At 45.6% G+C, this 120,581-nt stretch overlaps 1 protein-coding gene across 3 annotated transcripts; it reads right to left on the bottom strand.

The window, feature by feature from the left end:
* Positions 1–5,872: 5,872 nt before the first annotated feature.
* Positions 5,873–74,461, bottom strand: LOC141174423 (uncharacterized). 3 transcript variants are annotated; one of them, XM_073659340.1, is made up of 8 exons: positions 74,370–74,461; positions 51,485–51,580; positions 40,693–40,842; positions 40,411–40,590; positions 40,204–40,327; positions 40,023–40,120; positions 31,073–31,163; positions 5,873–8,025 (listed from the first exon to the last, which is right to left on the bottom strand). In XM_073659340.1, exons 3-8 carry the CDS (start codon positions 40,768–40,770, stop codon positions 6,464–6,466), a joined length of 2,133 nt encoding a protein of 710 aa, XP_073515441.1. In that variant the 5' UTR covers positions 40,771–40,842; positions 51,485–51,580; positions 74,370–74,461; the 3' UTR covers positions 5,873–6,463. The 3 variants fall into 3 exon arrangements, with proteins under 3 accessions (XP_073515441.1, XP_073515440.1, XP_073515439.1); XM_073659339.1 differs by having other exon boundaries at positions 5,874–8,025; positions 51,423–51,580; XM_073659338.1 differs by lacking the exon at positions 51,485–51,580 and having other exon boundaries at positions 5,874–8,025; positions 74,370–74,451.
* Between the last annotated feature and the right edge of the window lie 46,120 nt (positions 74,462–120,581).

The following is a 120,581-nucleotide window of genomic DNA, read 5'->3' as shown; positions in this document are numbered from 1 at the left end:
TTTCGGGCTTAGGGCCAGCTGATAATGCCAAGCTGGCCTTAACCCCTTTATTACCCAGTGAGCCACCGCACCAGGGCCCTGGATGAGTTGGGTACAGCGCCAGAAGATGGCGCTTCTATGAACGCGCCATTTTCTGGGGTGGCTGCGGACTGCAATTTGCAGCGGGTGGGGCCCAGAAAGCTTGGGCCTCCCTGCGCTGCGGATTCCAGCTCCCAGCTGCCTAGTTGTACCTGGCTGGGCACAAAAATAGGGCGAAGCCCCACGCATTTTTTTTTTAAATTATTTCATGAAATTCATGGAATAATTAAGAAAAAAAGGGCTTCCCTATATTGTTGTGTCCAACCAGGTACAAATAGGCAGCTGGTGGTTGGGGGCAGCCCGTCCCTGCCTGCTGTACCTGGCTGGACACAAATATAGTGCGAAGCCCCACGTCAATTTTTTTTAAATTATTTCATGAAATATTTTTTTTAAAAAAGGGCTTCCCTATATTGTTGTGTCTGGCCAGGTACAAATAGGCAGCTGGTGGTTGGGGGCAGCCCGTTCCTGCCTGCTGTACCTGACTGGACACAAATATAGGGCGAAGCCCCACGTCAATTTTTTTTAAATTATTTCAGGAAATTCATGAAATAATGAAAAAAAAATTGATGTGGGGCTTCGCCCTATATTTGTGTCCAGTCAGGTACAGCAGGCAGGAACGGGCTGCTCCCAACCACCAGCTGCCTATTTGTACCTAGCCGGACACAACAATATAGGGAAGCCCTTTTTTTCTTAATTATTCCATGAATTTCATGAATTTAAAAAAAAAATACGTGGAGCTTCGCCCTATTTTTGTGTCCAGCCAGGTACAACTAGGCAGCTGGGGGCTGGAATCTGCAGCGCAGGGAGGCCCAAGCTTTCTGGGCCCCACCCGCTGCAAATTGCAGTCCGCAGCCGCCCCGGAAAATGGCGCGTTCATAGAAGCGCCATCTTCTGGCGCTGTACCCAACTCATCCAGGGCCCTGGTGCGGTGGCTCACTGGGTAATAAAGGGGTTAAGGCCAGCTTGGCATTATCAGCTGGCCCTAAGCCCGAAATTCATGGGGTCACGCCAATATTAGACATGACCACCATGAATTTCGAGTAAAGTATTTAAAAAAAACACAAACACCCAGAAAAAAGTCCTTTAATTGAAATAAACACACAATTCTTTATTGTTCTAAATTAAACCATACTTACCGCCACGCCCATTCCAGCTGAAGCCAATGATCTCCTGCAATAAAAGTAAAATAATAAAGCAACATCATCCTTACCTTTCCATGGTTCCCACGACAGCTTCAGCTCTGCTACATCGAGATGACAGGCTGGACCGCAGCAGAACGCTGCCATCCAGCCTGTCATCCCGCAGACACTGAGAAGCGCAGGCTTGCTTGCGCTACTCAGTGTCTGGCTGTGACGGCATCCAGATGAGCCGAGGTCATGTCCAATGAACTCGGCTCACCTCATGCACGTCACTGACAGCGTGGGAAAATTCTCACGCTGAAGCGCTGAGTGCAGGAGAATTTTCCCACGCTGTCAGTGACGTACATGAGGTGAGCCGAGTTCATTGTCGGCTCATCTGGATGCCGTCACAGTCAGACACTGAGGAGCGCAAGCATGCCTGCGCTTCTCAGTGTGTGCGGCATGGCAAGCTGGATGGCAGCGTTCTGCTGCGGTCCAGCCTGTCATCTCGATGTAGCAGAGCTGAAGCTGTCCTGGGAACCATGGAAAGGTAAGGATGAGGTTGCTTTATTATTTTTCTTTTATTGCAGGAGATTGTTGGCTTCAGCTGGAATGGGCGTGATGGTAAGTATGGTTTAATTTAGAACAATAAAGAATTGTGTCTTTATTTCAATTAAAGGACTTTATTCTGGGTGTTTGTGTTTTTTTTTTAACTTTGACTATGGGGTTAGTAATGGGGGTGTCTTATAGACGCCTCTCCATTACTAACCTGGGCTTGATGTCAGCTGGCATTATAAGCTGACATCAACCCCAACCCTATTACCCCCTGCCACCGCACCAGGGCAGCGTGGAAGAGCGAGGCTAAGTGCCAGAATTGGACCATCCTATGGATGCGCCATTTCTGGGGCGGCTGACGGCTGGTGTTTCTAGCCTGGGAGGGGGCCAATATTCATGGCTCCCTTCCTGGGCTATTAATATCAGCCCCCAGCTGTCTGCCTAGCCTTTGCTAGCTATTAAATTAGGGGGGACCCCACGTCATTTTTTTTGGGGGGGGTCCTCCATTTTAATAGCTAGTAAAGGCTAGGTATTCAGCTGGGGGCTGATATTAGTAGCCTGGGAAGCTCCGTGGGTATTACCCCCTTCCCAGGCTTCAAACATCTGCCCCAGCTGTCTGCTTAACCTCCGCTAGAGACTAAAATTACGGGGAACCCCACGCCAATTTTTTTTAATAATAAATCCTTTATTTTAATACTAAATGACAAGTACAGTAACCAACACTGTCACTGTACTTATTATATATGTGACTGACATGTTTCTATCTATCTAATCTATGTGTGAAGCTCTATTCTGTCTGTTATAAATTGTCGGGTACAGATGCTGAATTGCCGGCCGGCTTTTTTAAAGAGACGGTGCATGAAAACACTAATATTTTTTTTAATAAATCCTTTGCAGTAAATGACAAGTACAGTAAGCAACACTGTCACAGTACTTCATATATATGTGACTGACATGTTTCTATCTATCTAATCTATGTGTGAAGCTCTATTCTGTCTGTTATAAATTGTCGGGTACCGCTGCTGAATTGCCGGCCGGCTTTTTTAAAGAGACGGTGCACGAAAACACTATTATATTTTTTAATAAATCCTTTACACTAAATGACAAGTACAGTAAGCAACACTGTCACTGTACTTCGTATATATGTGGCTGACATGTTTCTATCTATCTAATCTATGTGTGATTCTCTATTCCTTCTATTCTAAATTGTCGGGTACAGATGCTGAATTGCCGGCCGGCTTTTTTAAAGAGACGGTGCATGAAAACACTATTATTTTTTTTAATAAATCCTTTGCAGTAAATGACAAGTACAGTAAGCAACACTGTCACAGTACTTCATATATATGTGACTGACATGTTTCTATCTATCTAATCTATGTGTGAAGCTCTATTCTGTCTGTTATAAATTGTCGGGTACCGCTGCTGAATTGCCGGCCGGCTTTTTTAAAGAGACGGTGCACGAAAACACTATTATATTTTTTAATAAATCCTTTACACTAAATGACAAGTACAGTAAGCAACACTGTCACTGTACTTCGTATATATGTGGCTGACATGTTTCTATCTATCTAATCTATGTGTGATTCTCTATTCCTTCTATTCTAAATTGTCGGGTACAGATGCTGAATTGCCGGCCGGCTTTTTTAAAGAGACGGTGCATGAAAACACTATTATTTTTTTTCATAAATCCTTTGCAGTAAATGACAAGTACAGTAAGCAACACTGTCACAGTACTTCATATATATGTGACTGACATGTTTCTATCTATCTAATCTATGTGTGAAGCTCTATTCTGTCTGTTATAAATTGTCGGGTACCGCTGCTGAATTGCCGGCCGGCTTTTTTAAAGAGACGGTGCACGAAAACACTATTATATTTTTTAATAAATCCTTTACACTAAATGACAAGTACAGTAAGCAACACTGTCACTGTACTTCATATATATGTGACTGACATGTTTCTATCTATCTAATCTATGTGTGATGCTCTATTCCTTCATGTCTAAATTGTCGGGTACCGGTGTATGCCGCTGCTGAATTGCCGGCCGGCTTTTTTAAAGAAAGCGTCTTCTGAGCAGTTTGTCAGCTTTTGGACACTTTTGAAGGTGTTTTCTATGTGTTCCTATGTGTTTTTGTTTGCCTGCCATTGGTTTTAACGGTGTTCGACGGTGTTCTAAGGTGTTCGACGAACAGTTCCTCGAACATCCCGGTGTTCGACGAACCGAACCGAACCCGAACACTACGGGGGTGGCTCAACACTAATATCAAGCTATCAGGCTCTTTGTTTCTGCCCTTCTATAGAATAATCTGGAAAGATCCAGATTTTGGATCCATTAATCTTTACATCTGGGTGATCCCTTGCCTGCTGCAGGATAATATCTATGTCCTGGTAGTGTACAATTTCAGCCAGCACAAGAACTCGTTCTACAGCCTTTAAGGGGAGTTAAGGCTTCAAGCCCGATTATTAATTTCAGCGAGTTTTCAAAGAATTCAGTAGTAGAGGAGTCTTCTATTTTTTAAGCATAACAATAAGTGGTGTATTATTGAACCTAGATCTATTTTCAAGGTCATATGTTTTTGCCAGCTGTGCTGATATTTGTTGTGCTGCAAGCCTGCTCTCATTGCTTGTATTGGCTATCTGATCCTCAATGGTGCTGACTTCCACTGCCCCTGCTGTTTTCTGCAGTTTGTGACATATACCTGCTCTCTCATCTTTAAGACCCCCAAAATGCAGATAGAGAATTTACAATGTACCACTGCCATGAAAACATCATGTAAGTAGGTTCCTCATGTACCTGTATGTCCAATGGTGCAGATTAGGCCGTGGGGCAGTGAGTACTGTGCCACATGTAGTTTTGCGGTCTTTTCGACCCTCCATCAATGTGGCTGCCTCTCTCACTTCCTCATCCAACTCCTCTACTCTGGAGCCCGTACACAGCTGCGGCTTATCTGCTATAAGAAGGCCACCATCACTTGCTGAGACCTGTGTTTCTGTGCAGGCAAATTGCTCCAGCCTGGCCACCACTTCCCTTCTCGTCTCCCCTGCTCAATCTGGCTCCAGATCTTGGAGCTGAAAGCCTGCTTCTCCCGCCGTCTTTCTGTAGCTTTTCTAAGTCATTTTTTCCCCCTGGAGCAAAGTACCTCCACGCTCAAAGTTAGCCAGTAGATGTATGGCGATTTTCAGGATGATCGTCAGGTCCTATATTGGATAAATAGCTACATGTTTGGGCGGAGCTCCTCCATCTGCTTGTTCTCACATGCCGTCAAGGTGCTTGCCCCTTTACTTGGTCTCCAGGATGGATACACAAAAGTACTGCTGCTTTCTATGTGAGTGGGATAGTCGTGCAAGAGAACATCACTACAATAAAAAGAGACTGGCCTCTCCAACATTCACTTCAACACGGGAGTAAAACTGTCCTGCATCCAGAAGTTGTTGACCCACTTAGGCAATGGTGGTAATAAAATCTTATCAATTTGAGCCCAATGAAGAACTTTGTAAAGGCAATGGATAAAATTGTAAAAGCATTCATGCACTTCACTGATAAATTTCCAAAGTTAAGGGAAGCAAAGGAGTCTTTATTGGACATGAGATTCGTAAGCTTCTTTAAGATGAGGAGTTTCTTCCTTTGTTGCAGGGCAAGGAAAAGGCTACATGGTTAACATTTGCATTATTGGTAAGAAATTTTTGGGAAACTCAAGAGCAGAAACAGTAACTATGAAGAGGTGGTGGTAATTCTCCTAAAAAAAAAAAGGATCTTAGCTGCAACATGTCCTTAAAGATTAATTTCTTCCATTCTAGACTTTTATCCACCAAACTGCGGAGCAGTGGGCGATGAGCATGGTGAGAGATTTAACCAATATATTGCGGTTAAGGAGAAAAGATATCAAAGAAAATTAAATCCATCAATGCCTGGAGATTACTATTGGACAATTGTAAGAGATGATCCGAAGCAGAAGTACAAGAAACAAACAAAAAAAGAGTAGTCACTGAATGAGGACCAAATTTTGTAGTGCAATTTCTTTAACTGTTTATAATTCACAATAGTGTTTAGGACAGGTTTTAGTTATTCAAATGGTTGTTAAGCTGCTTCTAAATAAATATCAGAAAATTGGCATAACAAAATATTCAGCATCTGTTTATTTGCAAAAATAATAATGTTTCAAAGTACTGAAACTTTTATGCATTAATTATATGCAGCAGTAATAGGAAAAAAACTCTGATATCATAGAAACAAGAAACAACTAAACATTTTCCTTGTCCAATTTGAATTCAGGAGGTCAAAATCATTAAGAAATTACTCATTTAATAACTGAAGCCAACAACTTTTGAAAATATGTAAAACAGTGTTATATCATCTGAAAGGTCCTTGACCTAGTGGAAGGTTCTTTAGCTGCTCATCTCAGGACGTGCAGCCTCGGTACAGGTCCCGGTACCTTCCTCCCCTGCTCTGCACCAGTTAGACAAGTGTGGGGATGGAGGAGAGAACAGTTCTCTCACTGATCAGGAAGGACACCTGTCTCATTGTTCTCTGTCACAGGAAGCTGCCTCTAGTCTAAAGGACACACTCAATGATTGGGAAGATTATTTTTTTTTATATAAAAGTGTGTCTTTCCAAGTAAAACATTTTCCACATTAAGAATATAAAAAGGCTCTTCCCCTGTGTGACTTCTAAAATGTTTGATAAGACTTGATTTCTCTGTGAAACATTTCCCTCATTCTGAACATGAAAATGGTTTCTCCCCTGTGTGAGTTCTCTGGTGCTTAACAAGATCTGATTTCTGGTTAAAGCATTTCCCACATTCTGAACATGAAAATAGCTTCTCCTCTGTGTGAGTTCTCTGGTGCTTAACAAGATATGATTTCTGAGTAAAACATTTCCCACATTCTGAACATGAAAATGGCTTCTCACCTGTGTGAGTTAGAAGATGTGTAACAAGACTACTTTTCCGGTTAAAACATTTCCCACATTCTGAACATGAAAATGGCTTCTCACCTGTGTGAGTTAGAAGATGTGTAACAAGACTTGATCTCACCATAAAACATTTCCCACATTCTGAACATGAAAAAGGCTTCTCTCCTGTGTGAATTTTCTGATGTTTGATAAGACTGGATTTCTCTGTAAAACATTTCCCACATTTTGAACATGAAAATGGCTTCTCCCCTGTGTGAGTTCGAAGATGTGTAATAAGACTAAATTTCCGGTTGAAACATTTCCCACATTCAGAACATGAAAATGGCTTCTCCCCTTTGTGAGTTAGAAGATGTGTAACAAGATTTGATCTCACCATAAAACATTTCCCACATTCTGAACAGGAAAAAGGCTTCCCAACTGTGTGGGTTTTTTGGTGTATAACAAGATATGATTTGTGGTTAAAAGATTTCCCACATTCTGAACATGAAAATGATTTCTCCCCTGTGTGAGTTCTCTGGTGCTTAACAAGATCTGATTTCTGGTTAAAGCATTTCCCACATTCTGAACATGAAAATAGCTTCTCCCCTGTGTGAGTTCTCTGGTGCTTAACAAAATATGATTTCTGAGTAAAACATTTCCCACATTCAGAACATGAAAATGGCTTCTCTCCTTTGTGAGTTCGAAGATGTATAACAAGAGTTGATCTCAAAGTAAAACATTTCCCACATTCTGAACAGAAAAAAGGCTTCTCCCCTGTGTGAGTTCTCTGGTGGTTAACAAGATCTGATTTCTGGTTAAAACTTTTCCCACATTCTGAACATGAAAAAGGCATCTTCCCTGTGTGAGATCTCTGGTGTATAGCAAGATTCCATTTCCGGTTAAAACATTTCCCACATTCTGAACATGAAAATGGCTTCTCCCCTTTGTGAGCTCGAAGATGTATAACAAGAGTTGATCTCGAAGCAAAATATTTCCCACATTCTGAGCAGGAAAAAGGCTTCTCTCCTGTGTGAGTTCTCCGGTGACTAACAAGGTTTGATTTCTGGTTAAAACATTTCCCACATTCTGAACATGAAAATGGCATCTTCCCTTTGTGAGTTTGAAGATGTCTAACAAGAGTTGATCTCAGAGTATAACATTTCCCACATTCTGAGCAGGAAAAAGGCTTCTCCTTAGTTGTTGGTAATGAAGCAGAAGACGGAACCTGTTTCAACGCATCTGATGACAGATCTTTGCTGTGAAGGGATGATGGTATATCTGGAGTAATGGCATTCACTTCACTTGTATCCTGTGGGATCTCAAGATCATCTGATTTGAAAATTGAAGATGTCAGTTGTCCTTCGGATCTCCTGGTACAGTCATCTGTTAAGTAAATAAAAAAGATATTTGAATAAAATATTCTTGAAATTTATACTTTTGAACATTTATACTTAAACTGTCAGTTTAAATGGCAAGTTATGTGAAAACATTGAATTATTCACCAAGACAATAACAGTTCACAGTGTAATAAAAAAAACTCTTAGCATCAACCAGTAAACTATGGTGTTCAACTGTTTGTTCATTCTGCCTCACAAATATGGAATATAAATCCACCACCAACAATGTTATGTAAGCGAAAATAATACCAATAAAAACTTCTACTCATCTCACACAAAAAAAAGCCCTCACTCAGGTCCATCATCTGTCAATGGATAAACAGAGGTTTCCACATCATTAGTGGCTCAAAGGCTCTTGAAAAGCAACATGGCTTCCATAAACCAATCCAGCAAAATCCGCTCTTCCAAAGTCAAATATGCTCTCTACTCAACTCAAATGGAAAGCACTACATCCTACTAAAGCTCAAAGCATAATGCCGGAAGCTGCCAGATACAGCCTTGTTCTCCTCTGGTTCAGTCCTCGGTGCTCAGCTCCCAGCTTGTCTATTTTGTTTCTTCTTGTGATCCCGGCCTGTTTACCGACTACTCTTGTATCTTCTGATTTTGTATTTTCTCTCTCCTCCTACTTCTGACCCAGCTATGGTGTAGATGACCACCTGATGCAGGGCCCCCTCTAGTAAGAATCGCCATTCTTCCAGCGCCAGTTTGATGACAAGCAGTTCTTGATCTCCAATGGAATAATTGTGCTCCGAGGGAGAGAAGAGCTTGGAAAAGAAACCACAGGTCACCATTCGCCCGGACGAGGATTTCTGGGTGAGGACTGCTCCAGCACCTGAGGAAGAAGCATCTACCTCCAGGAAGAACTGCTTGTTACAGTCAGGACGATGCAGCACTGGAGCAGAAGAGAAGGCTTGTTTCAAGGATACAAAGGCACTTTCCGCCTCGGAAGTCTATTCCTTGGGATTAACCCCTTTGCGGGTCAGGGCAGAAATGGGAGCAGCCCGGGAAGAAAAATGAGGAATGAACAGGCGGTAATAATTTGCAAATCTTAGAAAAAGCTGAATAGCCTTCAGCCCCTCAGGTCGGGGCCACTTTAAAACGGCAGACACCTTTTCGGGAGCCATCTTAAGGCCGGTCTCCGAGATTATGTATCCCAGGAATGGAAGAGAAGTCTGTTCAAAAATGCATTTCTCGAATTTGGCATACAAACGATTCTTCCTGAGCCTCTGCAATACCTGTCGAACATCTCTCCGATGTGAGGGAACATCTGGAGAGAACACCAGGATATCGTCCAGGTACACCACCACACATGTGTAGAGAAGATCTCGGAAAATGTAATTCATCAGCTCTTGAAAGACTGTGATGCGTTGCAGAGTCCGAAGGGCATCATGCGGTACTCGTAGTGGCCCTCCCTAGTGTTGAATGCCAGCTTTCATTAGTCACCCTGGCAGATCCGGATAAGGTTGTATGCTCCACGGAGGGCAAGCATAGTGAAGATCTTAGCGCCTGTGAGGCGATTAAACAACTCGTTGATGAGAGGCAGAGGATACTTGTTCTTTATGGTTATTCGATTTCTTCTTGTCAAAGACGTCAGCGTATAACCAGTAGGGTGCCGATAAGCCAGGTAGACAAGATGGAGTGGACGGAGGTCAGGCTGGACGAACAGAAACCAGGCAGGTTTTGTGGCACTCCTGACCCCAGCGGAGCACCTCGCCCAAACTCCAATTCAAGACGGACTCGTGTCTCTGTAGCCAAGGTAGTCATAGCAACAAGGGATGAGCGAGACCAGGCAGCACATAGGAATGTTACACTTGGAGAAAATCTCCTTGTATCTGGAGAACCATGGGCTCGGCGACGAACAGGATGTACTCAGAAAGGGGCCTCCCATCCACCGAAGAAACCGCCAACAGATCTGTTAGGAATATTGTCAGGCAAAAGGTATTTTTGCCCGAGTTTTAAAAAATGAGAGATGTTTTATAAAAGAAAAAAAAAAAAAAAACACCCCCTATCTGTTTGTAAGTGAAGACATAGAACTCACTTTTGCTTTTCCCCAAACCAGGAATTTTTATGACCCGCCATAAAACCTCAGTCCAGGGCAAGCGCTGGTACAAACCGGAAAATCCCTCCAAAAAATCCCATTGTTTAATTGTACAAACGTTTTATGCCAATTTTAATCACGCACAGGTCTGACAGAAACATCGGAACCACGTTTTTTGAATGCTTACCTTTTTCCCATTACAATAGTATAACTTGCATAACTGAGGAATGACCGGGAACTGAGATAATGGATTCTGAGCTTCTGAGCGTCATAGAGGTTTCATATTTAATATCTATCTTCATGAATATTGCTGACGGTCAAGATGATGTCTCCCTCTTGGATGTGGGACCCCCCCACACCAAGATATGGAATCTGAAGGATTTTTTAGGTCTTCTGCAGCTGGGTGGGCTCGCAAAGCCGAGCCCCCTTGTAAGGTAAATAAGGGGTGTTCCCCAGAGTTTTGGCTGCTTGCTAAAAACCAGATCGGCCATTTTTCAAGCCATTCCAACCAGGGACGCAGACGCATGCACTACACGCTGCGTGAAGGAATCAAGTCTAATTTCCGGGGAGCCGTCCCCCCCACAGAATCTGAGACCATCACCTTGTGAAGCAGGTTTTGCTATTACTTATCCCTTTTATTTTAATAACTGTTTATGCATACATGTAAATTGTCTCCTTTATAATATCTTGTATATATTTTGTAAACACTGCCCCCCTTTTGGGAGTAAATCATTAATTATTTACCAGTTTCTTTCTTCTTGTCCTATGTCGAGCAAACACGTTCCTCACTCGCTAATTCACGTTACCTATCAGGTACCCGATCCACCTGTTAAGCGATCGGTGGTGGCAGTATACCAGTATTTATGTGATATTGTGGTTTGAGGGTGGCTGGTCGGAGGTATATATACGTTCCTGGAAGGAACTGGTGGTATATATACGTCCTGTCACATCACGTGCCGCAATAGTCGACATAAATTAGAGCAGCGGCACCCGTGCTTATCCTCTGTCAATACCGTGTTTGACCAGCAGGATAAGGGGGCGCCAGAGAGCTGCAAGGTCTGACCCAAGAGTGGGTGTTGTTTTCATGACAAATATGATACTGCTCCACAATGGCTTGTTGGCTGAGATTCCCAGCGGCATCAGAATCCAGATAAACAGTCTCGAAAAAATGGATGATGCTGCAGGATATCGATACTGAGAGTCAGAGATGGAGAGGAAGAATTCTTGTCCAGGATGACCTCTCCAAGCGATCCTAGGCTCTGGAGTTTCCCAGTCTCTCTGGACAGGAAAGGATTACATGCTCCGAACTGCCACAACAAACTGTCCCTCACTGCGGCGGACCTCCTGGCGAGTCTTGACTATTGTCACCTGGTCCACTTGCATAGATTCTGGGGTGGATGCAGAGGCAGAGACATGTTGCGAGACCGGATTTTGGAAGGTAGGTGCAAGGCGTAAAGGTCTTCTCTCAGAATGCTCCTGAAACCTGATGTCAATCCGCGTGGCCAAAGACACTAGGTCATCCAGAGAGGTGGGTATGTCATGACCGGCCAGCTAGTCTTTGATCCACCCAGAAAGGCCTTCCCAAAAGGAAGCCACCAGAGCCTCGTTATTCCAGGCGAGTTCAGACAAGAGGGAGCGGAAACGTACAGAGTACTGGCCCACAGTAAGGAGGTTCCCCTGGCGTAGACGGAGGAGGCTGTTGAGGAAGTGTAACCGGGCTCATCGAAAACCCTCCGGAAGGCCTCAAGGAAAGCCTGGAGGTTGACACCAGAGGGTCCCCCCTCTCCCATAGGGGATTGAGCCATGCCATGCCACTTCTGTGAGATGAGATATCATGAAGACCACTTTAGCCCAATCAGAAGCAAACGGATGAGCCAGGAGCTCAAAGTGCAGCGTGCACTGATTTAAGAAGCCCAGACATAGAGCGAGATCACCGGCAAAGCGGGGAGGAGCAGACAGTCGGGGTCCACAGCTGGGTGCAACACCGCATGGAGCGAGACAGAGGGAGCGGCGCACACAGGACCAGGGCCGCGGCGGTAAGAATCTCTGCCGGGGGAAGTAGGCAGAGACGCCGATGCTACACGAGTTGCACCTATTTATGGTAGACCGTTGGAGCGACTATGAGTCCTGACTAGGCATGAGCGAACATTTCAATTTTCGGTTCGGAAAAATTTGCCGAACAAATTGATATTCGCCGAATGTTCGTCGAACATTTCTGAATCCCGTAGTAGTCAATGGGGGAACCAAAAAAATGCATAGACAACACCTAAAAATGGGACCAAAAGCTGCCAAAACACATCAAATTAGGTGTAGACACCAGGGAAGTGCCATCAATTGACCCAGAGTACAAGTACTATAATTATTATTACTGTGACACCGACATTTATTCAGTTGCGCTTTACATGTCAAAAGGGGTCACTGACTGGTACAACAGTAGAGAGGACCCTGCCTGTGAGGGAGCACTGTCACGGACGTGGTTTGTGGAACCACTGTGCTACAGACCCCGGAGAGCTTGGAGGGGCGTGACTAAGCGAGCACGGGACTGTTCACTAGAGCCTCTAATGGGGAGGTTAGACTTGGCTCCCAATGAAGGCCAGGTGCCACTCCAGGACAGACCAACGGACGCGCAGCAGTTGGACCCAGTAGGACAGACTAGATGGTTCAGCAGGCACACAGTCTGTATCAGGAGTGCAGCAGGCACACAGTCTGTATCAGGAGTGCAGCAGGCACACAGTCTGTATCAGGAGTGCAGCAGGCACACAGTCTGTATCAGGAGTGCAGCAGGCACACAATCTGTATCAGGAGTGCAGCAGGCACACAGTCTGTATCAGGAGTGCAGCAGGCACACAGTCTGTATCAGGAGTGCAGCAGGCACACAGTCTGTATCAGGAGTGCAGCAAGGACTGGTACGCAACCTTACACAACTTAGACTTTAGAACAGGAAGGTTCCCTTACAGCAAACCCAATAGATGGAGACCCAATCATGATTCCCCACATTTGAAAAAAAATATTGGCAGACACTAGCAATGTCTAATCAATTTCACTACAGTAGAAATAGTGTAAATAAGACCCACACCTCTTCCAGTACAGCCAACCCAGGAGATGGAGACCTAACCAGGAGTGTTCACATTGCCCTAAATGAGGGCCTAACCCCACAGAAGTGGCATCAATTTCAATAGAGTGTAAGTATTGCAAAGAAGGCCAAAACCAGTTCCTTTACAGCCAACCCAATAGATGGAGACCCAATCATGATTCGCCACATTTCAAAAAATCAGTGGCAGACACTAGCTATGTCTAATCAATTTCACTACAGTAGAAATTGTGTAAATGAGACCCACATCTCTTCCAGTACAGACAACCCAAGAGATGGAGACTTAACCAGGAGTGTTTACATTGCCCTAAATGAGGGCTTAACACCACCGAAGTGGCATCAATGTCATCAGACTACAAGTAGTATAACGCAGACCCAAACCTGTCCCACTACAGCCAACCCAATGGATGGAGACACAATCAGAATTCTCCACATTTCCCAAAATTTGGGCCTAAAACCTGCAGCAGCAGCAAGAACAGGAAGAGCAGGCACAGAAGCCATATCACAGACTGCAATTTCAAGAGATCAGTGCAGCACACTCAAAACGACAACATCGCCTACTCTGTACAGTCTGCAATTGGGGTGCAAAAGTCCTTGGAGATCCATGACTTGTTCATCTTGAGGAAAGTTAGGCGGTCTACATTTTCAGGGGACAGCCGGGTGCGCTTATCCGTCAAGACACTACCAGCAGCGCTGAACACACGTTCAGAGAGAACACTGGCTGCCGGGCATGATAAAACCTCCAAGGCGTGAGAGGTGAGCTCAGGCCATTCATCCATTTTTGAAGACCAAAATGTAAAAGGGTCAAAATCCTCCTTGATGGTATTCATATTAAGCTCTAGATACTCCTCCACCATTCTCTCCAGTCGTTCACCACTTGTCAGACTTGTACTCTGTTGTGCTGGTGCACGAGCTGGTGCAAAAAATGTGTGAAAGGACTCCCAGAAATTGCTTCTGCCACTTACTCTGCTGCTAATGTTTTGGCGTTGATGAACTGACATGCCGGAGGTTGAAAGACTACAGCTGCGATGCACACTGTGTGCCTCACTGCTTTCTTGGGGAAAACCTCTATTAAGGTTGCTTAAAAGCTTGTTTCGATACTCCAACATAAGCGGGTCCCTTACAAGGGAGGGAAGCAACTGGCAAAATTGACTCTTATAACATGGATCTAACAGAGTGCCTAGTATCACCAAACCTCCTCGATCGCTGTAATCCACCATCACTTGGCATCCGCCTGTGTGACGACAGTCTGGAAATTTGAGACATTGGTATCTCTCCCGCATCGTTCTCTTCTTCTGGGGCCATCACCTCCTGCAGCAGGTTATTTAAAGTTTGCTCTAGAATGTACATGACCGGACCAGTTTAGCAGCCAGTTCAAAACCGTGCAGAAGGGTGCAGAGGTCCTTAATCTGTTCCCACTCCGCAAACGTGATATGCCCCAAGCTATACGTCATGACATACTGCGTCAGAGCTCGTTGCTGCCGGCACAGTCGCTGCAGCATGTGCAGAGTGGAATTCCACCGCGTCGGCACATCGCAGATCTACCTGTTAACTGGCACAGACAAAGATCTCTGTATCGATGCAAATCGATGACATGAGGGGTGCGAACGGCGGAAGTGAGCACACAGCTTCCTTACTTTGTGAAGCAGTTCATCCAGGCCAGGATAGTGGCAGAGAAATTGCTGTACAACCAGGTTGAGGATGTGAGCCATGCAAGGCACGTGTGCGAGCTTGCCTCGGGCCGCTAACAGGTTCGCACCGTTATAGCACACGGCCTTCTCTGGCTCTAGGTTCAGCGGAGACAGCCATTGCTCAAACTGAGCCTGGAGAGCTGCCCACAACTCTTCACCTGTATGACTGCGATCTCCAAGGCATATTAATTTGAAGACTGCCTGATTACAGTGAGCCCTGACTGCGCAATACGGAGGTGGTGTGTATTTGCTCCGCACCTTTGGAACGCGCGTCTCGTTAAGGCAGAGGTTGAGGTGGAGGCCCTAGAGGAGGTGGAGGATGCAGAAGCAGCGGAGGAAGTGGGAAATACAGAGGTTTCTTCTGCAAGCCTTGGGGATTCCAAGATTTGTGGAGCAGCCCCTTCCCCGCCTGCCCCCACAGCCACCAGAGTCACCCAGTGCCCAGTCAGCGAGATGTAACGCCCTTGGCCATGCTTACTCGTCCAGGTGGCTGTGGTGAAATGCACCCTGGCACACGTACATTTAGACAAGGAACGGGTGATGTTGTCTGCGACATGCTGGTGTAGCGCAGGCACAGCTTTCTTAGAGAAGTAAAGGCGACTGGGTAACTGGTACTGGGGGACTGCGACGGCCATCAGTTTTTGGAAACCGTCTGTATCTACCAGTCAGAAAGGCAGCATTTCCGTGGCCAACAGATTGGAGATGGTGGAGTTCAACCTCTTAGCTTTGTCATGCATAGGATGAAACAATTTTTTACGTGACCACAACTGCGGGACTGAAGGCTGGCTAAGGTGCTGAGAGAGGGCGTAGTATGGTGAACCGGAAAAACTGGTGGAGCGTGAGTGAGGTGCAGATGTTACGGTGGATTGAGAAACATGCGGTGTGCTCCGTGAAACAAACACAGCAGGAGTGTCCGCTTCCGTTACAGGTGATGGGCTCTCACTCAGCCTGACTGGAGAGGGTAAAGAACCGGAGTTTCTGCGATGGGAGACCTGCGTGACAATACTTGGCACGGTAACAGAGGAGGAGGAGGAAGAAGCAGCGGATGCGTTTGATGGGGCAGCTGATGGTTGCTGAGGTGCGCTGGTCCGCATTTCAGCGCGGTAAGATTCCCAGTGTAAAGAATGTTTGAGCATGTGAACATTCATGCATGTAGTAGTCAAATTATTGCAGTTTTTCCCTCTACTGAGTTTTTTTATCACAAAATTTGCAGATAACGTGAGTTGGCTCTTCCTTTGCAGTGACAAAAAAGGCCCATGCTAGGCAACCCTTGCTGCCTCTGCGAGCTGCAGACCCGTGACCACTGCTGGCCACAGCCACGGTTGTGGCTAAGGATGCAGTGCTCCTCGTGCTTGCATCACTCAGTGTCTGCGCCGTAGGGCGAAATGTAACCTCATCTTCCTCCTCCACCTCCTTAGATGAGCTACTCGGCTGCATGACTCTGGGTTCACGCCAAGTAGGATCTTCAACTTCATCATCATCCAATGTGTTATCCCATTCCTCGCCCTCAGTGACCCCTCTCCTCTTGTTGCTCCGACAGCACAGTACAGTCCGCATGAGCCTCAGGTATCTGAGTCTCATCAGGATCACCTCTCCCCCCTGCGGTTAACGTCTGGTGACAAGGGTCAGGAACCTGCTCGGACCCTACTTCGTCCTGCCCAGAATCCAAGCTAAAAAATTTTGGGCATCGGTGCAAATGGTTTCCTCCTCTTGACTCTGACTGTTTGGAGCACACTTCTGATGCCCATGGTGTAGAATGGGTGAAGAGTTCCACAGACTCGCCCATCTGTGGTTCGCTACAGTCAGTTGGGCAGTTGTGACGCGGGGAAAAGCATGGGTAATTGGGGGTGCCACCTCTGTGGACTGTACTGCGTGTGATGTTAAGGTGGAGGAAGAAGAGGAGAGGCCACTGGAAGAAGAGCTTGGCATCCACTGGAGCACCTGCTCTTTTTGGGCCTTATCAATAAGGCGTATCGATGTGCAGCTGCCAAAGGAAGGGAGTGCAGTAGGCCGTCCACTAACATAAGTTTGTCAGTTGTCTTTGGATAGGACCTGCTTGTGTTGGTTCACTAGTGCTTTCACTAACATTACCACGTACCCCACGTACACCAAGCCTATTCCCCCTTCCACCACGCCCTCTCTTTTTCCCACTCATGTTGGTCAGATACAGTGGTAGGAGCACACAATTAACTAAAGAAAAATGTTTTTTTCCTGTGCAATAGCTCAGCACACACCTGAATTTCAGCGACACTAAATGACAAGGTAAGATATGGCCTGCCGTATAATGTTACTAACAGACAAAAGAAATTTGTTAGAGTGCATGAGGCCGATAAAACCTACGAGATATTCTCCAAACAATTTCAAACTGAGATGTCCCCCGCTGTATAACTTTAGGAACAGAAGAAATTTTTTTTTTGAATGTGGATGAGGCCAGTATGACATAGAATATATGCTCCAAAATTCAGACTCAGATCTAGCCAGCTGTATCACTTTACTCAGAGCAAAAAATATTTTGGTTTACTCTGCATAAGCTCTGCGTCCAGCTGACTTTGACCGCCACTGACGTAGTAGCTGGCTTTTAGCACTGTATGACTTTTGGCACAGGAAAAAATATTTTTTGGACTGGGCCTAGCAAGAGAAGTTTTTTTTTTACTGTGAAACCAGGACAAGTTCAGCGCCACAAAAATAGGATCTGCCTTTTAGCAGACTGAATCAACTTTGCCACAGTAAAAAACCTTTGGTGGACTCTGCCTGCCAACCAAAAAATAGAATTAGTCCTTACCGGTAATTCGGTTTCTAGAAGCTGTAGCCTAGCAGGGGGTAGGGACGCCGTTCCCCTCACCTCTCCGCTCCGTGCCCGGCGGCTTCCTCCCGCTCTGCTGGCAGCGCGCGCTGCTTCCCGGCCTCTGTGCTTAGGGCGCGCGCGCTCCCCCTCTCTTAAAGGGGCCGCGCGCGCCGTCCTAAGGATTCCCTGGCCAATGGCCGGAGGATCTCTCCATATATAAGGCACCTCCTCCAAAATGGAGGTGCCCGAGCAATGTTGTTGCAAATCCTTCACTCTGCTTCAGCCCTCAGGTCCCGTTACCAGTTACCTGCCAGATTCCTGCTAGTTACCTGCCAGTCACCTGCCAGATTCCTGCTTGTTACCTGCCAGTCACCTGCCAGATTCCTGCCTGTTACCTGCCAGTCACCTGCCAGTTTCCTGCTTGATACCTGCCTGATATCCGCTTACCTGCTTGCAAGCCTGCGGTCCGACGGTCTGCCTTCCGACACCTGTCAGTCTGTCTATGGACCAGCCTGCCCACTCACCTGGGAGCGCTCACCTGCTACCTGCCTGCTAGTCTACCTGGAGGCTCTGCCGTCACTTGCCGTGACCACCTGCCTGTCCAGAGACTCTTGCCCGCTCACCTGGGAGCGTTCACCTGCTACCTGCCTGATAGCCTACCTGGAGGCTCTGCCGTCACTTGCCGTGACCACCTGCCTGTCCAGAGACTCTTGCCCGCTCACCTGGAAGCGTCCACCTGCTACCTGCCTGCTAGTCTACCTGGAGGCTCTGCCGTCACTTGCCGTGACCACCTGCCTGTCCAGAGACTCTTGCCCGCTCACCTGGGAGCGCTCACCAGCCACCTGTCTGCTGCCCTTCTACCTAGAGACTGTCCCTGTCACTTGCCGTGACTACCTGCCCTTCTACCCAGAGACTGTCCCTGTCACTTGCCGTGAGTACCTGTCCGTCTTCCCTGGGAGCCACCCGCTTCCTTACAAGGACTGCCCCCTTGTATAGTTGCTCAGAGGTTCCACCTCCCAGACCCGTTACAGTTTGCTCGGGCCATGGAACCCGGTGGCACCCAAACTCCCTCGCTCTCGGACCTATGCCATGAACTGTCCCGTCAGAGGTCCCAACAGGAGTCCATCCTGAGCCACCTGCGGAATGTCAACTCTCGCCTGGACACTCTGACTGCTCCACCAGCAACCACCGCTAGTGTCATGACTCGCAACCCGGCAGCGCCGCTGCCCACCAATACCATGGCATCCTGCCCCGGTCCCCGGCTTTCTGCACCTCCTCGCTTCGGAGGCGACCCCGCTCAAGCTCGGGGCTTCATAAACCAGTGCACCCTGCACTTTGAACTCCTGGCCCACCAGTTTATCTCCGACCGAGCCAAAGTGACATTCATCATGTCCCATCTCACTGGGGAGGCACTGGCATGGCTTAACCCTCTGTGGGAGAGAGGGGATCCCCTGGTGTCCGACCTGTCGTCTTTCCTCACTGCTTTCCGAGGGGTCTTCGATGAACCGGGACGAAAGACCTCATCTGCCTCCTCTTTGCTACGTCTCCGCCAAGGGAGTCTCACCGTGGGTCAATATGCCATACGGTTCCGCACCATCGCTTCTGAGCTTGCCTGGGATAATGAGGCCCTGGTGTCCGTCTTCTGGGAGGGCCTTTCCGGTCGGATTAAAGATGAGCTCGCCGGTCGGGACATTCCTACCACCCTGAATGACCTGGTGTCTCTGGCCACCCAGATTGACATCCGGTTTCAAGAACGTACCAAAGAGACGACCCGTGAGAGAAGGTTTCCCCGCCTAGCTCCTACTTTCCAGAAACCTGTCTCCTCTTCTGTCACTCCCCGGGCGCACTCACCCGAGTCCATGCAGATCGACCAGACCAAGTTGGTCAAATCTCGCCAAGAGTCACGCTGAGCCGAGGGGAGCTGCTTCTATTGTGGCAGTAAGGAGCACCTGATTCGTTCCTGCCCGGAGAGGCCGGGAAACTCCAGTGTCTAGGACCGCTCGGAGAGGTCGCCCTAGACAAAAATAAGTCCTCTCCAACCCTGACTTTGTCTGTATCTATCTCCTGGGGAGAGAACCGTCACTTTGAACTCGCCCACCTGGACTCTGGATCCGCTGGAAACCTCATCTCTCAGTCCCTGGTTGAGAAATACCGTATTCCCACCAAGTCTCTGGCTGAACCTTTGTCAGTCGCCTCCGTGGATGGAAGACTCCTTCCGGTGACCATCCTGCTCGTCACGGAACCCATAACCCTGCAGGTGGGAATGCTGCACTCTGAGGTAATCTCCTTCCATGTGTTGTCCGGACTCTCCCACTCCCTATTGCTAGGTCTACCTTGGCTCCAGACACATGAACCCGTGTTGAACTGGCATTCCGGTGAAGTACTCCGGTGGGGGCCGGCCTGCCATAAGACCTGCCTGGTTCCGGTTCGTCCTCCACCTATCCCAGCTAATTTACCCGGTCTTCCGGCTCCTTACTGGCCCTATGCTGACGTCTTCGGTAAGAAGGAAGCAGAGACATTGCCTCCTCATAGGCCATATGATTGCCCGATCGACCTGGTACCTGGTGCCACTCCACCCCGTGGGCGTATTTATCCGTTGTCTGCAGCAGAAACCCGGGCCATGTCTGAGTACATAGATGAGAATCTGGCCAGGGGATTCATCCGGAAGTCTACTTCCCCGGCTGGAGCCGGATTCTTCTTTGTCAAAAAAAAAGATGGCTCGCTTCGCCCCTGTATTGACTATAGAGGACTCAATCAGATCACGGTTAAAAATAAATACCCCCTTCCGCTCATCTCTGAGTTATTTGATCGTCTTAAAGGCGCCAGGATCTTCTCCAAGCTGGATCTACGCGGAGCATATAACCTGGTCCGTATCCGTCAGGGAGACGAGTGGAAAACAGCATTTAATACCCGGGACGGACACTATGAGTACCGTGTGATGCCCTTCGGTCTCTGCAATGCTCCCGCCGTCTTCCAAGAACTGGTCAACGACATCTTCCGTGACCTTCTTTACTCCTGCATGGTGGTATACCTGGACGACATCTTGGTCTTCTCTCCGGATCTTCCCACACACCGGAGGGATGTTCGTCAGGTCCTGCTTAGGCTCAGGCAGAACCACCTCTATGCTAAATACGAGAAGTGCCTTTTTGAGCAGACCTCTCTTCCTTTCCTGGGCTATGTTATCTCCCAGACAGGCTTGCGAATGGATCCTGAGAAGCTCTCTGCTGTCCTAAAGTGGCCCCGTCCGGAGGGCTTGAAGGCGATACAGCGATTCCTGGGCTTTGCTAATTACTATCGTCTCTTCATTCCTCACTTCTCGTCACGGACTGCGCCCATATCTGCGCTCACCCGTAAGGGAGCAAATCCCAAGGTATGGTCATCCGAAGCTGAGGAGGCCTTCCTTTCCCTGAAACAAGCCTTCTCCTCTGCCCCTGTGCTGCACCGTCCGGACTGCAACAAACAGTTCTACCTGGAGGTTGATGCCTCCTCCTCTGGAGCCGGAGCGGTGCTCACCCAGAAGTCTTCCTCCGGGAGAATGGTAACCTGCAGCTTTTTCTCTAAAATCTTCTCCTCCTCTGAGCGCAATTACTCCATAGGAGACCGAGAACTGCTTGCCGTTAAATTGGCGCTGGAGGAATGGCGTTACCTGCTTGAAGGGGCTCTATACCCGGTGATCATCTATACGGATCACAAGAACCTGGCATGTCTCCAAAATGCCCAGAGACTTAATCCACGTCAGGCCCGGTGGTCTTTGTTTTTTGCCCGCTTCGATTTCATCCTTCATTTCCGCCCGGCGGACAAAAATGTCAAAGCTGATGCCTTGTCCCGATCCTTCCTGTCCTCCAACCAAGAGGAGGAGCCTATGCACATTATCGACCCCTCCAAGGTGATGAATGTGGCCCCCTTGGATTTGACTCGTCTTCCACCCGGCAAGACGTTCGTGGCGCCTCCAGACCGTGAGAGGGTTCTTCGCTGGGGTCATTCTTCTAAACTAGCTGGCCATGCCGGCCAAAAGAAGACCTTCCTACTCATTTCCCGGCATTACTGGTGGTCTACCCTGCGTAAGGATGTGGTAGACTTCGTCTCTGCCTGTTCATCTTGTGGCCGCAACAAAGTTCCCAGACACTTACCAGCTGGTCATCTCCTGCCGCTTCCCATACCTGTTGCCCCGTGGCAACACATCGCTATGGACTTCATTACCGATCTTCCTGTCTCTGCCGGGTGTACTGTCATTTGGGTGGTCGCGGACCGCTTCTCTAAAATGGCCCACTTCATTCCCCTGCCTGGTCTTCCGTCTGCACCTGAGCTGGCTAAGGACTTTATTCGCCATATCTTCCGTCTCCATGGCCTACCCCTCCACATCGTGTCGGATCGAGGGGTTCAGTTTACCTCACGCTTCTGGAGAGCCCCATGTAAACTGCTGGACGTCACCCTGGACTTCTCCTCCGCTTACCACCCTCAGTCCAATGGTCAAGTGGAGCGGATCAATCAGATCCTTACCAGCTATCTCCGGCACTTTGTTAATGCCCACCATTCTGATTGGGTGGACCTCCTTCCTTGGGCCGAGTTCTCTTATAATAACCACGAGAGCGAATCCTCTTCCAAGTCCCCGTTCTTTATTGTCTATGGCCAGCACCCCCGGATTCCGTTTCCCGTCTCCGCCTCTGTGGACAACCCTGCCGCGCAGTCTCTTGTCAGCGAGTTTTCTACCATTTGGGAGAGTACCAGGTCTGCACTTCTTCAGTCTTCCGAGCGGATGAAGCGATATGCTGATAAGAGACGTCTGGATCCGCCTCAATTCCGTCCGGGAGACAAGGTTTGGCTCTCTTCCAAACATGTACGGCTCAAGATACCCTCCTACAAGTTAGGTCCTCGCTTCATCGGTCCTTTCGAAATCCTCAGGCAAATTAATCCAGTGGCCTACAAATTAAAACTCCCGGCCACCTTACGGATTCCCAACTCCTTCCACGTATCTCTCCTCAAACCCTTTGTCTTTAACTCTTTTTCCAACAATCCAGGTACTCCTCCTGCTCCGGTTTCCGCTGAAGACGTCTTTGAGGAAGAGAGTATTCTGGCCACTAAGAGGGTAAGAGGAAAGACTTTTTTTTTGGTAGATTGGAAGGAGTTTGGTCCTGAGGAGAGAACATGAGAGCCCCGGGAGAACATCCATGCCCCTCTCATCCTTGCTAAATTTCTCTCTGGCCTAAAAAAGGGAGGGCCTAAAGGGGGGGGGTACTGTAGCGTCGGCGTCCCTGCCCCCTGCTAGGCAGGGACGCCGTTCCCCTCACCTCTCCGCTCCGTGCCCGGCGGCTTCCCCCCACTCTGCTCTCAGCGCGCGCTGCTTCCCGGCCTCTGTGCTTAGGGCGCGCGCGCTCCCCCTCTCTTAAAGGGGCCGCGCGCGTCGTCCTAAGGAGTCCCCGGCCAATGGCCGGAGGACCTCTCCATATATAAGGCACCTCCTCCAAAATGGAGGTGCCCGAGCAATGTTGTTGCAAAGCCTTCACTCTGCTTCAGCCCTCAGGTCCCGTTACCAGTTACCTGCCAGATTCCTGCTAGTTACCTGCCAGTCACTTGCCAGATTCCCGCTTGTTACCTGCCAGATTCCTGCCTGATACCTGCCAGTTTCCTGCTTGATACCTGCCTGATATCCGCTTACCTGCTTGCAAGCCTGCGGTCCGACGGTCTGCCTTCCGACACCTGTCAGTCTGTCTATGGACCAGCCTGCCCACTCACCTGGGAGCGCTCACCTGCTACCTGCCTGCTAGCCTACCTGGAGGCTCTGCCGTCACTTGCCGTGACCACCTGCCTGTCCAGAGACTCTTGCCCGCTCACCTGGGAAAGTTCACCTGCTACCTGCCTGCTAGCCTACCTAGAGGCTCTGCCGTCACTTGCCGTGACCACCTGCCTGTCCAGAGACTCTTGCCCGCTCACCTGGGAGCGTCCACCTGCTACCTGCCTGCTAATCTACCTGGAGGCTCTGCCATCACTTGCCGTGACCACCTGCCTGTCCAGAGACTCTTGCCCGCTCACCTGGGAGCGCTCACCAGCCACCTGTCTGCTGCCCTTCTACCCAGAGACTGTCCCTGTCACTTGCCGTGACTACCTGCCCTTCTACCCACAGACTGTCCCTGTCACTTGCCGTGAGTACCTGCCCGTCTTCCCTGGGAGCCACCCGCTTCCTTACAAGGACTGCCCCCTTGTATAGTTGCTCAGAGGTTCCACCTCCCAGACCCGTTACAGAAGCCTTCCACGACAGCATTGGAGGATGTTGTCCACACCCTATTGGGGGACAGGAACACAGAGAGATTAAAAGCTCCTCCCCACCGTCAGTCCCCAGTGTTTACCAAGATCACCTGGAAAAAAGGTTACCTGACAGTTATATGGAATCCGTAGGGAGGGAAATTCGTGCTGTCGTGGAAGGCTTCTAGAAACCGAATTACCGGTAAGGACTAATTCTATTTTCTCAATACGCCTTCCACGACAGCATTGGAGGAATACCAACGATATTTCATTAGGGAGGGACAATAGCTTGTAGGACTTTCCTACCAAAGGCTAAATCCCTAGTGGATGATAAGTCTAATCTATAAGGTTTAGAGAACGTATGAAGGGAAGACCATGTAGCTGCCCTGCAAATCTGCTCAGTAGAAGCGCCCGCTCTTTCGGCCCATGAAGTTGATGTGGATCTGGTAGAATGAGCTTTTAAGGCAATCGGTGGATTCATTTGTTGATTGCTATAAGCTTCCCCAATTGCCTTTTTGATCCAGTTTGCTATAGTGGACTTAGCCGCCTTCCTTCCTCTGTTCTGCCCTGAGTGTTGTATAAATAGGTTCCCATCCAATCTCCAAGACTCAGTTTGTTGAAGATAATAAAGGACAGTTCTGCGGACATCTAGGAGGTGGAACTCTGCTTCCTTTGGATTGGAAGGATTCTGGCAGAAGGAGGGAAGGATGACTTCCTGGGAACGATGGAAGTCCGTAACTACCTTTGGGAAAAAGGAAGGGTCCAGGCGATGCGTAATCCTATCTTCGGTCACGTTCATGTAAGGTTCCCTGATAGAAAGGGCCTGAAGCTCTCCTACTCTCCGTGCTGAAGTGCTGGCTACTAAGAAGGCAGTCTTATGAGAGAGAGTCTGTATTGAGCTAGAGGCTCAAAGGGAGAGAGGGTTAAACCCTTGAGTACCACATTTAGATCCCAGGATGGAACCGGAGACTGAATTTTTGGGTGAAGCCGGAGTGCTGAAGTTATGAATCTCTTGATCCACCTATGAGAGGCTAAATCTTGGTCGAATATGGAACTTAGTGCTGAAATCTGCACCTTAAGAGTGCTAGGTTTGAGACCCAATTCCAATCCACTCTGTAGAAAATCAAGGATCCGAGCAATGTTGGGGTGTGAGGTGTCAGGAATATCCGGAGCGTACCATGTAGGAATTTTTTCCATATTTTGCCATATATCGCGTTGGTTACTGGTTTCCTACTCTGTTGAAGAGTTTTTATAACTTCTTCCGAGAGACCTTTGGATCTTAAGATCTCGGCTTCAGTAACCAGGCTGCTAGGTTTAGCCACTGAGGATTGGGATGGAACAGGGGCCCTTGAGAGAGAAGATTGTTGACTTGTAGTAGTATTACCGGACCCTCTAGGCAAAGTTCTGTGATAGCCCCGAACCAAGGCCTTTTGGGCCAGAGAGGGGCCACCAGAATTGTCGCCACTCCCTCCATCCTGACTTTCTGGATGGTTCTTGCTATCAGCGGTATTGGAGGGAACGCATAGACCAACCTGAAATGCCAGGGATGGGCTAATGCATCCAAATTCATGGCCTTGTCTTGTCTGTGCAAGGAAAAGAAGAGGGGAAGTTTTGTGTTTGACCGACTGGCAAAGAGATCTACCTCGGGGAGACCCCATTTGACTACCAGCGACTGGAAGATCTGAGGATTCAGGCTCCATTCTCCAGGCTGGATATCTTCCCTGCTTAGAAAGTCTGCTTGGACGTTGTTTGAGCCTTTCAGGTGGATTGCTGAAAGTGATAGGAGAGGACGTTCTGCCCAAAAAAATATTCGGCCTGCAATCTGTTTTAGGCTGTATACCTTCGTACCTCCTTGATGACGAAGGAAGGCAACTGTGGTCACGTTGTCCGAGAGAATCTTGATGTGAGAACCCTGGACTAAGTCGACTGCCGCTCTGAGCGTTCTTTCTACCGCCATTAGCTCCCTGAAATTGGAAGATCTTGCACTGATCTCGGGACTCCATCTGCCTTGAAAGGGAATCTGGGCCACCATAGCTCCCCAGCCTCGTAGACTGGCGTCAGTAGTTACTGTAATCAGAGGGTCCTGGGTCCAAGAAACCCCCCTCTGAAGATTTCGGGAGCTTAGCCACCAAAAAAGAGAAGTTTTTATCCGACCGGGGGTCCTGCACCGTTTGTTTAGCGAGTCCCTTTGTCTGTTCCAGGATCTCAGGATATGATCCTGGAGAGGCCTTGAGTGGGCCTGGGCCCACAACACCGTCTGGATACAGGCTGTCATAGACCCCAATACAGACATTGTCGCTCTTAACGTTGGATTATCTTGGCGTCTGAAATTTAAGATTTTGGATCTGAGAGCCGTCTGATGCTCCAATGGTAGAAAGGACATCTGTTTGTTGGAATCCAGAGATACACCTAGGAATTTTCTTCTTGATGAAGAGAGGAGTTCCGATTTTTTTAGGTTTGGAATCCAACCTAGAGACCGTAGGGTTCTTAAGGTTGTAGAGACATGAAGATTGAGAGCTGCTATTGAGGGAGCGACAATCAACATGTCGTCCAAGTATGGAATTATGTACACGCCCTGTTTCTGGATGAGTGCGATGACTTCTGCCATGATCTTCGTAAACACCCGGGGTGCTGAAGAGATGCCGAAGGGCAGTACGTTGTACTGGTAGTGGACTGTTACATTGTCCCTGAGGACTGCAAACCGCAGGAACTTCCTGTGAGACTGATGAATCGGCACATGGTAGTACGCATCCTTTAAATCTATAGTTGCCATGACGAAGTCCTTCCCTATTAGGGGAATAGTTGACTTTATAGACTCCATCTTGAAACGTCGATATATGATGTGATGGTTTAGGGACTTCAGATTGATTATGACGCGTGGGGTCCCTGATGGTTTCCATATTAGGAATATTTTTGAGTAGTGACCCGTCCCCTCCTGACCAGGGGGAACTCGAGACACCACTCCCGAATCCAGAAGGTTTTTTAGGGCGACTGATAGGAGATCCTGAGCCCCCCGAGAGTGAAGGGACGTGACCCTCAGGATCTGAGGGGGGCGACTCTCGAATTCCAATAAAAGACCCTCCTCGATGGTATTGAGGATCCACTGGCAGGAAGATATTGCCTGCCACTGGGGAAAGAAATTTGAAAGCCGCCTCCCTACACGGACCAAGTTATTGTCGGTCCTGTTGCTGGTGTTGTTGCTGGGGTACAAGGATGTTGCGACCCTTGCCGCCTTTGGGATAGCTCCAGTGCCCAGATTTTCTCTTTCCTCTGTACTGTGAGGGGTGACTTTGGGAAGGCCGAAAGGAACGTTTCTTAGCCTGTTTCTGTTCAGGAAGTGTTTTCTTCCTGTCCGAGGCCTTTTCCAGGATTTCATCCAGGGCTGGGCCAAATACATATTTTCCCTGGAATGGAATGGAACAGAGCTTGACCTTAGAGGTGACGTCCCCACTCCATGTTTTGAGCCATAGTGCACGGCGAGTGGTATTAGACAGGACAGCTGCCCTAGCCGCGATACGGACTGACTCAGCCGAGGCGTCCGCTAAGAAACCTGTGGCTTTTTGAAGGAGAGGGATGGAGTCAAGTAGATCTGCCCTGGGCGTGCCCTGAGACAGGAGTTCCTCCAATTGGGTCAGCCATTTGAAGAGGGATCTGGCCACACAAGTCGAGGAAATGTTGACTTTAAGAGAGGCAGAAGAGGTTTCCCATGATTTCTTAAGGACGCTTTCCATTTTGCGGTCCAAAGGGTCCTTTAATTGGGACGAGTCCTCAAAGGGAAGTGAGGTTTTCCTCACTACCCTAGCCACCTGGATGTCTACTTGGGGGACTTCCCATTCAAAGCCATCACCCTCAAATGGAAACCTATGTTTTAATTCCGAAGGGGTGGAGAGGCGATTTTCCGGGGATTCCCATTCCTGTTGGATGAGATCCCTAATTACCTCATGGACTGGGAACCCAGTCTGTTTTTTAGTTTTCAGACCTCTAAACATCTCGTCCTGAACAGAACAGGGAACCTCCACTTCTTCCAGCCCCATAGTGCCTCTAACAGCGTCCAGTAATTCCTCTAAGTTGTCAGAGGAAAAATAATATCTACCGGTTTCGATTGCTTTGGCAGGCCCCACGGACGCCAATTCCTCAAAATCATCAGAGGCTGAGCTACTAGCGTCCATAGAGACCATATCAGAGTCTAACTCTTGGCTCCTCCTCTTCTTAGGGGGAGAGGGCCTGGAGGAGGAATAGACAGGCAGGGCAGCAAAATAGGCCTGGACCTCCTGTCTAACCACCTGGACCTCCTGTTTAACAAGTGATCTGAGCTCCTCGATCAGTGAGGGGTTTTCTTCTCTAATTATTTTATCCGTACAGGGCTGACACAACTTCTTCTTGCAGGATGAGGACAGCTTTTTTGTACAGATGCTACATCTACGGGGCTGGTCTTTATCCTTCTTAGAAGCGGGGGCCTTGTCTTCCTAAGAAAGGGGAGAGAAGGGGACCCGTGTGAAATAGAAGGAGGGGAGATCTAGTGTCATCTCAAAGGAGGCCGAGATAACCCCATAGTGACCACCCAGGTACTACTCACTGTAGCCGAGGGCATGCTGGGCTCTGCAGATGCAGGGGTACAGGACCTATCACCTTCCATAGTGGGAATATGATGGGAATAGCCTTACCTTTGGTGTCTTCAGGCGGGTTTTAAATAAAACCGTGCCTCCCAGCAAGGGACCTCAGTCCCCTCCCCTTTCCGGTCACTTTAAAGGGCCAATCCAGGTTTGGTATGGGCCTTTGGTCCTTCATTCAGCGTCCCTCGTGGAACGCCGACCGGAGCGATGGCTGCCATGACGTCACCCGCACGTGTGCGCCCCACCGCCTGCTAGTTCAGGAGCCCGGAGAGCGCGGAATGCTCCGGCCGGAGCGGCAGGGCCGCGGCGACACCACTTCCGGTGTGTTTGCGCGCGCGCGGCCACGTCACATCCGGCGCGCGCGCGGGGACGCCAGAGAGCGCGGCACCGCGCTCCAGGACAGGAGAGATGCCGGAGGGCGGAAGCCGCTTCCAGCATGAATGATCCCCCGGCTAGCTTTACCCTCAGTGGGGCGCAGGAAGCCAGGGTGGTCCCCCCCAAGGGGGAGCAGCAAGAAGGGAGGAGGGAGCACCCCGACCGACCACTGCCCGGCACATAGGTAGGAAAAAACAGCGCTGCCCTGCCGGCCTGACAGCACTGCAGGATCTCTCCATGCCCCAAGGGGGACAGGAAAACACTGGGGACTGACGGTGGGGAGGGGCTTTTAATCTCTCTGTGTTCCTGTCCCCCCAATAGGGCGTGGACAACATCCTCCAATGCTGTCGTGGAAGGCGTATTGAGAAATATATTTTGAATTTGACCCCCACTGACGTAGTAGCTGGCTTATAGAACTGCATGACTTTTGGCACAGGAAAAAATATTTTTTGGACGGGGCATAGCAAGAGAACTTTTTTTTTTTACTCTGAAACTTCCTGAAGTTTAACTCCACTAAAATAGTATCTGACACTAAAAAAAACTTCAGTGCACACATCTTTCAATATCACAATAACAGAAAAAAAAACAGATTTTGTGCTCTGCAATAAGAAGCTCTGCACAATTTCAACCCCACTAAATGAAAAGGTGCACTGCCACTAAATGAAAAGGTGCACTGCGCTTGCTTGATCACAGTAGCAAGTGCAAAAAAAGATTCAAGGTATAGTGAGACATGGAGCTCTATACCAGCGGTGCACTGCACTATTGTATGGCATGGGCCCCCTGTTTCTGTCAGAATCTCAGTACTTGCACAAGAACACCAAAAATGTGCTGCACCAGCGGTTGCAGAGGCACACAGGCCAGGAATTATCTACACTATCTGACTACCACACAAACACCCATCTATCTAGCTAATATCTCTCATTACGCAGGAGAACACTGAGCTGCGTCTGTCTCCAGCAGTGACATGGATATAATGGCGCTGAGGGAACATGGGCGTTTTTTATATTGAGAGGACAGGCGATTTCTGCAGCCAATTGCAGAAGCCCATATTTCTGGACAGTGTAGATGCTTCCTGTGCTATGATTGGCTGGCCGCGCTTTCCTCAGTTAAAGTTACCGCCCACAGAAAAAAAAAAAAAACAGTGCGCCGCTGATCTGACCTGTTCTAAGCTCTCCACAGCCCCCACACTCACCTGGCACATGTCACAGCTCATCATACACTTGTACTATGCTAACAAAATTGTTCAAAACGTCGTGGTTGCCCTGTATTCACAGTCCCGCGCAAATTAAAACTTTACCGATTTTAAAAAAATTTGCTCGCCTTTGCGATCATGAATCCGAATGTGCCATATTCGTGCCGAATTTGAAACTTTCGAACATTCGCTGAACAAAGTCGCTCAACACTAGTCCTGACCAGAAGACTAGAGAAAATATTAGTGCTCCCCATTCCAAGAGAGATGGTATCTGAATTCCTTAGGATTGATAATATAATATATTACCTGGAATGAATCCATGAAATCAGGGCTCGAGCCATGCCAACACATCTACTATAGGCATGAATAAATGTATATTACAGCCATCAGCCACACACAGCTTAGAGATATATCATGGCACAAGTGTAATGTTTTTTGTATAGTTTATCGCAATCCTGTTTGAAGTTATTTGGTTTAAAAAGAAATCGAAAAGTCAGGATAAAGGGAAACTGTTGTTATTGTACAGTAATTCACACGGCCCTCACTGCATGTTTAATGTTGTCGATCATAAAAGCGAAGTAGAAAAGTGAGAGAAGGCAGATACATCTAATAAGATATCAGGGTTCTAGGAAACTAACAGCATCATTACCCTCCACTTTCTCTTACAGGCCCATCATAATATTTTTCTTCAAGTGATTTTCAAACTTGTCAGCACATTCTGCGTATACTGTCATTTGGATTTGTAGCTTACAGATCTGGGCAGGTAAGTGTCAGGATCTTCTAATTTCAGTTGGTAGGTGGATCTTCCAGGTTGTAAGTTCTATAGAAAAGGGGTTTCAATGCCCAAAGTAATTTGAACAGTAATTTGTGAAGGAGAATGTTGTGGTCTAGATGCAAAATGGTGATCACACGATTGTGATATCGCCGGACTACACAAACGATAAAGCAGCCACAGCCGGTGATTGAGGAGAATCTGTGACTTCTCTGTATTTAGTGGTTACTACTCACCTGGGTAGTCATATGTAGGAATCTCCTCTTTACACTGCTCATCAACCCTCACATATGTCTCTGTAGTATTAATATGGGTCAGATCTTCACCCTGAAACAAATATTGAACAAGTCACAGACAGATGGAGAAGTCACATCTATAATCAGGAGCTCGATGAGTATTTCCAGGTTGCACGGGGGAGGGGGGGGGTCTATATAAGACCATGTGCCGCTATGCTCGTCACAGTCTACCCCGGAACCAGGCAGAGTAGGGAGAGCAATGCTGATTCAGGTAGAGATTTGCTTGTTTATAGTTAATATAGTTAATACATATATTCCACAACATACATATATATATCCATCTGAACTAACAGTCCTTCTGAGGACTAATCCAGCTGCATATATTCAGTGGTGAAAGCAGGAGTTAGGCAGGCAGGCAGTGTATGTGGCAGAGTGCTGTGCATGATACAGCACAAGAGGGTCCATTAAACGTTCTGTCTGCTGCTGCTGTTCATATAGATATTTGTAGCCATAACCCCAGATATCAGGGGCAAGGGCAATTTTTTTCTCTCTTAATCCTGGTTATTTGCTTAAAAAGCAATACAGAGTACACCATTTTTCTGCTCCAGTAGCTTGATAACATTGCAGAATACAGCCTGATCTTTTCCATATTACAGCTATATAAATCCAGAAATTTGAAATTTGAACTGAACGTGGAAAATATTGGTCTCCTTTTCCATTTTGTTGCAGTGTGTCGGTCAAGCTATTTACACTAGGTCTCTGTAAAGAATAGTATTAGTAAACTACAGGCCTGCTATTTAAAACCGTGGTTATCTGTCAGACGTATTACATATAACTGCGTTCCAAAATCAGCCGTTTCTTGTGAACGTGGAAAATATTGTCCTCCATTTAAAACGGGCAAGGTGCGTGGCAAGGGACAGGGAAGTGGACGTCTTCGACAGGGTCAAGTCTCAGTAGCCGTGAGTCTGGACCGCATATTCCTCACCCTGATCTTCCTTCCTCCCACCATGCCGAGTGCCCAGAGACAACTAATCCCACACTTGGACACTCCGAAGAGCTGTTCACTTTTTCCATTTGTAGATTCGGGCCTCTCGCCCGACCAGCTTCATCGCTACGGCACGTGTAGCGATGCTCAAATATTTGAGCAGCCACAGTCACACAAAGGCAACAGTGGGAAAGTGCAATTAATGTTGCAAGAGGTGGATGAAGATGATGATGAGACACAATTGCCAGAAAGTCAGGAGGAGGACCAGGGTGAGGAAATGGAATACGAGGTGGTGGATGATAACTGACCCAACCTGGCAGGGGGACCTTCAGAGCAAGGACAGCAGCACACAGGGGGAGGGAGGCGTAGCACCACAACAGGCAGGAAGAAACAGTGTGGTGGCCACAGACAAAAGGCGGGAAAGCGCTCCTCGTAACGCCAACACAACGGAAGTTGCCAGTACAACTGTTAGGTTTTCCCAAGTCTGGTTGTTTTTAAAAGACTCTGCAGATAAACCCAAAAAGGCCATTTGCACCACCTGCCAGGCCAGCATCAGCAGGGGTAGCAAAACTACCAACCTGACCACCACCAGCATGATCAGGCACATGGCAGCAAAGCACCCAACTAAGCGAGCCGAACCCCAGGGTCCAGAAACAGTGTCAGCAAGTGACACCACTGCTTGTTCCGCTGTTGCTCGTTTACGCCAATCCCCTGTCCATGGCGCATGCAAAGATGCCGCCCTGCACGTGTTGTTGCTCACTCTCAACTAGCTCGTCTACGTCCTTGTGGCAGCTCAGCATTCAGTTGTCCCCACCCCAGTCCTTGGAACGCAAGGGCAAATAAGCAGCCAAAGCCCCACAGGCCACACTACTAAATTCATACATTTCGCAAATGCTTGTGCTCGAAATGTTGCCTTTTAGGCTCATGGAGACGGAAGTTTTCCGCAACCTGATGGCGGCGGCCGTCCCTTGGTACTTGGTCCCCAGCCACCACTATTTCTCTCGGTGTGCCATCCCCGCATTACACGAGCATGTGTCCCACAACATTAGCCGTGCCCTCAACAACGCAGTTACTGGGAAAGTCCAACTAACCACGGACACGTGGACAAGTGCTCGTGGGCAGGGACGGTACATTTCCCTGATGGCACACTGGGTTAATATAGTGGAAGCCGGGACCCAGGAGGACCTTGGGATGTAACACGTCCTCCTGACACCGAGGATTGTGAGCCTTGGGTCAATCAGGGTTACCCCCACATTCTACAGCTCCTGCACCTCCTCCTCTTCTGCCTCCATCTCCAAAATAACCACATAAGTCATAAGCTGGAAGCACTGCAGCACTGCCTCGGCCAAGCAGCAACAGGCTGTGCTAAAGCCAATATGCTTAGATGACAAACCGCACAACGCTGAAGAGTTGTGGACAGGTCTGAATGAGCAGGCAGATCTGTGACTGATACCGCTGACCCTACAGCCAGGTATGGTCATGTGTGCCAATGGCTGAAACCTGGTGGCGGCTCTGAAGCGAGGTGATCTCACACATGTACCATGCCTGGCCCATGTGCTTAACCTCGTGGTTCAGCGGTTTCTCAAAACCTACCCGGATCTGCTTGTCAAAGTACGCCGCCTTTGTGCCCATTTTAGAAAGTCAGCTACAGCTTCCACTGCCCTTGCTGTGCGTCAGCAGGTTCGCAGTTTCTAGCTCACCGACTGCTGTGCGATGTCCCCATGCGTTGGAACTGTACATTGCAGATGGTGTAAAGGATTTATGAGCAGAAGAGGGCAGTTGTCGACTACCAGCATTAAAGAAGTTTTCCAGTACTTTATATTACCCCGCCCCCAATGTATTCCTGCGGGGCCCCTAAGGATTTTTGTAATTAGCTTACGTTACAGATACTGCCTATGAGCGGCGCTATCCTTGGCCGCTGCCAGGCATCACGTGACCCCGCGCTGACGTCACGACAGCGCAGGGTCAGAGGCAGAGCGTGCGGTGGATGCCGGGTGTGACGCGGGGGTGGGGGTAACCCCGCCCACAGCCTCGCATCCACCGTAGAACGCAGAAGACAGACTACCGGTTGCTGCCAGCACTTGTCAAGACGTCAGCAGATGTCAGTGCCGGCTGCAGCCAGGGTCACGTGATGCCTGTGAGCGGCCAGTGATAGCGCCGCTCACAGCCAGTATCTGCAACGTAAGCCAATTACATAAATCCTTATGGGCCACAGGGGAATACATTGGGGGTAATATAAAATTACTGGACAACCCCTTTAAGAAGGCCATCGGTATTCAGGTCAGACTCCACACATAAGACCTCAGGAGTAGACATGGATGTCAGACATCTGTACCATCCTCCAAAACTTTGAGGACTCCACCAAGATGGTGAGCGGCGATGACGCCATAATTAGCATCACCATCCTGGTTTTCTGTCTTCTAAAACGCTGTCTCCTCACAATTAAAGAGGATGCATTGTAGGCGGAGCACGATAAGATAGAGCAAGGAACCCTACAGGGTGATTCCACACAGCCCAGCCTCATCCCATCCTAACGAGGATTGGGTGACAATGAGGAAGAGGAGGAAGAACAGGAGCTAGTTTCCTACGCTATAGACGGTACTACCTGCACAACTATCATACAGTCTGTTCAGGGTAGATGGCCTGAGGACAGGGAGGAGGAGGAGGATGAGAGCATGGTCAGTCGTCCTAATGGTGAGGACACAGAAGTCTTGCCGGGTAGCAGTCTGGCACACATGGCTGAGTTTATGTTACGCTGCCTTTCCCATGACCCTCATGTTGCCCAAATTTTGGGTGACAGTCATTACTTGTTGGTGACACTTCTAGACCCATGCTACAAGGAGAACTTTCTGTCTCTTATTCCCGCACAGTACAGGACTAATAAAATGGGGCAGTACCAGAAGACCCTTGTTGCGGAATTATTAAAAAAATTCCCATCTGAAAACGCTGGCGGCAGATGTCACAGTTCATTGGACAACCAAGGAGTACAGCCGAGAGAGATACAAATCCAATCCAGCAGAGTCAGAGGAACACGGTCAAAGTTCTGGGACAGTTTTCTCGGATCCTTCCATCGCACAGGCCTTTATGCACGGGGTACTCTCACAAGGAGGGACAAGTTTCAGAAGATGCTGAAGGAGTACCTTTCCGACCGTACCAAAGTCCTCGGTGATTCTTCTGTGCCTTATAATTATTGGGTATCCAAGCTGGACACGAGGCATGAACTGGCTCTTTACGCCTTGGAGGTCCTAGCCTGCCCTGCCGCTAGCGTTTTTTCAGAGCGGGATTTTAGTGCCACTGGTGGAATTATAACCAAATAGGCGCATCCACCTGTCAACTGAAAATGCTGATAGGCGGACTCTTATAAAAATGAACAAGGGCTGGATTGGGCCAGACTTCTCAACACCACCGAATGATAGCAGCATAACAAACTCAAATACAGTGTTTTTTTTGGGAGGTCTAACTATTCCCATGCACCTGTCTTCACACACAGACATGGGTATAAGCTTCCTAATTTTGTCTGTTTGCTCTAGTCCTCCTCCTTCTCCTCATCCTCCACCACCATATATACCATATCTACGTCTTGCAAGGGACAATGGAGTGCCTCCAAATTTTTGGCAGCCATTTCAGTCACGCAACAACAGTATGGGAAACCCACTCCTTTTTAATGGGAACATGTCATTACTGTGGCACAGCTCTATGTGTCTTTAAATTGTTCGTAGCGTTTTTCCTAAATTTTGGCAGCCGCTGGACTCACTGCATACCCTATAACTGTATAACAGACCCGCTCCTTTCTAAAGGGAACATGTTGTTACTGTGGCCCAGCTCTATGTGTCTTTAACCCCTTACTGGCCCAGGGCGTATTCGTACGCTCCAGGCCAGCACCCCCGGTTCAGTGAGGGCTCTGGCGCTGAGCCCGCACTGTACCGGGCACATGTTAGCTGATTATTACAGCTGATGTGCCCGCAACAGCCGCGGGTGGAATCGCGATCCACCTGCGGCTGTTAACATCTTAAATGCCGCTGTCTATCTCTGACAGCGGCATTTAAAATCGCCGCGCCAGAAGCGCGGAATTAGCCCCGCCCATCGGTGACCCCATCATGTGATCGTGGGTCACCGATGGGTGGTCATGAAAACCCTGGGTCTGCAGCAGACACCAGTGGTTGTCATGTAAAGATTATTATGAGAGCCACCTAGTGGTCGGCGCTCATAGTACAGGAGCATTTCTGCTACATACAGGTGATCTGCTGATCACCTATATGTAGCAGAGGCGATCGGACAGTTGCTGCTTCTAGTCTCCTATGGAGACTATAGAAGCAAGCAAAAAGTATAAAAAAAAAGTTTTTAAAAATATAAAAAAAAATTAAAAAAATATAAAAGTTTAAATCACCCCCCTTTAGCCCCATTCAAAATAAAATAATAAAATATAAACTCCACATACACATATTTGGTATCACCACATTCAGAATCGCCCGATCTATCAATATAGAAAAAGAATTAATCAGATCAGTAAACGGCGTAATGAGAAAAAAATTCTAAACGCCAGAATTACGTTTTTTTGGTCGCCGCAACATTGCAATAAAATGCAATAACGGGCGATCAAAACATCGGATCTACCCCAAAATGGTATTAATAAAAACGTCAGCTCGGCGCGCAAAAAACAAGCCCTCATCCGACCCCAGATCCCGAAAAATAGAGACGCTACGGGTCTCGGAAAATGGCGCCATTTTTTTTTAGCAAACTTTGGATTTTTTTTTCACCACTTATAAAAAGAACCTGTACATGTTTGGTGTCTATGAACTCGTAATGACCTGGAGAACAATAATCGCAGGTCAGTTTTAGCATTCAGTGAACGTGGTAAAAAAAATTGAAAAAACACATCTACGATATTGCACTTTTTTTGCAATTTCACTGAACTTGGAATTTTTTCCCGTTTTCCAGTACACGATATGGTAAAACCTGTGATTGCATTTAAAAGTACAACTCATCCTGCAAAAAATAAGCCCTCACATGGCCATATTGACAAAAAATAAAAACGCTATGGATCTGGGAACAAGGGGAGCAAACAACGAAAATGCAAAAATGGAAAATCCCAAGGTCGCAAAGGGGTTAAATTGTTAGTGGGGGTTTTCCTTAAAATATTGGCAGCTGTTGGACTCACTGCATACCCTATAACTGTATAGCAGACCCGCTCCTTTCTAATGGGAACATGTTGTTAATGTGGGCCAACTCTACAGTGGGTACGGAAAGTATTCAGACCCCCTTAAATTTTTCACTCTTTGTTTCATTGCAGCCATTTGGTAAATTCTAAAAAGTTCATTTTTTTTCTCATTAAAGTACACTCTGCACCCCATCTTGACTGAAAAAAAACAGAAAAGTAGAAAGTTTTGCAAATTTATTAAAAAAGAAAAACTGAAATATCACATGGTCATAAGTATTCAGACCCTTTGCTCAGACACTCATATTTAAGTCACATGTTGTTCATTTCCTTGTGATCCTCCTTGAAATGGTTCTACTCCTTCATTGGAGTCCAGCTGTGTTTAATTAAACTGATAGGACTTGATTTGGAAAGGCACACACCTGTCTATAGAAGACCTCACAGTTCACAGTGCATGTTAGACCAAATGAATATCATGAGCTCAAAGGAACTACCCAAGGAGCTCAGAGACAGAATTGTGGCAAGGCACAGATCTGGACAAGGTTACAAAAGAATTTATGCAGTACTCAAGGTTCCCAAGAGCACAGTGGCCTCCATAATCCTTAAATGGAAGAAGTTTGGGACCACCAGAAGACTTCCTAGACCATGCCATCCAGCCAAACTGAGCAATCGTGGGAGAAGAGCTTGAGTGACAGAGGTAAAGAAGAACCCCAAGATCACTGTGGCTGAGCTCCAGAGATACAGTAGGGAGATGGGAGAAAGTTCCACAAAGTCAACTATCACTGCAGCCCTCCACCAGTCAGACCTTTATGGCAGAGTGGCCCGAAGGAAGCCTCTCCTCAGTGAAAGACATATGAAAGCCTGCATAGTTTGCTCACAAACACATGAAGGACTCCCAGACTATGAGAAATAAGATTCTCTGGTCTCATGAGACGCAGATAGAACTTTTTGGTGATAATTCTAAGCAGTATGTGTGGAGAAAACCAGCCACTGCTCATCACCTGCCCAATACAATCCCAACAGTGAAACTTGGTGGTGGCAGCATCATGCTATGGGGGTGTTTTTAAGCTGCAGGGACAGGATGACTGGTTGCAGAAAACATGAATGTGGCCAAGTATAGAGATATCCTGGATGAAAACCTCTTCCAGAGTGCTCTGGACCTCAGACTTGGCCAAAGGTTCACCTTCCAACAAGACAATGACCCTAAGCACACAGATAAAATAACAAAGGAGTGGCTTCAGAACAACTCTGTGACCATTCTTGACTGGCCCAGCCAGAGTCCTGACCTAAACGCAACTGAGCATCTCTGGAGAGACCTGAAAATGGCTGTCCACCAACGTTCACCATCCAACCTGATGGAACTGGAGAGGGTCTGCAAGGAAAAATGGCAGAGGATCCCCAAATCCACGTGTGAAAAACATGTTGCATCATTCCCAAGAAGACTCATGGCTGTACTAGCTCAAAAGGGTGCTTCTACTCAATACTGAGCGAATGGTCTGAATACTTATGACCATGTGATATTTCAGTTTTTCTTTGTTAATTCATTTGCAAAAATTTCTACATTTGTTTTTTTATTTCAGTCAAGATGGGGTCCAGAGTGTACATTAATGAGAAAAAATGAACTTTTTAGAATTTACCAAATGGCAGCAATGAAACAAAGAGTGAAAAATTTAAAAGCGGTCTGAAAACTTTCCGTACCCACTGTGTGTCTTTAAATTGTTATTGGAGTTTTGTCAAAATTTTGGCAGCCCTTTCAGTCACTACATGGGCATTACCACTATAGGTGACCCACTCCTTTATAATTGGAACATTTTTTTACTGAGACCCTCCTCTATGTCTCTTCAAAGGGGTATTGGGGTGCATCCACATTTTTGGCAGCCCTTGCAGCCACTGCATATGCAATAACAGTATAGGAGACCCACTCTTTAATAATGGGAACAACAAAGCATAGCCGACTGCTGACCCTTTAAAAATAGTAAGGGCCGCCTGATGGCCCTATAAATAGTGTTTGTGACTTTCAGAGTCCCTCCTGCATAAATGAAACAGGATGTCTCACACACCACATGGCCAGATAAGGTTGTAAAATGTTAAAATGACTTTTCCCGGTAAATGCATTTTTCACTGTTGAAAGCAATGCAAAAGTTCATCAAAAACTCTGTGTGTGAACATTGCCCAAGGAGTGGAGGAGCATTTTTGTTATTTTATATTTATTTTGCCTTATATACAAGTCATTACCCTGGAAAGGATGTTTCTTAACATATTTCCTAGAAAAATCCATTTTTGTTTCGTTTTTGTATGTTTTATTGTGAATCTGTAAAAGTGGCGTAATACCTCTGACAACATCGTTGACAGCAGTGACCTGGGAGTCAGAGATGCTTCCAGGGGTCTTTCCCCATGCTGTTCCCATGTCATTTGAGCAATGATCCCATCAATTTGGACAAGTTTTAGGCCCTCTGCAGACCGCCGGGAGGTGGGGGTGGGGGGTCTCCGGAAAAATGCTCGCGTTTCCCATAGACTTACATAGGGCTAGTTACTCGGACCGCGCACTCGAGCATTCCAATTTACTCGACCTGACACGGGTATGCAGTGAGTCCAACGGCTGCCAAAATTGAGGAAAAACCCTACGAGTACCTGAGCATTTTAGTGCTTGCTCATCAATAATAATCAGCTCTAATCCTGCTATTTCCACCTTTCTCATTACACAAGTATAAACCATATAATTCAGGTGGATAAAACAAGACTGAACAAAAGACCTTCACAGCTGTCTACACATTGTGGGGGAGATCTCATGACACCTTCTCTCCATCTACCTGATGATCCTGAGGAATGTAGGGATCTTCTTGTTTACAGTCCTGTGGAAGAAGAAGACGTGGACATCTCTCTGCCTTTGTCCTCTTACTGGATGGATCTGGAGTAAACACATATAGGGACTGAATTAATTCTTTACATACAGATAATAATAGGCCGTGTGTATTTAGTCCTGTCTCTTACCTGGTGATGTGAGGGGCTGGGGAACCTCCATCCTGACGTCCTTGTACACATCTTTGCGTCCTTCTAAATACTCCCACTCCTCCATGGAGAAATAGACGGCGACATCCTGACACCTTATAGGAACCTGTCACACACAATGATACCGTCATGCCCCCGATCCCTTCATAGCGTTACTGTATAAAGTCCCAGTATTCCCAGGAGTGTCACCTCTCCAGTTAGCAGCTCAATCATCTTGTAGGTGAGTTCTAGGATCTTCTGGCCATTGATGTCCTCATGTATCAGGGAATGAGGTGGAGGCCCCGTGATTGGGCTCAAGGGTCTTCCCCATCCCTCAGGCACAGGGTACTGACAGTGTTCACTAGAGGTCTTCTTCACTACTGTGTAATCCTGGTTATGGAGAGACACATTAATAAACCTCACCTCTCCAGTTCTGTCCATCAGTTATTCCCAGAGATAAGAATGATGTAATGTGACATCAGAATCTCTCACCTCCCCTGTAAGCCGGAAGAGGATCTCTAGGGTGAGGTGTAATATCCTCTCCGTCATCTTGTCTCTGTCCATATCCATCTTTGATCTGTAAATCTGGAAAATTCTCTTATATAGAAGATCTTCACTGATAGGATCCTATATTGCAGAGACCTGAATAAGAAGAGATGCAACATCATAAAAATCCAGTGTAATAAATACAATTACTGGAGATATTAAGGTAAACATATGAGATTATTTTACAGTATTTAGTTTTCATCTTTACGTCTAGTAATAAAACCTATATATTTTAGGCCACAGACAACAAGCAGTTTCTTTCTTGCAGTCCGCAACTGAAAATGTTTTCATAAACTCATCTTCCTTATTGCTAATTCTCATCTCATTTACAGACACTGAAATCGACATTAGCAATACTGCAGGAGATATTCATTATACGTGACATGAGAAATAACTACTTCATGATGAGGACGACCTTCTACTACGGCTCTAGAAACATATTTGGCCAGAGTACGTCACTGACTACATCACCACCGGCTGTCTACATGTTTCCCATCTTCTCCGGACTGTCATCTTCTATCACGTTACATCTCAGGTTTGATTCACACACAGAAGTTTGAGGCATTTATGAAAGCTTGTTTGTAAGAACACGAAGACAGGAGTTATTTGATACCAAAGTCTCCATGTACAGTGTTTCATGGAGTTTATTTCTGGCCTTAAGCTATCCTATACTACAAGAAAAACTCCAGAATAAAAGCAGATATTAAAATGAATCAAAAGAAAATTTACACCAACAATTCTTGTAAAAAGAAAAAAAACATACAAAAAGCATAAGACAGACTCTGTTATATTTTTAACACATTAAACATTTGTTTTAAAAGAAATTACCGTATTTTTCGGACCATAAGACGCACCTAGGTTTTAGAGGAGGAAAATGGAAAAAAAATGTAAGCAAGAAATGTGGTCATGATGCACTGTTATGGGGGAGGGGGTCGGCTGCTGACACTAGTATTGGGGTAATGCTCCCCAATTCTGTTAATATCCTCCATTCTAGTATTTATGGCCCTTTCTTCCTGTTATACGTGGCACTCATCACCATCCTGGTACGCATGGCACCCATTATCCCCATCCGGGTATGCATGGCACTCCAATCCACCATCTTGGTATGCATGGCACCCCAATTTACCATCCTGGTATGCATGGTACCCCTCATCCCCATTCTGATATGCATGGCCCCCCTCATCCTGGTATGTATGGTCCCCCTCATCCCTCTTCCTGGTATGTATGGTCCCCCTCATCCCTCTTCCTGGTATGTCTGGTCCTCCTCATCCTTCTTCCTGGTATGTATGGTCCCCCTCATCCTTCATCCTGGGATCTATGGTCCCCCTGATCCTTCTTCCTGTTATGCATGGTCCCCCTCATCCTTCTTCCTGGTATGCTTGGCACCCCCCATCCCATGCTGCACACAAAAAAGTAAACTGAGTCCTACTCACCTTTCTTCCCTGTGTTCCAGCGCTATGTCCTCCTCTGCAGCCAGCACTGATCTCAGTGTGAGCCGCGCATGGGGATGACGCCATGCGCCCTCACACTGTGAGATGCTGTGCCGGCAGAGTAACTGCTCCCCACTCCTGGACTGTGTGCGTGGGGAGCAGTGACCATTGATTCTCTAATACCGTGCACACTGAACCGCAGCGCAGCTCCTGCAGCAGCCGGCGGTCAGCGTGTCTGCTATTAAAGTCCATGAATATTTTCTACAACCCCTCCCATGGGTTGTAGTGAATATTCATAGAGGGCACACTGACCGCCGGCTGCTGCAGGAGCCGCGCTGCGGTACATTGTGTGCGCTATTAAAGTTCATGAATATTCACTACAACCCATGGGAGTGGGTTGTATAGAATATTCATGGACTTTAATAGCAGGCACACACCGGAGAGCAGCAGCAGGAGCCGCGCTGCGGTACAGTGTGCCAGCTATTAAAGAAAATGAAGGTTCACTGCTCCCCACGCCCCTGGGCCTCCAGAAAGATGATGTAAGGGCAGAAAAGGATCTGGCATCCTGAATTTGTTTGTTTTTCCTGTAGATAATCCTCCACTAGAGGAGTCTGGAGGCGACTTTCTCCTACAGACCACAGGAAAGCTGGAATATTTGTGTGTATGGGGGAGTCGGAAGAGATAGTCGTCTGCCAAATGACCATTCAGCCAGCACTTATCTCATCTGTATGGGGCCGTTAGTATTACACTGCACTACAGGGCATCACCTGAGCAATCAGAGGCTTGTATGTTGTATAGGAGAGTTGTGTAACCCCTTAGTGACAGAGCCAATTTTGACCTTAATGGCCAAGCCATATTTTACAATTCTATTTGTGGTTTGAGTTTGTTCTAGTAGTAATGTGGGAACCTCATATAGATCCAGTGACAGATGACGGACCTAAGTGGGGATAGTTTGGTGCGGGATAAATTGGGGTTTTTATTGGTAACATTTTGTGACACATAATATTTTATGTCGCATCCAGAATAAAGCCGGGATCACAATCTTGTGTTCAACACTGAGCACTTACCGAGGGGTTTCCGTGTAAATTCCACAAAAATGCAATTCAGAAGAAACCCCCAATAGAACCTCCCACCATGATGAGGCAGATGGAGACACCTTGGGCTCCGTTTGGCGTCTGCTCCGGTGCTATCCATCTTTTTAGGTGTGCACAGCTCTGTGGTCGCCCACACTTGTGCTCTAAAAAGACGCCTAAAAAAATGGGAGACCGTTGACCAGACAAGTCCAAAGTGACTCCATCGGCCTCATAAGTGAGTGGTTCCATCCAGGGTTTTGTCTGAATTGCGGTTTTGGTGAATTTACACGAAAACCCTGATGTAAGTGCTCAGTGGAGAGCGCAGGATAAATGTGGGTTGACCTTATTCCCATTTTTGGGAGGTAGGATGAACAAATAGTCAGCAGCACAGGAATAGTTTGTTACTTTTATTTTTGCGCCATTTTCCGTGCAGTATATGTGATAAGGCGGCTGTATTCTTTGGGTCGGTACAATTACAGCGATACCAGATATACACTGTGTTCAGAATTATTAGGCAAGTTGTATTTTCGAGGATTATTTTTATTATTGATCAACAACTATGTTCTCAATCAACCCAAAAGTATCCAAGCTTAATATTTTTGGAAGTTGGAGTGTTTTTTTTTTTTTAGATTTGGCTATTTTAGGAGGATATCTGTTTGTGCAGGTAACTATCACTGTGCCAAACTATTAGGCATCTTAATAAAAACCAAATATAATCCCATCTCACTTGTTTATTTTCACCAGGTAAACCAATATCAGTGCACAACATTTTGAAATAAACATTTCTGACATGCAAAAACCAAAAAAATTAGTGATCAATATAGCCACCTTTCTTTATGATGACACTCAACAGCCTTCCATCCATAGATTCTGTCAGTTGCTTGATCTGTTTTCGATCAACATTGTGTGCAGCAGCCACCACAGCCTCCCAGACACTATTCCCAGAGGTGTACTGTTTTCCCTCCCTGTAGATCTCACATTTTATGATGGACCACAGGTTCTCCATGGGGTTCAGATCAGGTGAACAAGGGGGCCATGTCATTGTTTTTTCTTCTTTTAGACCTTTACTGGCCAGCCACGCTGTGGATTAGTTGATGCATGTGATGGAGCATTGTCCTGCATGAAAATCATGTTTTTCTTGAACGATACCGACTTCTTCCTGTACCACTGCTTGAAGAAGTTGTTTTCCAGAAACTGTCAGTAGGTCTGGGAGTTGAGCTTCACTCCATCCTCAACCCAAAAAGGTCCCACAAGTTCATCTTTGATGATACCAGCTCATACCAGTACCCCACCTCCACCTTGCTGGCGTCTGAGTCGGTGTGGAGCTCTCTGCCCTTTACTGATCCAGCCTCTGGCCCATCTAGAGCCACTCTCATTTCATCAGTCCATAAAACCTTTGAAAAATCATTCATAAGATATTTCTTGGCCCATTCTTGACGTTTTATCTTAGGTTTCTTGTTTAAAGGTGGTCGTTTTTCAGCCTTCCTTACCTTGGCCATGTCCCTGAGTATCGCACACCTTGTGCTTTTTGATACTCCAGTAACGTTGCAACTCTGAAATATGGCAAAACTGGTGGCAAATGGCATATTGGCAGCTTCTCGCTTGATTTTCCTCAATTCATGGGCAGTTATTTTGCGCCTTTTTTGGCCAACACGCTTCTTGTGACCCTGTTGGCTATTTGCCATGAAACGCTTGATTGTTCGGTGATCACGCTTCAAAAGTTTGGAAATTTAAAGACTGCTGCATCCCTCTGCAAGACATTTCACAATTTTGGACTTTTCAGAGCCTGTCAAATCTCTCTTCTGACCCATTTTGCCAAAGAAAAGGAAGTTGCCTAATAATTAAGCACACCTTATATAGGGTGTTGATGTCATTAGTCAACACCCCTCCTCATTACAGAGATGCATATCACCAGATTTACTTAATTGGTAGTTGGCTCTCAAGCCTATGCAGCTTGGTGTAGAACAACATGTATAAAAAGTATCATGTGATCAAAATACTCATTTGCCTAATAACTCTGCACACAGTATATATTGTTTTTTTAAAAAGGTTTTGCTGCTATCACACAGTAAAAATGTTTTTTTTTTTTAAATAAAAACTAGTTTTTTTCGTCGCTATACTCTGCCAAAAAAATTAAAAAGTTACAGCTCTCAAACAGAGCTGTATGACGGCTTATTGTTCGCGGGTCGAGTCGCAGATTTTTTTGGTTCCATTTTGAGGCCCATAATATTTTTTGATCACTTATCCAGATTTTTCAGACACAGAATGAACAAAAAATAACAGCCATACATACAGTCATTGTTTTTATTTATTGCACTGTTCGCTTTGTGGTAAAAGTGATAAGACCGATTTGTTCGTCGGGTCGGTACGATTAAAGCAATACCAGATTTATATTATTTATGCTTTGCTATTTTTACAGATTAAAAATTATGTATTTTGCAAAAATGAATTTGTGTTTGGATCGCCATATTCTGAGAGCTGTACCTTTTTTCTTTTTTTGCCGAATGAGCTATATTAGGACTTGATTTTTCGCGGTTTGTCATTTTCATTTTTAGAAAAAAAATTTTTTACATATGACTTTCTGATTTTTTTATTCACTTGTTTGTGAGTATGATGAAAAAGCGACATTTTTGGAGTGTTTTCATTATTTTTTTTTTTACGGTGTTCACCAAACGGAATAGATAACAAGCCAGTTCTATATAGTGGGCCGTTCCGGACGTGGCGATACCAATTATGTGTACTTTTTTTAGTTTCAAAATAGATTTTCGTGATTTGTGTGCGTTTTTTTTTTTTTTTACTATTTTATATATTTCTTTTCACGTTTTTTCACTTTTTCACTGTGGGACATGTATAATTTTTATTTTTATCACTGGTCTCAAACACTGCAGTATTCGTGTACTGCAGCGCATGAGAGCAGTCAGCTCATAGCTTAGCTGGATCTCACAGGCATCACATGACCTCAGGGTACCATGGTAACCATCGGGACCCGCAATCCTGATCGCGGGGGTCCAATGGTTACAAAGGAGATCTTGTGACTCCCTTATAACAACTTAAACACTGCTGTCACGATTGACAGCAATATTTCAGAGTTAATTGGCCACAATTGGTCGCAAAACCGGTCAGGGTCAATACTGCAGTGTGTCAGCTGTCACATATAGGTGACACCCGCGGGAATTGCTGCCGCCGGGTGGAAATATTCCTTTATTCCAGATTGCAGTTTTAAAACAGCAATGAGGAAATAAGGCCCCTTAACGACTGCTGTTTTAATGCATATCGGCGGTCATTAAGGGGTTAAAAAAAAGTTAAAAAGGTTTAATGTGAAAAAATATCAGTTTTAGCAACAAGAAATCCATCACTATAGGGAAATGAGTCACTGCACAAATGAGTTAAGTCATGGCCATAACAACTTTATTATACTCTATTATCCTATACACAGTGGCATAGATACAAATCACAGATCAGAGTAAAATAGCTGTACTCGGGGGGGGGGGGGGGGGGATACATATACTATATATATATATATATATTACACATACACACACACACGCACATACATATACAGTTATATGAAAAAGTTTGGGCACCCCTATTAATCTTAAGCTTAATGTTTTATAAAAATTGGTGTTTTTGCAACAGCTATTTCAGTTTGATATATGTAATAACTGTTGGACACAGTAATGTTTCTGCCTTGAAATGAGGTTTATTGTACTAACAGAAAATGTGCAATCTGCATTCAAACAAAATTTGACAGGTGCATAAGTATGGGCACCCTTATCATTTTCTTGTTTTAAATACTCCTACCTACTTTTTACTGACTTACTAAAGCACTTTTTTTGGTTTTGTAACCTCATTGAGCTTTGAACTTCATAGCCAGGTGTATGCAATCATAGGAAAAGCTACTTAAAGTGGCCACTTGCAAGTTGTTCTCCTGTTTGAATCTCCTCTGAAGAGTGGCATCATGGGCTCCTCAAAACAACTGTCAAATGATCTGAAAACAAAGATTATTCAACATAGTTGTTCAGGGGAAGGATACAAAAAGCTGTCTCAGAGATTTAACCTGTCAGTTTCCACTGTGAGGAACATAATAAGGAAATGGAAGAACACAGGGACAGTTCTTGTTAAGGCCAGAAGTGGCAGGCCAAGAAAAACATCAGAAAGGCAGAGAAGAAGAATGGTGAGATCAGTCAAGGACAATCCTCAGACCACCTCCAGAGAGCTGCAGCATCAACTTGCTGCAGATGGTGTCACTGTGCATCGGTCAACTATACAACACACTTTGCACAAGGAGAAGCTGTATGGGAGAGTGATGCGAAAGAAGCCGTTTCTGCAAGCACGCCACAAACAGTCGGCTGAGGTATGCAAAAGCACATTTGGAGAAGCCAATTTCTTTTTGGAAGAAGGTCCTGTGGACTGATGAAACCAAGACTGAGTTGTTTGGTCATACAAAAAGGCGTTATGCATGGCGGCAAAAAAACACAGCATTCCAAGAAAAACACTTGCTACCCACAGTAAAATTTGGTGGAGGTTCCATCATGCTTTGGGGCTGTGTGGCCAATGCCGGCACCGGGAATCTTGTTAAAGTTGAGGGACGCATGGATTCCACTCAGTATCAGCAGATTCTTGACAATAATGTTCAAGAATCAGTGATAAAGTTGAAGTTACGCAGGGGATGGATCTTTCAGCAAGACAATGATCCAAAACACCGCTCCAAATCTACTCAGGCATTCATGCAGAGGAACAATTACAATGTTCTGGAATGGCCATCCCAGTCCCCAGACCTGAATATCATTGAACATCTGTGGGATCATTTGAAGAGGGCTGTCCATGCTCGGCGACCATAAAACTTAACTGAACTGGAATTGTTTTGTAAAGAGGAATGGTCAAAAATACCTTCATCCAGGATCCAGGAACTCATTAAAAGCTACAGGAAGCGACTAGAGGCTGTTATTTTTGCAAAACGAGGATCTACTAAATATTGATGTCACTTTTCTGGTGAGGTGCCCATACTTATGCACCTGTCAAATTTTGTTTGAATGCAGATTGCACATTTTCTGTTAGTACAATAAACCTCATTTCAAGGCAGAAACATTACTGTGTCCAACAGTTATTACATATATCAAACTGAAATAGCTGTTGCAAAAACACCAATTTTAAGAAAACATTAAGCTTAAGATTAATAGGGGTGCCCAAACTTTTTCATATAACTGTATATACACACACACACACACACACACACACACACACACACACACAGTAGGTACGGAAAGTATTTAGACCCCTTTAAATTTTTCACTCTGTTTCATTGCAGCCATTTGGTAAATTCTAAAAGGGACCCCATCTTGACTGGAAAAAAAAACAAATGTAGAATTTTTTGCCAATTTATTAAAAAAGAAAAACTGAAATATCACATGGTCATGAGTATTCAGACCCTTTGCTCAGTATTGAGTAGAAGCACCCTTTTGAGCTAGTACAGCCATGAGTCTTCTTGGGAATGATGCAACACGTTTTTCACACCAGGATTTGGGGATCCTCTGCCATTCTTTCTTGCAGATCCTCTCCAGTTCCGTCAAGTTGGATGGTCAACGTTGGTGGACAAGCATTTTCAGGTTTCTCCAGAGATGCTCAATTGGGTTTAGGTCAGGGCTCTGGCTGGGCCAGTCAAGAATGGTCACAGAGTTGTTCTGAAGCCACTCCTTTGTTATTTTAGCTGTGTGCTTAGGGTCATTGTCTTGTTGGAAGGTGACTCTTCGGCCAAGTCTGAGGTCCAGAGCACTCTGGAAGAGGTTTTCATCCAGGATATCTCTGTGCTTGGCAGCATTCATGTTTCCTTCAATTGCAACCAGTCGTCCTGTCCCTGCAGCTGAAAAACACCCACATAGCATGATGCTGCCACCACCATGTTTCACTGTTGGGATTGTATTGGGCAGGTGATGAGCAGTGCCTGGTTTTCTCCACACATACCACTAATGTGGCACCCCAGGGGTCTGGTTGCCACAGTGGTACTGCCTCCCTTAAAAGAGGTAATGCCATACCTGGAAGCAAGCAGGGGTCCTTTTAGTCAGGTACACTATACATGCAACACTTCCTGGCTCCAGACAAGCAAGGGGAGGCCCCTCCCCTTGGCAACTGGATCTGGAAGCAGGGTTAGTTTAGTTAGTGTCAGGGAGTGGAGTTTAGGACATTGAAGAGAGAGGAGCTAGGGACTGGAGCTGAGGAAGCTCGTCCTAGCTGAGTTACACAGAGAACCGGACACCGGAGTCCGAGGCTGTGGGACCCTTCAGGCCCAGCAGCAGATACCGCAGGGCAGGGGATTGCAGGTCTCCTGGCCCCCATCAGACGCTCGGAGGCTCAGCAGCACAGAGGGACCAGTACCGCCACGGAGGAGCGAAGCAGCCACAAGGCTCACAACGTGTGAGCACGGCACGTTACACTCAGGGACGTGGGCTACAACGCAGCTACAAGCAGGGAATCCAAAAGAGTATAGTAAGAACGGCAGGCCTACAACTCCACCTGGCAAGGAGGACTCTGCGCTTGCTTCCAGGCTGACCGGACTCTTATCACTAGCCAGTACTCCAGTGCAGGCCCGTTTAAAGTGTCATCAGTAAAGACCCTGAGACTGCATCACACTGACTCCGTGTTTATTATTGACTTCCTGCACAATAACCACTATCATCTACACACACTGCCCTGAAGCTACACTCTTCCTGTGGGGAGTTATACCACCCCTTGCTGCCAAACCATCAGCTTCAGAGGACTGTTCCGCAGCGGCGGCCTCATTAGCCGCACTCCACAGGTGGCGTAGTCGGACATTAAACACCTATACTTGGTTTGACCGCCCTGGGTCAGGGACCGGGTCACTGCCACAGTGACTACAATCCCCCAGCATCTACAGGCCCGGCACCGGGTACCCCAAGGCCCAGGGGGCGCGTCACTAAGAATTATCACCAAAAAGTTCTATCTTCGTCTCATCAGACAAGAGAATCTTATTTCTCATAGTCTGGGAGTCCTTCATGTGTTTTTGAGCAAACTATGTGGGCTTTCATATGTCAAGAGTTTCATTTTTTTTAAAATTCTGTGGAAGCAGGGTTGAAAAGCAATGTCTGACTTTCCTTTGTTCATTTTCAAAGATTTTTAATTCATTAATACTTTTGTCAGATTTAAGTTAATTCTGTGACCATTTTGGGTTTTTCTTTCATTAAACGAGGGGTACCAACAATTTTGACTGTGTCTGTATATACATATATAATGTTTGGCGGTGTCATATCTCCCCAACTCTGCAGACCGCATGCTGCCGTTGTACTTAGCGGGTACTACCAGATGGTATGGAGATGAATGAGGGAGACCAAAGTTAAAAATTAAACTTTTCAATACTTTAAGAATGCTTCTCTTGCATTAAGCAGTCAGGAACTTTCTGATTACATGTAGCGGTACGTACATTTTGCTACAAACTACAACAGTCCAGTAAACTATTATGGGAAGGCTCATCATTCCCTGTGTGGACCGTAATGATCAAGTTATGTTGCTACGGCCCCTCAGAGCTACTCTCAGCTCCCAGTTTATTTGTGAGGACCTCACTGGCAGAAGAGATACAGGAGCAACTCACAAACTTAGAATATCATCACAAAGTTAATTTATTTTAGTTCTTCAAATCACCCTTCCGGATAAAGCATTGATCGATACCTGCGATATAGAATCTCTATACTCCAACATCGACCACAAAGACGGCATCATAGCACTAACCTTCTTCCTCGATCAAATGGACAATCAAAACTGTATGCATATTTCCTTCTATAGATCTGTTAAACTTTGTACTCTGCCATAACTACTTCTTGTTTGACAGACAATATTATCAGCAGATCTCTGGCGTGGCCATGGGCGCACAATGTGGGCCAGCATACGCAAACATCTTCTTAGGATGGTGGGAGGAGACGGTGGTGTATCGGATGACAGCATTCCAACAATGGGCATCACATTGGCACAGGTACATAAATGATGTTTTTTTCATCTGGTCAGGCACCGAGGAGGATTGTTCCCAGTTCATATTTGATTTGAACCAGTATACTAACAATATCTTCCAGACCCATTCCATTTCATCTAGTACCGCCACGTTTTTGAACCTTAAAATCTCTGCCTCAGACAACAAACTCATAACGGATTTGTATCGCAAACCTACCTCAACCAACAGTTTACTCCAATATAGCAGCTTTCACCCAATGCACAACAGGAGAGGAGTACCTGTTGGCCAGTTATGAATCCGATGAAATTGTACCCGGGATGTTGACTTCTACAGACAGGCCAAGGAGCTGACAGAGATTCCTGCAAAGAGGTTATCTGAAAAAAAAAAACATTTCAAGGGCTTTCCAGAGGGCAAAGAATTCTAACCAGGAATCCCTCTTGCCATCGACCATCGTTCCCTGCTCCCAGGTTCATCACTGATTACAGTACGGGGTGGAACCAGGTGAGCAATTTTTTTACATCGGCATTGTTCTGTACTCACTCTAGATACACAGATCTCCCCTCTTGTGAGTTCAAATACTTTGATGGCCGCCAGGAGGACCCCCAATCTTCATGACATACTCACCTCCATTCACTTTACCAGGCCCACTGTTAGGTTGAATGACGGTATAACATTGAGGGGCTCCTTTCCTTGTGGCGACTGCAATGTCTGTCCTCACATCGTCTCCCCAGGGACCACTTCTGTAATCCTCTGCATTACCAGCATTACCCACTGAAATCTTACAACAATTGAATGACGAGAAATATCATCTATGCAATTGTTTGCTCTTGCCCCAAGGTGTATGTAGGCCAAACATCTCAAGAATTGAGGAGACGAGCCCAAAAACACCTGTCCACCATACCTTTGGCATCCTCGGATCTTGAGAAAGGCAAAACACTTACGCCCATTGCTTCCCATTTTGTAACTGAACATAGTGGCAAATCCCATAATGTTTTCATCTTTGGCTTGCAGAAGGTCAACAATCACAACAGAAGAGGCAGCAACCACAAATTGCTGTTACGTATGGAATCAAGGTGCATATTTCAACTAAGATCGGTTGCTCCATTGGGACTTAATGAAGAATTGTTATACATCGGTTACTTGGGCTAACTAGCGCGATGCAACGCATCGAAGACTCTCTGTCCTCATCCATCTATACTATCCTTCACCTAGGTTCTATACCCGATGGGTCCACCCCCATGAAAATAGGACAATTGGAGCAACATTCCAGTAACGACTGGCTTGATGGGCTTGGACTATCTCATCTGTCAGGACATCGTTTTACAACTTTCGCTCCATATCTTGGATTGAAGAAATTGGCTCTATTACAAGGACATTTTATGTGAGGTCTTGAACTCCTGTAGGGTCAAATCCTGTTGCTACAGCTAGTTTTTACTTCTCATCGTATGATTCCATCGGACAGGGACCATTTGACATTATAATTCTCTTGACAAATATATTGGAATTTCACCATATTTATCTATCTTGGTCCACACTGTGCTGTCTCCTTGTGCCTCATGGCACTGTGGTCATTTACATCTATGCCTCCTTGCGGTCATACTGTCTCTGACCAGTCATGGGCTCCGATCACGTTGATCGGCCCTGTTTCTAGCACCGTGATACTCCCTTGGTATTGGTGACAGTCTGCTCTCAAGGACTTATTTACATGTGTTCATGCCCATAATAATGCCGCTGGGAGTAACATATACTCATCCTGACATACGTGCCCATGTGAACCTGGGCACGCATGTCTATAGATATTATATCCATCCCTGTTTGGATATATTTATTTGGAAATATACCTAGGGAATTTGTTTAATACTCTCTGGGGCGTACTTATGTCCATGACTCTTCTATTCTTATATATTATCCCCTCTCTTTTCTCCTTCTTAAGCTCCCGGGCCTGGGAGCAATGGTTTACAAAGTAAACGATTGTACTTATTTCCACACCGACTCTTTGTCATAGGGCTGAATTGACATATGCGCCCGTTATCCAGCCTAATAACGCTATTGCATAGTGTATGGGCAACTATCCATGCCCACACATGCACCTTTCATCCCACTGTGCATGTGCAATGTCGTTCTTGGCCTCATGGGTAGTGGTCATGTGACACTGTTCATATGACCTGCATCTGGACCCGCCTCATCTTTCTGTCTCCAGAGACGATGCATTCCACACATCAGACTGAAGGGTAAGGAAATTACTGTATATATTATATACATACACACTGCTTACACAACAGAATATAACTCCAAGTACATCAAACTTCTGTGAAATCAAACTGTCCACTTAGGAAGCAACACTGATTGACAATCAATTTCACATGCTGTTGTGCAAATGGAATAGACAATAGATGGAAATTATTGGGAATTATCAAGACACCCTCAATAAAGGAGTGGTTCTGCAGGCGGGGACAGACCACAGACCACATCTCAGTACCAATGCTTTCTGGCTGATGTTTTAGTCACTTTTGAATGTTGGTTGTGCTTTCACACTCGTGGTAGCATGAGACGGACTCTACAACCCACAGAAGTTGCTCAGGTAGTGCAGCTGATCCAGGATGGCACATCAATGCGAGCTGTGGCAAGAAGGTTTGCTGTGTCTGTCAGCGTAGTGTCCAGAGGCGCTACCAGGAGACAGGCCAGTACACCAGGAGACATGGAGGGGGCCGTAGGAGGGCAACAACCCAGCAGTAGGACCGCTACCTCCGCCTTTGTGCAAGGAGGAACAGGAGGAGCACTGCCAGAGTCCTGCAAAATGACCTCCAGCAGGCCACAAATGTGCATGTGTCAGCACAAAAGGTTAGAAACCGACTCCATGAAGGTGGTATGAGGGCCAGACGTCCACAGATGGAGGTTGTGCTCACAGCCCAACACCGTGCAGGACGCTTGGCATTTGCCACAGAACACCAGGATTGGCAAAGTCACCACTGGCGCCCTGTGCTCTTCACAAATGGAAGCAGGTTCACACAGAGCACATGTGACAAGAATCTGGAGACGCCGTGGAGAGCGATCTGCTGCCTGCAACATCCTTCAGCATGACCGGTTTGGCAGTGGGTCAGTAATGGTGTGGGGTGGCATTTCTTTGGAGGGCCGCACAGCCCTCCATGTGCCCGACAGAGGTAGCCTAACTGCCATTAGGTACCGAGATGAGATCCTCAGACCCCTTGTGAGACCATATGCTGGTGCGGTTGGCCCTGGGTTCCTCCTAATGCAGGCCAATGCCAGACCTCATGTGGCTGGCGTGTCAGCAGTTCCTGCAAGATGAAGGCATTGAAGCTATGGACTGGCCCGCCCGTTCCCCAGACCTGAATCCGATTGAGCACATCTGGAACATCATGTCTCTCTTCGTCCACCAACGTCACGTTGCACCCCAGACTGTCCAGGAGTTGGCGGATTCTTTAGTCCAGGTCTGGGAGGAGATCCCACAGGAGACCATCCGCAACCTCATCAGGAGCATGCCCAGGCATTGTAGGGAGGTCATACAGGCACGTGGAGGCCACACACAATACTGAGCCTCATTTTGACTTGGTTTAAGGACATTACATCAAAGCTGGATCAGCCTGTAGTGTGTTTTTCCACTTTAATTTTGGGGGCGACTCCAAATCCAGGCCTCCATTGGTTAATAAATTTGATTTCCATTGATGATTTTTGTGTAATTTTGTTGTCAGCACATTCAACTTTGTACAGAACAAAGTATTCAATGAGAATATTTCATTCATTCAGATCTAGGATGTGTTATTGGAGTATTCCCTTTATTTTTGAGCAGTGTATTATATATATATATATATATATATATATATATATATATATATATATATATATATATATATATACACACACACACACATACACATATATACATATACTGTATTTATATATGCACTGACAAAATTAATGGTAGGACCTGCCCTGACGAAGCTGCTTGGACAGCAATACAATAGATCAGGCACCATAGATCTGATTTGAGCCTCTGCCTCCACCTGATTACTATATGGTGGCACATACACAAGACACTGGGTTTCAATACAGGTATTGCATTGTAGCTGTTAACCCCCTCCAGGGACACCTGTTTTTTTTTTTTGTTTTCTTTTTGTACTATAGCTATATAGCATAAACCTGTGTATTATTGATCTTTGCATGATTTTCTACCCAGTTGTGGATACATTCTGGTATACCTGACCTCCATGATATATGGTGGCTATAACGAATACATAAGTTTGTGGGAGTGGATCTACCTGGACCCATGTTATAATCATGATTATTTGAACCATCATGTTATTTGTTACTTCGTGATTCTTGGACATGGTCTCTGTTTTTAATATGCCAGTGTACATTAATAAACCTTGTATTTTGATATAATTGATTTGAATCTAGGTGTGCACATCCAATTTTGCATTGTTTCTTTCCTCTCTCTTTGCCATTTATGATTGATTATTTCGATGCAGGATCTAGCACCCGCTAATAATTGATATACTTAGTGACTGGTGCATGGTGCACCCCTCCTCATTTATATATACTCAATACAAAAAGTGAAACTCATTATATAGAGTCATTACAAACAGAGTGATCTATTTCAAGTCTTTATTTCTGTTATTGTTGATGATTATGGCTTACAGCCAATGAAAACACAAAAGTCATTATCTCAGTAAATTAGAATACTTTATAACAACAGCTTGAAAAATGTTTTTAAAATCCGAAATGTTGACCTACTGAAATGTATGTTCAGTAAATGCACTCAATACTTGGCCGGGGCTCCTTTTGCATCAATTACTGCATCAATGCGGCGTGGCATGGAGGCGATCAGCCTGTGGCACTGCTGAGGTGTTATGGAAGCCCAGGTTGCTTTGATAGCAGCCTTCAGCTCGTCTGCATTGTTGGGTCTGGGGTCTTCCTCTTGACAATACCCCATAGATTCTCTATGGGGTTAAGGTCAGACGAGTTTGCTGGCCAATCAAGTACAGTGATACTGTTGTTTGTAAACCAGGTATTGGTACTTTTGGCAGTGTGGACAGGTGCCAAGTCCTGCTGGAGAATGAAATTTCCATTGGCAAAGGGAAGCATGAAGTGCTCTAAAATTTCCTGGTAGACGGCTGCGCTGACTTTGGTCTTGATAAAACACAGTGGACCTACATCAGCAGATGACATGGCTCCCCAAACCATCACTGATTGTGGAAACTTCACACTAGACCTCAAGCAGCTTGGATTGTGGCCTCTCCACTCTTCCTCCAGACTCTGGGACCTTGATTTCCAAAAGAAAATTGGAACTCTGGGATCTTGAGGAGTATGTCAATGACTGCCTTCTGGACATCTGTCAAGTCAGCAGTCTTCCCCATGATTGTGGAGCCTACTGAAACAGAATAAGGGACCTTTTTAAACGCGTAGGAAGCCGTTGCAGGTGTTTTTTGTTAATTATTCAAGTTTACAGAGATAATGACTTGTGTTTTCATTGGCTGTAAGCCATATTCATCAACATTACCAGAAATAAACACTTGAAATAGATCACTCTTTTTGTATTGAAGAACTGAAATAAATTAACTTGTTGATGATATTCTAATTTTGTGAGATGCACCTGTACATCGATACGACTCCTCATTAGTACTCACAAAATCAATTCGATGAGGACCACACACTCCTTGCAGTGGCACTGCCTCTTCAGTTCTCCGTTCTTGTGTCCCAGTTTAGCAACACTGTGGCTTCCTCACAAGTATACACAATTGTTTGCTTAAATCCTGTTTGTCTAAGATAAGGAACCCTTCCTTATCTTAATCCCCTTTAATTAGGCCTACTGTCCACACAGGGCAAAGTTCTGTACCATCTAAGTAGATCTCCTGGCCTGAGCTAAGGACCTCACCCTGCTCTTTGTCTCCGCTATGCTCTCTGCCTGGAATCCGGAGTCACACTGCCATTATATCTTTGCTTTTCTTCAGAACATACTATTTGATGTCTCCCTCCTGGCACACAACACCCTATCAATTCAAGTCTGCAACCAGATAAACCAAAAAGGTCTGTATTTCTCACTTACTTATCCATATCTGACTCATCACCATGAAATTGTTCTCCTGTGTGCCCATTTAGCTCAGAATGAGGGCTCCCACACAGTATGATTGCCCCCCACAATTCTTCATATTAAAAAAAGAAAAAAACAAAAAACACACTACTCAACCAACTCCGTTCCTGAGGTGTGCTGCTCCAGTCTGTGCAGTGTGAGTACTGAGGCTCCATACTACATGTGTGATGTAGGGACGCCATTGTGCCTGCAGTGCATGGAGTCTTAGGCTATGTTCACACTGTGCGTTTTTGATGCATTTTCACTGCGTTTTTTCCGCGTGGAAATGAACCAAAAACGCTTGGTAATCCGTGTGCCAGCTAATGCAATGACAGGATTATGTTAGGATTGTCATTGAATTGAGTCAGATGTTTGCTGCATATTTGACTGACTCAATTCAAGTCAATGAGCCAAAAACACTACAAAAACGCACAAAGAATGGTACCCGTGGAAGACTACTCCTCCCATCATCCGACGGCCTCTCCCACAGATAACAGCGGGAGCAGGTGCGGCTGAGTGGAGAAGTAGTCTTCTCAGCCGGTGTCTGTGCGCTGTGTTAAAAAAAGAAACAAAGTAAAAATATATCTAAATTAAAATAAAAAAACACATTATTCTCATCTGTACGCCGTCCTTCCAATGTCCCACGGTGACCCAATCACCTGGCAGCCGGCAATACACTGACAGGAGCGCGATCACTCTCACAGTGTACATCACTGCTGGGGCTGAGTTCACCAGAGTTCATCAGCTGACGAGCTCCGGTGCCCTCACTTACGGCATCGGTGCTGCATGGGAATTTTCCCACGCAACACTGGTGCAGCAAGTGAGGGCATTGGAGCCAGGGCTGGGGAGTCTGAGTCGAATACAGAGCCCATTTTGGTGGAGTTGGTATAAAATGGACCAACTTCGACTCCTAAAATATACACTGCTCAAAAACATAAAGGGAACACTCAAATAACACATCCTAGATCTGAATGAATGAAATATTCTCATGGAATACTTTGTTCTGTACAAAGTTGAAAGCGCTTACAACAAAATCACACAAAAATCATCAATGGAAATCAAATTTATTAACCAATGGAGGCCTGGATTTGGAGTCACCCCCAAAATTAAAGTGGAAAAACACACTACAGGCTGATCCAACTTTGATGTAATGTCCTTAAAACAAGTCAAAATGAGGCTCCGTATTGTGTATGGCCTCCACGTGCCTCTGTGACCTCCCTACAATGCCTGGGCATGCTCCTGATGAGGTTGCGGATGATCTCCTGTGGGATCTCCTCCCAGACCTGGACTAAAGCATCCGCCAACTCCTGGACAGTCTGTGGTGCAACGTGACGTTGGTGGATGGAGAGAGACATGATGTCCCAGATGTGCTCAATAGGATTCAGGCCTGGGGAACGGGCAGGCCAGTCCATAGCTTCAATGCCTTCATCTTGCAGGAACTGCTGACACACTCCAGCCACATGAGGTATGGCATTGTCCTGCATTAGGAGGAACCCAGGGCCAACCGCACCAGAATATGGTCTGACAAGGGGTCTGAGGATCTCATCTCGGTACCTAATGGCAGTCAAGCTACCTCTGTCGGGCACATGGAGGCCTCCATCTGTGGACATCGGGCCCTCATACCACCATCATGGAGTCGGTTTCTAACCTTTTGTGCAGACACATGCACATTTGTAGCCTGCTGGAGGTCATTCCGCAAGGCTCTGGCAGTGCTTCTCCTGTTCCTCCTTGCACAAAGGAAGAGGTAGCGGTCCTGCGGCTGGGTTGTTGCCCTCCTACGGCCCCCTCCACGTCTCCTGGTGTACTGGCCTGTCTCCTGGTAGTGCCTCCATCCTCTGGACACTACACTGACAGACACAGCAAACTTTCTTGCCACAGCTCGCATTGATGTGCCATCCTGGATAAACTGCACTACCTGAGCAACTTCTGTGGGTTGTAGAGTCCGTCTCATCCTACCACACGTGTGAAAGCACAACCAACATTCAAAAGTGACCAAAACATCAGCCAGAAAGCATTGGTACTGACATGTGGTTTGTGGTCCCTACCTGCAGAACCACTCCTTTATTGAGGGTGTCTGGATAATTGCCAATAATTTCCATCTATTGTCTATTCCATTTGCACAACAGCATGTGAAATTGATTGTCAGTCAGTGTTGCTTCCTAAGTGGACAGTTTGATTTCACAGAAGTTTGATTTACTTGTAGAGTTATATTCTGTTGTTTAAGTGTTCCCTTTATTTTTTTGAGCACTGTATAATAAATTGGGTATAGTAGTTCAATGCAGTTTGTGGGGAATATTTTTTCATAAGAATTTGGGAAAGTTATGAAATGTCCTATTCCTGATCTAAGGGTCTAGACTTTTAGCTGAGATGAATCTGTGCTACAGTAAATTTATCACTTAAACATGAGCCATGTATGAGGAAGTCGGAGTTGGAGTCGTCATGGAAATTGAGGAGTCGGAGGTTTGGCTTATGAACTGCTAATGAACTCCAGTGAACTCAGCCCCAGCAGTGCAGCACTATACACTGACAAGAGTGTCACATTTCTATCACCTGTATGCCCATATTAACGGTCTGAAAAGTCCCAGGGGGTGACATATTCCCTTTAAAATAAAAGACTTTATTCTAGCCGTGTCTTTATTGAAAAATGTCAAAAACCTTACTACGGGGTTAATAATGGGGGCGTCTTATAGACACCCTCCATTACTAACCTGGGATTCATGTCAGCAACCAATACATGGCTGACATGAACCCCAACCTTATTATCCCACTAGCCACCGCTACGACACGGCAGTGGGAAGAGCGGAGGATAAGCGCAAGATTTGGCGCAGCTTATGGATGCGCCATTTCTGTGTCTCCTGAGAGCAGATATTATTAGCCTCGCAGGGGGCTAGTATCCATGGCCCTGTCCCTGCCTATTAATATCAGCTCACAGCTGTCTGTTTAGCCTTTACTGGTTAGATTTTATAGGAGGACCATACGTCAATTTTTATCTGAGGTCCCCCTATAATCTAGCCAGTAAAGCAAACAGCTGTGGGCTGTTAATAATAGCCAGGGAACATTTTTGGCCAATGGCCCCGTCCCTGGACACTAATATCAGCTCCCAGCGGTTGGCTTTCCCTCTGCTGGTTATGAAAATGACACGGAAGTCCACTCCATTTTTTTAATATTAGGCTGTTTGCCACAATCCGGACATTGCAGCGCTTTGGACGCAGCCTATTTTTGCTGCTTCCAAAACACAGCTTTCTATTTAACAAAGGTAAATCCACATGTGTTCACTGAACCATGTGGATTTACCGCATTCAATAGATTCTAGTGGTCAAATTTCTGTTGTGGAGACTAGCGACTCCGCAAGAGTTTGACATGCTGCGGTCCTGAAACATCTACTATATAATTGGCTTATCCCGTCTGTCTGTTCGTCCAGGAAATCCTGCGTCGCTGATTGGTCTGGCCGCAGCCAATCAGCGATGCGGGATTTCAGAACAAGATGGCGGCCGTTAGCGGCTCATCTGCCGCACGGAGGTCAGCGGCGATGCAGCCGGCAGATGACCGGCGCTAGCCGGTCATCTCCGGGCTGCTCGCAGCAGAAGTACCCCGACCGGCGGCCTAGGCGGCGCCGTTCCCCGGTCCTCCATTCACACTTGCCATCGGGAGATCAGCGGCCCTTGCCGTCAGATCGCAGTGGACTGAAGGACCTGGGCTGACGTCATTTAGTCATGTGACGGCAGGTCCTTCAGTGCAGTGTACCGCGAGCTGCCGGCAAGCCAGGACGGAGCGAAGCAAGACTGCGGGGGCCATCAGAAGGTAAGTATAGATTTATTTTTTTATTTTTAACCATTCTTTACGGTCACACTATATATGCATGGATTTATATAGTGTGACCAAGTTGTCAAGCACTTTCCAAGTGATGCTAAAATCGCTTGGAAAGCGCTTGTCAACCCGCATGCGGAAAGGCATGTGAAAAACGCTTCACATCTGCATGTCCCTGGCAGGAAAACGCATGCACAATCCGCATGTACAATCCGCATGTACAATCCGCATGCGTCTTTTCTGCCAGGGAGATGCAGAAACGCTCAGGAAAAAATCTGGAGCACTTCTGCTTCGTGGGCACATAGCCTAAAAGGTGATAAGTCCAAAAACCCTAGATCAAACCTAATTATAATACTAGTTATGTAATTACTATTATCGTATTAAATGTTCTACTATAGGTGTTATATTTTGTCTAATTTAACCGTAGCCCACAATATTATGTGTATCGAGGAAATCGTCCAGCCCTTTTTTGAAAGCTGTTATAATATTGGTCATTACTTCCTCTTGTGGTCAGGTATTCCACAGTCTGACTGCTCTGACTGTAAAGAACCCTTTCCTGTTTAGGTGCCTGAATCGCCTTTCTTCCACCCGTAATGAGTGCCCCCTGGTCCTTAGTATGGTTTTTGGAAGGAATAAGTCATGTGCTAGTCCTTTTGTACTGACCACACATATATTTATACATGTAAATGAGATCCCCTCTGAGGCGTCGTTTTTCTAAGCTTAACAGACTCAACATTTTCAACCTCTCCTCATATGAGAGGCCTCCATCCCTTGTAATAATCTAGTTGCCGCCTTTGAACTGACTCTAACTTCTAAATATCCTTTTTAAAATGTGGAGCCCAAAACAGTATCCCATATTCTCGATGTGGCCTCACCAGTGATTTATAAAGGGGTAACAATACATTGGGATCGCGGGATTTTATTTCTCTTTTTATACATCCTAAACTCTTGTTTGCTTTTGCGGCAGCTGCTTGACATTGAGTACGGCTGCTCAGCTTACTTGTAACCAGAATACCCAAGTTCTTCTCCTGTTCTGTAGTCCCAAGTATACTCCCATTTAATGTATATGCAGCAATAGAATTACTCCGTCCTTGGTGCATTACTCTATATTTATCTACATTAAACCTCATCTACCAAGTGCACGCCCATTCAGTCATCTTATCCAGATCATTCTGCAACATTGTAATGTTAAGCTCAGATTTTAACCCCTTAAGCCCCGGAGCATTTTCTGTTTTTGCATTTTCGTTTTTTGCTCCCCTTGTTCCCAGAGCCATAGCGTTTTTATTTTTTGGTCAATATGGCCATGTGAGGGCTTATTTTTTGCGGGATGAGTTGTACTTTTCAACGCCATTACTAGTTTTACCATATCGTGTACGGGAAAAAAATTCCAAATGCGGTGAAATTGCAAAAAAAGTGCAATACCACAGTTGTTTTTTATTAATTTTTTTACCACATTCACTGAATGCTAAAACTGACCTGCCATTCTTATTCTACAGGTCATTACGAGTTCGTAGACACCAAACATGTATAGGTTCTTTTTTAAGTGGTGAAAAATAATTCCAAAATTTGGTTAAAAAAAAAAAAAAATAGCGCCATTTTCTAAGACCCATAGCGTCTCCATTTTTTGGGATCTGGGGCTGGGTGAGGGCTTATTTTTTGCCCACCGAGCTGAAGTTTTTATTTATACCATTTTGGGGTAGATAAGATGTTTTGATTGCCCGTTATTGCATTTTATTGCAATGTTGCGGGGACCAAAAAAACGTAATTCTGGCGTTTAGAATTTTTCTCTCGTTACGCCGTTTACCGATCGGAATAATTCTTTTTTTATATTGATAGATGGGGCGATTCTGAACGCGGAGATACCAAATATGTGTGTGGGTTTTTTTTTATTATTATTTTATTTTGAATGGGGCGAAAGGGGGGTGATTTAAACTTTTATATTTTTTTAATTTTTTTTAAAAACTTTTTTTTTTCACTTTTTGCATGCTTCAATAGTCTCCATAGGAGACTAGAAGCAGCAACTATCCGATCGTTTCTGCTACCTACAGGGGATCAGCAGATCCCCTGCATATAGCAGAATTGGTCCTGTGCTATGAGCGCCGACCACTAGGTGGCGCTCATAGCGACCAGATCATGACAACCACAGGCGTCTGCTGTAGACCCTGGGTTGTCATGCCCACCCATCGGTGACCCGCGATCACGTGACGGGGTCGCCGGTGGGCGGGGCTTAGGACGCGCCTTCCAGGAAGCGCGCGTTAAATGCCGCTGTCGGAGATTGACAGCGGCATTTAACATGTTAACAGCCGCGGGTGGATCGCGATTCCACCCGCGGCTGTTGCGGGCACATGTCAGCTGTAAGAATCAGCTGACATGTGCTCGGTTCAGTGAGGGCTCAGCGCAGCAGCCCTCACTGAACAGTGGGGTACGCAAATGTGTGTACTAATAAGTCACCCATTGTTAAAGGGTTAATATCCTACATTTGGTGTCGTCAGCAAAAACACGGCGCATGTACGTGTCCGCAGGTGATCCGCAGCCTCAGATGCATGCATAGTGGACATGGGATTTCTAGAAAGACCAACCACTGTGCTGTAACATATGGACGCTGCACAGCTTCAAACCCGGAGCGGCTTCTGATCATGGGCACATATCCAAACTCACCTGCAGCAAGTCAATTTCAGTAGTGGAGACGCTAGTCTGTATACTGAGGTGAAGAAAATGATTGTTTTGGTCCTACAAAAGTAGTAAAACTAATGAGCAATTGCAATTACAACATTTTTTTTTTTGTGAGTCCCTGGTCTTGAAGCCACAACCTTAAAATGTTGTTGACATAGGCACTTAAGCTGCTCAGCTACAAGCTCTGATGTCACTAGGAGAATTCTGTGTACTTGATCTATACTATAGAAGTTGACTATAGCCTTATTGTACTGCTAGAAAAACACTGCTGTGTACAATATATATATTTTTATTCTAAAAATATTTAAAAAAAAATCAGCCTATAAAATTGTAAAAAACAATTATAATGAAAAACACTTGATAATGAAAAAAATCTTGTAATTTTTAATGAGTTTTATAAAAAAGAATAAACATCACAAATCAGCAAATAACACAGATATAAACACATGGTCAAAATTGTTGGTACCCCTCGTTTAATGAAAGAAAAACCCACAATGGTCACAGAAATAACTTGACAAAAGTAATAATAAATAAAAAATTTATGGAAATGAACAAATGAAAGTCAGACATTGCTTTTCAACCCTGCTTCCACAGAATTGAAAAAAAATTAAACTCATGAAATAGGCCTGGACAGAAATTATTGTACCCTTGAAAATAATGTGACAAAAGGGACATGTTAAATCAAGTTGTGTCCACTAATTAGCATCACAGGTGTCTACAATCTTGTAATCAGTCAATCGGCCTGTATATAGGGCTACAGATACTCACTGTGCTGTTTGGTGACATGGTGTGTACCACACTCAACATGGACCATAGGAAGAAAAGGAAAGAGTTGTCTCAGGAGATTAGAAAGAAAATTATAGACAAGCATGTTAAAAGGTAAGAAGACCATCTCCAAGCAGCCTGATGTTCCTGTGACTACAGTTGCACGTATTATTCAGAAATTTAAGATCCATGGGACTGTAGCCAACCTCCCTGGACGTGGCCGCAGGAGGAAAATTGATGACAAATCAAAGAGACGGATAATATGAATGGTAACAAAACAGCCCAGGAAAACTTCTAAAGAGATTAAAGGTGAACTTCAAGCTCAAGGGACATCAGTGTCAGATCGCACCATCCGTCGTTGTTTGATCCAAAGTGGACTTCATGGGAAACGACCAAGGAGAACACCATTGTTGAAAACAAAATCATAAAAAAAAAACCAGACTGGAATTTGCTAAAGGAGGAGGCTGTTATGTTCTGGGGCTGCTTTGCTGCATCTGGCACAGGGTGTCTTGAATCTGTGCAGGGTATAATGAAATCTCAAGACTATCACGGCATTCTAGAGAGAAATGTGCTGCCCATTGTCAAAAAGCTCGGTCTCAGTCGCAGGTCATGGGTCTTACAACAGGATAATGACCCAAAACACACAGCTAAAAACACCCAAGAATGGCTAAGTGGAAAACATTGGACTATTCTGAAGTGGCCTTCTATGAGCCCTGACCTAAATCCTATTGAGCATCTTTGGAAAGAGCTGAAACATGCCGTCTGGAAAAGGCAACCTTCAAACACGAGGCAACTGGAGCAGTTTGCTCATGAGAAGAGGGCCAAAATACCTGTCGAGAGGTGCAGAAGTCTCATTGACAGTTACAGGAATTGTTTGATTGCAGTGATTACCTCAAAAGGTTGTTCAACAAAATATTAAGTTAACAAGAACCATCATTTCTGTCCAGGCCAATTTCATAGGTTTAATTTTTTTTAAAATTCTGTGAAAGCAGGGTTGAAAAGCAATGTCTGACTTTCATTTGTTGATTTTCAAAGATTTTAAATTGATTAATTTATTCCACCCATTATGTTGCCTATATCTTTCACCCCTTTAAATGTTGCTTTTATTTTGTTTTTGTTTGCTTCTATATTACTGTGTATTCATAATAATTCCCCCCTTTTTCTATATTACTGTATATTTATAATATGTCCCCCCCCTTTTTCTATATTACTGTGTATTTATAATATGTCTCCCCCCTTTTTCTTTACCCCATTCATGTAAAAAATCCATAATAAAAACTACTTAAATAAAAAAAGGAGCCCGATGTGCGCCCAAGGACACCGCTGAATTGTGCGGCTTTGGTACTTTTTATTCTTTAGATGCTTCTATGTGGAGCCTAAAAAAAACGCAGATACTTTATTAAGTGCAGAATCAAAGCTTTTCTGTACTATAAAAAGCACATTAAAAATGCAGCTTCACATCTGTACCAGAAAAGCAACAAATAAGCGGGAGAATATTGCTATTGTGTAGTTTGCTGCAGATCCTGCAGAAAACAAAAAACACAGTATTTCTGCAACGTGTGAACACGGCCTTACAGACACAAAAAAAGTCAGATGTCGTTTAGTGAGGCTACATAAAGAGGAGAAAGTTGTGGCGGCTCCGACTGTGAATGAAGAATCAAAAAAATAATCCACAGGTCCCAACTAGAAATGAGCAGGGTGGACAGATGACGTCACACTGCCCTGGGTGATCAAAAGCCGCCGGATGGTTAGAGATTCACGGCCTCCTATCCAGCCGCCAGGTAGCACTGATCTGGACACAGGACCTGAGAATCCATTCGCTCATCTCTAGCCCCAAATGTCCTGGATTTGGGTCTGCACCCTGCAGTCTTGGGCGTCTGCTGAATGCCCCTCATTATCAGCGCTCCTCTGACAACTCCTCCTGCCGGAGGAGAAAGATAATGGTGAATGGACTTTGATTGGGGTGTGACCAGTGGCGTGGCCAAAATTTTCAGCGGCACACTATGCACGCCACATGATGTGTCCCTCTTTCTGTTCTCCAAAAGTTGGGAGGTATGTAAATGTATGGAAGCAGGGGCATACCGTCCATGGCAGCAGCCCACACAGCTGCTATGGGGTCCATGAGACAGGGGGGCTCAGTGTGTAACAGCACACCTTCATCAGAATTTCAACAGTATCTGCATCCTTAGGATGAAGTTACAGTTGAAAACAACCAGGCTCCGTCAGGACCAGCGGAGGATTTCGTGGGCCCGGAGTCGGGAGAAGGATCTACCTCTGCTACTCTGGCTGCACTGTGTCCACCACGTAGAGGATGCCTCTGTCTCAGTGCTCTATGAAAAAATGCAAGAGCGCAATAGGGTCTTATCCAATTAATAAATGGTACAGAAGTATTAAAAACTGCTCACCTAGTAGGGTTGTTTGGGATACAATACCTGTAAAGCCTGGACTCCAGATGCTGCAGCTTCCTATGGATATGTCAGAGATAGATGCTGGGAAAGGAAGTTGTTTCTGCGCTCTGTGGAGTCACAACAAACCATTAGTATGTATAAAAATGTAGGTTTATTGTCTACGTGTTTCAGAGTCCACCGACTCCTTCCTCAGGACAGGTTATGTATGGTTATCCTGAGGAAGGAGTCGGTGGACTCTGAAACGCGTAAACAATAAACCTACATTTTTATCCATACTACTGGTTTGTCGTGACTCCAGAGAGAGCAGAAACAACTTCCTTTCCCAGCATCTATCTCTGCTCTCAGTGCTCTGTTAGAGCAGAAGAGGAGGATAAGCCCACCAGCTCGGGGTTCCAGCAGAGCAGAGAAGCAGCTTACAGTATGGTCACAGCTCTCCCGGCCCCCACCCCGCTCTGTATAATAATACTCCGCTCTCCCTCTCCTGCCTTCTGCCCTGCAATTACAGCAGGAGAGCTCTGCAGTCGGGCCCCAGGTGAAGGGAAGGCTGCACCACAGAGAAGACATAAGTACAGGGTACAGGATGAAGAAGCTGGTAAGCCGCACGCATCATCTGCAGAGAGGGTAAGTGCATGTGTAATTTGTGTGCATATATGTGTGTGTGTTTCTATGTGTGTTATGTCCATGTATCTGTGTACATATCTGTATGTGATGCACATGTACTTAGTACATCCATGTATTCACATATGGTCATATACAGCATTTCAGGTCCATTACAAGTTTAAGAAAAGGCACATGTGGTGGGGCTAAAGTGCCGCTTGTGAACATACAGATGAATAAATTTATTTAAGGCAGGTTTCACAAGTCCTGATATTTGTGGTAGCAGAAAAGCCAGTACAGGAGATATCCGTTTCCGACTGCACCTGTGTGGCAACATCAGGATCACATGTTCCGGCGCCTGGGAATCAGCGGTACACTTAGTGGGGTTCCCAAGCGCCGGGTGCTGAACGCTGCGCTCATCATAGTCCCCTGCCGGCGCTGCGATCAGCACCAGCATGGGTTAATGACGACAATAGTATTCTGCTCCCACTGTCTCCAACTGTAAAAATAAGAATAAAATGAAAAAATTCTTTATACTCACCTATTTTAAGTGTCCCCCGCTGTAATATATCTGACCGCTCATGCCGAGGAGCCGGGAAGACTGACTCCTACAGCTAACGGTGTCCTGTCACTCACTCACTGAGCTCAGCGCAGCTCCGGGGCCCGCTTGCTGGAACGAGTCATTCTCCCCGGCTCCTTGGCGTGAGCGGTCAGGTGGATTACAGCAGGGGACATCTTCGGACAGGTGAGTATAACAATTTTTTTTATTCTATTCTTATTTTTACCCCAGGACACAGCTGGAGTAGAATACTACTCTCACCATTGTCCCTTGCTCGCACTGATCGCAGCGCCGACAGGGGACAATGATGAAGGCAGCGTTCAGCACCCGGCGCTTAGGAACAGCGCTAACTGTACAGCTGATTCCCAGGCGCCGGTACGAGTCACATTGATGACACATGGATGTGTGGGACATTTTACGGCACATGCAGCGCAAAAAAAAACAGACATGTCAACATGTCTTGCCCATGGACACACGGTCTCTGGAAACACACTGACTTGTGCACAGACCCATTGATTTGAATGGGTCTAAGTGTGTATGTGTCTACGGTACGTCAGGAAACGGTAACCACACGAACTGGAGACACTGACGTGTCTGAAAGTGGCCCAAAGTGAACCTGATAAATGCTGCCCAAACTGTGGGCTGCATTTATCAAGCACCAGCTGTATGATCCCAGCCAGGTATATCTGACTCCAAAACTGTGGCATTTCAAAGAAAAACACTTTATTAGCAGCTGAGGACCAGACTGTGCTGTAGACTAGTCAGACAGGTGGGTCCCTGGCAGCTTCCCCTCCACCTACTGCCAGCGATAGACAGATCTCTGCAGGAAGGAAGCCCTGCTATATGTAACACTGGAGATCAGACGATCGCAGCTTCTAGTCTCCCATGGAGACTACTGAAGCAAGTGTACAGCGAGAAAAAAATGTTTTTAAAGATATTAACACACACATATATATATATACAGTACAGACCAAAAGTTTGGACACACCTTCTCATTTAAAGATTTTTCTGTATTTTCATGACTTTGAAAATTGTACATTCACACTGAATGCATCAAAACTATGAATTAACACATGTGGAATTATATACTTAACAAAAAAGTGTGAAACAACTGAAAATATGTCTTATATTCTAGGTTCTTCAAAGTAGCCATCTTTTGCTTTGATGACTGCTTTGCACAGTCTTGGCATTCTCTTGACGAGCTTCAAGAGGCAGTCACCGGAAATGGTCTTCCAACAATCTTGAAGGAGTTCCCAGAGATGCTTAGCACTTGTTGGCCCTTTTGCCTTCAATCTGCGGTCCAGCTCACTCCAAACCATCTCGATTGGGTTCAGGTCTGGTGACTGTGGAGGCCAGGTCATCTGGTGTAGCACCCCATCACTCTCCCTCTTGGTCAAATAGCCCTTACACAGCCTGGAGGTGTGTTTGGGGTCATTGTCCTGTTGAAAAATAAATGATGGTCCAACTAAACGCAAACCGGATGGAATAGCATGCCACCGCAAGATGCTGTGGTAGCCATGCTGGTTCAGGATGCCTTCAATTGTGAATAAATACCCAACAGTGTCACCAGCAAAGCACCCCCACACCATCACACCTCCTCCTCCATGCTTCACGGTGGGAACCAGGCATGTAGAGTCCATCCGTTCACCTTTTCTGAGTCGCACAAAGACACGGTTGTTGGAACCAAAGATCTCAAATTTGGACTCATCAGACCAAAGCACAGATTTCCACTGGTCTAATGTCCATTCCTTGTGTCCTTTAGCCCAAACAAGTCTCTTCTGCTTGTTGCCTGTCCTTAGCAGTGGTTTCCTAGCAGCTATTTTACCATGAATGCCTGCTGCACAAAGTCTCCTCTTAACAGTTGTTGAAGAGATGTGTCTGCTGCTAGAACTCTGTGTGGCATTGACCTGGTCTCTAATCTGAGCTGCTGTTAACCTGCGATTTCTGAGGCTGATGACTCGGATAAACTTATCCTCAGAAGCAGAGGTGACTCTTGGTCTTCCTTTCCTGGGGTGGTCCTCATGTGAGCCAGTTTCTTTGTAGCGTTTGATGGTTTTTGCAACTGCACTTGGGGACACTTTCAGAGTTTGCCCAATTTTTCGGACAGACTGACCTTCATTTCTTAAAGTAATGATGGCCACTCGTTTTTCTTTTCTTAGAATTTGTATTATTGCAAGAAAAAAGCAGCTAACAGTCTATTCAGTAGGACTATCAGCTGTGTATCCACCAGACTTCTGCACAACACAACTGATGGTCCCAACCCCATTTATAAGGCAAGAAATCCCACTTATTAAACCTGACAGGGCACACCTGTGAAGTGAAAACCATTTCCGGTGACTACCTCTTGAAGCTCATCAAGAGAATGCCAAGAGTGTGCAAAGCAGTCATCAAAGCAAAAGGTGGCTACTTTGAAGAACCTAGAATATAAGACATATTTTCAGTTGTTTCACACTTTTTTGTTAAGTATATAATTCCACATGTGTTAATTCATAGTTTTGATGCCTTCAGTGTGAATATACAATTTTCATAGTCATGAAAATACAGAAAAATCTCTAAATGAGAAGGTGTATCCAAACTTTTGGTCTGTACTGTATATATATATATTATATATATATATATTATATATATTCAAATCAGCCCCCTTTCAAAATAAAAAAAATAAAAAAAAATACACGTTTGGTATCGCTGCGTTCAGAATCGCCCGATATATCAATATAAAAAAAGAATTAATCCGATGGGTAAATGGTGTAACGCGAAAAAAATCAGAAGGTCAGAATTACGTTTTTTTGGTTGCCGCAACATTGCAATAAAATGCAATAACGGGCGATCAAAACATAGTATCTACACGAAAATGGTACCAATAAAAGCGTCCATTCAGCACGCAAAAACTTAGCCCTCACCCAGCCCCAGATAACGAAAAATGGAGACGCTATGGGTCTTGGAAAATGTTTCTTTTTTTTTTTTTTAAACAAACTTTGTTGTTTTTTTTCACCACTTCAATAAAAAAGAACCTATACATGTTTGGTATCTATGAACTCATAATGACCAGGAGAATCATAATGGCAGGCCAGTTTTAGCATTTAGTGAACATGGTAAAAAAATACCCAAAAAACAATTGTGGAAATTCACAGTTTTTGCAATTTCACTGCACTTGGAATTTTTTCACCCATTTTCCAATACAAGATATGGCAAAACCAATGGTGTTGTTCAAAAGTACAACTTGGCCCTCAAAAAATAAGCCCTCACATGGCCATATTGATGGAAAAATAAAAAAAAGTTATGGCTCTGGGAAGAAAGGGTTAAAGAGGTTGTCCAAAATAATGAAATCGCTGCACATCAGAAGTAATACATGTTCGGTAGATTGTCTGGGTAAAAGGTTTTAATGCGGCTAGATTTTGTACAAATAACAAAATAAATTCTACTCACCTGCTGTCACTCTTCTGGATCCAGCACAGATTGATCTATGGTCTGCTCCAGCATAAATGATGTCACCATTCTACCAGACACAGGAACACTGAATCTTGTGATAGGTGGCAGCGGTCAGGTGACTTGAACTGTATGTATCACAAGCTGCAGCAGTCGTGTGTCTGGTAGAGCGGTGGCATCATTGATGCTAATGCAAACCACGGGGCGGCCTGCGATGGATCCAGGAGGGGGACAGCAGGGGAATATGATTTATTTTGTTATTTTTACAGAATCTGGCCACCAGGTAATGAGCACCTTTTGTCTGGACAACCCTGTTAATAAACTCATAAGTGCTCATCTTTCTAGCTCCTGGCATCTCCTGATACTTCTGCTTACAATGGCTGCCAATCACTGGCCTTGTGGTCTTGAGCTGAATGCTACTGACAAGCTGCAAAATATGCATATCCATCTGCGGCCATGTGAATAGAAGCATCAGAGACATGGCACTGTCATGCTACAAGGGTGAGTATTGATCGCTACCCGTGTGCATCATTTTCTTTATTTATGACAACTCCATTAAAGTTTTTTTTTTCTATATATTATAATTTTAGGACTATAGGATACAATTTTTAGCAAGAAAAAAAATCTAGTTTAAAAGACTGGGTCTTATGGTTCCAACCCCTTTGTTCATTTCCTTCATAATAGGGCAGAGAGCTCATGAAGAGTTCTGCCTGATGCCTGATCATTTCGAGTACTTTCCATATGCTCATATTTGCACAATTCTCTTCTGCCTGGCACTGATCTGCATGATCAGTATAGGGCAGCAGGAGAAGCTGAACTCCATGTGTAAAACATATTTATCTCCCCAACATGGAGGGAGCTCATAGCCGCAAATGCCTCTTCTATTTCCTGCCATGCAACAATATGTATGATCAGAAGTGGAAGCTTAAAGAAATGTATATTTGCGTTCCACTTCTAGGTCATTGTTATCATGTACGGCTAAGGTGGGTCCCAGGAATCAATATCACTGGTGGGTCCTATGTACCCCAGTACAACAATGAACACAATGGTGGAACAGGCAGCTGTCAGTACTGATCTGCATCATTCAGCTTGTCTGTCTAAGGCCACGGCCCCACTATCAATATTCGGTCAGTATTTTTTTCTCAGGAATGGGAGTCAAAACCAGATGAGGAACAATCAGAGAAAGGTATAATAGAAACAATTGCACCAATTCTGCATTTATCACCCACTCCTGGTTTTGGCTTCCACTCCTGACAAAAAATACTGACCAAATACTGATAGTGGGGCCGTGGCCTAAGTCTCCTGCTGTACGGAGCTTCAGTCCACAAGCAGCACAGAGTGGAGCAGCGCAAGAGGGGAACCTATCTAGGAAAGTAGTATTTTCCTTTCTTTTATCAGTCAGTACTTATAGGGGGCCATCATACTCTGTGGTGGGGATCATTGTGGGAGTGTTCATACAGTGTGTGGGTGGAATTGTACTGGTGGGGTATTATACTGTGTGAGGTGATATGGGGGCCTCATATTGTGGATGTATTTACTTGTGGGACATCATATTATTTTGGGGACACTGAGATCATCATACTGTGGGTGTGGGGGTATCATGCAATGCGTTAGATGCATTTTTGGAGGCATCATACTCTGAGGAGCTATAACAGGGACATTGGTGTGGGTGAGAACAGTAAAGGGGATTCAATAGGAGCAACATTACTCTGTATTTACTGTAATACATGTACCTCTCTGTTTTTAAATTTATGAGTCACACCATTTTGTGACTTCTCCTATGTGCCGTGACCCCATTTACTCCACCGAGAGGGAAGAGGAACCCAATTAGGACATTTGCTATGGGGCCCCATGGTTTCTATGTACGCCACTGTCCGGAAGTGACGTGCTTCACACTAAAACACCAGATAAACTGATTGCTGCCTCGCCACTCGTACCCGTAACTGCGCATGCCAGTAGTTGTATCCAGTAGATAAAGTAACATACGGATAGAGGCTTTGTGTTGGTCTGTGTTACATCCGGTCACCTGATTACAGGGGCATAATGGCGGCATTACACTGTGTGGAGGCATCATACATGCTACATAAGGGGCATAATGGGGGCATTACACTGTGTGGAGGCATCATACATGCTACATAAGGGGCATAACACTTTGTGGGGGGCATCATACATGCTACATAAGGGGCATAATGGAGGCATTACACTGTGTGGAGGCATCACACATGCTACATAAGGGGCATAATGGAGGCATTGCACTGTGTGGAGGCATCATACATGCTACATAAGGGGCATAATGGGGGCATTACACTTTGTGGGGGGCATCATACATCCTGCATAAGGAGCATAATGGGGGCATTACACTGTGTGTAGGCATCATACATGCTACATAAGGGGCATTACACTGTGTGGAGGCATCATACATGCCATTATACCCCTTATGTAGCATTACACTGTGTGGGGGGCATCATACATCCTGCATTAGGGGCATTGCCCCCAAGAGTGTATCATACATCCTGCAAAAGGGGCATAATGGGGGCATTACACTGTGTGGGGGGCATCATACATACTGCATAAGGGGCATAATGGGGGCATTACACATTCTGCATAAGGGGCATAATGGGGGCATTACACTGTGTGGGGGCCAATAAAGGGTCCTGTACTATGAGAACAACACGTTTCCTCACTTCCTGTCTCCATAGTTGGGGCGTATGTATCTATTACTGGTAACAGAACAAAAACGTTAATGATTCCTATAAAGGGGCAACACAAGACCCCAAAAGAGTCTCAGTGCTGAAGGGGTTAATGCCCCCTGCGTCCAGTAATGGGGAATCTGAACATACCTCCTCCTGCAGAGCCGCCACCACATATATGGCTGATCTGTGCGCACAGGACCTGTGATGAGGTCACAGGAGGGGAGGAGTCAGCGGTCACATGATCAGGGGCCTCAGTGTATGCAGGACTCTGCTGTGCTGGTTGTCATGGTGCTGGATGAGCTGAAGTTTATATGTGGATGTAGCAGAGGCGTGCGTGTACGAGGTGTACGGAGCGGAGGCGTGCGTGTACGAGGTGTACGGAGCGGAGGCGTGCGTGTACGAGGTGTACGGAGCGGAGGCGTGCGTGTACGAGGTGTACGGAGCGGAGGCGTGCGTGTACGAGGTGTACGGAGCGGAGGCGTGCGTGTACGAGGTGTACGGAGCGGAGCCATGTACAGTGGTGGCCAAAAGTATTGGCACCCCTGCAATTCTGTCAGATAATACTCAGTTTCTTCCTGAAAATGATTGCAATCACAAATTCTTTGGTCTTATTATCTTCATTTAATTTGTCTTCAATGAAAAAACACAAAAGAGAATGAAGCAAAAATCAAATCATTGATTATTTCACACAAAACTCCAAAAATGGGCCAGACAAAAGTATTGGCACCCTCAGCCTAATACTTGGTTGAACAACCGCTTCCGGTAACCATCAATGAGCTTCTTACAATGCTCTGCTGGAATTGTAGACCATTCTTCTTTGGCAAACTGCTCCAGGTCCCTGATATTTGAAGGGTGCCTTCTCCAAACTGCCATTTTGAGATCTCTCCACAGGTGTTCTATGGGATTCAGGTCTGGACTCATTGCTGGCCACCTTAGAAGTCTCCAGTGCTTTCTCTCAAACCATTTTATAGTGCTTTTGGAAGTGTGTTTTGGGTCATTGTCCTGCTGGAAGACCCATGACCTCTGAGGGAGACCCAGCTTTCTCACACTGGGCCTCACATTATGCTGCAAAATTTGTTGGTAGTCTTCAGACTTCATAATGCCATGCACACGGTAAAGCAGTCCAGTGCCAGAGGCAGCAAAGCAACCCCAAAACATTAGGGAACCTCCGCCATGTTTGACTGTAGGGGCCGTGTTCTTTTCTTTGAATGCTTCTTTTTTCTCCCTGTACACTCTATGTTGATGCTTTTTCCCCAAAAGCTCTACTTTTGTCTTATCTGACCAGAGAACATTCTTCCAAAACGTTTTAGGCTCTCAGGTAAGTTTTGGCAAACTCCAGCCTGGCTTTTTTATGTCTCGGGGTAAGAAGTGGGGTCTTCCTGGGTATCCTACCATACAGTCCCTTTTCATTCAGACGCCGACGGATAGTACGGGTTGACACTGTTGTACCCTCGGACTGCAGGGCAGCTTGAACTTGTTTTCATGTTAGTCGAGGTTCTTTATCCACCATCCGCACAATCTTGCGTTGAAATCCCTCGTCAATTTTTCTTTTCCGTCCACATCTAGGGAGGTTAGCCACAGTGCCATGGGCTTTAAACTTCTTGATGACACTGCGCACGGAAGACACAGGAACATTCAGGTCTTTGGAGATGGACTTGTAGCCTTGAGATTGCTCATGCTTCCTCACAATTTGGTTTCTCAAGTCCTCAGTTCTTTGGTCTTCTTCCTTTTCTCCATGTTCAATGTGGTACACACAAGGACACAGGACAGAGGTTGAGTCAACTTTAATCCATGTTAACTGGCTGCAAGTGTGATTTGGTTATTGCCAACACCTGTTAGGTGCCACAGGTAAGTTACAGGTGCTGTTAATTACACGAATTAGAGAAGCATCACATGATTTTTCAAACAGTGTCAATACTTTTGTCCACCCCCTTTTTCAGGTTTGGTGTGGAATTGTATCCAATTTGGCTTTAGGACAATTCTTTTTGTGTTTTTTCATTGAAGACAAATTAAATGAAGATAATAATACCAAAGAATTTGTGATTGCAATCATTTTCAGGAAGAAACTGAGTATTATCTGACAGAATTGCAGGGGTGCCAATACTTTTGGCCACCATTGTATGTACGAGTTGTATGGAACGGAGCCACGTGTGTACGAGGTGTACGGAGCGGAGCCGCGTGTGTATGAGGTGTACGGAGCGGAGCCGCGTGTGTATGAGGTGTACGGAGCGGAGCCGCGTGTGTATGAGGTGTACAGAGCGGAGCCGCGTGTGTATGAGGTGTACAGAGCGGAGCCGCGTGTGTATGAGGTGTACAGAGCGGAGCCGCGTGTGTATGAGGTGTACAGAGCGGAGCCGCGTGTGTATGAGGTGTACAGAGCGGAGCCGCGTGTGTATGAGGTGTACAGAGCGGAGCCGCGTGTGTATGAGGTGTACAGAGCGGAGCCGCGTGTGTATGAGGTGTACAGAGCGGAGCCGCGTGTGTATGAGGTGTACAGAGCGGAGCCGCGTGTGTATGAGGTGTACAGAGCGGAGCCGCGTGTGTATGAGGTGTACAGAGCGGAGCCGCGTGTGTACGAGGTGAGCGGAGCAGTGTGTGTGTACAATGTGTACGGAGCAAAGCCATGCGTGTACGAGGTGTGCGGAGCCGCACGTGTACGGAGCAGAGCCGCGTGTCTACGAGGTGTACGGAGCGGAGCCACGTGTGTACGGAGCGGAGCCGCGTGTGTATGGGGTGTACGGAGCGGAGCCGCGTGTGTACGGGGTGTACGGAGCGGAGCCGCATGTGTACGGAGCGGAGCCGCGTGTCTACGAGGTGTACGGAGCGGAGCCGCGTGTCTATGAGGTGTACAAGGTGTACGGAGCGGAGCTGCGTGTGTATGGGGTGTACAAGGTGTACGGAGCCGCGCCATGTGTGTACGAGGTGTACTGAGCGGAGCCGCGTGTATACAATGTGTATGGAGCAAAGCCGTGCATGTACGAGGTGTATGGTGCGGAGCAGTGCGTGTACGAGGTGTGCGGAGCTGCACGTGTACGGAGCGGAGCTGCGTGTCTACAAGGTTTACGGAGCAGAGCCGTGTGTGTACGAGGTGTACGGAGCAGTGTTTCACTATATCACATATCTCTTTAAAAGTATACTCACAGTACAGAATATATACACACTGACCCTACATACATACATTTTTTACGGTTACGTCTATATTATTTAACGATTAAGGTTTCGCACGTTGCTGATAAAACTGGACATAATGATGACACATGGACAGAATACTGAAAAACAATCGAGATGAAAATCCTCCGTGTTTTCTAGATGGAATCGGCTCGTCTGAACTCTGCTGTAAAGGATTTGTCCAGGCTGTCAGGATTTCCCAGTGTTGATTAGCGCTGGGCTACAATTAAATGGCAAGTTCATAAGCCTGTGACATAAAATATCACAGACAAGGAAGAGCTCTATGATTATAATGAAATTCTAATGTTATAAAATTACATAATAAAAATGACAATAAAATCATGTATGTGATGAAATGGGAATGTCAATAGAAAAAAGACTTTATACAATTTATAAACTGCGGGTAATTATTAACTTATAGGAAGAATATATTGCACTAGCACTTAATCATTTATTAATTCTTTCCTATTCTAACATATACTTCTGCATGTTACTAATCTGATAGTCACAATCTAATGGTCTGCACTTTTTTGAGGTATCCTTGTTTTTTAAATGATTTTATTGTCATTTTTATTATGTAATTTAATAAAATTTGAATTTTATTATAATCATAGATTTCTTCTTTGTCTGTGATATTTTATGTCACAGACTTATGAACTTTCAAGTGTTATTGAAGTGCTATGTATCATTTTGGAACGTACAGTGATAATATAATTAAATGGCTTCTAGCTCCCCCACAGTTGTGGCAGCCACAAGACAGGCGAGGTCGGACGCCTTCCACAATTTCCTGTGGCCTGAGGCTGCCATATTTGCTGTAAGCGTCGTGCTCAAACAAACACAAGCAGATAAAAATGGCTGCCCCCAGTGATGAAGAAACAGTATAAACGATAAAAACAAAAATTATTTGTACATTGTTCTAAAATTAATAATTGTTAATGTAAATATTGTGAGATTTTTCCCTTTAACCCCTTTACCCCAGAGGGTGGTTTGCACGTTAATGACTAGTCCAATTTTTACAATTCTGACCACTGTCAATTTATGAGGTAATTACTCTGGAACTCTTCAACGGATCACCCTGATTCTGAGACTGTTTTTTCGTGACATATTGTACTTCATGATAGTGGTAAAATTTCTTCGATATCACTTGCGTTTATTTGTGAAAAAAATCAGAAATTTGGCGAAAATTTTGAAAATTTTTATGCCTTTAAATCAAAGAGATATGTCACAGAAAAGAGTTAATAAATAACATTTCCCACATGCCTACTTTGCATCAGCACAATTTTGGAACAATTTTTTTTTTAAGTAGGGAGCTATAAGGGTTAAAAGTTGACCAGCGATTTCTCATTTTAACAACAATATTTACAAAACCATTTTTTTAGAGACCACATCACATTTGACGTGACTTTGAGGGGCCTTTATGACAGAAATACCCAAAAGTGACACCATTCTAAAAACTGCACCCTCAAGGTGCTCAAAACCACATTCAAGAAGTTTATTAACCCTTCAGGTGCTTCACAGGAATTTTTGGAGTGTGGAGGAAAAAAATGAACTTTTAACTTTTTTCACAAAAATGTTACTTTAGACCCAAATTTTTTTATTTTCGCAGGGGTAACAGGAAAAAATGGACCCCAAAATTTGTTGTGCAATTTCCCCTGAGCATGCAGATACCCCATATGTGGGCAAAAAGCACTGTTTGGGCGCACGGCTGGGTTTGGAAGGGAAGGAGTGCCATTTGACTTTTTGAATGTAAAATTTGCTTGACTAATTAGCGGACACCATGTTGTGTTTGGGGAGCCCCTGATGTGCCTAAACAGTGGAAACCCCCCACAAGTGACACCATTTTGGAAACTAGACCCCTTAGGGAACTTATCTAGATGTGTGATGAGCACCCTGAACCCCCAGGTGCTTCGCAGAAGTTTATAACATTGAACCGTAAAAATACAATTTTCACATTTTTTCAACAAAAATGTTTTTCAGCCCCCAATTTTGCATTTTCACAAGGGTAACAGGTTGCGTTTGGGGAGCCCCTGATGTGCCTAAATAGTGGAAACCACCCCACCCTCCCCCCAGTGACTCCATTTTGGAAGCTACACCCCTCCAGGATTTTATCAAGGGGTATAGTGAACATTTTGAACCCAGAGGTACGACACAGAATTTGATAACATTAGGTCATCATATTGAATAAGTTGTCATTAGTCTTGAGTGCAAGTGCTCGCTATTTGAGTTTGCATCAGGTACTAGGGTATGCACCAAGTATCGCGGGTGCTCAAGTGACATGCTCGAGTCCCTGCCCCGCATGTTTTTTTTATTAGACACACAAAAAAAAAACATGCGGGGATCGCTCGTGCATGGCAGGCAATCCCCGCAAGGTTTTTTTGGCTGTATAACAGCTGCAAAACATTTGGGGAGGAGACTCGAGCATGTCACTTGAGCACCCGCCATACTCGGTGCATACCCAAGCTCCCGATGCAAACTCAAGTATAGAGTACTTGCGCTCACTAGTCGCCATATCGTCGTCATTTTTTTTTTCTTTACTTCTGAAAAAATCCCAACCCCAACCCGAACCTTAGCCCAACCTTAACCCTAGCCTAACCCTAACCTTAGCCTAGCCCTAACCCAACCCTAACCCCAACCCTAGCCCAACCCTAACCCTAGGACAACCCTAACCCTAAAGTTTATTTTTTACTCCGTTCCTCGTGTGGTGTAAGTGATTAGACGACGTTATTCTTCGGGTCGGTGCAATTACAGCGATGCCAGATTCATATCGGGTTTTTATGATTGACAGCTGTCACACACTAAAAGACGCATTTTTTTGCAAAGACTAGTTTTTGCATTGCCATATTTTGAGAGCTATAATTTTTCCATATTTCGGCCGACAGAGTCATGTGACGGCTTGTTTTTTGCGGGACAAGTTGACGTTTTTATCGGTATCATTTTTGGGCAAATGACATTTTTTTGATCGCTTTCTATTCCGATTTTTGGGAGGCAGAATAAACAAAAAACAACAATTCAGGAATTGTTTTTATGCCGTTCTGCGTGTGGTAAAATTGATAAGGTAGCTTTATTCTTTGGGTGGTACAGTGGTAACTAATTTTTTTTTTAATATTTTGGCGCTTTTACACAATAAAAACTATTTTATAGAAAAAAGAATTGTTTTTGCATCGCTTTATTCTGAGAGCTATAATTTTTTATTTTTCTGTTGTTGGAGCTGTATTGCGGCTTGTTTTTTGCGGGACAAGATGACGTTTTCAGTGGTACCATTTTTATTTACATTTGTCTTTTTGATTGCGTTTTATTTCATTTTTTGTTTGGCGGTATGATGATAAAACATTGTTTTATGTTTCTTTTTTTTTTGTTTTTTTTTACCGTGTTCACTAAAGGGGTTAACTAGTGGGACAGTTTTATAGGTCAGGTCGTTCCAGACGCGGCGATACCAAATATGTGTACTTTTATTGTTTTTTTTTTTTTTCATAAGATTATTTATTTATGGGTACAATATATATATTTTTTATTATTATTTTTTTTTCATTTTTTTTTAATATTTTGACAATTTTTTTTTTCATTTTCTGACATTTTTATTACTTGTTCACATTGTCCCACTATGGGACTTTCACTTTTTGCAGCCTAATCGCCTGCATTGCATAGAGAGCAGCAGCTCCCTATGCCATGCTGCCTGTCAGCGCTGCACAGGGAGAAGTTAATTTGGTCGTGCACTTCGCATGACCAAAGCAACTTCCTGCCTCCTGGTGACCCGGATGTTGTGTGCTGGCGAAATCGCCAACGCGTATTAATACGTTTCAGGCCAATAAGGCCCTGGGCACAGATACGTACTAATACGCCCTGTGTCAGAAAGTGGTTAAACAGCCCAATTCAGGTAGAGGAATTAGAGGAAGCTGTTGCTGTAATGGCTAATAACAAAGTTCCCAGTTCTGACAGGCTTCCGAGAGCTTTAAAAACATTTGGCTAAATTCTACTGCCAAAGTTCAGCGAGATTCAATGGAAAGAGACCCCAAATATCACTATTCTACATCCAAATTGGTTCCGAGACGAAAATAGTTGAACTCAACTAATTTTGTGGTGCCGAAAACAAATATGATGCTTACATTTGCTGATTGCCTCTAATTTTCAAGATCCCAAGTAGGTTGTAATTAATTATGACACCTTTCATGCAGCTTATAGAAAAATGGTGTCTTATTATTTCATCATCATCATTATTCCATTGTTAGTAGCTAGTCTATTACATCATCTATTTAGTCTATTGAGCCTTCAGTAGTCTATAATCTTAGGGTGACCAATCAAAAAATGCCAAATCAGCTCCAATGACATCATCCTAATTACAGTTGCATCATCTACTTTTATAAATGCGCTCTCTGTAAGGTATATAGTTTTAGGATTTCTTAGCATATTGACATGTTTCTATGTTTTTTTAGATATGCCTCGTTCTTGCATTAACAAACCGGATAGTTTGGGGCTTGGCCTGCTAGTCATGGAGTAGGTACGTGTTTTCTTGTGCTCCTGCCTCAGAATAAGGAACTGGGATGAAATGCCTATTCAATGACATTGAACTCTTCTAAAAAGCTACTAAACTCAGGATGCTTCTGAAACATTTTGAGACCTTCTTTGATATTATCTGAAAAATTTTACCTCACAACTATGCTGAGTAATTTTCCTGAGGGAAGCTTAAAGATTTGAGCTATCTTGAGATCTTATTACCTCATTATTTCATCACCTTGTCTTTGATTTGACCTTGGGGTTCATCTCGTACTACATAGAAGCTTTGAAGATTCGCCGCACTTGAACGGATAAGTACCTTTTTTTTTTTTTGCCGTGTCACAAATTTTACATTGACGCCATTTTTGTACTTCATCATATTCAACTACGCCATGTTGTGTGATAACAGAGGTTTTATGATCTAAAAGGATTTAAGTAGTCTTATTTAAATCTATTACACATGGGTACCATTTATTGCATGACTGTGGGATCTTCACTGAGTTTTGGTGCCGCCATCTTGTGCTTTACGGTTCTTAACTCCGCCATTTTATGTAAAACTGTGATGATCTAACTGAAAAGACTACATATGGACTTGACATCCCTTTTACTCCTGATATAGATCTACAAATGTATGACTAACAAGAGATATTACAGTTCTTGAAAAATATTTATTAATATCTTTGGCCGCGATAGTTGATTATCATTATAAACAACAATTTCGGTACAGAGACGAGAGGACTCTCCGTGAGCAAATTAAATCATTGGGTTTCCAACGAACACGAGCTGCGTAGATCTGAAAAGGGAAACCAGTGTTTATATATATTTTTTTTGTGTGTGTGGTGATTTTTCCTCTGTCATTGCTAACACTGCAACAAGACTCTTTATTATTATATATATGTACATGTCTTGGTGCCGTGGTTCTTGGTGTAGGTAAGATGTTGCCTTCTCTTCATACTGTGTGTAATAGTGAATGGGAGAAAAATGAGCAGATTTGATTAGCTAATATCTGAAGACAGCTGATATCTACTTTTATTGTAATACCTAAGGTAATTGTTTTTAATAACATACATTTATTTGTTAGAAATATGTCTACTTTATATATAACTAATTTACTGGATGTATGAAAGCTATATTTCTCTCTTAAATTTTTCACCTCAGTGGCGGGCTCTGGTGGCTGATTTTTGATACTGCAGCCAGGGGTCTTTAGATTCTTATGATCTTTTTTCTCATAGAATCATAGAATCATAGAATGGTAGAGTTGGAAGGGACCTCCTGGGTCATCTGGTCCAACCCCCTGCTCAAAGCAGGATTCACTAGATCATCTCAGACAGATGTCTGTCCAGCCTCTGTTTGAAGACGTCCATTGAAGGGGAACTCACCACCTCTCGTGGCAGCCTGTTCCACTCATTAATCACCCTAACTGTCAAAAAGTTTTTTCTAATATCTAATCTGTGTCTCCTCCCATTTAGTTTCATCCCATTGCTTCTAGTCTTTCCTTGTGCAAATGAGAATAAAGATGATCCTTCTACAATGTGACAGCCCTTGACATATTTGTAGACAGCTATTAAGTCTCCTCTCAGTCTTCTTTTTTGCAAGCTAAACATTCCCAAATCCTGCAACCGTTCCTCATAGGACATGGTTTGCAGACCAGTCACCATTCTGGTCGCTCTTCTCTGAACTTGCTCCAGTTTGTCTATGTCTTTTTTAAAATGTGGTGCCCAAAACTGTACACAGTATTCCAGATGAGGTCTGACCAAAGAGGAGTAAAGACCGATAATGACTTCACGTGATCTAGACTGTATGCTTCTGTTAATACATCCCAGAATTGTATTTGCCTTTTTTGCTGCTGCATCACACTGTTGACTCATGTTCAGTCTATGATCTATTAGTATACCTAAGTCTTTTTCACATGTACTGTTGCTTAGCTCTATTCCTCCCATTCTGTATATGCTTTTTTCATTTTTATTTCCCAGATGTAGTACTTTGCATTTTTCCCTGTTAAAAACCATTCTGTTGGTTGCTGCCCACTGCTCCAGTTTATTTAGGTCTTTTTGAATCCTCTCTCTCTCTTCTCTAGTATTAGCTATCCCTCCTAGCTTTGTGTCATCAGCAAATTTAATCAGTTTACCCTCAATTCCTTCATCTAAATCATTGATAAAGATGTTGAACAATACAGGTCCCAGGACGGAGCCCTGTGGTACCCCACTTGAGACATTCATCCAGCTGGATGTGAAGCCATTTACAACCACCCTTTGAGTCCGATCACTAAGCCAGTTATGAATCCACCTAACAGTTGCCTGGTCCATTGCATACTTGGTCATTTTTTCAATAAGGATGGTGTGAGATACTTTGTCAAATGCTTTGCTGAAGTCAAGATATACTATATCTACAGCATTTCCCTGATCCACCCAGTCAGTGATTCTGTCATAGAAGGAAATTAAGTTAGTCTGACATGACTTGTTAGTTACAAACCCATGCTGACTCTGGTTAATCACTTCATTCTTATCCATGTACTTACATACATGTTGTTTAATAATTTGTTCAAATATCTTTCCTGGTATAGAAGTCAGACTCACCGGCCTATAGTTCCCTGGGTCCACCTTCTTCCCCTTTTTGAAGATAGGAACAACATTTGCTCTTGTCCAGTCTTCTGGGACTTCTCCTGTTCTCCAAGAATTTTCAAAGATTATGGAGAGTGGTTCTAAAATTTCTTCTACGATCTCCTTCAGTACTCTGGGGTGTAATTCATTTGGACCTGGAGACTTGAACTCATTTATGTTAGCTAAATATTCCCTCACAATCTTTCTGTTTACTGATAACTTGGATTCCTCTATTCCTTTAAAAGGACAGTGAAGATCAGTTGATGTTACATTTTCTTTCTGAGAGAAAACAGATGCAAAATAGGAAATAAAAAGTTCGGCCTTCTCAACATCCTCTCTTACCATTTCTCCATTTTCATCCTGTAAAAATCCTATAGCATCTTTGACTTTTCTTTTACTTTTGACATACCCCCAAAATCCTTTTTTATTGCTTTTGACATCTCTTGCAAGCCTTAATTCATTGTCAGCTTTAGCTAACCTGATACGTGCCCTGCAGGATCTGCAGACTGCATTATAATCTTCTTTAGATATGCCTCCCTCTTTCCATTTAATAAACATTTCTTTCTTTCTTTTTAGCATGTGTTTAAGTTCTGTGTTCATCCATCCTGGTTTCCTTAAATGCTTCCCATTCTTCCTACTTTTCGGGATTGTTAACGATTGTGCTTTGAGAATCTCATTTTTAAAAATTTCCCATTCTTCCTGGACATTTTTGTCCTTAAGGACATCCAGCCATTGGATCCCTCCTATTCTCTTTCTGAGTCTCTTAAAATCTGCCTTTCTAAAATCTAACCTTGAAGTCTGAGTCTTCACATGTCTTCCTCCTCTAGTTATCCAAAATTCTATAATAGCATGATCGCTGCCTCCTAGGGTCCCAGCCACCTTTACCTCCTCAACCATTTCCTCCCTGTTTATAAGGATTAGATCCAAAGTAGCAGATCCCCTTGTTTTCTCCCCTACCTTTTGGAAGATAAAGTTGTCAGCAAGAGAGGATAAGAATTTGCTTGACCTGTTAGTTTTACTTGAGAGAGATTCCCAACAAATGTCTGGATAGTTGAAATCTCCCATGACCACTACGTCATATTTTTTGGAGAACTTGGTCATTTGATACATAAAGAGTTCATCCATATCTTCAGCTTGCCCAGGTGGCCTGTAGTAAATGCCTACAATGGTGTCCTTTCCGTTGTTCTCTCCTTGTATTCTTACCCAAACAGTTTCCACAGAACTCCCAGTCTCTGAAGCTTCAATCTCTGTGCAGATATACGCTTTTCTAACATACAATGCAACACCTCCTCCTCGTTTATCAAGTCTGTTTCTTGCAAATAAGTTGTATCCTTTTAGCCTTTTATTCCAATCATGTGTATCGTCCCACCAAGTTTCAGTGATTCCAATGACATCATATTCCTTTTCCTGCATTAGTAGTTCCAATTCTCCTTGTTTGTTGCCCATGCTTTGTGCATTTGTATAAAAACATTTTAGTTTGTGATTGGTTTCTCTTCCTCCCATATTTTTATTATTTAAATTGTTTTGTCTTTGTTCTTCCTTTCCACTTCCAGTAGCAGAGATCTCAATAGTATTTGTCAGCTGTATGGCTTTTTCTGGCCTTTTGCTTCCCTTCCCACATTGTTCTAGTTTAAAGCTCTTCTGATGAGTGTAGCAAGGCGACTTCCAAATACATGTTTTCCAGTCTTCATAAGGTGCACCCCATCTCTAGCAAGTAGTCCATCGTATAGGTAATTCATTCCGTGATCCAGAAATCCAAATCCTTGTTGACGGCACCATCGACGTAGCCAGTTGTTCACCTGTAGAATCTTATTCCACCTCATTGTTCCATGGCCATCCACTGGGAGGATGGATGAGAAGACCACCTGCGCTCCCAATTCTTTCACTTTCTTGCCTAAGTCTTCAAAGTCACTGCAGATGGTTTCCAGGTCCTTTCTTGCGGTGTCATTTGTCCCCACATGTATTAGCAGGAATGGGTAGTGATCTGTAGGTCTGAAGAGTCTTGATATCCTGTCAGACACATCTTTAATTTTTGCTCCTGGAAGACAGCACATTTCTCTTGAGGTTATGTCTGGTCTGCAGATAGCGGCCTCTGTTCCTCTTAACAGGGAATCCCCCATGACCACCACTCTCCGTTTTTTCTTCACCACATTCTTCTTTCTCCATCCAGGAGGATTCTGAGGGCTTACAAGGTTATTCATTGCTGGCAAAGTCTTATTTTGCTGTATTTCTTCATGGTTCTCCTGCGTGAGAGCCTGGTACTGGTTCCTGAGCAGTATGGGTGCTGACTGCCTCTCGATCCTCCTGCTTCTGTGGGTCACATGCTTCCATTCCTCTGTTTCGTCAGGTGCAGTTCGAATTTCTTCTCTTTCTGAATCATGAAGAGATAATTCTGCTCTGTCTAAGAACTCTTCACCTTCCTTAATGATTTTTAAGGTAGTTAACCTCTCTTCTAGATTTCGCAACTTTTCCTCCAACAGGGACACAAGCTTGCATTTCTGGCATGTGAAGTTTGGCTTTTCCACTGGCAAGTCTGTGAACATGTAGCAGGATATGCAGCTCACCAAATGGCTCCTGGACTCTTCCATGTTCTTATTGTTAATGTTCTGAAAACAGTGAAAAAAGCTTAAAAAAAAAAGCTTCAAAATGAGCGCGCCGGTAGGCGCGCGGTTTACCGATGTCCTCTTTTCAGCTCCAACAGCCAAAATCCAGTGTTCTTTGAGCTCGCGGAGACTCTTCACTTACCCCAAAATGCAGTGGGAATATGCAAATTATCTCCTCAGGACTCCTCCCCTGGTTTACCGATGTCCTCTTTTCAGCTCCAACAGCCAAAATCCAGTGTTCTTTGAGCTCGCGGAGACTCTTCACTTACCCCAAAATGCAGTGGGAATATGCAAATTATCTCCTCAGGACTCCTCCCCTGGTTTGGTCTTCTTTGTGAAAACATATTATTATTATTATTATTATTATTATTATTATAGTATTATATATATATATTATTATTTTATTTTATAGGTTGTTTTATCTCTTTAGAGGTTGAGATTTTAAATCTTATCGCTCTAGCTAGGATTTTCACTCATTCCTTATTCTTCTAATTCATAATACTCATTGCTATGATAGTTTAGTACAGCATAAAGACTCTGGTGAACTGCAACTTATCTGAACCACTCTGTCCTAATTGTTTGGTAATTATTTTCCAATTTCATCTTGTGAGGGATCACAATTAACATAATGTCTTCATCGAAACTGTAACGGGTCTGGGAGGCGGAACCTCTGAGCTACTATACAAGGGGGCGGTCCTTGTAAGGGAGCGGGTGGCGACCAGGGAAGACGGGCAGGCAGTCACAGCAGGTGACCGGGACAGTCTCTGGATGAACGGGCAGGAGGTCACGGCAAGTGACCGGGGCAGTCTCTGGATGAACGGGCAGGAGGTCACGGCAAGTGACCGGGGCAGTCTCTGGATGAACGGGCAGGAGGTCACGGCAAGTGACCGGGGCAGTCTCTGGATGAACGGGCAGGAGGTCACGGCAAGTGACCGGGGCAGTCTCTGGGTAAAGGGTAGGTACGACCTGTGATGGCAGAGCCTCCAGGTAGGCTAGCAGGCAGATGGTAGATGTGTGCTCCCAGGTGAGCCAGCAAGAGTCTCTGGAATGGCAGGTGGTCACAGCACGTGACGGCGGAGCCTCCAGGTAGGCTAGCAGGCAGGTAACAGGTGTGCGCTCCCAGGTGAGCGGGCAGGAGTCTCTGGAATGGCAGGTGGTCACAGCACGTGACGGCGGAGCGTCCAGGTAGGCTAGCAGGTAGGTAGCAGGTGTGCGCTCCCAGGTGAGCGGGCAGGAGTCTCTGGAATGGCAGGTGGTCACAGCACGTGACGGCGGAGCCTCCAGGTAGGCAAGCAGGCAGGTAGCAGATGTGCGCTCCCAGGTGAGCTGGCAAGCTGGTCCATAGACAGACTGACAGGAGTTGGAGGGCAGACCGTCTGACCTCAGGCTAGCAGGCAGGTAGCAGAAGAGCGATCCCAGGTGAGCGGGCAAGCTGGTCCTTAGACAGACTGACAGGAGTCGGTAGGCAGACCGTCGGACCTCAGGCTAGCAGGCAGGTAAGCGGAATATCAGGCAGGAATCAGACAGCAAACTGGCAGGAATCTGGCAGGTAACTGGCAACGGGACCTGAGGGCTGAAGCAGAGTAGTGAACAGTGCAACAACATTGCTCGGGCACCTCCATTTTGGAGGAGGTGCCTTATATATGGTGAAGTCCTCCGGCCATTGGCCGGGGACTCCTTAGGACGGCGCGCGCGGCCCCTTTAAGAGGGAGGGAGCGCGCGCGCGCCCTAAGCACAGTGGCCGGGAAGGAGCGCGCGCTGCCAGCAGAGCGGGAGGAGGACGCCGGGCTCAGAGCAGAGGGGTGAGGGGAACAGCGTCCCTGCCTAGCAGAGGGCAGGGACGCCAGCGCTACAGAAACCTAAATCTATTCCCAACAACAAACCTAGGGACAGGTCAAGATCTCTATATAAAACTTCTGCTAAGAACACCCGGTCTCAGGACAAAGAAATATCTGATGACTCAATGTTCATTGAATCTCAGTCATCCTCAAAAAAGAGGAAGGAGAGGGAATCTAAGAAATCATCTCATACAAAGCAGGTGACGGAGGAGAGCTCTGAAGAGGATGAGACCTCCTCACCTACTGTAAGCCCGGATAAGCAGAGATCTAGGAGAGACGATTCATCCTATACTGACCCAAATGATCCTCGTCAAAGTTTCAAATGGGAGCAGTCATTAGACCATACATTTTTCAAGAGTCTGTTTACAGCTTTTAAAAAATCCATGAGACTGGACACAAAAAAAGACCTAGATAGGAGATTTGAGAAACTTCAGACCTAGATTGATTCCATCTCACATAGCGTAGAAAGAAATGAAGCTGAGGTTTTTGAATTCGGAAAAATGACTGATAAGTTGGGGAAGGAGCAAAGTACTCTAAGGGAAGATGTCAAATTCATTAAAAATAAGATGACGGATTTAGAAGACAGGGATAGAAGACAAAATCTGAAGCTGAGAGGGATCCCTGAGTCAGTCAAAAATGCCCAATTAGATCTTTGTCTGCTAAAGAAGTCCTTGCCATCTCTGACAGATCTAGATGTCACTATTGTTAGATTCCATAGACTTCCAAATCCTAAACATATCAGATCGGACATTCCAAGAGACGTAATTGTCAAATTCCATTTCTTTCATACAAAAGAAAGGTTAAAAGAATTTATAAGAACTAACAAAATCCTACCTCACCTCTATGAGAACATTAAAACGTTTGCTGATCTCTCAAAAGAGACCATGTTACAAAGGAAAAACTTAGCAAAAATCACAGACATTCTTCGGCAGAAACACCTCCTGTATAAGTGGGATTTCAACCCAGCGAATGTGTTTTCTTTCCAGGGCCGGAATGTCGCCATAAGCTATGTAGAGGAAGGTCTATAGATTCTAAAAGAACTTGGTAATAATATTTCCTGAGAAGTTAATTTTATGCATTTGAATTGAGGTTTTGGGCCAGAACTTAAGCCCTTTCCTAGAGGAGTTATTTCCTACGATTAGTAGATCCTCTAGAGGAACTAATCTTCAGCAGTTAAGTTAGGTTATTTTAGGCTAGATTCAGTTTTTCGTGGTTTACTACTGATAGTACTTTTTTTTTTTTTTTTATTGATTCATTAAGTTGTTTTCAGAATCTTTACAATGTCTCCATCCCTTTTTTTCATATTTCTAAAACACTGTGCTCAAATGACAAGCATCACTATTGACACCTTCTCCCATGGCAGTTAAGATTTTATCCCATAATGTTAATGGACTGAATAGCCCAAGAAAGCGATATCTAGTATGGAAACAGATAAGAGACTCTAGAGCAGATATTATTGGTCTTCAAGAAACCAAATTCGCAGCAGCCAACCAGCCCAAATTCACTAATAAGAACTTTCCCAACATCTTCTATGCCTCCACTCCAAAGAAAAAACGAGGTGTAGCAATTCTTATAAAAAACACAGTAACTTTTGAAAAACTTCTGATATTAGCCAATGAAGATGGAAGATATCTAATTTTAATATGTAAAATAAATGGTGTAGAATTCACCCAGCTAGTGTTTATGTCCCTAATAGTGGTCAAATAACCTTTTTGGACAAAATAATGAAGCTTATTCACCAAACCAAGAGGGGAAAATTGGTTTTGTTTGGGGATTTTAACATGGTACCTAACGCCTTAATGGACTCCTCCTCTAGATCAAGACAGTTTCTCTCTAATTTAGACCAGTGGATTAATAAGAATGAGCTATATGATGTATTTAGATGCCTCAACACATCTTCTATAGAGTTTACCCATTACTCAGGAAGGCATAACTCATACTCCCGTATTGACCTGATCCTGACAGACATATTTTCTTTAACCAAATTCATATCTGTGCGGATAGAGCCAGGGTTATGGTCTGATCATGCCCCTGTCTTATCTGAAATAATTATTGGCCCAGTTTTAGTAGAGAATAGGCTGTGGCGAAACAACAGTTACTTATTTACCCATCCTAAATACAGATGTGCAATAGAACAATCAATTAAGAATTACTTTAGAGAGAATGATTCTGGCAATACTCCAATTTATTTACTTTGGACGGCTTTTAAGGCGGTACTAAGGGGTCATCTTATCCAACTAAATTCCCAATTAAAGAAAAACAATAGAGACAAAACAGTTGAAATCACTAAAGAAATTGTAGCTTTAGAAGAAAATGTATTTAATAACCCTTCCCCAGATTTGCAATCTCAAATATTGACATTGAGGCAGAAACTCAAAATCCTTTTATCTGAAGAATTCGACAAAGTTACTCAAAGAATTAGAGCAAACCATTACTCATCAACCGATAAACCATCCAGCCTTTGCGGCAAGACTTAAACATTTTAGACAAAAGACAAAGATTAGTCAAATTATAGATAAAAATGCCCATTTAGTTACACATCCTAAGAAAATCACAGACATCTTTGCTGATTTTTATAAAAATTTATATAATCTTAAGGATAATCCCAACTTTTCTAACCCCTCATGTGAAGTGATAGACTCTTTTTTAAATTCCATAAACCTCCCTTCCCTTTCTAAGTCTGAGCTGGAAGAATTGAATTCCCCATATACTAAATTAGAAATTTCTTCTCTAATTAAAAACCTTAAAAATGGGAAATCACCTGGCCCAGATGGGTTTCAAAATGAGTTTTATAAGTGCTTTGAAAACTTGTTGGAAGATCCTCTAGTTAGATTAGCAAATACATCCGCGATTGAGGGCCACTTGCCTGCTGAGATGCTGGAGGCTTTGGTGATCGTCATCCCCAAGCCCAAAGGTGATCCGAAAGACACAAAAAATTACAGGCCTATTTCTCTTTTGAACAGTGACACCAAATTATTGGCTAAATTAGCGGCTCAAAGACTTCAAAATTTTGTTCACAAACTAATTAACTCAGACCAGGTGGGTTTTATTCAGGGAAGATAAACATCAGATGCCACAAGACGAGCCCTTAATATTATCTCGATTATAAGCAAAAAGAAATCTCCAGCAGTATTGTTGGCCCTAGATGCGGAGAAAGCTTTTGACCGGGTGAACTGGTCTTATATGTTTAAAACTCTTGAAAAATTTGGATTTCAAGGCAGGATATTCAACAGCATTAAGGCTATGTATTCAAATCCATCGGCCCGGGTGTACACAAATAATTTTCTTTCAGTTAAGTTTCCTTTATCTAATGGCACCAGACAGGGATGTCCCCTCTTGCCTATACTTTTTGCCCTATTTATTGAACCCCTAGCTGCAAAAATTAGGTCTGACCAATTTATAGAAGGTATAAACTTTAAACAAACATGCTCGAAAGTCACACTTTTTGCAGACGATATTCTGCTTACCATCTCAAACCCCCTTTTGTCACTTCAGTGTTTAAATTCCCTGATAAAAAAATTTTGCTAATGTTTCGTTTTATAAAATTAACTTTTCAAAAACTCAGTGTATGACTTTCAACTTAGAAGACAACTTGGCCACTGCCTTGAAGGTACAATTCGACTTTAACTGGCAACCGCAGCAGATTTCGTACTTGGGTATAATTCTGACAAAATCTCCATCATCTGTGGTCAATGACAACCTGCCGATCCTTCATAAATCCCTCCAAACCAAATTATTCCGTCTGAGTAAAATAGACCTATCGTGGCTGGGGAGAATCATTACCTACAAGATGATGGCCCTTCCTAAATTTTTATATGTAATTAGATGTATCCCATTGCCTATACCTAGAAAATGGTTCAATAAATTTCAAACAGAACTCAGAATGTTTATTTGGAACAAAAACAAGCCACGAATATCAATCACTCTTTTAGAAAAACATAAGAGACGAGAAGGATTGGGTCTCCCAAATCTTTTTAGTTATTATCAAGCAACGATATTGAAACTCTCAAGTGGTTGGTTACTAAAAGATAATCCTATTCCCTGGGTCTCCTTGGAAAAGGCCCAAATAAATTTCAGTGACTTGAAGCTAGTTATCACAGCTTATCTTATAGACCGTAGTAAACCTCTACCAAATTTTCAGACCCTCAAGGCAGTTATCACCGTCTGGAGAAATCTGCTCAAAAAACAAAGTCAAAATTTAAAGATTTGCAGCTTAATTCTCTTCCAATCCAAATTTTAATCACTAAGCTGAAATTGAGTATCTCAGTAATCCAAGATATAATTCTGGATAATAATCTTATTACTTTTCAATCCCTCCAGGATAGATATACTTTACCTAACAAAGAAATTTCTACATGGTTAAAATTACAATTATTCCTGACTTCAAAAAGCATTCTCTTTTCTCTTCCCCAATTCACCTTTTATCTAAACCCTTCGATAGCTCCAAATGGGTGACAAACCGTCTGTATAGGATTTACAATGATGACTGTAATGGGTCTGGGAGGCGGAACCTCTGAGCTACTATACAAGGGGGCGGTCCTTGTAAGGGAGCGGGTGGCGACCAGGGAAGACGGGCTGGAAGTCTCAGCAGGTGAACGGGACAGTCTCTGAGTGAACGGGACAGTCTCTGAGTGAACGGGCTGGAGGTCACGGCAAGTGACCGGGGCAGTCTCTAGGTATAGGGTTGGTACGACCTGTGGCGGCTGAAGATAGACGTGAGCTCCCAGGTGAGCAGGCGAGAGTCTCTGGATGAACGGGTGGTCACAGCATGTGACGGCGGAGCCTCCAGGAAGACCAGCGGACAGGCGACAGATGAGCGCTCCCAGGTGAGCGGGCAGAAGTCTCTGGACAGGCAGGTGGTCACAGCACGTGACGGCAGAGCCTCCGGGTAGGCAAGCAGACTGGTAGCAGATGAGCGCTCCCAGGTGATTGGGCAGGAGTCACTGGACAGGCAGGTGGTCACAGCACGTGACGGCGGAGCCTCCAGGTAGGCTAGCAGGCAGGTAGCAGATGTGCGCTCCCAGGTGAGCGGGCAAGCTGGTCCATAGACAGACTGACAGGAGTTGGAAGGCAGACCGTCGGACCACAGGCAAGCAGGCAGGTAGCTGATGTGCGCTCCCAGGTGAGCAGGCAGGCTGGTCCTTAGACAGACTGACAGGATTAGTAAGGCAGACCGTCGGACCTCAGACTAGCAGGCAGGTAGCAAGTAATCAGGCAGGAATCTGGCAGGTAACTGGCAGGTAACTGGCAACGGGACCTGAGGGCTGAAGCACAGGTGAGACACAGGTGCAAACAACATTGCTCGGGCACCTCCATTTTGGAGGAGGTGCCTTATATATGGTAAAGTCCTCCGGCCATTGGCCGGGGACTCCTTAGGACGGCGCGCGCGGCCCCTTTAAGAGGGAGGGAGAGCGCGCGCGCCCTAAGCCCAGTGGCCGGGAAGGAGCGCACGCTGCCAGCAGAGCGGGAGAGGGACGCCGGGCACGGAGCAGAGCGGTGAGGGGAACAGCGTCCCTGCCTAGCAGAGGGCAGGGACGCCGGCACTACAGTACCCCCCCTTTAGGCCCCCCCTTTTTTAGGCCAGACAGAAATTTAGCAAGGATGAGAGGGGCATGGATGTTCTCCCGGGGCTCCCACGTTCTCTCCTCAGGACCAAACCCCTTCCAATCTACCAGAAAAAAGGTCTTCCCTCTTACCCTTTTGGTAGCAAGAATGTTCTCTACCTCAAACTCGTCCTCAGCGGAAACCGGAGCAGGAGGCGTACCTGTAGACTTGGAAAAAGAGTTAAGCACCACGGGTTTGAGGAGAGATACATGGAAGGAGTTAGGGATCCGTAAGTTGGCCGGGAGTTTCAATTTATAGGCCACCGGGTTGATCTGACTGATGACCTCCAGAGGACCGATGAACCGAGGCCCTAACTTGTAAGAAGGTATCTTGAGTCGAACATATTTAGATGAGAGCCAGACCTTATCTCCTGGACGAAGTTGTGGAGGATCCAGGCGTTTTTTGTCAGCGTGTCTTTTCATACGCTCGGATGACAGAAGGAGTGCGGACCGGGTACTCTCCCATATGGAGGAAAATTTGCTAACGAGAGATTCCGCAGCCGGGTTGTCCACAGAGGTGGAGACAGGAAAAGGAATCCGAGGATGCTGACCGAAAACTACAAAAAACGGGGATTTGGAGGAGGATTCGCTCTCGTGATTATTATAAGAGAACTCGGCCCATGGTAGGAGATCCACCCAGTCAGAATGGTGGGCATTAACGAAGTGCCGGAGGTAACTGGTCAGGTTCTGATTGATCCGCTCCACTTGACCATTGGACTGTGGGTGGTAAGCGGAGGAGAAGTCCAGGGTGACGTCTAGTAGTTTACAAGTGGCTCTCCAGAAACGTGAGGTGAACTGTACCCCACGATCCGACACGATGTGGAGGGGCAGGCCATGAAGACGGAAGATATGGCGGATAAAGTCTTTAGCCAGCTCGGGTGCAGACGGGAGGCCTGGCAGGGGAATAAAGTGAGCCATCTTGGAAAAGCGGTCAGCGACCACCCAAATGACCGTACAACCGACAGAGACGAGGAGATCAGTTATGAAGTCCATAGCAATATGCTGCCAGGAGGCAGCAGGCACAGGAAGCGGAAGGAGGCGTCCGGCTGGCAGATGTCTCGGGACTTTGTTGCGGGCGCAGGACACACAGGCAGAAACAAAGTCTATTACGTCCTTGTGCAGGGTAGGCCACCAATAGTGCCGGGCAATAAGCTGGAGGGTCTTTTTCTGACCGGCGTGGCCAGCTAGCTTAGACGAATGGCCCCAGTGTAGGATCTTCTCCCGATCAGGTACTGAAGCAAACGTCTTACCGGGAGGGAGACGATTTAGACTCACGGGAGCCACCTGCATTACTCTGGCGGGATCGATGATATGTTTAGGTTCTTCCTCGAGATCGGACACCAGAAAGGATCGGGACAAGGCGTCTGCTTTGACGTTTTTGTCAGCCGGGCGAAAATGAAGAACAAAATCAAAGCGAGCAAAAAACAAGGACCACCGGGCTTGGCGCGGGTTAAGTCTCTGGGCATGCTGGAGGTAAGCCAAGTTCTTGTGGTCAGTGTAAATTATTACCGGATGAAGAGCCCCCTCGAGTAGGTAATGACACTCCTCCAACGCCAGCTTGATGGCCAATAACTCTCGGTCTCCTATGGAATAGTTGCGCTCAGAAGAGGAGAAGAGTTTGGAGAAGAAGCGACAAGTTACCATTCTCCCGGAAGATGATTTTTGAGTAAGTACCGCTCCGGCTCCAGAGGAGGAGGCGTCAACTTCCAGGAAGAACTGCTTGTTGCCGTCCGGGCGATGCAGCACCGGGGCGGAAGAGAAGGCCTGTTTTAGGGAAAGAAAGGCCTCCTCTGCTTCGGGCGGCCACTCTTTGGGATTAGTACCCTTACGGGTGAGCGCGGAAATTGGGGCAGTCCGGGAAGAGAAGTGTGGTATGAAGAGGCGGTAGTAGTTGGCGAAGCCCAGGAATCGCTGAATGGCCTTCAACCCCTCCGGTCGGGGCCATTTCTCGATGGCAGACAGTTTCTCAGGATCCATTTGTAGGCCGGTCTGAGAGATAATGTAGCCCAGAAACGGAAGCGAGGTCTGCTCAAAGAGGCACTTCTCATATTTAGCGTAGAGATGGTTCTGCCTGAGCCTGAGCAGGACCTGACGAACGTCCCTCCGGTGAGTCTGGAGATCCGGAGAGAAGACCAAGATGTCGTCCAGGTACACCACTACGCAGGAGTAGAGAAGGTCCCGGAAGATGTCATTGACCAACTCTTGAAAGACGTCAGGAGCGTTACAGAGGCCAAAGGGCATTACCAGATATTCATAGTGGCCGTCCCGGGTGTTGATTGCCGTCTTCCATTCATCCCCCTGACGGATACGAACCAGGTTGTACGCCCCACGGAGGTCTAGTTTGGTGAAGATTCTAGCCCCCCTCAGACGATCAAATAACTCCGGAATGAGCGGAAGGGGGTACTTATTCTTCACCGTGATCTGGTTAAGGCCTCTATAGTCTATACAGGGACGGAGAGAGCCGTCCTTCTTTTTGACGAAAAAGAAGCCTGCTCCCGCCGGGGAGGTAGATTTCCAGATGAATCCCCTGGCCAGATTCTCCTCAATATATTCGGACATCGAGCGGGTCTCAGCAGCGGATAATGGATAAATACGCCCACGGGGAGGAGAAGTACCAGGTAACAAGTCGATAGGGCAGTCGTATGGTCTATGAGGGGGTAGTGTCTCTGCTTCCTTTTTATTAAAGACATCAGCATACGACCAATAAGGGATCGGAAGTCCAGGTAGATTAGCTGGGGTAGGAGAAGGACGGACGGGATGGACGGGAACCAGACAGGTCTTATGGCAGCCCTGTCCCCAGCGAAGGACTTCTCCGGTCTGCCAGTCAAGAACGGGTGCATGTCTCTGGAGCCAAGGTAGACCTAGCAGTAGGGCGTGAGAGAGTCCAGGCAGAACATGGAAGGAGATACTTTCAGAATGCAGCATTCCCACCTGCAGAGTAATGGATTCGGTGATGAGTTGGATGGGGCGTGGTAAGAGCCCCCCATCCACGGCAGCAACAGACAAGGGTACAGCCAGAGGTTTGGTGGGGATGCGGTATTTCTCTACCAGGGACTGTGAGATAAGATTCCCGGCTGCTCCAGAGTCAAGTTGGGCTAGTTCGAAATAACGGTTCTCCCCGTAGATGATTGAAACTGACAACAGCAGGGATGGAGAGGATTTATTCTTGTCTAGGTGGACCTCTCTGAGCGAACCTAGACACAGGCGTTTCCCGACCTCTCCGGGCAGGCACGGATCCGGTGCTCCTTACTGCCACAGTAGAAGCAGGTCCCCTCGGCACGGCGTAAGTCCTGACGGGTCTTGACCATCTTGGTCTGGTCGACCTGCATAGGCTCAGGAGAGTGTACCTGGTAAGAGACAGAAGGAGTGACGGGTTTCTGAAAAGTAGGAGCTAGACGTGGTAATCTCCTCTCACGGGTGACCTCTCTGGCACGCTCCTGGAACCGTAGGTCAATCCGGGTGGCAAGAGTTATTAAATCATCGAGAGTGGTAGGAATGTCCCGACCGGCAAGCTCATCTTTAATACGGCCGGACAGACCCTCCCAGAAGACGGAAACCAGAGCGTCGTTATCCCAGGCCAGCTCCGAGGCAAGGGTACGGAACCGTATGGCATATTGGCCCACGGTGAGACTTTCCTGACGGAGGCGTAGCAGAGATGATGCGGATGAGGTCTTCCGTCCGGGTTCGTCGAAGACTTTCCGGAAAGCCGTGAGAAAAGCAGGCAAGTTGGATACCAGGGGGTCTCCTCTCTCCCATAGAGGATTTAGCCAGGCCAGGGCCTCCCCGGTGAGATGGGACATGATGAATGCAATTTTGGCCCGGTCGGAGTTAAACTGGTGAGATAATAGTTCAAAGTGCAGGGTGCACTGATTTATGAAGCCCCGAGCCTGGGCGGAGTCGCCTCCGAAGCGAGGAGGTGCAGAAAGCCGGGGTCCGGGGTAAGATACCATGGTATTAGTGGGCAGTGGAGCTGCCGGATTGCGAGACATGGCACTGGCGGAGGTTGCTGGTGGAGCAGTCAGAGTGTCCAGGCGAGTATTGACATTCCGCAGGTGACCCAGAATGGACTCCTGTTGGGACCTTTGACGGGACAGTTCATGACACAGGTCCGAGAGCGAGGGAGCTTGGGTGCCACCGGGTTCCATGGCCCGAGCAATCTGTAACGGGTCTGGGAGGCGGAACCTCTGAGCTACTATACAAGGGGGCGGTCCTTGTAAGGGAGCGGGTGGCGACCAGGGAAGACGGGCTGGAAGTCTCAGCAGGTGAACGGGACAGTCTCTGAGTGAACGGGACAGTCTCTGAGTGAACGGGCTGGAGGTCACGGCAAGTGACCGGGGCAGTCTCTAGGTATAGGGTTGGTACGACCTGTGGCGGCTGAAGATAGACGTGAGCTCCCAGGTGAGCAGGCGAGAGTCTCTGGATGAACGGGTGGTCACAGCATGTGACGGCGGAGCCTCCAGGAAGACCAGCGGACAGGCGACAGATGAGCGCTCCCAGGTGAGCGGGCAGAAGTCTCTGGACAGGCGGGTGGTCACAGCACGTGACGGCAGAGCCTCCGGGTAGGCAAGCAGACTGGTAGCAGATGAGCGCTCCCAGGTGAGCGGGCAGGAGTCACTGGACAGGCAGGTGGTCACAGCACGTGACGGCGGAGCCTCTAGGTAGGCTAGCAGGCAGGTAGCAGATGTGCGCTCCCAGGTGAGCGGGCAAGCTTGTCCATAGACAGACTGACAGGAGTTGGAAGGCAGACCGTCGGACCACAGGCAAGCAGGCAGGTAGCTGATGTGCGCTCCCAGGTGAGCAGGCAGGCTGGTCCTTAGACAGACTGACAGGATTAGTAAGGCAGACCGTCGGACCTCAGACTAGCAGGCAGGTAGCAAGTAATCAGGCAGGAATCTGGCAGGTAACTGGCAGGTAACTGGCAACGGGACCTGAGGGCTGAAGCACAGGTGAGACACAGGTGCAAACAACATTGCTCGGGCACCTCCATTTTGGAGGAGGTGCCTTATATATGGTAAAGTCCTCCGGCCATTGGCCGGGGACTCCTTAGGACGGCGCGCGCGGCCCCTTTAAGAGGGAGGGAGAGCGCGCGCGCCCTAAGCACAGTGGCCGGGAAGGAGCGCGCGCTGCCAGCAGAGCAGGAGAGGGACGCCGGGCACGGAGCAGAGCGGTGAGGAGAACAGCGTCCCTGCCTAGCAGAGGGCAGGGACGCCGGCACTACAATGACATTGAACTACTAAAGACTAAAAACATAATAACGTGGGAAAAAGAACTCCAAGTTCAAATAGACATATCACAACTCTCTTCATCTCTAGACATCATTTACTCGAACACTCTGTGTGCTTCTCTACATGAGTCCCACTATAAGATCTTGTCTAGATGGTACTGGACACCGGAGAGAATTTATCAAATCTCACCATCGACATCATCTGACTGTTGGAGGCGTTGCGGGAAGATGGGGACCCTCTCACATATTTTCTGGGGTTGTCCTAAGCTCAATAATCTTTGGACAGAGGTTAGAAACCTTATTAAAAACCTCACTAGCTTACGAATTTCCCTTAATCCACAATTGGTTCTTCTGCTGCTAGGTATAGATACTTTCCCCAATAATCTAAGGCACATAATTTGGCACATTTTAATAACTACTAAATTGTTGATAGCTTCACGTTGGAAACAAGTTGAAGCTCCAACCATAGCAGATGTAATAGACAGAGTTTCTATCCACAATATCTATGAATACAATATAGCCCTTAGACAGAAGGACTTGAATAAATATAAATTTAAATGGGATATTTGGTCACAAAACTTTATGCCAAACTTAATTTCTTGACACTGCATTAACATTGTGAAACTACGATTTTTGAATTCTGATTCAATAACGGTGTATTTATATCATTTTGTTTAATTCACTAGCTGAATGTAGTTCCAAAACTTAGGCTATGATACTCTTTGTAAGAATTCGGGATGTTAAAAGTAATGTATTACCCTTTTGGTTAACCAACTTGTATGATTATGTTGTAAGTTCCTTTTATGTTGTCTGTTATTCCCCTTTCCCCAAATTTATGTTCTTTCCTTGTAAATCTGTGATTAAAACATATTGCATAGATATATCTGTATTATATGATAATAGCTCACATATGTTATATCTACAATAACCACTCTGTATAATATAATACATAAAGTATTTACAGTTTTGTTAACTGAAAACTTAATAAAAATATTTTAAAACAAATCGGATAGTTTGTGATACATATGCGGAGAAGTCACTTTTGCGTCACAGAAGCAAAACTTAACTACCATGACAAGGAAAGCCTATAACCTGTATTTTGGCTGCATAATAGGAGGTCAGGACAAGAGTTGGGCTCCACACATATGCTGCCATAGCTGTGCATCACATTTTACCCAGTGGTTGCATGGGAAGAGGCAATCTATGCCTTTTGCAGTCCCAATGATCTGGAGAGAGCCAACTGATCACACTATTAAATGCTATTTCCGCATGGTGCCCCTATTTGGAAAGCAGTTTCAAGGAAGAAGTGGACTTTACGGTATCCAAACATTTCATCTGCAATACGCCCAGTACCACATACAGAAGAACTGCCAGTTCCAAAAACACCAGAAACATTTTCAGTCGATGCAAGTGAGGAAGAAAAGGGTTCTTGCTGTCATGAAGCATCTTCTTGTCATGAGCCAGACTTTGTTTGCAACCTCAATTAAGCTACACCTTATAACACAAAGTAAAATGAATGATCTTGTTAGAGATTTGGGTCTGTCCAAAAGTAAGGCTGAGCTCTTAGGTTTCAGGCTACAGAAGTATAATCTAGCTGACGTTTTTCGGATTTCTTTGTTTCGCAACCGTGATAAAAATCTTCTCCAATACTTCTTCATGTAGGGAGATCTTGTGGCATGCAGCAACATCAATAGTTTAATGGAAGCTCTGAAGATAAGCCATAATTCAGAAGAGTGGAGGCTCTTCATTGATCATCCAAAACAAGCCTAAAAGCAGTGTTGCTGCATAATGGCAGCGCGCTACCTTCAATTCCAAAAGATATCAAAGAAAATGGAATCCATCAATGCTTGAAGATTACGGTTGGACAATTGTAAGAGATGATCCGATGCAGGAGTACAAGACACAAGCAAAAAGGAGATGTCACTGAATGAGGACTACATTTTGTAGTGCAATTTCTGTAACTGTTTATAATTCTCAATAGTGTTAGACAGGTTTTAGTTATTTGAATTGTTGCTAAGCTTCCTCTAAATAAATATCAGAAAATTGACATAACAAAATATTCTGCATCTTTATATTTGCAAAACTAATAATGTTGCACAGTACTGAAACTTTTATGCATTCATTATATGTAGCAGTAAAGGGAAAACTCATAGAAACAAAAGCCAACTAAAAATTTTCAATGTCAGATTTGAATTCAGGAGATCAAAATCATTAAGAAATGGCTCATTTCATAACTGAATCTGACAACTTTTGAAAATATGTAGAACAGTGTATTCTGTTGTAACTCCCATTAGGATGAAGTAATCTGAACCCCAAAAAATATATGCTACATACTATGACGTAAACTCTAGTGATGAGCGAGCACCAAAATGCTCGGGTACTCGTTGCTCGGGTCGAGCCTTTTTCCGGCGGCTCCCCCCAGCCAGTCTACAGAGAGCCTAAAAATTGCCCATATCGTCAGGAACAGTGTTCAAATGACATGGGAACAGCATGGGGAAGACCCCCTGGAAGCATTTCTGACTCCCAGGTCACTGCTGTCAACAACGTTGTCAGAGGTATTACGCAACTTTTACGGACTCACAATAAAACATGCAAAAACGAAACCAAAATGGATTTTCCTGGGAAATATGTTAAAGAACATCCTTTCCAGGATAATGACGTGTATATAAGGCAAAATAAATAACCAAAAACAAAAATGCTCCTCCACACCTTTGGCTATGTTAACACGTAGCGTTTTTGATGCGTTTTTGCACTTTTGCATTGCTTTCAACCAAGACAAATGCATTCACTGGGAAATGTCATTTTAACATTTTACAACCTTATCTGGCCATGTGATGTGTGACACATCATCAGACACATGCATACTGTGCTAAAAAGACATGGAAAACAGCATAGGGAAGACCTCTGGAAGCATCTCTGACTCCCAGGTCACTGCCTAAAAGTGTGCCCATCATAAGTGATCCTTGGCGAATGCGAAAATGCAGGCTTGCAACAATCACAGTCCACGTCCTTGTCCCAGCGCAGCGTTCAGTTGTCCCTACCCCATTCCTTGGAATGCAAGCGCAAGTATGCAGCCAAGACAGACTGCAATACTATACTGCCAAATTTTTCACAGCTGCTTGCACTTGAAATGGGGCCTTTTAGGCTCGTGGAGGCGGAAGCTGTCCACAACCTCATGGCGGTGGCGGCCAGGTGTCCATACTCAGTCCCCAGCCGCCACTATTTCTCCCGGTATCGTTTCCCCCTTCCACAAGCACGGGTCCCACGACATTACCCGTGCCCTCCCCAGTGCACTTACTGGGAAGGACCGCCTAACCACAAACACGTGGTCAAGTGAATGTGGCCAGGGACAGTACGGAGCCAGTCCACAGCTTTTTTTCTGAGAGTAGTATTTCACCACAGCCATATTCTTTAGATTGGTGAAAGGACTTGGGAAACCGTATCTACTCCAGCTGTCATTTCTCCCACGAAGTCCTCTAAAGCTGCTTGAACTTGAAATGTAGCCTTTTAGGCTCGTGGAAGCAGAAGCTGTCCACAACCTCATGGCTGCAGCCGGGTGTCCATACTCGGTCCCCAGCCACCACTATTTCTCCCGGTGTCGTCTCTGCCTTCCACAAGCATGGGTCACACAACATTACCCATGCCCTCCCCAGTGCACTTACTGGGAAGCACCGCCTAACCACAAACTCGTGGTCAAGTGAATGTGGCCAGGGACGGTACGGTGCCAGTCCACAGCTTGTGGGTGAGTTGTATTTCACCACAGCCATATTTTTTAGCTCGGTGAAAGGACTGACTTTTGGGAAACCATATCTACTCCAGCTGTCATTTCTCGATCACCAGTTTCCACCCATTGTCACACATGATTATGCCTGGCTGTATGTTGGTGAGAGCCACAGATTAGGCTGCTGTGTTACAGCTTTCAACAACTCTGCAGCGGTGGGCGGTTTGTCACCTAAGCATTAAGCATGGTATCTTCAGCACAGCCTGTTGCCGCTTGGCTAAGGCAGTGCTGCAGTGCTTTCAGCTTGTGACTGATGTGGTCTTTCGGAGATGGAGGCCGAACTGGAGGAGGAGGTGCAGGAGCTGAACAATGTGATTACATTAAGGTTACATTGGCGACTCTGATTTTTATAGTAAAGAAAGATCCTACTGTGTTTTTTTTTCTTTTTAACGTTATTTTTTTAAGACAAATGCATTCACCGGGAAATGTCATTTTAACATTTTACAACCTTATCTGGCCATGTAGTGTGTGACGCATCATTAGACACATCCTGTTTCATTTATGATGGATGGACTCTGAAAGTCACAAAGTCTATTTTTATAGGGCCATCAGGCTGCCCTTACTATTCTTAAAGGTCCAGCAGTCGGCCCTCGCTATTGTTAGAGAGCAATCAGCCGGCTATGCTTTGTTGTTCCCATTATTAATGAGTGGGTCTCCTATACTGTTATTGCGTATGCAATGACTGCAAGGGCTGCCAAAAATTTGGAGGAACTCCAATGCCCCTTGCAAGAGACGTAGAGATCAGAGAGCCTCCTAAAAACAATGTTCCCATTATTAGGAAGTGGGTTTCCCATACTGTTTGCCTATGCAGTGAAGCAACGGCTGCCAAAAATTTGGAGGAACTCCAATGCCCCTTGCAAGAGACGTAGATATGTTGGTATGGTACATATGATGGTGATATGGTGGTGGAGGATGCGGAGAAGGAGGAGGACAAGAGCAAATAGACAAAATCAGGAAGCGTATACCCATTTCTGGGTGTGAAGACAGAGGTGCATGGGAATAGAGTTAGACCTCCCCAAAAAAACACACTGTATTCGAGTTTATGTTACGCTGCTATATTCGGTGGTGTTGAGAAGTCTGGCCCAATCCAGCCCTTGTTCATTTTTATAAGAGTCAGCCTGTCAGCATTTTCAGTTGACAGGCGAATGCGCCTACCAGTTATAATTCCACCGGCGGCACTAAAAACCTGCTCTGACAAAACGCTAGCAGCGGGGCAGGCCAGGACCTCCAAGGCGTAGAGAGCCAGCTCATGCCACGTGTCCAGCTTGGATACCCAATAATTATAAGGCACAGAGGAATCACGGAGGACGTTGGTACGGTCGGCAAGGTACTACCTCACCATCTTCCGAAACTTTGCACTCCTTTTGGGCCTGTGCAATGGGAGGGTCTGAGAGAACTGTCCCAGAACTTTGACAGTGTTCCCCTGCCTCTGCTGGATTGCATTTGTGGCGCTCTCGCCTGTACTCCTTGGTTGTCCAATGAACAGTGACCAGCTTTTTCAGATGGGAATTTTTTCACTAATTCCACAATAAGGGCCTTCTCATACTACCCCATTTTATTAGGCCTGCTCTGCAAAGGAATAAGAGACAAAGTTCTCCCTGTAGCGTGGGTCTAGAAGTGTCACCAACCAGTAATGACTGTCACCCAAAATTTGGACAACGCGAGGGTGACGGGAAAGGCAGCGTAACATAAACTCAGCAATGTGTGCCAGACTGCTAACCAGCAAGACGTCCGTGTCCTCACCAAGAGGACAACTGACCATGCTCTCATCCTCTTCCTCCTCCTCCTTGTCTTCAGGTCATCCACGCTGAACAGATGGTATGGCAGTTGTGCAGGTAGTACCGTCAATAGAGCATGAAACTACCTCCTGTTCTTCCTCATTGTCACCATGTTGGGATGAGATGAGGCTGGGCTATGTGTAATCACCCTGTATGGTTCCTTGTCCCATTTCATTGTGCTCCGCCTGCAATGCATCCTCTTTAATTGTAAGCAGAGAGCGTTTGAGAAGACAGAGAAACGACATGGTGATGCTAATTATGGTGCCATCGCCGCTCACCATCTTGGTGAAGTCCTCAAAGTTTTGGAGGATGGTACAGATGTCTGACATCCATGTCCACTCCTGAGGTTTTATGTGTGGAGTCTGACCTGAATACCGACGGCCTTGTTGATGCAGGTAGTTAACAACTGCCCTCTTCTGCTCACAAATCCTTCCCAACATCTGCAATGTAGAGTTCCAACGCATGGGGACATCACACACCAGTCGGTGAACCGGAAGCTGCAAACGCTTATGAAGCACGGCAAGAGCGGCGGAAGCTGTAGGTGACTTTCTAAAATGGGCACACAGGCGGCGCACTTTGACAAGCAGATCCGACAGATCTGGGTAGGTTTTGAGAAACCGCTGAACCACGTGGTCAAGCACGTGTGAGCTCGCCTCGCCTCAGAGCCGCCACCAGGTTCCGGCAGTTGTCACACACGACCATGCCTAGCTGTAGGTTCAGCGGTGTGAGCCACAGATCTGTCTGTTCTTTCAGAGCTGTCCACAACTCTTCACCGTTGTGGGGTTTGTCACCTAAGAATATTAGCTTCAGCACAGCCTGTTGCCGCTTGGCTGAGGCAGTGCTGCAGTGCTTCCAGCTTGCGACTGATGTGGTCATTTCAGAGATGGATGCTAAAGAGGAGGACGAGGTGCAGGAGCTGTAGAATGTGGGGGCAACCCTGATTGACCCAGGGCTCACAATCCTCGGCGTCGGGAGGACATGTTCCGTTCCAAGGTCTGACTGGGTCCTGGCTTCCACTATGTTCACCCAGTGTGCCATCATCGAGATGTACCGTCCCTGCCCACAAGCACTTGTCCACATGTCCATGGTCAGGTGGACTTTCCCAGTAACTGCATTGTTGAGGGCACAGCTAATGTTGTGGGACACGTGCTTGTGTAATGCGGGGACGTCACACCGGGAGAAATAGTGGCAGCTGGGGACCGAGTACCAAGGGACGGCCACCGCCATCAGGTTGCGGAAAGCTTCCGTCTCCATGAGCCTAAAAGGCAACATTTCGATCGCAAGCATTCGTGAAATGTGTGAATTTAGTAGTGTGGCCTGTGGGGAGTTAGCTGCGTATTTGCGCTTGCTTTCCAAGGACTGGAATAGGGACAACTGAACGCTGCACTGGGACAAGGATGTGGACGTGCTTGCTGATGGTGCTAGTTGAGAGTGTTCAACGAAAGGTGCAGGGCGGGAGGCATCTTGGCATGCGCCACGGACAGGGGATTGGCGTGCACGCACAACAGCGGAACATGCAGTGGTGTCACACGCAGACACTGTTCCTGGACCCTGGGGTTCGGCCCACTTAATCGGGTGCTTTGCTGCCATGTGCTTGATAATGCTGGTGGTCAGGCTGCTAGTTTTGCTACCCCTTCTGATGCTGGCCTGGCAGGTGGTGCAAATGGCCTTTTTGGGGTTATCGACAGAGTCTTTAAAAAACAACCAGACTCGGGAAGACCTAACAGTTGTACTGGCAACTTCCGTTGTGCTGATGTTACGGGGAACTGTTGCCCGCCTTCTGTCTGCGGCCACCACACTGCTTGTTCTTGCCTGTTGTGGTGTTATGCCTCCCTCTCCCTGTGTGCTGCTGTCCTCGCTCTGCATGTCACCTTGCCATGTTGGGTCAGTGACTTCATCGTCCACTACCTCAACTTCCACTTCCATACCCTAGTCCTCCTGACTTTCTGGCAGTGGTGTCTCATCATCATCCACCTCTTGTGACAGTTTCCCACCATCGCATTCGTGTGACCCTGGCTGCTCAAATATTTGGGCATCGCTACATGCGATCTCCTCTTACCCCGCTTCAAGTGGACCGGGAGAGAGGCCCAAATCTATAAATGGAAAAATGAACAGCTCTTCGGAGTGTCCAAGGGTAGGATCAGTTGTCTACGGGCACTCGGCATGATGGGAGGAAGGAGGATCAGGGTGAGGAATATGCAGTCCAGACTCACGGCTACTGAGACTTGACCGTGTGGAAGACATGGTGGTGGTGGCTAAGTGACTGAAAGCATAATCTGCTATCCAACCAATAACGTTTTCACACTGCTCTTTGTTCAATAGGGGTGTTCTGTGGTCCTCTATTAATTGGGACAGGAAGGTCGAGAGACAAGATGTGGGTGTTTGTTGTGGCACAATTTCAGCTTGCCCACGGACTCTGCCTCGTCCTCTGCATGCACCATCACGTCCACTTGCTCGTCACTTGTTACGCGCCTTGCCCATTTTAAATTAATATGTGGCGCCCCTGAGGGTTCAGTCGCCACAGGGGTACTGCACCTCAAAACGAGGTGTGGTATCTCCTCTCCGAGGTAAGGAAGGAGCACCTCTCGGGACCCTACCATATCACCCAACACTACACCTCTCCCACCTGAGGGGGGCTTATACGCACCAGGGTGCTGCCCCAGCCGGGATAAGAGGAGATGGGGGGGGAACCAAAAGATAGGGGGAACCTAGTAGTGGGTGAGGGTGGAGGACGCACTTTACAGTTACACTTAGTATTTCATATTTAATAAATGGCCATCTTGGGCTTATGGTCTTTTTTTTTTTTTTTTAAACCAATTATTTTTATTTAGGTTTCAAAAATTTACAGCAAACAGTTATCAATATACATATAACAATTCACATAACGTGTAGTAATACAGTCAAAACCCTCTCCCCCCTCCCCCCTCCCGCCAATACTCCTTATGCCGGGCATACCTGGGAACATTGACAATCATATTACCGCCATCCATGCGGACCATATTTTCCCAAAAGTTCTCTCTCCATGCCTCCGCCTGTAAATGCTTTCCTCTAAATGCATTACCGTACGTGTCTGAGCAATAAATTCCCTCCTAGTGGGGGGTTCCGAATGTGTCCATTTTCGTGCTATTAGTTTGCGTGCCACATATAGCAATCGCGCTATCGCCACTTTGTAATGTTCTGAGACAGGTATTCCATCCACCTCCCCCAAAACACACAGCACCGGGTTTCTGTCAATTGTACATGTATAAGCCCTCTCAATTTTGTTAACAACGACCAACCAATAAGCCACTAGCCGCGGGCATGACCATAGCATGTGTAGCAGTCCGGCCTGGTCCGTGCCACATCTAGGGCAACTGGAATCTCCCCTCAAGCCCGCCTTGTACAGGCGCAGCGGTGTTTTGTATGTCCTATGTATTATGTATAATTGGGAGATCCGTGCCTGCTCGCTTAAAGAGATCTTCGGGACATATTCTAGAATCGCCTCCCATTGTTCTGTTGTGAGGGTACCCACCTCCCTTTCCCATTTACTCTTTGCAATGAAGTGATTTCCCCCCAGATAGGAGTGCAGTAGGTCATGATATAAGCTCGATATGACTCCCCTCGTCCCTCCCTTCATACACACAGAGTCTAGTACAATGTCACCCTGAACCGTCATGGCTCCCAATCCACACTGTGCCCTCCAAGCATGTCGAAGCCTATAGTATTGAAATCTCCATACCAAAGGCAAATCAAATTCTTCTCTCAATTTCTCAAAGGTCTTCAGGTCCGTTCCACTCTGCAGCTGGCACACATATCTCACTCCTTGCGCCTTCCAATTGCCCATTTGACACAGCTTATTAAGTTCCGGCAGATGTTCATTGCCCAACACCGGTGAGTACTTAGTCAGCCCGTCCACCCCCCTGATCTTTTTAATAGTGTCCCATACCTTCTGAGTCAAGCCTAAGGTAGGATATATTGCTCCCAATTTCTTAAAGGTACCATCCTCTAAAGCCTGGACCAGTGGGCGTCTCCCCGACACATGTACCAGCACCCGGCAAGCTGCCCCTCCACAATCGGGTTCTCTCCATCCCCTGACATGCTGGCCCTGTACTGCCAAGAAATAGACCCAGGGATTGGGTGCGGCCAATCCTCCCTCCTCCTTCCCATTTTGCAGCGTTCCCAATTTAATCCTTGCCTGCCTCTTGCCCCATATCAAGGATCTGAAGAGAGAATCAATACCCTGAAACCGTTTTTTTGGTAGCCATATCGGTGAGTTGTGCAAAACGTACATTAGTTGTGGCATAAGGACCATCTTAATCAGGTTAGTTCTACCCGTCACCGTCAAAGCCAATTGGCACCATGCGCCTATTTTCTTTTTAAATTTCTCTAGCAGAGGAACTAAATTCAGATCCGTGAATCGTGTCAATGGAAGCTCCACCCATATCCCAAGGTATTTAAATTGTGAAACCAGCTGGAGCTGCTTCCCCCTCTCATCTATCTCCTCCGCTTTTATTGGTCTATCTACAGCCATGACATAAGACTTGTGCCAGTTTATCTCCAGTCCCGAAATGCTCCCAAAGTGTTTAATTACATCCATCGTGCACCCCAATGTCTCTCCTGCATTTTCCAGAAATAACAGGATGTCATCGGCATACAGTGATATTTTTTCTTCCAGCCTCCCAAATTTAAATCCGACCACTCCTCTCTCAGCTCTTATTTTGGCCGCCAGGGGCTCCACTGCCACCGCAAACAATAGCGGGGACAGCGGGCACCCCTGCCTTGTGCCCCTATGTAAGTCAAACATCCCGGACCGTTCACCATTCACCTTAACTACCGCCCTTGGGGATGAGTACAATAACTTCACCCAGGCCATGAATGCGGGGCCAAATCCCATTATTTCCATGATTTTCCATAAATATTTCCATTCCACGCTATCAAATGCTTTTCTAGCGTCCAATGACATCACTATTCTCCCGCCACCATTATCAGCAGGCAGCTGCATATTAAGAAATAATCTTCTCAAGTTAACAGCCGTGGAGCGGTTGGGCATAAAGCCCGACTGGTCCTCGTGAATAACAGTATGCGCAACCCCGGTGAGCCGGGTGGCCAGGATCTTAGCGAGTATTTTGACATCCGTTGTCAACAACGATATGGGCCTATACGACTCCGCATCCATGGGATCTTTCCCCTCCTTTGGCAGAACCACTATCACCGCTTCCTCCAATGATCTCGGTAACGCCCCCTTCACCAAAGCCTCATCAAACACAGATTTCAATTTTGGAGCTAGCAGTTCCACCAGCTCCCTGTACACCTCCCCAGGTAGACCATCAGCACCCGGTGATTTGTTATTGGGCATAGACAGAATTGCACATTCCACCTCCTCCACACTCACAGGTTCATCCAACCTCATCCTATCTTCCTCAGACAATTTAGACAGTGAGATGCCTTCCAAAAATTCCTCTACGGCCCCCTCCGTGTCCCGTACTCTTGAATTGTACAGTGCCATGTAATATTCCTTGAAGACCTCCAATATGTCCTTTGTGTCTGTCAGAGTCGTCCCCGTTTGGTCTCTCAACCTGTACACCCTGGAAGACTCCCTCTGTGCCGCAGATATCACCGCCAACAAGTGACCCACTCTCTCTCCTTCCTCAAAGAATTGGGCTTGCTGAAATGCCCTTTTCCTCTCAGCTTGCATCATGTGCAGTTTATTAACTGCCTCCTGTGCCAATTTTAGTCTATTGTGAGCTACACTCGTTGGCGCCAAAATCATGTCTGCCTCTGCCCTTGTCAAGTCATCCTTTATTTGTTGATCTGCCAATTTAGTTTTGGTCTTACACCGTGAGATCTCACTTATAAAGAGTCCCCTCGTAAATGCCTTCATAGCCTCCCACACCACTGTGGCCTCAGCACTCCCTTCATTCACTTGGAAGAAGTGCTCTAGTTCTTTGGTTATGCCACCCATATCCACCACTTTAAGCCACGTCGGGTGAAGACGCCAACCTCCCCTCTGACCCTGAGCAGATCCCACTAGAAGCGTGACAACCATAGGACTATGATCCGATAGAGTCCTCTGTAGGTATTCCACCTCCCCAACCATCCCATCCATAGCAGTATCCCCAAAAGCCAGGTCTATCCTTGACAGTGTTCCGTGTGTAGCCGAATGACACGAGAAGGTCCTCTTACCCTCATTTCGTACTCTCCACAGATCCACCAGCCCCAGCTCCCCCACGTAGGTGCCAAATGCAGTCATTCCGTCCCGTCCAGCTTCCATACCTGCCGGATGTACTTTATCCCAGTAATCATTCATGGTGTTGTTAACATCTCCCATAATCAACATCGGAGCCTCCCCCCATCTGGCCGTCAAGTCCATTACTGCTTGAAGTTCCTTTTTAGAATAAGGCGGAGGGATATATAAAGCCACTAAAATCATTTTGTATCCATACAATCTGCACGCAATCCATACATACTGCCCTTCACTGTCTACTTGCACTGCCAGCTCTTCATAATGTGCGTTTTTGTGTATTAGGACTGACACCCCCCTGGAGTACGAGGAATAAGTGGAATGATATGTCTTTAACATCCACCCTCTCGATAGCCAGTGCCTAGTATCTCTAGTGAGATGGGTCTCCTGTAAGCACGCAATCATAGGATCACAAGATCTGATGTGATTCAGAACTGCTGCCCTCTTAATCCTGTCAGATATACCACGTACATTCCAACTTAAAATCCGAACCGTACGGTTACTCATTGTGCATTAGAAAAAACAATCCACCATCATCAAGTAACATCTTTCCATTTTGTTCCCAAGCATACCAGGTCAAACAGCATAAGAAACCCCATTTTCCCGCAAATCCAACCCATCCACCTCCCCCCACCCCCTCCCCCCACCCTTCTCTTGTCACTCTCTTCCCAACGTGAGAGTGGGAGCTCAAAGAACCTGAGCAACATCGTAGTATACCGCATATCAACATGCGCCGTGTCCTCCTCCAGCATTGGCAGTCTCTCCACCACATAATCAATAGTATGCATAGTCCCGAACCATTAATCAAACAAATTAACTATAAAACTATAAAACGTAGATCCCAGCGGGGGTTTCTCCCCCTCCTCTGCGGTTTCGCAGAGCAATGCAGAGCCACAACCCTGTCCAGTGGTCAGGATAGCAGGGTCGTGCATTCACCGTGCCGAGTCCTCAGCTTCTCTCAATTTGCTCCGGTTCCGCTCCAACCACGAGGCGGCCTCTACAGGTGACGGGAAAAAATTGACCTTTCCAAAGGCTTCCACTCTTAATTTGGCAGGATAAATTGTAGAGTATTTCACATTCAAAGAGCGGAGCTGTTTCTTCACTTCACCATACCGTAGCCGCAGCTTTTGCACCTCAGCCGAGTAATCCGGGTATATTTCAATGCGTTTGCCCTCCAGGGTAAGATCTGTCAATTTTCTGGCCTTACGTAAGATAGTGTCCCGGTCTCTGCAGTTCAGGATTCTGGCTAACATCGTACGAGGGCCCTCTCCAGGCACTGGGGGTCTCATGGGCACTTGATGGGCACGCTCCACAGCAAACACCCTCGACAGGATATTAGACCCAAACTTTCCCAGCAGCCAGGTTTCAACAAAGGTCGTGGGGTCAGCACCCTCAGCTCTTTCAGGGATGCCCACAATACGCAAATTGTTCCTGCGTGACCGGTTTTCCAGGTCATCGTTTTTGTTAGCCACTACCGTGATCCTCTGAGTGTGCTGTTGCTGCGTCTTTTGCACTGAGGTTAAATGATCTTCTGTTACACCAACTCTGCCCTCCACCTCAGTCAATCTGGCTGTAACTTTCTGCATAGAAGCCTCAATGCCTCCCATGTCGGCTTTCAGACCATTCACCTGCTTTGTCAGAGCAGTTAAAGCAGTCTTGCAGTATAAGACAGCCTGGAATACATCTCGCAGAGTCGGCTCTGCCTCATCTGAACTTTCAGCTGCCAGCACAGTGTCACCATCCCCCTCCTCCTGCTGTTCATTATGTAGCACCGGCACAGGCATCTCCTCACCATCTTCCTCCTCATCTCCATGCTTCTCACTGCCTTCACTTCCTTCTTCATCTGCCTTCATGCCCCTCGCATACCTGTGCAGCCGTGCTGAAGCCTCCAGCCTCCGTGCATAGGCTGTGTTCCTCCTTCCCGCCTCTTCCTCTGTCTCGGTGCCATCTTGGGCTGAGGCACTGCTGCAGGCCCCGGCATCCTTCTGCCTTTTGCGGCCCATGTTGGACTCTCTGAGTCTGGCAGAAGCTCGCCTCTGACTCCCGGGACCCTCAGACAGTAGTTCCTGATAAGGGATTTGGCTGGTTCGGGCTCTGTGCAGGATAATTGAAGCTAATGGTGGTGGAGAGGCACTGCCACCCGACCTCTCACATCAAGAGCTAGGCCACGCCCCCCGGGCTTATGGTCTTTGATTGTGATCTTCATCACTGAACGTGGCTTTCTGTGTGAACCTGCAGCTGATTGAAGTTACACGGTCCTCGTGCTCTGGCCTTGAGACGAGGAGCGGGATAGAGTTAACGGCTGTCTCTACCCGGTCAAGGTCCCTACCTAAGAAGGCCTGGAGGGGAGCAGAGGAGACCAGCTCCCCGGGCAAAAGGATCCCAGGGGGATGCAGACGGAGCGGCATACGCCACCTGTCCTAACTATTCTGGCCTAGTCAGAGGGATTCCTGCAGCAAAAGTGGTACCGGCCCCCGATATCTGACTCTGTCACTTCAAGTCTTAGTCAGGGAAGCCCGGAGGCTCAGTGGATCCCACCGTGTAACGGACGAAGCGGAGTCGCCACCCATACCCTTGTTCTGTGCATAGTCCAGAGGGAGACCCGGCCTTAGTACACGTACCACATACGGACAGGAGCGGACCTAGTGGGAAAGTCTAGGAACACTCTGGTGCGGGGGGTCCTGATCGATGCACCCGAACTACCCGGAGTGTGCTGAACCCCTTCCTGGTGGCCGCAGCGCGCCATGAGGAGCAAGGAGAAGCCTTGCAGCTGACACCTAACAACGTGAGTAAAGCTTGGAAGACTGCATCCATTGCCTCTGGTCCCTAATTTCAGCGCGACACCGCACCGCACCACCCACTACGACCCCCCTGATCCTTCTTCTCTGCTCTGAGGCCTTGCTCCGCCTGTGGGGAGTAGTACCATCTTCTGCTGCCACTACATCCTGCCTCAGAGGACTGCCACAGCGCTGGTGGCGAATCACCAGGCACCACAGGTAGCGTAGTCAGAAAATACCACTCAACCCTGAAAGCCCATTACAACCTTTTAGTCTGACGGCCCTGGGCACGGGCCGGGTCCAGGCCACGACTGCAACCCCCAACATCTGACCCGGTTCCGAGTAACCCCCATCTCTCAGGGTAGGGCTGTGAGCGTCACAGATATTTTACACGTTCACTACAAATGGCTGGATTTGAACAGCAGTGATATGTGATACGTGTGACAGAAAACCACAGTTTTAAATAGCTGGCCTGTAGGTTACTATTTTTCACAGCGACCTGGAGTCAATAACTTTACTAACACACTGCAACAAAATTGACATGGAGGCCAGAAATGGCTGAATTTGGAGCGAACTTACACTACAGTTCAAAAGTTTGGGGTCATTTAGAAATTTCATTATTTTTGAAAGAAAAGCACATTTTTTTTCAATGAAGCTAACATTAAGGGAATCATAAATACACTCTATACATTGTTAATATGGTAAATGACTATTCTAGCTGCAAAGGTCTTGTTTTTATTGCAATATCTACATAGGTGTATAGAGGCCCATTTCCAACAACCACCACTCCCGTGTTTTAATGTAACATTGTGTTTGCTAACTGTGTAAGAAGGCTAATGGATGTTTAGTAAACCCTAGAAAACCCTTGCACAAGTATGTTAGCCCAGCTGAAAACGGTTTGGCTGATTTGAGAAGCTATAAAATTGACCTTCCTTTAAGCTAGTTGAGAATCTGGAGCATTATATTGGTGTGTTCTATGAAACTCTCAAAATGGCCAGAAAAAGAGAACTTTCATGTGAAACTCGACAGTCTATTCTTGTTCTTAGAAATGAAGGTTATTCCATGAGAAAAAATTGCCAAGAAACTGAAGATTTCCTACAATGGTGTGTACTACTCCCTTCAGAGGAGAGCACAAACAGGCTCTAACCAGAGTAGAAAGAGAAGTGAGAGGCCCCACTGCACAACTGAGCATCAAGACAAGTACATTAGAGTCTCTAGTTTGAGAAATCGACGCCTCACAGCTCCTCAACTGGCAGCTTCATTAAATAGTTATATAAGGAAAAAAAGTGGAAATTTCAGCCTACCATGCATATGCTATAAGGGTCCACTGGTGCACGGAAATCCTTGGTAGTAAGTCCAGGGATAAGAAGCAGTAGGAAGTAGTTTAGAAACACTCCAACACCTTCTCCGTATCCATCATAAGAAATGTAAAGTTAAAACGTCCATTTTATTAGTTCCATTAAAAAAGCGCAATATGTAAGGCAGACCTTACGCGTTTCGAACCAAACAAGGGTTCTTAATCATAGGTAACATTGCTATAGATAAAAGACATATATATACATATGGACTGACAACAAAAGAGAAGAGAAAATAGGGTGGAGACAACAAAAAACAGGAAGTTCATTAGTGAATGAAAATCCTCCTGAGGATAATTGCTCAGTAATATACATAAATTAAACTTATGTGCATGGTATGCTGGCAAATTAAGTACATCATTAGAAAAAAGTATCAAAAAATGTACATTAAATCATTGCGAAAATTGAGACCATTGGGAATGCGAGAGTTAAGTTTAAGAATCCATGAGGCTTCTCTGGCTAGGAGAAGCTTGCCTCTATCTCCTCCAAGTATTTGTCTTTGCACCTTGTCTATACCAATAAGCTTAAGGCCGTGTGTCCACGATGCGTTTTTGAAGCGTTTCCGCAGCAGCAAAAACGCAGCAGAAATGCTTAAAAACGCATGGTAGAAGGCCTGCCATGTTCCCCAATGATAATCCGCATGTGCTGTACACATGCTGTGGAAATTTCCGCTGCGGATTATCATTGCGGAGAAAAACGGAGCACTACCAATTATTTTGCGGAAGTGCTGCGTTTTCGCCGCCATTGACTTGCATTAGATTGCATGGATTATGCATCACTGTATATGTAGATGTGCATTCCATGCGTTCTAATGTGCGGATGGTACCCAGGTCTAGAGGAGAGGAGACTCTCCTCCGGACCTGGGTACCATAGAAAACTGTAAAAAAAAAAGAATAAAATAAAAAATAAATATATACTTACAGTACCTTATTGCGGCCCCCGATGCGCTCCTCCTCGCATGCTGGCAGTTCGCGATGGACTGAAGGACCTGCGCTGACGTCATAGTCATGTGACGGGTCACGCGACGCTGACGTCGGCAGGTCCTCCAGTGTACCGCTGCCGGCAAGGGAGAACGGAGGGAAGCAGGACACCGGGGGCCATCAGAGGGTAAGTAGATATTTATTTTTTTATTTTTTGACATTCTCTCAGGTCACACTATATAAATCCATGCCGTTTGCATGGATTTATATAGTGTGACCAAGTTGTCAAGCACTTTCCAAGTGATGCTAAAATCGCTTGGAAAGCGCTTGTCAACCCGCATGCGGAAATGCAAGTAAAGAACGCTTCACATCCGCATGTCCCTGGCAGGAAAACGCATGTACAATCCACATGCGTTTTTTTCTGCCAGGGAGATGCAGAAACGCTCAGGAAAAAATCCTGAGCATTTCTGCATCGTGGGCACATAGCCTAAGTGTGGAAAGATCACCAAAGTGAAAATCTGCAAAATGTTTGCTGAGCCCTGACATGGAGCGACTCCCTGCATTAGGAGTCGAAATCGCTCCAGTAACATGCTCTGCGATGCGTCTTTTGAGCATGCGGCTGGTGCAACCCACATAAAAATTTTTGCAAGATGTGCACAGAGCTTGATAAATGACATATGTACTAGAGCAATTAATAAAGTGCTTAATATTATATATTTTGCCTGCACTGTCAGTAAATCTTTGGGTCGTAAACATAAATTTGCAAATATTACACTTTGGTGCCTCCACATTTATAGGATCCATTAATATGAAGCCATGTGTCAGACCTTGGGCTTTTGGTGGACAGAAAACTTAGAGATAATAAATTTCCTATATTGGGGGATTTTTTAGCAACAAAATTAATTCCTTCCTTAAGGATGCTCTGAAGTGCTTTGTCCTGATGTAATATACAAGCATATTTCCGAATTAAATCTGTAATAGCCTGATAGTCTGTACTATAAGCTGTGGAGAAAGTAACTTGTTGTTTATTTCTCTTACATACTGTGTTATTCTCCAATAAAGATGTTTGTGTTTTGTGAAAGGCTATATTACAGGCTCTGCAAATATGTGCATTTGAATAACCTCTATGTTTAAACCTGCGCTTCAGTATGTCACATTCATGAATATAGCTCTCATCCGTAGAGCATAGACGTCTGGCTCTAATGTGTTCACCTAGTGGTAGGTTTTTAATAGTATGTGCTGGATGACAGCTGTTTGCCATCAACGTCGCATTGCCACTGGTTGGTTTTCTGTACAGACATGTGTGGATGCAGTTATTGTTGCTGTCTCCAGTTAAATATACGTCCAAAAAGACGGTCTCATTTTGACAAATGTTAATGGTAAATTGTAAATTAAATGTATTGTCATTTAAAAACTGTAGAAACGTGGATAGCATGTACAGTGCCTCATGACATCAGGGGTACGCCAGATCATGATGACATCATCAATGTATCTGGCGTACCACCTGATGTAAGGCAAAAAAGGATTGTTGAGAGTGTGAATATGAAATACTTCCCACCAAGCTACATATAAATTAGCTAATGATGGGGAAAAAGACGCACCCATGGGGCAACCGCAGGTCTGCAGAAAAAAATCGCCATTGAAGTAAAAAAAATTATTTTCAAGTAAGAATTGTATCAAATTTAGTATAAACTCATTTAATTCTTTTGTATAGAGATTGGTGTTGTTAAGGTGATAGGAGATAGATTGTAATGAGAGATGGTGCGGGATGCTAGTGTATAGCCCCCGTCTCACATAGCGATCTTGCTAGCGAGATCGCTGCTGTGTCACGGTTTTGGTGACGCAACAGTGACCTCACCAGCGATGTCGCTATGTGGACACTTTGCAACGATCAGGCCCCTGCTGTGAGGTCGCTGATCGCTGCAAAGTGTCCTGGACCATTTTTTGGTCGTTGGCCTCCCGCTGGCCAGCACACATCGCTGTGTGTGACCAGCGGGACCAACGATCAGGCTGGTATCCATGGTAAACATCGGGTTACTAGGGGCACGCGCGCACTTAGTAACCCGCTGTTTACCATGGATACCACTCTGCTACGGTGCGCGGAGGCTACCGTTCACCTTAGCAGAGTCTTATCCATGATAAACATCGGGTTACTAAGTGCGCGTATGCCCCTAGTAACCCGATGTTTATCATGGATACGACTCTGCTAAGGTGAACGGTAACCTCCCGCACACCTTAGCAGAGTGGTATCCATGGTAAACATCGGGTTACTAGGGGCACACGCGCACTTAGTAACCCGCTGTTTACCATGGTTACGAGCCTGCTCCTGCTTCAGCAGCAGGCTGGTAACCGGAGCAGGACATCGTGGTACGATTCTTTCCACGATGTCGCTGCTCCCCTGATCGCTGGTGAGCCTGCCTGTTTGACAGCTCACCAGCGACCACATAGCGACGCAGCAACGATCCCTGACAGGTCGTATCGTTGTCGGGATCGCTGCTGCATCGCTTAGTGTGATGGGGCCTTATAATGACACAATATCTGTGGTGACCCATCTATCGTTACATTCCCACTCAAAAGATTTCAAAGCAGATAATAAATGCTTGCTATCCCTGATATATCCTGTAGTGGCCAAAACTATAGGCTGTAGTAGCTGATGAATCCATGCTGCAGTTCTTTCAGTAAGTGAACCAATGCCAGCCACAATGGGGCTGGAAATGTTTCTTTGTGCAGTTTAGGAAGGGCGTTCAGTATTGGGCACAGTGGTGACTCAGTTAATAGATATTCATACAATTTTTGATTAATGAGTCCCTTTTGCAAGCCTCCTCTTAGGATAAAATCCAATTGGCCTTTTACGTGACTGGTTGGATCTTCAGTTAGTTTACTATAGGTTTTTACATCCGATAGCATGGAGTTAACTTCTCTGATGTATAATGCCTTATCAAGGATTACAAGAGAGCCACTTTTATCGGACGCGCTAATGATAATATTGTCATTGTTTTTTAACAATTTCAGTGCTTGTCGTTCTTTGGTGGTCAAATTATCCATTGTGACTGATTCGCTATCCAGTATTTTTAAGAGTTCTCTTTTATATTTTGAAAACTGTCTATCCCAGGTGTTCTAGAGGCTAATGGATAGAGTAGTGGATTTGGAAACAATGTTGTGAATGAGTCATTTGGTATATCTGTTACAAAATCAGCATCCAAAGATTCCAAAGTTTTTACTGATATTTGTTCAAGTAAATTCCTAGAAAGGTCAATGGGAGGTGCTGTGGAGAAAGACTGATCCACAATATGTTGTTCTTTATCCCTGTTCTCTGCAAAGAAGTGTCTCTTGACTGTCAAAGATCTTACAAATCTGTTGACATCCTTGATAGTTTCAAATAGATTTGCTCTAGTTGTAGGAATAAATTTACTTCCTTTGCTTAATAACCGTAATTGAGACAGAGAAATAATAATCGCTGAGAGATTAACTACAGCAACCTCCTAATTGTTGATTTACATTTTGATTTAGTGGTTGGATACCTCCGATTTTTTTGTGGATTTGTGCTTCCTTCCCGCTCTATGAAGCCCCCCGATTTTTGACAGGTTTCTTTTGGAAATATCATGATTTTCAGCAGGAGACTGTTCAGGTGATAAGGAGTAATCTGTGAATTCTTCTGTTGTATCCAAATCAGCCTGTGGAAATCCAACCTGGTTTTTCTTATTAGGAGTTTTCAATTTTGGTGCTGGAGTTTTTTTAAGGATTGACTTCAGTTTGTGCAATTTCCAGGTGTAAACCTGGTTAGACTCATAATATGCACAATCACGAGCAAATGTCTTCCTCTTCACATCAGTGATAGTTTCCTCCTCAGAATTAATATGTTTGGAAAGTTTTTCATTCCATTCTTTAAAATTTGTTGAATTCATATGTTCTTTGAGTGACTCCTGTAATGTGGTGATTTGTTCTTCCAATTTATTCAGCTTTTTGTTTTCTTCCTTAATAATAAGTTGCATTAGTTTAGA

Source organism: Phyllobates terribilis, unplaced genomic scaffold, assembly GCF_046119375.1.
Source record: "Phyllobates terribilis strain yellow unplaced genomic scaffold, ASM4611937v1 Scaffold_13__5_contigs__length_258822181, whole genome shotgun sequence".
Classification (NCBI taxonomy): domain Eukaryota; kingdom Metazoa; phylum Chordata; class Amphibia; order Anura; family Dendrobatidae; genus Phyllobates; species Phyllobates terribilis.
This window is presented reverse-complemented; position numbering and strand designations above follow the sequence as displayed.

What these genes read in the sequence shown, in the direction of transcription:
- LOC141174423 (XM_073659340.1), bottom strand. Translation starts at nt 40,770, where the DNA reads ATGGATATGGACAGAGACAAGATGACGGAGAGGATATTACACCTCACC. An exon ending in CCAGCCCCTCACATCACCAG is followed by an intron (nt 40,121 to 40,203) that starts GTAAGAGACAGG and finishes TGTTTACTCCAG; the next exon opens with ATCCATCCAGTAAGAGGACA. An exon ending in ACATTCCTCAGGATCATCAG is followed by an intron (nt 31,164 to 40,022) that starts GTAGATGGAGAG and finishes TATTTGTTTCAG; the next exon opens with GGTGAAGATCTGACCCATAT.